The sequence below is a fragment of the Onychostoma macrolepis genome, chromosome 10 (assembly GCF_012432095.1).
Source record: "Onychostoma macrolepis isolate SWU-2019 chromosome 10, ASM1243209v1, whole genome shotgun sequence".
NCBI classification, from domain to species: Eukaryota; Metazoa; Chordata; class Actinopteri; order Cypriniformes; family Cyprinidae; genus Onychostoma; species Onychostoma macrolepis.
Window position 1 is genome coordinate 14,962,677 of NC_081164.1, and position 122,788 is coordinate 15,085,464.

Below are 122,788 nucleotides of genomic sequence, written 5' to 3' on the forward strand. Positions count from 1 at the left end.
AAACCGAAGCAAATTACCACGTCACTTAAACCGTAATTCTTTCTACGTTAAGCTCTTGCATTGCTGTATTTGTGCGTGTGCCTATCTTTGAGGAATTGACATTTGATAAATGGTTGTAGATTGCTTTAAATGTCGGAATCGATTGCATCAGTCACAATAATTGGAACAACAGCATATCACAAACTCATAAGCTGCATATCCTGAGGTGAAATACTTGTATGTTTGAAATGTTAGAATGCTTCTTGTAATGTAAAATATCAGTGGCGTTTCTTTATTGACCAACTGTTGATAGTGCCTTGCAGGTGCTTGCATCTTATCAGTAGAAGTCTTTTTTCTCTGCAAAGGGAAAAGAAAGTTAAAAACATGCAAATATTTAAAGTTGGAAAGGCACCACTTATTGATCTGAACTGTGCTAAAGCACAGTATATAGTGTCTAAACTGGTTAATTGCTCCTCTTGTAATATAAAATTAATGAAGATCTCTGCCGAATGGATATTAACACATTAATATCAGGCATAATTCTTAGAAAATGTGTGCGGTTTCTTTCTAAAAGGCTGATTAAAATGTAAATACATTCATTCGCACGCACAGCTATTTTATCTCCTATCTCTGTGCTGCAGAATGGGGTGGATGATGGAGATGCATGGATTATTTCAGTGTTTGAGCTCTCGCATTTATAAAAAAAAGGCTCCAGCAGCACATAATGAGGTGGCCAGATACAGTGGGGCAAATAAGTATTTAGTCAGCCACCAATTGTGCAAGTTCTCCCACTTAAAAAGATGAGAGAGGCCTGTAATTTTCATCATAGGTATACCTCAACTATGAGAGACAAAATGAGAAAAAAAAAAATCCAGAAAATCACATTGTAGGATTTTTAAAGAATTTATTTGCAAATTATGGTGGAAAATAAGTATTTGGTCAATAACACAATTTCATCTCAATACTTTGTTATATACCCTTTGTTGGCAATGACAGAGGTCAAACGTTTTCTGTAAGTCTTCACACACTGTTGCTGGTATTTTGGCCCATTCCTTCATGCAGATCTCCTCTAGAGCAGTAATGTTTTGGGGCTGTCGCTGGGCAACACAGACTTTCAACTCCCTCCAAAGATTTTCGATGGGGTTGAGATCTGGAGACTGGCTAGGCCACTCCAGGACCTTGAAATGCTTCTTACGAAGCCACTCCTTCGTTGCCCAGCCGGTGTGTTTGGGATCATTGTCATGCTGAAAGACCCAGCCACGTTTCATCTTCAATGCCCTTGCTGATGGAAGGAGGTTTTCACTCAAAATCTCACGATACATGGCCCCATTCATTCTTTCGTTTACACGGATCAGTCGTCCTGGTCCCTTTGCAGAAAAACAGCCCCAAAGCATGATGTTTCCACCCCATGCTTCACAGTAGGTATGGTGTTCTTTGGATGCAACTCAGCATTCTTTCTCCTCCAAACACGACAAGTTGAGTTTTTACCAAAAGTTCTTTTTGGTTTCATCTGACCATATGATCATCCAAATGCTCTCTAGCAAACTTCAGACGGGCCTGGACATGTACTGGCTTAAGCAGGGGACACGTCTGGCACTGCAGGATTTGAGTCCCTGGCGCAGTGTGTTAATGATGGTAGCCTTTGTTACTTTGGTCCCAGCTCTCTGCAGGTCATTCACTAGGTCCCCGTGTGGTTCTGGGATTTTTGCTCACAGTTCTTGTGATCATTTTGACCCCACGGGTGAGATCTTCGTGGAGCCCCAGATCGAGGGAGATTATCAGTGGTCTTGTATGTCTTCCATTTTCTAATAATTGCTCCCACAGTTGATTTCTTCACACCAAGCTGCTTACCTATTGCAGATTCAGTCTTCCCAGCCTGGTGCAGGTCTACAATTTTGTTTCTGGTGTCCTTTGACAGCTCTTTGGTCTTGGCCATGGTGGAGTTTGGAGTTGGACTGTTTGAGGTTGTGGACAGGTGTCTTTTATACTGATAACGAGTTCAAACAGATGCCATTAATACAGGTAACGAGTGGAGGACAGAGGAGCCTCTTAAAGAAGAAGTTACAGGTCTGTGAGAGCCAGAAATCTTGCTTGTTTGTAGGTGACCAAATACTTATTTTACTGAGGAATTTACCAATTAATTCTTTAAAAATCCTACAATGTTATTTTCTGCATTTTTTTTTTTCTCATTTTGTCTCTCATAGTTGAGGTATACCTATGATGAAAATTACAGGCCTCTCTCATCTTTTTAAGTGGGAGAACTTGCACAATTGGTGGCTGACTAAATACTTTTTTTCCCCATTGTATGCTTGCTTTTGGTGGCCCCATACAGCAAAAAAATAAAAAATAAAATGCTTTTATATATATATATATATATATATATATATATATATATATATAATTATTATTATTTTTTATATATACACATATATATATATATTTTTTATTTTTTTATATATACACACACACATATATATATATATATATATATATATATATATATATATATATATATGTGTGTGTGTGTGTGTGTGTATCTATATATGTGTATATATATATATATATTTTTTTTTTTTTTTTTTTATAAATTCACACTAGTCAAACAAACAAGTCTTTAGGGGTCAAACACACTCGGTGCCGGTTAACATTCCCTTGTGTGATACACACTTATTCTTCAGCATCCCGCACACACGAGTCTCTACCTGCCAGCACCTGCATTCGCCCATCAAGTGTTGCTTGTCCTGTCAGTGGCAAATCGCATTGGTTTTATATTTAATTTGATTACATTAATGTTATATATTGAGATTTACAAGAAATATTTTAACTGCTACTATATATATATATATATATATATATATATATATATATATATATATATATAAAAGCAATTTCACACTCGTAGACATGCAATACGGCTGTATATCGGCACGGCTGTGATTTGACCGCCGACCGTAGGTAATCACAGTGTGCCGATATGAAATGTTCAAAAGTACCTTAAAGTGAAGGTTTGCTCGCCGGAGCTTAACCTTTTTTGCAAATGTCTGTGTGTCTTCTGCCTCTCTGGGCTAGAGATTCAGAACTTTGTCTTTTGGGAAGGTACACTTATCTCTTTCCGATAAGGAGGAGATTGCAATTTGTCGCTTCTCCAGGCTGTGATAGGCTGTTTCCATTAGAGTGGGGGGACACGGTGTGGCCCACCTTCTTTCCTCCTGTGGAATTTATTTGCATAGTCCAAACATACATTTAGAGTGTCACTAAAGCTTTAACAATGCATTATTCACTTACCAAACCACAACCAGAATACCGTTGGTAATGTTACGAACACATTAAGTCCAAACATGATGGAAGAAGATTAAACTGTCATGCATGCATTCATTGTCCATTAACAGCTGAGTTTGTGTAAGATGTTGCACTACACATCGCTGTCACTGAGAATATTTAATTCTCTGAATAAGTATGAGATGTGTGTTTTGTAGTTTGCATCAGTTTAAGGTTTGAGAACATAGTTGAGTGGATTTGGATGGAAGCCTGTGATCTCTCTCTTTGTTTCACCCACTGTTTCTGCGTCCAGAGGTCCTAAGGATTTTTGATGGAGGTCACAATCCAAAACCTGAGGAATCAGTCTGTTGGTGGGTGAAGGGCAGAAACTGCATTTTGACCAATAGGAAGTCCTGTCCTTCCCAGGCTTCGTACCAAAGGTCTTCTTCTTGCTTTCTAAGAGGTGTCTGGCTGTTCTCCTGGCATCTTTATCTAATTTCGTTGGACAGTTTGCTTATGTTAGTCCATCAAAATCCAATCAAAATGTAGCAAACCTTTGTTGACTATTGTGGTCAGAGAGGGGCCCCGCCATAAACTGGGCCCTGGAATGTGCTGTCCACTGCAGTCTCGTATTCACAATAACATTAGTTAAAGCTGCAGTCCGTAACTTTTTATTGTTAAAAATGATCCGAAATCAATATTTGAGCAAGTACATAACCAGCCAGTGTTCAAAACTATCTCATTACTTTAGCCAGATTCACAACGGTTATTATAATAATGTTTTCTAATTTGAGTGGTATGGGTAGGTTTTCACGGGAAATTTGATCATGGCACTGCGTCATTACATCACGTCTGTAAACATAAAGAAGTTGTCCCGGCTACTAGGCTATCTCATGTGAGGATCCTGCAGGTGGCGGATCGTTTATAGCCTTTTCTCATAGCAGCTAGAATAATTAAATGTATCATTTTGATGGCGGATTGTAATCCAGAAAGGATTATGTGTTTATGAAAGACATGTGAATAGGGCTGCAACAAACGATTATTTTGATAATCGATTAATCTAACTATTATTAGAACGATTAATCGACTGATCGTCGATTATTTCACTGATTAATCAGTAGACTTTGATTGATTATTCAGCTTTTGCAACTAGTTAAAATATTAAGTTACACATATTCTAACATAAATAAAGGTCACTTCAGCTTTAGAAAAGCATATTATGTAATTACAATTATTATACAATTAATTGGTAACACTTTACCAATGAATAAGGTTCATTAGTTAACATTAGTAAACATGAACTAAGAATGAACAATACTTCTACAGCATTTGTTAATCTTAGTTAATGTTAACTTCAGCATTTACTAATGCATCATTAAAATCACAAATTGTGTTTTTTAACATTGGTAAATGCACTTTGAACTAACATGAACAAACAATGAACAACTGTATTTTTGTTAACCAACATTAACAAAGATTAATAGTTAAATGTAATAAATGCATTGTTCATTGATGTTAATTAATACATTAATGTTAACAAAGTATACCTTATTGTAAAGTGTTACCAATTCATTATACAAATAGATGTATTTGGCGCACAAAATGAGATGACAGACAGAGACACTCTCTCACCATTTAATTAGCTACATGAAAAAGTAACTGAATGACACATCTTTCACATCCTGCCTAACATCTCCTTTTGTAAGTCATATAGATAAGAAACAAAATAAAGGTAAGTGATAAGACGCTTTGGATAAACTATTTTATTCACAACATAATATCTTAAAATACCTTATAGGGTTATGATAACCAAAACAATCCTGAGCTAGATCAAGCTTTGATCTCTGTAAACCAAACTATCACTTTAATTAATTTTTCTTTTTTCCCACTATTAAAAACATTTTATCATTAGCTAGCTCCACACTGGAGAGCTGCTTTATTTCAGAAAATAAAGTTGTAATTCTAACTGAAAGCGACACTGACTCTGGTTTTTCATGTTTAATACTGTAAAGCTGCTTGAATTAAGGCTCTCTATTGCATAAAGTACTATATAAATAAACATGATGTGACCGGACTTTACTGGAGTAACGTTATGTTACTGAAAAGCAGAGCTCATGCAAACATCCACATCATTGTAATCAGATGCATTTTTAACTGCTGCTTTCACACTGCTGTCAGTTTTTGTTGTTTTTATTTCGTTACTGAGAGGAAAGCGCGCAATATATACAGGTGCTGGTCATATAATTAGAATATCATCAAAAAGTTGATTTATTTCACTAATTCCATTCAAAAAGTGAAACATGTATATTATATTCATTCATTACACACAGACTGATATATTTCAAATGTTTATTTCTTTTCATTTTGATGATTATAACTGACCACTAAGGAAAATCCCAAATTCAGTATCTCAGAAAATTAGAATATTACTTAAGACCAATACAAAGAAAGGATTTTTAGAAATCTTGGCCAACTGAAAAGTATGAACATGAAAAGTATGAGCATGTACAGCACTCAATACTTAGTTGGGGCTCCTTTTGCCTGAATTACTGCAGCAATGCGGCGTGGCATGGAGTCGATCAGTCTGTGGCACTGCTCAGGTGTTATGAGAGCCCAGGTTGCTCTGATAGTGGCCTTCAGCTCATTTGCATTGTTGGGTCTGGTGTCTCTCATCTTCCTCTTGACAATACCCCATAGATTCTCTATGGGGTTCAGGTCAGGCAAGTTTGCTGGCCAATCAAGCACAGTAACACTATGGTCATTGAACCAGCTTTTGGTACCTTTGGCAGTGTGGGCAGGTGCCAAGTCCTGCTGGAAAATGAAATCAGCATCTCCATAAAGCTTGTCAGCAGAAGGAAGCATGAAGTGCTCTAAAATCTCCTGGTAGATGGCTGCGTTGACAGTGGACTTCAGAAAACACAGTGAATCAACACCAGCAGATGACATGGCAGCCCAAATCATCACTGACTGTGGAAACTTCACACTGGACTTCAAGCAACATGGATTCTGTGCCTCTCCACTCTTCCTTCAGACTCTGGGACCTTGATTTCCAAATGAAATGTAAAATTTACTTTCATCTGAAAAGAGGACTTTGGACCACTGAGCAACAGTCCAGTTCTTTTTCTCCACAGCCCAGGTAAGATGCTTCTGACGTTGACTCTGGTTCAGAAGTGGCTTGGTAGCCCTTTTCCTGAAGACGTCTGAGCGTGGTGACTCTTGATGCACTGACTCCAGCTTCAGTCCACTCCTTGTGAAGCTCTCCCAAGTGTTTGAATCGGCTTTGCTTGACAGTATTCTCAAGCTTGCGGTCATCCCTGTTGCTTGTGCACCTTTTCCTACCCAAATTCTTCCTTCCAGTCAACTTTGCATTTAATATGCTTTGATACAGCACTCTGTAAACAGCCACACCTTTCAGTAATGACCTTCTGTGACTTACCCTCTTTGTGGAGGGTGTCAATGTTCGTCTTCTGGATCATTGCCAAGTCAGCAGTCTTCCCCATTATTGTGGTTTCAAAGAACAAGAGATACCCAGAATTTATACTGTAGGGATGGTCATTTATTCAAACTCAAATGTAAATATTCTAATATTTTGAGATACTGATTTTTGACTTTCATGAGCTGTAAGCTCTAATCATCAAAATTAAAAGAAATAAAGATTTGAAATATATCAGTCTGTGTGTAATGAATGAATATAATATACAAGTTTCACTTTTTGAATGGAATTAGAGAAATAAATCAACTTTTTGATGATATTCTAATTATATGACCAGCACCTGTATTTACATATTCATCCAAACGCTGCTCAGCTTCGGATGCATTTTCTCTGAAGCGCTGTGTGCGTCTTCTTCTCTTGAATTGAATCCAGGAGAGCTGAATTACAGTCTTGCGCTACAGCGCCACACTGGTCAAACCGCAGTATTACAGGCTCTTACATTAGGTCATATGAGAACAAACGATTACTCGACAACAAAAATATTTGTTGACAATTTTTTATTGTCAACGTTGTCGATAATGTCGACTAATCGTTGCAACCCTACATGTGAATGAAATTAAAATATGTTCCAGTTTTAAATGTGCTTCTGATTACAGATAGCCTGAGATTACACAAGATTTGTATTTTAAAGAAAACCAGTTCGAAGGGAGCATAGTTTGCTTTTTGGGTTAAAAGAATTTCTTAATATGAAACTTGAATGGTATGACAATTAGATATTAGACTATACAGAAATTGAAATCTACACGTTAATACACACTATACTCATAGTCACGCAATGCTGATGTTGTTAACATTAATAATTTGAGAATAAAGTATAACAATAATAATTCTTTGCACGGTTTTATGTGATATGAGCTAACCGATCTTTAGATTAAATCACCATTGGTAGCACGATTTACGGTAATGCTTTTTTCCTCAGTTGGGCAGAACAAACGTGGCAGACTTGTTACTTATAGTGAGGGAAAAAAATATTTAATCCCCTGATAATTTTGTACGATGGCAATATACGGTGAAAATTCTTATTTGGGTCATACATAGGCTAGAACCTGTGATTGTGAAGTACAGTAAACATCCACACCGGTGTGGTGACTGACAACTACACATTCACCTCAAAACATTCAATTCATCCGCGGTGGAGCCATGCCAGAGTACAGCCCACACAAGCAAGATAATTCCGCAAGAAACTGCAATTCCAGGTTTTCAAACAGAGATGGCGACAAAGAGGCAAAACTTACAGACTGCAGCTTTAAACTTTATATCTGCTGAGGAAAGCGTTATCTTTGTCGTAAAGTTAATATCCTTTCATCTGTAAAGGGTGATGTTGCTGCTCAGTGCATTTGTTCGCTGCATCAAGCTGTTGTTGAAACTAAAAATAACTTCCGTTTATAGCATTTATAACTTTTCAGTGTAAAAGTCTTTACTGCTGACTCATCAAAACAGTCTCGTCACTATCTAATGGCAGAACAGTGTAACTGAATTCGCCATTATGAACAAGCACAATTTCTCAATACTGAACTGTATTATTAAATACTATTATTTGTGTTAAATATTATTTATATAAAATATTATTTGTTGAATAATATTTAATAAACAACAACAACAGCCATCATAAAAGTTGCTATTCAGTCAAAAGTACAAAGGCAGCGCTCTGATATACAGCATTGAATTTACATAAACATGAGATTTTTCCAAAACTATCTTCTCTGCAACAAATAATAGATTAATGAGACCAAAGACAACCGTTAGATTTACCCATAACGAATTATATCTCGTGTAACCACTACAGAGACATCAGAGCAAGTGGTAAATTCCAGAAGATCTGGCCGAGGTGAGGCGCTCTCGGATGGCTTCATGAGCGCTGAATGGCCGCTGACCATCTGGAGCTCACATGTCCGAAAACGTTGATGCAAATTTTTAAATAGGCATTATCTTTATTAACAAACTGCATATTTGGACTATAAACAAGTACATTCTTTACATTCTTTACATTACATACATCTTGGTGCAGACAGTGACTGCAAGACCCATTCAGCTGCCCAGTTGGTACAGTTTCTGCAGGAGCGCTTCTCCGCAGGGTTATCTCCCTCCACTCTGAAGGTTTACGTGGCAGCCATAGCTGCTTACCACACCCTTCTAGGTGGTCAGTCTTTGGGAAGACACCCACTAGTTACACATTTCATCCGTGGCACCCGGAGACTGAGGCCAGTACAGTGCACCAAGGTGCCCTCATGGAACCTGGCAGTGGTTCTGGAGGCTTTGTGCAATATTCCTTTCAAACCCATTGAAGATGTCTCTGATAAGCTCCTCACGTTGAAGACGATCTTTCTGCTTGCCATATCCTCGCTGAAGAGGATATGGGACCTTCAGGCACTTGCTGTATCGTGCCTGGAGTTTGCCCCGGGCATGGTTAGGGCGTTCCTTTACCTGAGACCCGTGTATGTCCCTAAGGTGCCCACTTCTTTGCCCGGTCCCGTAGTACTACAAGCCTTCTGTCCTCCTCCCTTCCCCAGGGTCCCAAGTTCTCTCGTCTTGATGTGCTCGCCAGATACACACTGGACAGGGACTTGCTCGTATGGCACAGTGGATATTCTCGTTCCCAAGGGTTTGACGCAGCTCAAGTACCTGAAGGAGAACGTCTCGAGGTTACATATGTAACCATGGTTCCCCTAAGGGAACGAGACGCTACGTCTCTTGCCATACTCCCTGAAGGCACTCACTTGCATTAATCTGAATGGAAAGTTTAGCACTGGTTTGTTTTTAATTTTCCCAGCCACGTCTCTTCCGCGTGCGACACTTTCAGACAGCCAATAATCAATTAGAGAAAAAAATGTAAAAGTCAATCTGAGATAAAACTTTAATTTTACCTTCATTTACGCCTCAGTGTCAAAATGTCAAAAAGCAAATGACTGAGAGATGATGAGAACCATGTAACAGGCTGAAACGTCCGCAGCTAATACTGTTTCTCGTCACTTTGTTAGCCTTTGTTAATTTTCTGCATTCGGAGATAGGGGTTAGATACAGGGTGTGCGACTGCATCGAGCCACGTGACCGTCTCAGAACTCAACACCACCTCCACGTTTAATGAGCAATTATCAAACCAAAAGCCCACTCTGTGTCTAAGCTGTCAACAACCTTCCAGCCTCTCTAATGCGAGCAGTGTAAACTTTATAATTGCTTTCAACACAGAATAATGAATCAATTTTCTGTCTGATTTCCATATGCAGGGAAAATTAATGCAGTGTAATGCGCTTTACTTGTCTAATTGACTCCTTCATTTTATGCTGTGTTTCTGAAGCAGGAACAAACAGCCATAGAAGTAAGCAAGGGATCTGCATTTCCTTCCGTATCTGGAACAATAAATTATATATACATATCTTTTTTCTCATTTCTATGAAAATACTATTGACATTCACAGAAACCAGTTTCCACCTTTGCCTTCTATTTGCATCCAAGCGGTAACCATATATCAACATCACAGAAACACATCATGAGAATAATATGAGCTATGTGAATATGAATATAAATATGTGACAGCTTCACAGAGCAGGAAATGGCCTTTTTGAAAGCGAACATTCTTGCCATAAATGTATTTATAGAGTTGTGCATTTTTCTTTCTGCAGTCCTCACGGCCCTGTCCACCCGACGAGCCTCACGGGATCTTCCACCCCCTCCGAGTCTCTGAGCGCTGGCAGAGGGGCACACTTAGGAAATGTGTGCATGAGAAACAATTAAAAGTCCTCCTCCTTCTGCCTGAATAAGAATCATGGGGACAGTAGCTGGAAATGGAATGTGTGTGGAATTGAGTTGATGGGCTGCGGAGGAGGACTGCTATGTGTTGGTCAGGTCTGCTATCTTTGTAGGGCAAATGCCCCCATAAAACCCTTGTAAAAATCACCTACATTGTGCAATAACTGCATAGCAACACCCTGGCTACCAATCACAGTTGCTGAGCATCATGCAGGGGACTTGCAGGGGTGAGCATTTACATTTTGTCTTACATTTAGTCATTTAGCAGACGCTTTTATCCAAAGCGACTTACAAATGAGGACAAGAGAAGCAATGAAAACCAACAAAAGAGCAATAAAATGCAAGTGCTATGACAAGTCTCGGTTAGCCCGAAGCAGTACACGTAGCAAGGTTTTTGTTTTGTTTTTTGTTTATATATATATATATATATATATATATATATATATATATATATAACAAATGTGAGCAGCACTCATTTACTTCAGAAAATGTAAAAGTCACCAATGGTAGATGAGGAGTTTTTTAAATGTCATTATTTTGAAATTTTATTTGGTGGTGCTAATGGTGCAGGAAAATGTGATGGTGTGGTGATAGGAAAAAAATGAGATGGGAAGAAAAATTATATTTCAGTGCTTTTGCATTCTCCCAAGAAATTTTACATTCGCTCACAAAAAAAATGTAAATAAGTAAAATACTGTGCTCTCTTGAGAAACCATGTTCACTTTCAAAACTTTGTTTTGCAACAATGATTATGGATATAATATGACATGGGAGGAAAAATTATATTTGAATGAGTTTGCGTCATCCCAAGAAACTTTGCTTTAGACAAATTGTATGTGTCAAAAAAAATGTTTTGAGTTTGCCTGCAAACATTTGCGTTATCTTTCAAAACACTTGCAATTCTTGCGTTTTGCGTTCTCCCAATAAACTTTGTGTTCACTTGCAAATCTTTTGCATTTCCCCAAGAAATTGTTCATCTGCAAATCTTTTGCGTTCTCTTGAAAAACTTTGTATTCACTCACAAAATGTTGGTGTTCGCTAGGCAAACATTTGCGTTTGCTTGCAAAACTTTGCATTTACTTTTTATAAGTAACCCTTTTCCGTAGAAATTTTGTGTTTGCTTTGAAATCTTTTGTGCTCTTTTAAGTAACTTTGAATTTGCTCGCAAAACTTGTGATGGAAATAATGAGTTTGGAAAACTATTTAGAAACGCTAAAAGATAAAGTTCAGTTGGATCACTGTGACATTTGACTTTATTTCCAGAAATTAACAAAATGCTCAACATGCAGAGGTGTATTTGTCACGTTTCTCTGGAGCAGGGAACGAGGAGACAAGGAATTCTTCCAATCACACAAGCTTTATTAATCCAAACACAACACAGAGCACATAGGAGACACGGAATGACGATCTAAAGACAGGGAAACACAGGGCTTATAAAGAGGGAGAAAACTAGATAAGCAAACACAGCTGGGGACTAATAAACTAATGGAGACTAAACGAGGACAGGAACAGGGAAAACCAAATAAGGACATGGAAACACTGGTAGCACATGGAAACACAAGACACGGAGACAAAAGTCTGACAGTATTTACGTCAAAATATGTATAAATTGCATTTTTAGTGAATTTTTTAGTAAATGAATGGAGCCAGACTGAAATCAAATGTTTTGTCACATAATATACTGCCAGAAATTTTGACTAAATGTATTTTAACAGACTACCAGTGATCAGCATATTGTTCAGACTGAGATTTCTTTGTGAGTGCAGTATGCTGCGATGTGGTGATATGTTAATTATTTGACACTGTTTGAAACTGTGGATTTTCACTTGCAAAAAGACCTTCTTCACACACTCGAGCTCTCTGTTCTGTGTGTGTGTTTGCAAGTAGCAGTGTGAGGTTGTTGAAAAGAGTGTATACGGATGTCTCTTTCACAAAGACCTCAGCAACTCCTTTACACTATCAACACATTTAGTATTGTCCTATCAGCTATGTCAACATATTCTCAATGTTTCTCCCCATACAGCACTTCACAGCTCTCGATGGTTTCTCTCTCAGGTATACTCTGTTTTCACGGTCTCTTGTCAGCACTTAAAGTGAACTTCAGAGCTGCACATACTTATAAATGTAGTCTCGACACAAAAAAGAGCATCCATTCACCTGTCAGTCTTGTTATTTACGTCTCTCTTCTCAACCGTAGCTGAATCGAACCCTTTCTTTTTGTTCTCTCTGTCTGACCTTCTAGTCCCATCCTTCCCTCTCTCTCTCATCTCTGTCCCGCCCTTCACTTTTCTGTCTTTACCTGTGACGTCTCACATCAAACCCTTTTGCACCCTCCTCTTTGTTCCTCTCTTCAATGCCAGAGCACCATTATTCCTGCAGTCTTTTTCCCACAAGGCGCTCAAGGCGCTGATTCCTTTCTGTGCAGCTTTTTATGAAGAAAACATTTTAAAAGTGCATGTGCTTTACTTTCTCATGCTGTGTTTTTGATATTTTTAAGCAGCGCTTTGTGTCCATGAACAGTCTACAGCAGTTTTGCTTTCGATTTTACACTGGACACCATGTGATCCCAGGCGGAAAGGACATAGTAGTATGTTTATAATACATTTGTATTCCCAACATGCTTATTTGAAGTGCATTAAAAATATACTGAATTGCATTTTAATATATTTCTAAAAAATAGGCTATACTAGAAATACTACGTATGATAATAAATATATTCTTAGTTTCACTTTTAAGGAATATACTAAACTTAAGCATACTTTTAGTGACATTTTAGTGTATTTACAGAAAACACACTTATGTTATTCTTACTTAAAGTATATTTTATGTCTACTTTGTGTAAGAACATAAAATGATTACACTTTAGTGGGTTTTTAAAGTACTTTATAACCATGTGTAGGCCTATACTGCAATATATTTTAAATATTTATGTATTTATAATTTTAATATTTGGAAAAGTAGGATATTTGAAAAAAAAATCAACATCGTGTTTAAATTCAAACAACACACTGACTAAACCTGATTGGTTCCAGAGCCATTGAATGGCTCTGATTGGTTCGTATGATAATGAGCTTGCACCGGCGAGCTTGTTAAATCAAATATGTGACCCTGGACCACAAAGCCAGTCTTAAGTCGCTGGGGTATATTTGTAGCAATAGCCAAAAATACATTGTATGGGTCAAAATTATTGATTTTCTTTTTATGCCAAAAATCATTAGGACATTAAGTAAAGATCATGTTCCATGAAGATATTTTGTAAATTTCCAACTGTAAATATATCAAAACTTAATTTTTGATTAGTAATATGCATTGCAAAGAACTTCATTTGAATAACTTTAAAGGCGATTTTCTCAATATTTAGAATTTTTTGCACCCTCAGATTCCAGATTTTCAAATAGTTGTATCTCGACCAAATATTGTCCGATCCTAACAAACCATACATCAATGGAAAGCGATAACACTTTATTTTGATGGTCCCTTTTGAACATTCTGTTGACACTAAGTAATGTTGCAACTACATGTCAACAAACTCTCATAAGAGTATTAGTAGACTGTTTGCTTCATATCTACTAACTCCTTATTATGTTGGTCTCCCAACAGATATTCTATTGACTATAAGTAACTTTGCAAGAACGTGTCAACTTAATCTAACCCTAACCCTACCAGTCAACTAATACACTACTAACAATCTAATGAGAGTTAGTAGAAATGTAGGTGCAACATTACTTATAGTCAATAGAATGTGTTAAAGGGACCATCAAAATAAAGTCAAACCTGGATAGCTTATTTATTCAGCTTTCATGTGATGTATAAATCTCAATTTTGAAAAATTGGAAAAATTGACACTTATGACTGGTTTTGTGGTCCAGGGTCAAATATGATGTGTGTGCAAATGTCCCTTGAATATGAATATAAGTCTAAATTTATAGTTATATTATATTGAGAGATGGTGTGTCTTTAGAGCATTTGGAGGAAACCACGCAATTCAAATGGATTACTTTGAAGGTTTTTTTTTTGTTTTTTTTTCAATGAACTTTTTGAAACATGAACATCTTTGGTGAATCGTCTTTCATCGGAGGGACATAAAGATTTAATTAAAATATCTCTGCTTTTCTTTTGAAGATGAACGAAAGTCTTAGATGGTTTGGAGCATCTTAAGGGTGAGTGATGACAGAATTCAAATTGTTTTGGGGGAACTATGAAATTAATTAGAAAATATAGCAGTATGTTCTTATTTTTACCAGCTTCTGCAAGCGTGCATGGCGTCTGGCTTTTGGAACCTCACTGTGACTGACTTCAGGTAAGTTTTGAAATTTAATTAACGTTATTTGTCTGTACCAGTCGTGTTTTTGACACATGCATTGGCAGAAAACAAAAAAGTCTTTATAACATGTACAACATCAACATTTTTTATTTGCAAAATGAAGTTGTTGTATTTATTTCTGATTTCCTGAACAATTTTGCTTCATTGTAATAAGGTTAATGATCTTTGAAAAACCATGATTATTAACATACGATTACTTTGTCTTGAGCTGATCACCCAACTGTGGTAGTGTTCCTTGATAGGTGTTCATATTTGTTCAAGCATGACAATCTTATCGCCTTTATTTTCTAATATATATTTCTCATTACAGATAAGAACAAAGATCAAATTGTAAGAAGGGTTGCTTATAAGAGAGCATACTGTACATCTGAAACTGCTGAGGCTGGGAAGGTTTTTGACTATATTACCGACCAGGTACATTGTACTCAGCGTACTGTCATTCTTAAAAAGAAAACAATCATCAATCATCATTTGCTTTTTTTGTGTGTGTGTGTGGGAGGGGGTGCGGTTGTGGGAGTGGAATATTAACATGTGTTGTTTTTCTGATCAGCTACTATAGAAGACAAACTGAAATCTGAGTGCAGAGAAGGTAATAGTAAGTATATTTTAATGTCGTATCACCTCTGTTATAGAGATTTTTGAATCAGGCCTAATGGAGGGTGATTCGGTCAATCTTGGAAGAAAAACGTTAGCAATGTGTCCATTCCAGGTGGCTAATTTGTGCTTCCTTTCAGCCAGTCATGTAAAAATCTGTTATTTAATTTTTATTTTTTTTATTTTTTTTGGATGACTAGGACAACTTATTTTTTTATTTTTTTTTTAATCATGGCAACAGAGGTGAAGAGAGTGTATGTTAGCATTACCACAACAGACATATTCATGCGAAATACCCTAGGTTACAATAAACCACAATTATCGACATACCCTGTAATACTCACAGGTTGCTTTATTGAAATAATTTATCAAATAATATCAGTGAGTTTGTACTTGAACTCTGCTCACTGTAAGTGCTGTTGTTGGGCTTCTTCTAATCATATGTTCAATGTAACTCATAGAGTGCTGTACAGTAACGACAGACAAGAGGATAAGAATGGACACTCATATGTCAAGCATGATGAGGATATTGTCAAAAGGTAAACTAAATTCTAATGAATATAAATGCAAATTATAATACATCATGGATGCAAAACTGTTATTGGCTAATTTTATTTAAATTATTTTTCCCTTTCACGGATACTGTAATAAATCAGTCTTCAAATACTACAGTGTCAAAAAGTTGCCAATAAAATCTTGTAAAAATTGTTAATTGCTGTAAAATGGATTACAGTATAATACTGCAAGTCAAGTCAAGTCAAGTCACCTTTATTTATATAGCGCTTTTACAATACAGATTGTGTCAAAGCACTTAACAGTATCAAATTGGAGGCTAGAGTGTCAGTAATGTATAATGATAAGATTAAACACTCAATTTTCAATTTTCAGTTAAAGGCATTTCATTATTGAATTCAGAGATGTCATTGTCTAGCTCAGTTTAGTTTAAATAGTATCTGTGCAATCAAATCGGCGATAATCGCTAGAAATTAAGTGTCCCCAACTGAGCAAGCCAGAGGCGACAGTGGCAAGGAACCAAAACTCCCTCTGTGACAGAATGGAGAAAAAAAAACCTTGGGAGAAACCAGGTTCAGTCGGGGGGCCAGTTCTCCTCTGACCAGACGAAACCCGCAGTTCAAAAGTTTATATTTCTATTTTCATTTTGTTGCAATTTCTAACAATAGTAGTATTATGTAGTTAGGTATTTTATTATATTTTAGTTATAATAAAATACTGCAAAGCAAATTGCAGTTCATTGCTATATGTGAAACAGTAATTTGTAGTATTTTACAGTAACATTGAATTTAACTTGTAGTTTATTTTACAGCAATATTTTGTAATCTCACTAAAGTACAGTATTTACCTGACAACAAAAATTGCCAATAAGATCCTGTAAATACCCCTAAATCCAAGATGATGTTGTAATAATTTAACAATGAAAATGCTGCAAAGAATCATTTTAACAGTAAACTGCAAAATACTGATTTAAATGCATTATCATGAGAACTATCTTAAAGTGCCCCTATTATGGGTTATGAAAGGCTCATATTTTAGTTTTGGGAGTCCCCAACAACAGGTTGACATGCATGCAAGGTCAAAAAATACTTTCATTTTCTTATAATATGCATTTATTTTTACCTTTATTTGCTCAACGACTCCCAAACGATTCGCTCAATGATTCATTTTTCCAAACCCCTCCTTTGCGTGACGCCAATCTGCGGTGATTGGTCCGATTAGTCGATTTCATTTAAAGCAGAGTGCAGTGCTGCTTTGTGTACAGCCGTTACAGGGAGATTGAGGTCTCTGCAGTGCAAAAGTGGGCATTTCTGATTTTTTGGGTGTTTTCAAACTGCTGGGTGTTTCTAAACCATGCAATCAAAATGATCCCCCTTACCTAACCCCACCCCTAAACCTACCGTCACTATGACTGGTCTAAAAACGCCCTGATCTGGTAACTCCCATTACTTTCCTGCAGAGACCTATACTTGGTTACAGGGGAAACAACTATTTTTAACGCTCCAAAAGCAGCACCTAGTGGCAACAAGTGGGCAGACAATATGCTAATGTTTCATGTTGAGGTCAACATAAAACGGCTTAAGATTCGTATTAAAAACGACTCCTTTCAATGATTCAGAGTTGACTCTTTCTTTTGAGAGACAATAACTTTATACACGGTGCACTTTCAGATTTAAAACATTGTAGGATGTTTTCATTCACTTAGAGCTGTGTTACACACTGCATGAAAGGTCATTTTCAAAAATCCATAATAGGGGCACTTTAATACATTTACAAATTAATAAAAACCAAGTCAAAGATGTTGCAAATAAATATTTATTAAAACTGGCAGAAAGACATTGTAAGGCTTTTACTGGTAAAAATAAAAATGTCAGTCTTTCAACAGTTAAAATCTTATCATAAAAATAACATAGCATCACAAAATAACTACAAATACCTGTTATATCACAAAAAAATAAGCCATATTCTGAGTAGAACATTAACTTTCTATAAAACATTAAGGTCAATCAAAAGAATTTTGAAAAAAGGATTAAAATAAAATGCTGGAATCAACATTATACCACAAATTCTGTTGTTTGAGCTTATGTTCTATTAAATTTAGAATATTCCTGCAAAAGACAATTTAATAAATACATACTGAAAGTCCATCAACTTTCTGAGATGAGCACACACATGAGGGTTGTCCCTCTTCTCTGAGACCTTTCCACTTGTTTTGCCTATATGTATATATCTTGTATCCAGTGAGTGTTGTGATTCCAACAAAACATCTGCACATAAAAACAAGCAGAAGCTTTAGAATAAAGTTCAGTATTGAATGAAACTAGCTCAATAAAATAAATGTAAAAATGCCACTTATACAATCAGCATTTGCCAGTACTTAAACTAAATAAGTAACCTTTTTCACAAATGAAATTACTCAGGTAAAACATGTTACCTTTGAAATAATTCAAGTGTGCAAAAGATGCCTGCTCCCGGGACGCCAGGCTGAAGTTGTAATAAGACTGAAAATCCAGACACAAAGTTGAGGTATGAATTCACAACCACGTGACCCTCGAATAGGCCTAGTCAAAAGCCACTGGGTGCATCTGAAATGAATAAATATATTAAGCAATAATGTAACCTACAATACAGTATTTCAATATAAAATGTAATCTAAAATACAAGTTTATCAAATGATTTACAACAGAATTAAGAATTAAATACATTACCTAATATAATCAGCTTCAGAGAGTCTTGAAGCATCAAACATTTCTCCACATCAGCTGCTATTCTTTGCACCTACAAGAAATAATGAAAATTATCTTGTGATTTTTTTTTAATGCATTTATATAAATGAGACCAAAATGAACACCCAAAAAGGCATATATTTTAAAATAAACAAACTCTTACATTTGATTAATAAATTCAATTATAATAATACACTGTAGAACTGTACCCCCAATCAAATTAAATAATTTATAATACAAAATTACAACTGTTTTATGACATTAATGTTTTACATTAATTTTGGAAATTGCATATAAGAAATGTTGTAAAAATGCAATGATACTTTTTAAACGTGAAACTACACCACCATTAGGTGGCAGCAAATAACTTAATGAGTGAATCAATTGAGTCATTCACTGTACCGATCAGTTCAGAATTCTGAATCATTCAGTAAAAACACCGCTGAGTTTTGCTTTGATCTTTGTTTGGAACGATTTTCGATGGTGAAATAGAACAACAGTCAATATTGTGTCTAAAAAGTAAGTAACAATGTTAACTAATTGTTTATTGAACTATGTAACATTTGCAATCGTGATAATTAGCAACAGATCACTTGTTATGCTGCTTAACAATATCATATGTTATAAATAAACTCAACAATTTGAATATTTACCTCATGTTTCTTCCGTGAGTTTATGTGTGCCGTTAAGGTTATTTGTTTTGATGTTGAATGTAATAAAATCATAATCAGTCTTGCGTTTCGATGCTTCCCTAGTTATTTATTTATTTCACTCAAGTTTTAATCTGGCTAACTTGTCCAATCGGGCATGTAACGTTAAATATGTCTTTCACAAAAGAATTGCCCCGGACAAGCTTTAATGTCGAGTACAACTACAGTAGCAATAGACACAGTTTCTCATTTACATGTAGTTTCTAATTATAGTAAGATGTCACGTCAGTATGGGACAGTTGAAAACATATAAACAAATGAAATTTGACATATTTTGCTGTTCGTCAGTTATTTCGACAGATAGTAGTTAACGTTACTATGACAATCGTTTGCGCTGGGCATTATGTTAAAAGTTGGGTAAACACTACTTTAAATGTTCTCAAAAAGAAAATTAAACTGCCAAAATGAGAAAAATGCAGCATGTAGCCCAACTATGCTATAATAGCAATTTCCAGTTTAGGCTACTGCACGTACCAAGGCCGCTTGTCTATATGTCTTGTGATAGCAGGCTATTGCAATATGATATCACTTATACATTAACTTAAATAAATATAAAAGGATATATTTCTTAAGTAAAATTAAGTGAATTTACCAGGAATTATGAATAAAGCCTCTAATCTTCAATCGTTCTGGCACTGCTCCAATCGGCTGGATTTCAGATTTGAACGATGCGCGCTCAATCCCATAATGCCACACTACAGTAAAGTAGTGTAAAAAGCAGGAGCTACAGTGACAACACCTGCTTCTTGTAAATTAATTACAGTTAACATGGAAATATATTGTTAACAACTGTAAAACCTTATTTGACCCATAATGCATTGCGAATTACAGCTACATCTTGTAAAATGTTTAAACAGTAAAATTCTGCTGTAGAAACTACAGCAATTTTTGGTAACACTTCATAATAACTGCACGCTATGAATCATTAGGTAAGCATTAGTAAACAGTCAGTTCATCCTTTATAAAGCATTGTTCCGACATCAATAGTCATTAGTAAGCAGTTTATAAATACAGCTATAAATGCCTTGTTCTTGATTTATAAGCATATCTATTACAAAGGAGATTTAAAGGCTCAGTTATCTTCCTAACAGAACAAAAATAAACAAACACAACACAGAGGGATACAGAACTCAGAAATATTTATTTCTAGATGAAAAAAAAATTTAACTGTCCAACTGTACACTTTAATTTTTCTTTTTAGTTGTACGGTTGTACAGTTTCCTTTTTGCATCATGAAAAAATATTTCTGTGTTCTGTATCCCTCTGTGTTGTGTTTGTTTAACTTGTCTGTTTGGAAGATACATGAGCCTTTAAATCTCCTTTGTAAATGCTTTACGAGGTATGAATAGTCCTCACTTTAGATGAGCTCACAAAAATAGATGGCTGGCAACTACTAAATGTTTTATAACTACCTGACTTAATCATGAATTACAGCAGGAATATGTGTTAATAAAGCATTTATTAACACACTGAGCAACTATTATCATGTGTCTAAATAATAAGATTCATAAATGTACATTTAAATAGTTTATTAATCATTTACTTACACTTTCTAAATGATCTTATGAACCACTGACAACTCCTAAATAACTGGTTTGTAAATAACGTAATAATTTAGAAATTATAAACTGATCATTAATAAAGTATAAAAATACAATTATTAAACATTATAGATATGCTCAAGAACAAAACATTTATAACTGTATTTATAAACTGCTTACTAATGCCTATTAATGTTGGAAAAATGCTTTATAAATGATGAATTGACTATTTACTAATGATTAACTAATGATTCATAGTGTGCAATTATTATAAAGTGTTACCCAATTTTTTTACAGTGTACTTCTGCCACAGAGTTACAAGCCGTCTGCTGCGCTCCAACCCTCCACCTCTTTGGCTGTAGTGGGTTTATCCCGTCGGGTACACCGTGGTCCTCGATCACACCGGCATCACTCTAGTCCTTGGGTACTCTGGCTCCACCAATGATCCTCGTCGCTGCGGCTGTGCCCAGGTCTCCGGAACCTGCGATGACGCTCAGCTCCATCAGCCCTCCGTCTGCGCCTTCGGGTCCAACAGCTCTGTCTCCATCGGTCGGCCCCCAGATGTCATCAGCCACACCATCTACATCTTGGCTCCTCGACTCCGCCGTGTGTTATCAGCACTGGGATGCTCTTGGTCTGTGCCATGTGCCAAACACCATCTAAGCCACCAGGGCATCATCGTCATCCTCCCATCACCATCCCTTCGCCACATCCTGCCATCAGGGGTGTGTTTAGTGTTTTGGGGGCCCTCAGCAAGTGTTCCCAGAGGGGCCCCCCTCGGTGGATTTTGTGATCGATTCTGGGGTAGGGTATCGTTTACATTTTATTGATACGATACTTATCAATACTGTTATCCATGCTACTTTCTATAATTGGTGCAAAAATAAATTATGTAAAAAGATGTTGAAAATTTCAAGTTATTTTATTACTGCAGTTTACGAATGCCTCCAAGCAAACAGAAAGGCACATAAAGCACATTTTTTAAATAAAAAGGCCATTTCAAAGAGAGAGAGAGAGAGAGAGAGAGAGATTTCCTCAGCATACCATAGCACAACATATTTTTTAATTATTTTATTTAAAAAATATTGATTAATTATCCTGTCAGACAGTGACGTTGAATAGACAACACACACAAAAAGTGGCCTTTCAAAAAGTTAATGTTAATTCTATGACTCTCCTCATTAATTCAACACATTCTTGTATTCTGTCTGGAATATGTTTCTAGCCTCTGCATCACATCTTGCTCTTCAAAGGGATAGTTCACCCAAAAATGAAAATTCTCTCATCATTTACTGACCCTCATGTCGTCACAGATGTTTATGACTTTCTTTCTTCAGATGAACACAAGCAAAGATTTTTAGTCCAGATAATGTAAGGGGACAGAACCACTTCAGAACCCACACAAAGTGAACACGATGGTCAAGTTTAAAATATTAGTATTTGTATCCTTCTTACATATGCCTATCGTTTCACTTAAGAATACACTGATTCATTAACAGGGGTTGCATGCGTTACTGTCACATTCACTTTGTGTAGTTTTTGAAGTGTCATTTTTGGATGTCCTATACACGTGATTTTTTTTCTGAAACTCTTAATTTGTGTTCAACTGATAAATGAAAGTCATATGGGATGGCATGAGGGTGGAAAGGATGGAGTTTCCTTTTAATCCCTTTCCCTGTATTTTTTTCTGGTGCTCCGCTGTGCTGCATTTTAATTGTTGTTGTTTGCCCTGTGCCATTGCAATTTGTTTCGTTTTCTCCCTTTAACCAAACTTCTGAATGTCTGTCAGAAAAGAAAATACTTCTACTTTTTTAATACTTGAGTACAATTTAAAGTTGTACTTTTTTACTTTTACACATGTTTTTGGCCAGATACTTGTACTTTTAATTGAGTAAAATTTTCACTGCGTATCTGTACTTTCACTTGAGTAAAATTTTTGAGTACCTTTTTACACCTCTGATTATCATCCACCTGCTGCTCTTCTCAGTCACTTTGGGAACTCCGATGGAAAAGTTCAGGAATAGTCCATTTCACACTGGATGACAGGGGTGACTGGAAGAGTCCATGTGTTAAAGGGGAAGACATTCTACATATACTGTGATGTTTTTGTAACAAAAAAAAAAGTAGGGGTTTAATTTGGCCATCAAACAATTAAATTAAAACTAGTGCAATATTTTTCTCTGTAATTACTGTGCAAATATACAATTGTTCTGTGTTTAAGTCCAACGTGTTCCTCCCTTGTTCCATGTAGTTACAGGGTAAATACAAACATTTGCGACCATGGGCCACTGCTAGCCAACTCAAAAGAGAAAATGAAAACAGATGTTGCCGAACACTGAGTTCTCCCACTTTGACACTGCACTATAGTGATGACTGAATTTTTCCAGAGTGTAATAGTATGTGCACATATAATATCCACACTCTCAGAAATAAAGGTACAAAAGCTGTCACTGGGGCGGTACCTTTTCAAAAGGTACACTTTTGTACCTATTAGGTTCAAATATGTACACTTTAAGTACTAATATGAACCTTTAAGGTACCAAAATGGACCCTTTATGTACAAACATGTACCTTTTGAAAAGGTACCGCCCCAGTGACAGCTTTTGTACCTTTATTTCTGAGTGCAGGAAATACATATCTTTGTTTTGTTTTGTTTTTTACAGTAAAAGTGCAGTAATTGTGTGGCTTTCACATACCTGAACAAACTGGATTCGCAAATCCTTCACTCTTTCAGAGTTCCTCTCAAAGGGAACTTTGTATACTGGCCTCATCCAGATGACATTTCTTCTTAGAACATGGTAAGTTGTGGCAAGATTGCATTGGTGAATATTATGAACTGATTGTCCTCTATTATTCTTTGCTGAATTTCTTTGAGGCGAATGGTGTTGCTCTGGACCACCATGTCAATAATGGCATGTTCTTGTTCATTTGAAAATAGTCTTGTTCATCCACCTAAATGTTCTTGAACTTAAAAAAATGTGAAAAAGTAGAAACATTTACAGTGGAGAATTAGAACTAGAAATAGAAATAGACAAGACTCTAGACTAGACTCATAGAACCAGAATGGAGTTACTTAACGGATTTCCATCTGAAATTTGCGGATAATTGAAGCCACTGTGGATCGCTGTATGTTTGGATGAAATCTCTGGCCAGCTTCTCTCAAAGAGAGACCATGATTTATAACATGGTCATCAGGGTGGCTCTGATTTCATTTAAAACCCGTTTGTACCCTCTACCTCTCCTCACTCCCCGTCCACACTGCAGAACCCATTCCTCTTTGTTCTTGTCATCTTATCTGCTCCCCCTCAACTCTTCTGGCTCCTTCTCTTCTCCCTACACCCTTTCCTCATGTCCCCTCACCTCCTTCTATTTCTTCCACTGTTCTTCTCCTTCTCATTATACCCCTTCCTCTACCAACTCCACCACCTCTCACTTTTACACCTCTTCTTCTTCCCCTTCTCATTCTTTTTTTTTTTTTTTTGCAATTGAGATAAATATGTGTAAATAATTAATTGCATTTCCTGTGTTGTTTGTATTACGAACTCAGCAGTTATCAATTTGGGGCTAATTGAGAACATACCAAGTGCAACTGAACATTTAATAAAATTTACATAAATTCTTGTGATTTGTTTAAAACCAATAAATAAAGCTGCAATTGTCTTTTCCTAATACATTAAAGCTTTGGTTGGCTGTATGAACCATTTAGAAAATGATGGATGTGATTTGTAATTTATATAAAATAAATTAAAAACTTTCACACAAGCATTAACGGTAACATTCGACAATAACCAGCAACTCAGAGAACTAAAGGAGGGGAATTTATAAAAATGGAAGCGGAACTAGTGGCTAAATTAACTAGACACAGGTGAACTAACTAAGGCAATCAAGGGGAAACAGAAACTAGAGCCCTATTCGGACGGGACTAGTTTTACAGGGGGTTGTTAGAGAAATTTGTGTTTCACAAATTTGTGTTTTTCTCACACAACCTCTGTAATAATTCCAGAGCAAATTACCTACTGTTTTTCAGCAAACTCAGCGATCCTCTGAGAAAACGAATCCCGTCCGAATGCGAATGTCTATGATTGTCACTGTGTGTTTTGGCCAATGTAAATTACTGTAGACGCTCTTACATGTTTGATATATTTGCCTCGAAAAAAAATTATAATAATAAAATCAAGAGCCAGATCACGTAAACTGTTAAGACTGGCTATTTTAATATCAGCGTCAGATAAAATGACTCACATTCATTTCTGCACTCAATTACATAATGTTTTAATTACATATGTAACTTTATGAAAATTAAACATGGGTTTACTACTTCAAATAAATAAAAAAATAAAATAGTTAAACTAAAGTAACCACACATTAACATGGTTTTGCTATACTAGCCATTTGGCTTCACCATGGTATTTGAAGTAAAACTGTGATTATACTATCAATCCGAATGACTATACGCAATGCACGCATACAGAGCGCGTGACCTCTGTGACACCCAGCTGTCAGACCCTCCCACCTCTGAAATAAACACAGTGATGTTAGTCCTGTCCTGTCCGAATTGATACATGAAAATCGCAGACGTCAGGTGATAAGAATCGAAACTCAAACATAGTTTAGAAAACTAGTCCTGTCTGAATATGGCTTAGGTCAATGAACAAGACAGGCAACCAAAGTCAAAACAAGGTGATAGTCCCAGTTATAATATATGGTATATAAATATACAAAAGTGTTTGGATGACACAACATTTTTACATTGGACTTCATGTGAAGACACGATATTAAAATTACAAATTGTGATTTTATGGGGGTTTTTATGTTGTGGACTTTGCTTTGCTTTTGTTTTATAACTGACATCAAGTGATGACACAGTACCAAAATTTTTTTTTATTTTTTTATTTTGTCAAGTAATGACACAGTACCAAAATCAAATTTTTTGTTTTGTCAAGTAATGACACAGTACCAAAATTTTTAATGTTGTTTTGTTTTGTCAAGTAATCTAAAGTGTTACCAAGATTTTTATGTTAAATTCAGAGAAATTAAAATATATATATGTATATATTAGATTAAGGAACACATATTCACTATCAACTATTACTTTTGCCTAAATAAACTCCTAATTGCTTATTAATTGTTAGTAAGGTAGCTGTTAAGTTTAGGTATGGGGTAGGTTTAACAGATCTAGAATATGATTATGTAGAGTAAGCCATTAATATGTGCTTCATAAGTACAAATAAACATACAATATGCTAGTAATATGCATGCTAATAAGCAACTAGTTTATAGTGAATAGTGTTCTCTAATCTGAAGTGTTACCAAAATCTTATTTAAACTGTTGAAATGTTTTAATACTAACTTCATAATTTATGTGCATATTATTAACATTGTATTTGTAATACAGTTTATGTAGGGTTAGTTTATATTAAAATACAAATTTTACTGTGTGTAATACGTGCCACACTCGTGTAGTCAAGACTTTAAAGTTTGAGTTTGATGTGGTTATCATGGTATTTTTTTTAGGGCTGGCACTCTACCTTTATCTCTTTTAATATTTGCCTTTCTCTCACTGGTCAGTTGGAGCCTCTTTTGTAACAAGCAATTTATACCTCATCCTTTTGTTGATCTGCCACACTTTTGACACTCTCAAAACCATTTCATTGGTGGCTGTTCTCAGTTTTATTGATTTGAAGTGTGCTTTCAACATTATGTGAGTGGAGAAACTCAATGCAAAGCTCGTATGTCTTGAGTCCTCTATATGCACTTGATTATAGCCTTTCATTCAGGCCTTCATCAGCAACGCTATTATGTGTGACCAAGTCAACACGCCACTATATAAGGCCACGCTTTTGCTATCATTGCACATTGCTGTCAGGGCATGATGTCATATTTCTGTGTATTGTGAGATGATTGCATGTGCCGCCTGACCTAGTTTCTATTATTTCCAAGAAATATCTACTTACTGTATGTACAATTGGAATAGCTTCTATCTGTCAAACCTAGGCAAAGTTATATTGCCTCCCACCACCAAGAAAACTTTATTCCAAATTATAAATTCGCATGGGGCTTACTTTATGCAACACAATTTAGTGTTTTATCGGCTGAGGGGTTTGATTTGTCTAAATGTAAGACCTTTTAAATTGCTTTTTTTTTTCACTATCAGCAACACAAGAAATTGCTCAACAGTGACAAAGGTTTTTTTATGTATTTTTTTCTAGTGTTGCTCTCTGTCCTTTGGACATATCCTTTAAAAAAAATTTTTTGTTTGTTTGTTTTGTCTTGAGAATGAAGACAGGGAAAACACAGGGCTTAAAAACACAAAATGTGTGACAATAATTTCAAATCTAGGCACAATCGCATTCTGCAACTTGCATCTGTGTTTCCTGCATGCAAGAATCAACACTGCAAGTGATGTGAACAAATGAATAAAGCGATTCTTTTCAACGAGTCAGTCAAAAAGATTGACAAAACACCTCTAACTCACTGGTGAGTGAATCATTCAAAGCTGTCATTTTGGTGCAAAAAAAAATTAAAAATTGGAAGGAGATAAAACCATTTTGAATGCAGTGTTTGCTTTAGTTAGAGTTTTGCATTTTGTGTTTGTCGTTTTATATTTGGTGTTTTGGGGGCAATGGACTAAAGAATAGACAAATGTGTATAAATAATTGGGAAAAACTGTAATACATTTATTTCTATAGAAATGTAGCATCTTGTGTGTAACAGTGTTTCCTGCACGCAAGAACAAACACTCTGATGTCTGATTTGTAAACAAACTGCACTGTAAAAAATATGCTGTTAAATTTACATTATTTAAATAATGTATTTATTTAACTTACATTATTTATTTAACTTACTGATAACAACCTTGATAATAAAGGCAGTAAAATTGAAAACCACATGAGTTATGAGTTCATCATAAGTGGCATGTCCATAAAATGTGGCCAATACTGGTATATAGATGGAGCACAGGGTCATGCAAACAAAAACTAATGACACTAAAATAATGCAATAAAATGATTTAAATAAAATATTATCATATCTGATGTGCCATGCAGGGACTTCTGGTAATGTCTTTCACCATAAATTATACAGAAATTCATAGTTTCTACAAAAAAAAAAAAAATACTATTTGTAAATTGACTGTATTTTACAGTAAAATGACAAAGTATTATTTTAGTATCATTAAGATACTATTATAGTTGTATTCATGTTTTCAGTTTTATATTTTTAATTTTAAAGTTTTTGTAATTTTTGGTTTTCATCATTTTTTAGTTTTTTGTTTTTATGTCTATTTAGTTTTAGTTATTTTGTCAAGTTAAACTAAATTAAAATGAGGAATGTTGCCTTGACAACTAGCTGAAATCATTTTTAGATTTTATTTTATTTCAGTTAATGTTTATGTTATTTCAAGTAACACATTTCTTATGTTTATTATTGGTAAAATTGGTTGAGATAACTTAAATATCCAATTTAACTAAACTAAATTAAAACTAAAGTTAATTCAACTTAGAACTTTAAGTCAAGCACAAACACTTTTTTTAAGTTGAAACTAAATATTATTAATTTAAGTTGTGATATCTAATCACAGCAATAATTTGTTACAGTGAGCCCTGTTTGCATGAAACATTTTTTGGACTTCTGAGGACCATCTTTATGGAGTGATTCTATAATTTAATATTTCATTTCTCTCATCACTTTTTTTCGTCTTCATCCCCGAGTCCTTGTATGTCCTTCTCTGCGGTCCTGTCTCTCAGCATGCTTCTCAAATGGGCCGTTCAACTTCCTTCTGTTTACTCTGTGTTCGGCTTTAATCTCATACATCCCATTCCTGTCTAAAGTGCCCTGAAACTCTGCAAGTTTCTTGCCTCTGAAATGACCATGGCCTTCTTTGCTGTAATTGCTGGAAATGCTAATTGGACTGCGAGCACAATCCCCAGTGATGCATCTGGGATTTCCCAGAGTCTAGAGACCAAAATAACAAGCCAAAAAAAGCTTTTAAATTCCAATTGCCACTAGACATCTGGATGGCCTTGCCCTGAATGCATTTTCATAATTAATACAAAGTCTAGAGGAAGGTGCCTTTCCTTGATTGAAAGGTCCTTATGCATTCCCCTGGCTAAATATGCAATGGAAAGTGTAAACTTGGCATGCAAGGAAGATGACATTTGAAAAAGAGCATGCAATATTCATTTAAATTCAAAGTAAGGCCCTAACACAATTTCTCCGCAAAGCTTCCAGCTGAATATGAAGGACCCGGTGCCCTTTGGAGACTGCGCACTTCTTGTTTGCCCGTAGGTTGCAGCGGCACCGCGAATGTATGTGATATTTAGCTTTATTACACCGCTCAAAAATCATTTACCCTGAATTAAGCCTCCTGCCTTTCAGGAATTTCAAACAAACAAATTCTTCTACAATGCTAACTACCGCCTGAACAAAACCCCCGTAATCCTGCCTAAGACCGTCAGGAGTCTTGGAAACAGTAGCGTATGAGAGAATAAATGCAGGTCCTGACTGGAGAGAGCGCAGCAGATGTCTCTGCGGTTAAGGCAGAGCGCGTTGGCTGTCATAAGGGACGGTGGCGTAACAAAGTGGGACTAGAGGTAGCAGTCGGCGACACTGTCTCAGCCGTCAGAGCGCCGGCGCTGATGGAGAGCGTATCTGTCCGCTTATACGCCATCTGCCTCTTTGCACTCAGCCGCTGGCAGTCTCATCTGCTGGATGGAGACCTGAGGCCCAGGCGGACAGGTTCCATAGTGCCGCCCACGTACGCTTCTGATTGAACTATTTAGAGCAGGAACAGGCACAGAGCCTGATGCGCAAAGCCAGATTCGGCATTTGTTTGAGGCCCGGGCAGATCCTGGGGGAGTGCGTGTGATTTTTAGCAGGAGAGACTAAGCAGAGGTGGATGGTTCTGTGCATGTTTTGCTTCATGGAAGAGTAGGTTTTACAGACAGTGCTTTGATTCAGGGAAGCTAGGGTGTTCTTTGAAGGTTTTGAACCAGAAGTTGCACAGTTGTGACTCTACAAATAGGAAACAGGGTCAATGAAATGATGCTAAATGAAATGAATTTTTATTTTTTTTGTCCTGTCTAAAAATACTTTAAAATGCAATTCACACATACAATGATTTGACAACACCTCTTTTATGATGAGCATGTTTATAATTTCTGTATTAAAATTCCATTAGATACTTTAAGGAAAGGAAAGGAAAGGAAAGGAAAGGAAAGGAAAGGAAAGGAAAGGAAAGGAAAGGAAAGGAAAGGAAAGGAAAGGAAAGGAAAGGAAAGGAAGTGTGGCTAAGTATGGTGTCCCATACTCAGAATTAGTGTTCTGCGTTTAACACATCCAAGTGCACACACCCAGAGCAGCATCCATTTTTACTGTGGTGCCAGGGGAGAACTTGGGGGTTCGGTGCCAGATAATTTGACTTTTTAAGTCGATGTTAGTGCAAGTCTGGCTGTAAATATAATGTGGTGCAGCTGAATTCATGCCTAAAAGTTTCTAAATATAAAAATACAAATGAACCCATTTAATTCCAAAATTTCCAAATGATGTGTTAATTTTTTATGTAAAAGTCTATATTTTATGGTAATGTATACTGCAATTAAATTATTTTGGCAGTCATCAAAATTCTTATATATCTCAACCCAGTTATTAACACATTTTAAATACTTTCATCACATTTTGGTTACTATTATACATAAAAACCTTTTTACAACAACACTGATACACTCTCAGAAATAAAGGTACAAAAGCTGTCACTGGGGCGGTACCTTTTCAAAAGGTACCTAAAGGGTCCATTTTGGTCCCTTATAGGTACATATTAGAACTTAAAGTGTACATATTTGAACCTAATAGGTACAAAAGTGTACCTTTTGAAAAGGTACCGCCCCAGAGACAGCATTTGTACCTTTATTTCTGAGAGTGTAGGAATACTGAGATAAAAGCCAAAAAAAAAAAGTTGTTATCCCAGAGGGTCATTATTGTTGCTATCAACATGTTTACTCATTCTGTGACCACACTCAACAAAACTGAATAATTGTAAATACTTACATTAATACTGGAGACTAGGGGTACAACAGTTCAACTTACTCACGGTTCAGTTTGTATCACCGTTTTAGAGTCACGGTTTCGGTATGGTTCGGTACGTGCCATGTATAGGGCAAAAAACTATACTGTCAAATAATAACAAAGAAAAACGGAACAAATAATCTAACCTAACTACAAGCAACAGCACAAATAAATACAATAGAGCAAAGATACAAATAAAATAAACAGTGCTTTTTAGGATTTTTAGGTAGGTCTAACATTAGTTTTAGGTACAGAAATTGAAAAAAGTAATCAAATGTAAAATAACATATATTAAATTAAAGATATATCTTTATTAAAGTTACAAAAGTTATTCAACAAGTGAGTGATTTCTTTTTTGTTGCTGTTTGATTAATATTAAGAAAGTGCTGTCATTTTAAGAGGATGCACGGATCCAGTATGACTGCTAGAATACTTACCAAGACAACATGATCTCATGATAGTTTGTGTGTATTTTACATAAAATGTGGTTCTATAAAACGTACCTTTATTTACGTTTTTACAGGCACTAAAACATACAATACTCACGTATTTTCAGCATCTAAACCAGGGTTCCTCAAATCTTTCCCTGGAGGGCCAATCTGCTGCAGAGTTTAGCTACCTGTGATTTTCTAATGATCTTGAAGACTCTGATTAGCATGCTCAGGTGTGTTTGATTAGGGTTAGAGCTAAACTCTGCAGGAGTGGGCCAGACTTGAGGATGCCTGATCTAAACGTACAAATATTTACATATTTTCAGCATTTAAATGCACAAGACTGACTTATTGACACCCAAAAATGAATCCTTATGATTATTGAAATCGTGGCATTAATTTTATTATTGTTGTTTTTAGTTGTCATATCAATGACCTTGTTTTCAATTGCATTATTAAATTGTTTACTTGTTTACTTAATATGAAATGATAACATTTCGTTCTTTTCTGTGTGATTTCTGCTGCCGGCTCGTTTCCAAGAATAGGCATACATAATGTTAAACAAGACTTCACTTTAAACCCTCAAAAAAAATAACATTTCTGCAATCGTTTAACCTTTGTTTGTCATGCAATGCTTACTTTGTTTGCCATGGGCCACAAAAGGCGTTTTCTCCAACATGCTGTGACTGACAATAGAACAATAAAATACACCAAAGACGCAAGAACACAAGAAAACAACTGTGAAGAACAGACCCAAATCCAAGCTTTTATTCGGCGATCTTCATCTCCATCCCAAGCAGCGAGTCTGTAAACAGCAAAGGCCGCACTGACTGACACACTCTACCAATTCAAATGCTGCCGCTTCAAACGACAGGTTTTATGGCAGGATAATCGAACACTCATTGGCTCTCGCCTGCATTCATCAAAGATTGCGACATGCCGTGTTTCTGGGGAGGTGTGTTTGAATGATGCCCGCGCGCCTTCACAAGTTCACAGAGTGGATCAGGAAAATAATCTGGATAATATTTTCAACAATTAACAACTTAAATTCTGCTCTGCACCTCACAAACCTACTATATTCCACCAGAGAGGACTGTGGCTGCAACGCATCATCATTTGGATTACTGTTTTTGACATTTTTGCAATAAATAAATGATTGTAATTGCATTTATCTGTCTGTCATGTCTTTCAGGTTTAGAGGTAGGAGTGGGATTAGCGACTATAAAAATATTTTTCATGCTATATTGTTACTAAAATGGTTATTTTCCTGCATATTTAGGTCAGTTGCGTTTTATATTCTTTCATATTCACAATGGGTAGGTAAAGGTTTGGGGGTAGGTTAAGGGGTCTAAAAATCTAAATCGCTTTGATAAAATGATAAAAAATGCATTGATACTAATATCTTAATGATATAAAAGATACGTAAATATTTAAGGGTTTTTAGCTAAAAATACGTAACAAAAATGTACGTTTTGTGCATCATCCGGGTGATGACGGCTTAAATGACTGGTAATATTTGAGCATCCAGCACTCGCATTAAACAAAGAGTGAATGGTTCAAAGACTATAGAAATGCAAAGACTCCTATACTTATGAATGGGAGAAACTGCAACGCACAATATGGCAAAATAGTCCCGCCTTCTAAATGAAAGAGCCAGTCGCTGATTGGTAAAGCCATGGTATCACTGCAGCGGCCATTAGAAGCTCCGGTTCCCATAGAAACCTGAGGCTGACCAGCCAATACGCATGCACAGTCATAAGTGCGATACAACTGCGCATGCGCATTGGCTGGTCTAGCCTGAACAATAAATAATGTGTGAAATGTGAAATATGTAATTAAATTGCGACTTCAACAAGCAGTTTTTGAGATTTCAGGATTCCCACATTAATTTAGATAGGACTTGTTCTTGTTTGAGCTGTCCGGAGGCATTTCAAATATGGCCGCCGAGTGACCAGACTTTCCTTGAAAAGGACTTTGGAATGGTTTGTCCACGTTTTTTTTTTTTTTTTTTTCATTGCTGTTGCTGGAATGTACTGGGAAGCCAGAATGTGTATCCGTGGACAGAAACATACAGTGGGTACGGAAAGTATTCAGACCCCCTTAAATTTTTCACTCTTTGTTATATTGCAGCCATTTGCTAAAATCTTTTAAGTTCATTTTTTTTTCACACAGCACCCCATATTGACAGAAAAACACAGAATTGTTGACATTTTTGCAGATTTATTAAAAAAGAAAAACTGAAATATCACATGGTCCTAAGTATTCAGACCCTTTGCTCAGTATTTAGTAGAAGCACCCTTTTGATCTAATACAGCCATGAGTCTTTTTGGGAAAGATGCAACAAGTTTTTCACACCTGGATTTGGGGATCCTCTGCCACTCCTCCTTGCAGATCCTCTCCAGTTCTGTCAGGTTGGATTGTAAACGTTGGTGGACAGCCATTTTTAGGTCTCTCCAGAGATGCTCAATTGGGTTTAAGTCAGGGCTCTGGCTGGGCCATTCAAGAACAGTCACGGAGTTGTTGTGAAGCCACTCCTTTGTTATTTTAGCTGTGTGCTTAGGGTCATTGTCTTGTTGGAAGGTAAACCTTCGGCCCAGTCTGAGGTCCTGAGCACTCTGGAGAAGGTTTTCGTCCAGGATATCCCTGTACTTGGCCGCATTCATCTTTCCCTGGATTGCAACCAGTCGTCCTGTCCCTGCAGCTGAAAAACACCCCCATAGCATGATGCTGCCACCACCATGCTTCACTGTTGGGACTCTATTGGACAGGTGATGAGCAGTGCCTGGTTTTCTCCACACATACCGCTTAGAATTAAGGCCAAAAAGTTCTATCTTGGTCTCATCAGACCAGAGAATCTTATTTCTCACCATCTTGGAGTCTTTCAGGTGTTTTTTAGCAAACTCCAAGAGGGCTTTCATGTGTCTTGCACTGAGGAGAGGCTTCCGTCGGGCCACTCTGCCATAAAGCCCTGACTGGTGGAGGGCTGCAGTGATGGTTGACTTTCTACAACTTTCTCCCATCTCCCGACTGCATCTCTGGAGCTCAGCCACAGTGATCTTTGGGTTCTTCTTTACCTCTCTCACCAAGGCTCTTCTCCCACGATAGCTCAGTTTGGCCGGACAGCCAGCTCTAGGAAGGGTTCTGGTCGTCCCAAACGTCTTCCATTTAAGGATTATGGAGGCCACTGTGCTCTTAGGAACCTTAAGTGCAGCAGAAATTTTTTTGTAACCTTGGCCAGATCTGTGCCTTGCCACAATTCTGTCTCTGAGCTCTTAAGGCAGTTCCTTTGACCTCATGATTCTCATTTGCTCTGACATGCACTGTGAGCTGTAAGGTCTTATATAGACAGGTGGGTGGCTTTCCTAATCAAGTCCAATCAGTATAATCAAACACAGCTGGACTCAAATGAAGGTGTAGAACCATCTCAAGGATGATCAGAAGAAATGGACAGCACCTGAGTTAAATATATGAGTGTCACAGCAAAGGGTCTGAATACTTAGGACCATGTGATATTTCAGTTTTTCCTTTTTAATAAATCTGCAAAAATGTCAACAATTCTGTGTTTTTCTGTCAATATGGGGTGCCGTGTGTATATTAATGAGGAAAAAATGAACTTAAATGATTTTAGCAAATGGCTGCAATATAACAAAGAGTGAAAAATTGAAGGGGGTCTGAATACTTTCCGTACCCACTGTACATTAGCCAAACTTTGTTTGTTTTACTTGTTGTTATTTATTTATAACAAACCATATTACAGATGCGTTGTCAGATTTAAGTTGAACCGCGGTCCTAGTGCGTGCCAAAACGTGTGTGGAGAATGGTACGGTTCGATTGTTTTACAGAGAACCGTTACACCCCTCCTGGAGACCTTAAAGATAATATACCAAAAATCTTTGTTTTGTCTTTATGTTATGATACTTTACTAACTTTCTTTATGGTCACTATTGTGACTGATGCGGTAAATATATATTTTATATGGGTAAATATATATTTTATATCAATTTAAATGTAATGTGCTGTGACTGAATTAATTCATAATATTTTAATATACTTCTTCAATATATATTTATAGGCTATATATTGTTCAGTGGTCAGATATTGTCATTCATTTTCATTGCTGTCATTTGAGCTTAGGTATGCTATGTTTAGTTTTATAAATCAATTCCTGTAACGTATAGTGTCATTTACCATACCTGCACTCTGCGTTCATAAATAATCAGAGGTCATTGTTAATGCATTATTCAGGTAAGATCAATGTGGCGGTTAATGGTCAGAGGTATAAATTATTTATTTTTGTCATGGTTCATTAGCAGGCTGTGTTCTTTTTTCTTTTTCTTTTTTTGACAGTTAATAATCTTATTCTCTTGGGGGAAAAAATAATAGTAATACCAAGACAAATATTATCAGGATCATTATCAAAATTAGTATCTCAAGCTGTTATAGTGCAAATTAACAATTTCAGCTCAGGCAAGTAAATTTGATTGTTAGAACCACTTTTCTAATGAGCCATATTAAAGGTGAAAGTGTCATTTATTCGCTAAATGTTATATAATTCTTCCTCCCATCTCAGATTTAATATGCAGAGACAACCATAAGTAAGCCATTTGCAGGTTGATTCCCCTGAAACTGAATATGGTGGCTTTGTGGCACTAGCAAAACATTGCTGTGTTTTAACATCTCAACACAGCAACAATGGTTCAACCAATAGCACTGATTGTTTAGTTTGGCCAACCAATGGAAAACATCATTGTCAATGTTGCAGGTAAGTTGAGGAGATATAGTGAAAGAAATTACATCATCATTTTTATGCACCCTCATGTTGTTCCAAACCTGCAGGACTCTCTTTTTTCTGCAGAACATGAAAGAAGATGTTTTAAACAATGCCTCAGTTGTTTTGTTTGTTTTTTTGTCCATACAAAGAAAGTCATACAGATTTGGAACGGCAAGAGGTAAACGATGACGGAATGTTCATGTTTTTTGTTAAACCACCCCTTTTATATTTGAATTTTTTTAGCAATGGTTATGATTATTAAAAAGAGAAACCGAAACATCTTGTTATGGTGCTAAATTCGTTTCACATGTTCAAAGCTATATTTAACTTCACCTGGCAGATAGAATAAAAAGGATAAGAAAAAGGTTTTGTTGAAATTAAATACATTTGGGAGGTGACATTTCTTGGTTTCGATTAAACCTTCATTTAAGTACTTTTTTCGTCTACTTGGACACACTGAGTGCTTTAATTTCATGGCATCAATATTTGCTTTTATCTTTTATTCTGATTTTGTAGACCTGTACTTCAAGCGCATTTCGTGTACAAATATGAGCAAGTTTCACATCCAATTTGCCCAAATGCATAATCTCTCTTTGCACTGTGTGCGAAAATTTCTACAGTCTATTTGAGATTTTTAGACACCGCATTTAAATGCAATGACTTTCACAGTGGGGGAAAACGCAACACAGAGACGTCTGGTCATAATGTGTTGATTTTTCGACACTAGTCCCCTTCCAAACACAGCGACTCCATGAAACATTGATGTTCTCTAATTCCTTGGCAGAAAGCTTTGAGTGGTAATAACGTGTTTCTTTCTGCTCTGCCGTGCCTGACCAGTGACAGGAAGACTGCAGGCCATAATTATCCTGTTTGTTCACAGGCCGACGGTTTTTATTATTTAAATCTCTTTGGGCGAGAAAGGGAGCTGGGAGGCTCGAGTCTCTACCATTTTCTTGTCATGTTGTGTTCGTCACCGTTAATGTTCCTCTCTGTAATTTGTCGCCGTTTTGTCCTCTTTATGCTTTTGAATGAAGGAATGCGGGCATTTCCCTGAGTGAGGGAATCGGCGCTGTGGTGTAAAAAGTTTAAATTTGAGCAAATTGTTGGATCTGAGAGCCGTAGAAGACCAACAGTCAGGCTGGGGAATAAAATCTAGCATGCTTCTGAAACTAACAGGCTGTTTTGCGGCGCATGTCTGAACCGGAAGCTCCCAGGGGGAGTAATTGTGGGAAGTCCAGCCCAATGCTCATCCATGTCTTCTGTTTCATTTCACCATGACGTAGTGATCTCGCAGAGTCCGTGCTTTATATATTCTTTGTGTCATTACTTTGCTCTTGAAATGGATGAAATGCTTCATACATTGAACTATTTCATCATTTCTACACACCTCATGTAGCGGTCAATAACCTCAGTGGATTGACATATCCTGCTCAATGTAGTGATGCTGTGCCGTTTTGATCATTCTTACGCCCTGCTGTGGTTGTAAATGTTCTGAATATTTATGTTGACACCTATTTATATTTTTGTTGGTATATGAAATTTATGTGTATAATATGCATACATATATGTGCTCAAAAGCAAGTGAGCAGCTTACAGAGGCAGCATTTTTAGACATTGTAGCCACGTTTCAAGTTGCACAAAAGGTTAATTATGCTGCCTTAGTAGGTATGCAAGATTTTCAGATTCAAATTATGCTTCAAATGTATTGAAATATTTTAATATGTGTGGCCGCACAGTATGATACCTTCTAATTGGATGATGTAGGGTATTTACAATATATTGGCCCAGATTTTTTATTTTTTTTAATTTATCAAGCAGCTGGGAGATTTTTTTTTTTTTTTTTTTTTGAAGGAACTTAATTTTATTCACCAAAGACTGAATGAATAATTATTCACCATTCATTTGACCAAAGGGGCTGTAAAGACATAGTGAGATTAAACACACGAAGGCGATGAAGAATTTCCAGTAACACTTTAATAATCCACAGAAGTGTAATTCACAACAGGCAGGCTGGTCACACACGTAGGGAACATTCACAATACCGGACACAGGAGTATGAACAGACTAGACTATAAGTAGGGGTGCTAATGAGGGACAGACAGGTGAAGAGGATGAACTAATAATGACAAAACGAGAACAAGAACCACCAAATATGGGCACAAGAGGGAGAAAACACAACAGAACGACCATAACTGTGACAGTTCCCCCAGCGACCGGGGGTCCGGAAGGCCGCAGTGCAGCCGGAGCAACAGAGGACCAAGGTGAAGCCAGAGGGAAGGAGGAGCCTGACAGAGCAAGAGGGACAAGGTGTAGCCAGAGGAGTGGAGTCCCGAGGTGGCGGATGGTCAACGACTGACCAAGGCAAAGCCAGAGGGACTAGGGAGCCCAGCGGAGCTGGTGGACTGACAGGCCACGGCGGAGATGAAGAAGCTAGGAGCCATGGTGGAGCCGCTGGGTCGAAGGGCTGAGGCGGAGTCCAGGACTCAGAGGCTGTAGGCGGAGACGAGGGATCCTCCAGCCACGACGCCAATGGAGACTGACAGACCCGCAGCGATCCCACCGCACAGATGGTGGGCTGAAGGTGAGCAGAGGGGCTGCCAGACGACAGCGGTGGCGATGGTGAGGGCTGGTGCAGAAGTGGTGGGAGAGGGAGGCTGGGCAGGAGTTCAGAATGCTCAGAGGGTTTTGAGACGGTGTGTGCTGCCCACACACACCATAAGGCCACTCCCAGCATCGGGAGTGCCACTGACAGGGGAACGACCTCAGCGGTCGAGACCGGACTGGCCGATAGTTTGGGGCAGACAGATAGTTCATTCATCAGGACAGGAAGATGAAGGAAGACTGGGTAACTCAGAAAAAAAGTAAGTTAAATCTCCCGAGTCCTGCCTCAGCGGTGGTACAGTGGGCGGGGCTTTCCTCCTCGCCCTCGTGCTCCGTTGCATCATCCACCGTCGTGTGCAACATTGCCGGCACTCGCACCTGATCAGATGTTCCGAGAGGCTCGGGCTCCGGGACGATCTCCAGCTCTGTCGCTCTCCTCGGCGATGGCTCATTGATCGTGGCGGGCATGGGCTTGGGCTTTGGCTCCGCGCAGTGGGATGATGGTGGGCTGGACCTGGAGTGGGGCTGGTGTCGTTGTCTGCTATGTCCACTGTGAGCAGCGATCCACAGTGCACCAGCATCCACTCCACGAAGGTGGCGAAACTCTCTCGAGGACCATCTTCGGACGACGGCGCTCTGCAAGCAGTGTTAAGGCTTGCGTTATAAAATGAGCAGAGCGCGTTGTCCAGATAGTAGTGTGCTATTTCCAGGAACAATCTTGTATGGTTCTCGAGAGATCTTTCCCCCTGCTCCAGCAGGAGGAGGAGGAATTCCGGGCGGTCCATGAACAAAAAATAAAACAAAACACTATCAAAAAAATAAATAAACGAGGGGTTACACGCCGCTCTACTTTCCTTTGCAGTCCAGTATTCTGTCACACTACGGTGAGATTAAATGCACCATTCATTTGACCAAAGGGGCTGTAAAGACATAGTGAGATTAAACACTCGAAGACGATGAAGAATTTCCAATAACACTTTAATAATCCACAGAAGGGTAATTCACAACAGGCAGGCTGGTCACACATGTAGGGAACATTCACAATACCAGACACAGAAGGATGAACAGACTAGACTATAAGTAAGGGTGCTAATGAGGGACAGACAGGTGAAGAGGATAAACTAATAATGTCAAAACGAGAACAAGAACAGGGACAACCAAACACAACAGAACATCCATAACTGTGACAATATTACATTAAAAACAATTATTTTAAATGTTAATAATGTTGTATACTATTACTGTTTTACTGTGTATGTGATTAAATAAATTTAGGCTTTTTTTAAACAGACTTATTAAAAACATTATTATAAATAAAATTATTTAAAATGATTATTAGATAGAATTTTAATATCACATTTAGAGAAAACAAATTGCTGTTTTACTGTGTATGTGACTAAATAAATCTAGGCTTTTTTTAAACAGACTTATTTAAAAAATAATTATGAATAAAATTATTTAAAATGATTATTAGATAGAATTTTAATATCACATTTAGAGAAAACAAATGACTGTTTTACTGTGTATGTGATTAAATAAATTTAGGCTTCTTTTAAACAGACTTATTTAAAAAATAATTCTGAATAAAATTATTTAAAGTGATTATTGGATAGAATTTTAAAATCACATTCACAGAAAAAAATTCCAAGATTACAAATCTATAGAGCAAAGTCAGTAAACAAACATGTAAATAAACATATGTTGGAATATACCAAAATATTTTTACACAACATTTGTGTGTTATGTATTTTGATGCTTGTTAGCGTATCATTATCATGCTAATGTGAAACTGTCTTCAGATCGATGGCAATTCGACTCTGCTGTGCAGCCCTCTATTTAAAATGTTCCAGATCAGTCACTTATGAAGAATGATGGTTAGGATGCCGCCTTAGAAGTCAGCTGCCTATGTGCTCACTAAGTTTAGAGGGTTATAATATTTATATAATGAGTTGAATACAGCACAAGTTAAAACCATAAAATGTGCTATCCTAAAAAAAAACCTCGGTCTCTGTATATTGTTTACAGCTAAACAGTATGAAATTGCCTCTCTTATTTGTATTCAAAATAGCAACATGAAAGTGAGTGTCTTTTAGGCAAAGAGAGAGGGAAAATATACTCATATATTTACTGCACTGCGGTTGCCATCAGTGCTTGTTGCTAGGGAACTATATGAGTGTATTTTATAAAAGAAACAGCTTTAACCAAAGCTGGTAGTATGACACCTTCAATAAATAAACACACTATGTTTTATATACACCCACACACACGAGCTCAACTTAAAAATATGATAAATTATTTTGTAAAACAAACTTCTACATGACACTTCCCAATTTCCTCTCTAATATGGTGTTATTAATCTTTAATATTCTCACTCCTATGGTCTGCCAGAGTTGTAATTCTCACTTTACCTTGTTTTCAGATATGAAGATCACTGTTAAATAAGATTAAATGTTTGTATTAGATTTTTTCCCCACAGTGCACTACTACTATATGTTATAGGCTGCATCCACTGCAGATTTGTGAAGTCGGTGACCAATAGTAATTTATCTGATGCCAATAGTCGTGTAAATCTTTAAGTTGATAGATGCACCTGATGCAGTCAAAATGCTCAATGCATATGAAGATGCAACAGGGCTTCAGTTTTCACACAGTCACCCCTGCTTATACTGCCATCAAGTGTTTAGTAAAGGAACTACAGGCACGTTCATAAACGTAAAATGCTGTTGATTTGGCTTTGTTGTATCTCAAAATACTCCTCAAAACAGTTTGAAAATATTTAGTTTTGCTCCAAAATGCATTTTGACTAGCTAAGTTGAAAGTATTCTTCAAAAGTCCCAGTGTCTAAGTCCCTGCCCTGGGCATGCAGACGGAGCACGGCTTTATGACAGACATGGATTTAATTAGGGAGGTCATGGCAGTGTATTAAAACCTTTAATGGTCCCTGTCCTCATATTCATCTGTCAAAGATCAAGGCGTTCTCATTCTCTGTCTAAATATCACAAAGGCCTCTATTGGAATAAGACAGCATGCACGCCTCCATCCTCTCGAACACTGGAAATGTCAGAATGGCGATGCTCCGGGGTATTAGAGAAAGGGGGAAAGGTCAGCTACTGTAGTCTGCAGCTGGCATATGATATTTGGAGATGAGCAAATGCAGTTGCAGCTCCTGACAGCAGACTGGCGCTGCTGAAAGGCCTAATGAGGCTTTAGTCCTGCCTTATTCTTATTAGCAAAATTATCTCAAGATGATCACAAGATCATTTCTGTTGTTTGGAAAGCAGCAGTGATCGCTAATTGGAAGAATCCTGTGTTGCGTTTGATATATTGGGTCTTGAATTTAATCATATTTTGAATATTTTGCTTTTATTTTTATATTTCCGGTTTTTATTTAAAGTTTAAGTTTTAATTTATGTGCTTTTGTCAGTTTTATTAGAATTTGTTGTTGTTTTGTTTTTTACTTCAGTCTTATTTCAGTTTCTTGCCAAGGCAGCATTTATTTTTTAAGTTTTAGTATTTCATATAATATGAAATATAAATTATATATATTTTTTTATAAATTATATATTTTATTTTTTTAAAAACATTATTATATAGTTTTAGTTACTGTATGGGAGTACTTTATTTTAAGGTGTCCTTGTTACGTGTTACATGTACTTACTTTTATAATAACAATAAATTATGCATAATTGCACGCAAGTAACCCTAAACCAAACCCTAATCCTAACCCTAACCATACAGTATAGTAAGTACAAGTAGTTGATTGATATTAATATTACTCAGTACTTAAATGTGTAATTGCACTGTAACAAGAACACCTTAAAATAAAGTGTAACCTAAATTATTATTAATATGTTATGCAGCATCAATATTACTGCACATATTTACACTCAGAGACAAAAAGCCAAAAAGTTTAGCAACAACAAGTTTAGCAGATAGATAGATAGATAGATAGATAGATAGATAGATAGATAGATAGATAGATAGATAGATAGATAGATAGATAGATAGATAGATAGATAGATAGATTTCATGTCTTTACATTGTTTAGAGCATTAAAAAAAAATGTTTAAAAAAAAAATTAATGATATAACTCCATAACATTTTCCTGAGATGTTGATTTATGACACACAATTTAAAAATTAGATTTAAATGATAATTACAAAATATTATCATATTTCCATAAGAGTGTCACTAAATTAACATCAGACATATCTGAAGACCAAGGAAAGGGAGTGGTCATAGTGAAACATCCAAACATTTAGCATCTCTGAAAAGCCCTGAATGTGCTCTGTAAAACTGTGGCATGTATAGTCACAGAGAAATTCACGAAAATATGAATCCTCATATGAGGACGCAGGGTCTCAGGAGGCTAAAAACCACTCAGAACACCTTAACATTGACATAAAAGCATCTTGGCAGCCATTTATTGCACAGCAAACTAGCATTGTGGCTGCAACTTTTAAAAAGGCCAATCACCTCCCACATTGTTTTCAGAAAACTAGAATTCTTTTTTTTTGGCACCATCACATCGAGTGTGATTCTGGCCTAATATTCTGTGCAGATTTGCTCAAGGTTGTTCAGGTTAGTCAGACAACGATTGTGCAGCACACTTTCAAACAGCGCCTTGAATTCTCAATTGGGTTGAGATCAGAGCTTTGATTGGGCTTGTTGGGCTTTTTGCTCTTCAGTGTTTATTCCACCTTGTGTTTAAGATTTGTGCCCTGCTGAAAGATGACCTTCCCAACCATGTTAAACTGTTTAATCCAACCGTTTTCATATGCAGTGCTTCTTTATAGTATATTCTTTACATTTTGTAACTACAGAGGCATCTTCTGATGAATAGCAGATTTACAACATGATGCTGCCACTGTATCACAATTATTATTTCACCTCATTTGATAAACCTTATCTGCTTTAATGCGATCATTATAATTTCTCCGTCAACATGTTGTGTGTCAAAATGTGGCTCAAAACATAATTTACAATTATAAGGCCAATTATATCTGTACAAGCAGCTGTATTGTGTTCTTTGAAAGCAGAAGTTAAATTAGTAACATCCTATATTACACTTGGGTGTGATGCATGTGTACAAGCTTAATATCCGCAAAAACTTTGCTGAGTTGCTTCTGGTAATTTGCAAATGGGTACAAGAATTGCTTCAGCCCCCTTTTCCTGCTAATTGAACAAACACTGGGATGTTCAAGCGCTTCAATATTGCTTTGAACCTTTTTTCTTATTCACGCGTTTACTGTGCCTCAGCTTCTTTATTCTTCATTTTCACAGCTCTCCTTAATTCTCAACGTGATTAATGAACCCATAACTGTGGGATGCTTATCCAGAAAATGCGCTGGTTATTATAGTGATTAACAACTAGAGCCCAATTGTAAGGCCATTGTGTACTTGTTAGGGTGATTGTTTTTCGCCTGTGTAAACTTTCGTTTTATAACTGAATAGCTATGCAGAACTTTGGTGCATGAGATTTTATGTACATGATGTACATAATTTCACGTACATGAGATGTGTTTAATGCAGAGCGCATTTAAAATCATGTGTCATTTTGAATTTATTTTTGGTCAGTGTTGGTGATAGTTAAGAGCAGTGTTGGGTGTAAAGCATTACTAAGCAATTAATTACTGTAATTTAATTACTTTTCCATTCAAAAAAGTCAAGTAAGGGATTACTCTGCGTAATTTAATTACAATTACTTTGGATGTAATTGCATTAAATACTGTATAAACTTTATAAACAATAGTGGATTTAACATCAATGTGTAACATCTAATGTTAAAATGTATGTTTGTTTGTTTTTAAATGTAACCACCTCCCTTTAAATAGTTTTATCAGTTCAAGAATAATTTAGGCGATTTTATATTATTTATTTGAAAGAGCCATCTCATGTCTTTCCTTGAATTGTTCAATTGGTTGATAGGATTTAGAAAGTAGTTAGTAATAAGTAACGCAATACTTTATAGAAAGAGTAATTAGTACAGTAATCTAATTACAATGTTGAAGATGTAATTAGTAACTAATAATTCACTACTTTTTTAGAGTAAGAGAGTATTTTGTTGTTTCTTGGACAGCAACACAGCACAAGCTAGGATGTGATTCACAAACACTTATGAACTGGTTCTTTTTAATGAGTCATGATGTAAGGCATTTGTGTTTTTATATGTATAAACTTCGGCTATAACTAAATATTTATGCAACTATAATGCACGCAATTTGATGCAGCGCTCTGTAGCACAACTAAAATAATTGCAAATACAATGTTTTTAGTTGTCAGTGTTGGTGATAGTTAGGAATCTTATGTTGTTTTGTGCATTTTCCTACAATGCAACAATGAACACAGCAAGCAAGCATGATTCGATCTGAACTTTTTTTAACGAGTCACAAGGTTCACAAATCTATGGAAGACATATTATTGTGAGATAGCCTACAACCTCACAGTTCAGAGGGGGGAAATTTCACAGCGAGTTTACTGTAGACTTTATCTCGGAATTTCAACTTTATATCTCACATTTCTGAATTGTGAGGGGGATTGTGAGGGATCATTGATTTAATTTAGTTAATTGAAGTTAATTGATCAGGAATATCTATTTATGACATTACATTTTAAATTTTTACACAAGTGCCTAAAACTTTTGACAGTACTGTAGCTTTGCAGGAATGGTTTCTTGAAGCATCTTGGAGACGTCGTTGCCACAGTTCTTCTGGATTTAGTCTGTCTCAGTTTGTTCTGTTTCTTCATGTGATTCCAGACAGACTGGATGATGATCAGATCAGATCTCTGTGTGGAGCACTGGCTGCTATCAGACAAAAATCTCACTCAATTATTGCAATTCATGGCAAAATGAATGTTTGGAAATGTAGACCGATATTTCCTCCTGACACAATACAGCAAAAGATAGAAATAACTGACTTAAAACCCTTTTTTAGCTGGTGAGAATACTAATCATTTTGGACTGTTAGGTCTACACAACAGTAGGGTTTTTCTGAATAGGCAGAACGACTGAAGTTTTGTACACGAACGATCAGAATGGTTATAGCATAAAATTGGAAGTCGTATAAATACAACTTGAAAATACCCTGTTTTATATCGTCATAATCCATATACTGAAATGTCCCTTCATGACAGCATTTACTATTGTTAAAATGTAAACAAGCTGCACTCAATAAACCAAAATGCTTTTGAACAGCCACCGTCAACGATTGATTCTGTAATTTGCCATCTAAAAAGTCTTCTAGCTCCTAAATGTTTATTTTAGTAACCAATTGGTCCCTAGTCATTGTATTGTCTGGAGTTGCAACAAAAGAGTCCCAGTCCTTAGAAATGAAAATATCACGGGGAATAAAATTATACTGTATGATTTGTAATTGAGCAGAATGAGAGAAATGGTCTGTATATATCTGCAAGGCACTGAAAATATAAATATATTTATCTCTTAGATATACAACTGTCTAATGCTTACACAAGGCCTTCATAATCTACTGAATCAGTGCTCGCTTTAGAATTGTAAATTGCCTCTTTAGTCTAATAGTAACTCACAGTCTCATTCTCATGAAATGCTCATCAAGCTGTATTGTTGGTCTGTTATCATCTGGGCTAAATCATTGTGGGATGTGGTTTTGTTACTGACAGCAGGTCGGTGACCCTGACTGGACCCATAAGAGATGAGCACGGCGAGTGTGGCTGTCGCCTCAGCGGTGCTGTGCATTTCTACATGACATTTCCTACCATTTGTTTCATCGTCACCCTGTGGGTGTGACGTCTTCTCCCTGACCCAGCCGCTTCAGGGCTCAAACAAATGTCACTGGGCTTAATTCCAGCCTCGAGCCAAGACCGTGGCAGAGGCGCAGTACAGCCAGTGTCACGCTTGGGCTTCACATCAGATTCATATAGATCCTTCTAGCCAATCAGATCAAGGAGCTGTGGGTCAGGAGCCAATCATACAGTAGATGGAGTGGTGCCCGCAGCTGAAGATGATAAATGGCAATCATGTTAATGTTCTCAAGCTACTGTTACTCACGTTCACTTCAGCTCCTGAAATAGAAGCTAGACTTAATTACAGCTTAATGAGCAACTGTTAACAATATTGCAAGTGTTTCTCACAACATTTAAACATTAACCTCAGTGATTATATCAGGGTGAGATCTTTTTACCTCAGATTCACCTTTTATAATGAGTTTTCACAACAAATTATAGTCCATGAGCAAAGGTTTCATAAAAATGTAGCTTGTTTTTCCAGTTGAGTAATGTGTCTGCTGATTTTATATTAATGAAATACATTACCTTTACAGCCAACAAAGTTGTTATTGCTATAGCTGTCAAATGTCAATTCCAATGTTTCATCTTACTACTTATCTTAAATATTAAACTGTTTTTTTTTTAAACGGTGACTCAGTCATGTTGCTCTTTTTTTTTTTTTTTTTATCTGAATTGATAAATTGCTAAGTTGAAATAAGATATATATTAATGATATTCACCACAATGCATTTATTACAATTTGTGTTCATTTTTGGTATACTCTCAGTACAATCATCCTTTTGAAATCATTAGCTCTTGATGATTAGTAGTCCAGCAGAGGGCACTGTTGCATAGATCATTATGAATTAGATAGATAGATAGATAGATAGATAGATAGATAGATAGATAGATAGATAGATAGATAGATAGATAGATAGATAGATAGATAGATAGATAGATAGATAGATAGATAGATAGATAGATGTACGTTATATAAAAATAATATTTACATTTAGTCATTTAGCAGACGCTTTTATCCAAAGCGACTTACAAACGAGGACAATGGAAGCAATCAAAATGAACAAAAGAGCAACGCAAGATACGCAAGTGCTATAACAAGTCTCAGTTAGCATATAACGCAGCACACATAGTAAGGTCTCTTTTTTAATTACACAATAAATAAAATGAAAACAGATAGAATAGAAAAAGAATAGAGCAAGCTAGTGTTAGAGGCCTTTTTGTTTTTGTTTTTATAATAATGATAATAATAATAATAAACACTTTATGGTTTTCTTATGAACCTCCATGTTTGCCCAGGTCTAAAAATTTATGTATTATTTAAATATATTAAATATTATATAAACACACTTGTTTATTATTATTATTATTATTATTTAGTAAAATAAAAACAATAAAAATAATAAAAGGACAAAATTAAACAAATAAAAAGGACTAATTTTGATAACGTAAAATTGACTTGTGGGGCAAATACATTTTTTATTGAATTAATCAGATATTTATAAATGTCCACAGGGAAACCTTTGTCGTGGAAAGATTAATTAAGTTCCAGATATTTTAATTAAAGGTTAGGATAGTGGCTTTATCATTAAAGCTCCTGGAAAACGCAGTGCTCCATATCTGCCGCTGAGGCAAAGTCTTACCATTTGATTTTCACCCTAGAATGAACACAGGCACACAGTGAAACAACAGTATTACTAGTTAACTATTTTCAGCACTTCAGTTGATAATTGTTCTAGTTTTTTGTTCAAGTTTTATATCCCTTTTTATATTCTCCATTTGTTGTGAAAAAGAAATTCTGGACAGTCAACAGTCATGCTCAAATATTGACTTGTTTAAGCTGTTTTGAATTCTTTTTCCAAGCAGGTGGCAGGTGTTTCATTTTGACTGAATTTGGAAGGTCTCCAATAAATTGGCCAAAGCTTTGTACTTCACAACCATTTATTACTGACAGCACATTATGTTATGATCTGGGGTGAACAATAATAAAATAAATAGCAGAGGCCAAACAAAATATTATGTCTGTTTTAAGCAAATCTGAATGAAAGCACAGTGGATGTTTGGAAAGGAAAGTCTGCCGTAAATTTGATCACGTGTGTACTTTAGTGTCTAAAGAGGTCATTGTGAGTCATTATCATTTATTCATTCATATTCAGTTTTTATTTAGCAGGTAGTCACAGACTGTAATTTTGTCATCGTTCTAAACAGATGTGAAATATGAGTCCTGAACATAGCTCATATTTATCAGGCTAAGTACTGTATGAAGAATATTCTGCTTCCTGGTTGCTTCTTTCTTTCACCTTTCATTCTGTCACCTTCATCATATCTGTATGGATATAATCCATCTATGTGGATATTTACTTAAACTTGTTACTATTTACAAATGACTGTAAACAGCCATAGTAACATGATAAAGCAATAAGCCACAACAAACTGTGGTTTACAGTGATATTAGAAGAGCTAAGGACTGTTGTTAGGCACGGAATGGAGCGAATATAAAACAGTTACTGCATATACCTGGCAACATTTATTGTAATAATGTAGTAATTTATTGATAACAAATTATAATTCTTCCGCCAAGTAATTGAGTTCTTCAGCAATGTTTAGCAGAATGGTTGCCAAGCAAAACACAGACGCATGAAACACATGAAGCACTAGGTCGTGCAGTCTGATAGGTTCTAACATATTCTGATTGAATTACATCATCATTCACATGGTGAAGCTGATTGGTTTGTTTTCGCATCAGCAGGCAGTGAGCTTTAGAAACCCTCTACTTCCCCAGTTCCACCTGTATAGATCTGCTACCGGGTGATTACATGTTTATTATACTCAATTATCTCATATTTCATATCATGCTCTTCACTGAAACTGTACACTAACTTTTGAAATAAAAAAGATAATATGAGAAAAAAAGCTTGAGGTGGAAATGACTCCCTAACCGAGAAACACTAATAATTTGTGTCAAAACTTATATAAGTACAATAAATTATTATTATTATTATTATTATTTATTATTTATTTATAATTATTATTTATTACAGCTTTATTGATTTCATTATTATTATTTTAGAAGCTTTGTTCAAATTATAAGCATTTTTAAAATATTGCATATTGGATTGTCATAGTTTGAAGGCCTGGGTCTGCAACAAAGGAATGTAAATGCATGGAATTTATGTATGTATTGCCTTACCCTTGTTCCAGACCCAGGCCTTCATTCATTATATGGAAGAAAGTTGAAATCAGTTAGTTTTAAATCAACATCCATTCCATTACTAAAAGGTTATTAACCTAATCTGATGTCTTTTATGTGATGCATTCAGGTGTCAACCCCTGCTCCTCACATTTTTCTTTACAGGCCTAAATTTGGGTATCTAATATCGCTTCACCTTCCTCTAAAGATAGTGACAGACTAGAAAGGCACTTGGGTCCAGTTAAGCTGTATATCGATCGGACTTCAAGTAGAAATCCATCTAATGGCTTGAAACATGATCATACATAGAAAATACCAACGTAAGATCTCTGAAACTTTGCCAAAATCAGTTTTATAGAATGAAAAGAGAGGACGAAGATTTCAGCTGAAGGTGATAAATGGTAATGCTAATGGTGCCGAACTGAGGGCACTCAAGTCTTCAACCCCATTACATTACCAGTACAAGGCTAACTCACCCTACCAGGCATACAAATTGATTGAGTAATTTTGTCCATAGAAGGAATTCACCTTCAAGCAAACCAAAAATAAACTAAAAAACCTAATTTATCTTCTAACTCTCACACGCTTCACATGCTATGGTTGTGGCGAGACTTAAGAAGGTTGCTTCTGCAGTTACGTTAAAGAACAGGGTGGTGAACTCATCTGGAAATGATTAATTAAACGTGCAAAGCACCGGGGGAATAGCATAGATAAAAGCTCTTTTGTACAATCAGGAGCAGAATGAGTTTAACGAAGAGCCTTACACAGATTGGACCTTTCTCCTCCACTGAGTTAATTATCCAATCATATGAAGACGCCGTCTACCACTTTCTTATACTCTTTTTCACCTTTTTTTTTTAACATGCATGAAAATTACTGAGCACCTGGTTACCACTAATTTAATAGACTTAATTAATATCTGTGTTTCTACTAAAGCCGAAGCACAAGTGAAACGGAGTAAATTCAGTGGCATCAGGTGAATTTTGGGCATGGCATAAATTATCCAGAGCCCTCAAGCATTGTTTCCCAGTCCTGCTCCTGGAGTTCACCCAACTCTGCAGATTTTCCATGCCTCCCTAATCAAACACACCTGCTTCAACTCATTGACTCGTTAGCAGAGACACAAAGAGCTGAAATGGACTGGAAAACTGTCTCCGAGCAACACAGTAGTAGTGGTGTTTGTATATGAATTAGTGTGCTTGAACAAATCGGTTGAGTGAATGACTCAGTGACTCACTCACTTGTTATAGATATTAAATGAATATTGTGTTAAACAAATCTGCAGCAATGGAAGAAGCGAAGCTTCTTGAAGCTCTGAATAAGTTTAAGCAATTGCTTTGTAAAATGATTCACTGTTTCGAATATTCAGAACAGGTTCTTGCACCTGCTGGCAAAAAAAAAAATAATTAAAAAAATTAAACCCAGCACAAACATGTATAATGCCACCTTTTTCAAACCAACTGTAAATGTCTCAATGAAAGTGTAATCTATTAAATGTAATTTACAAATAATTAAATACTAATATGAAGGTTCTGTTAAAATGTATTTTATTAATATGTGTTTGCTTTGTGTGTTATTAGGAACAGCAGTTGGAAGCAATTAAGTATCATTATCCCTTTTGTATTATGCATTCACTAAATTCATTAAATTATGAAAAATGAACTTACATCGCAAAACTGATAAAAAAGACTCATTCATGGATCAGACCAACGCCATCTACCGGCGAGGCCTTCGGAGCCTTACCGAGTAATATAACGATTTTTAGCTCATTTGCTGAAATCACGTTACTTGGCGAGTTTGATACAAGCTCCAAACTACTGATTCAAAACAAAAGTTCTGTAAATGCTTCAAAGCTTCCGGAAGCAGTTTCCCGAATGTGTTGACAGGAATGTGCAAACACGGACAAGCGGAGTGAGAAGGGTTACGTTTTTAAACATAATTCCTGATCATAAAAATAAAAATTTCCTTTTGCAGTTGAATTTGTTTTGCACAAATTAACTTTTTGGGACATGCTAAGAAAATCAGTTAAACATCCAAGGTTGTGTCAACCAACAGTATTTGGTTGCATATCGTACCTATAATAATTATATTAATTACTAATCCATGAACAATTGAACAAACTATATAACAAAGTAATGATTGCCCGCCCCCCCCCCCCCAAAAAGATCTTAATATATATTTATAAATCATTCACTATATCAAAATGCACATGCATTCTCTCCAACTGAATAACTTATTATTTTAAATAATGATAAAACTATAACACCATAAAGTAAATATGATTCGTCATTTAAATGTGTGAATCTACTGAATTTACCGAATGACCATTCCACAACGCGCGCTCTCTCTCTCTCTCTCTCTCTCTCTCTTTCTCTTTCTCTCTCCCATCCTGTCACTAAAATTATCCGCTCGGGATATTCTTCTGTTTTTCACATCTGTCTACAGAACCATCAAAGCAGACAGTAAATGAGAGCGCACTTGAACAAGGATCCCTCGACATTCATTTATTTAATCATCAAAACAGACAACCTGAACATCATGCAGGTAAGACACCTGAGATGAATGCAAAGAAAATATTTTAATCGAGGCTATGTTAATAATCCATTATTTGATCTCCAACTAAAAAATGTAGTTGTTTTAGGGGTTATAAGCAGACAAACGCGTTCTGGTAAACGATTTTGAAACGCAAAGAGCCTGATCTACTATCTATTTATCTTTCTGTGCCTTTCACTTAGAAGTGTTTATAAACTTTAATCCTGTCTGCGTGTTCTCAGATATAGGTAATTCTGTACGTTCGGGAATGGTTACAGAATTGGTAGCCTACCATGAATTAATTAATTATGAATTAAATATGCACAATGCATAAAGTTTAACACACGTGTTATGCAAATATTCATTGTGCATATTTAATTCTTCCTCTTCTTAAATGAACTTTTCTACACACAAATGTTGGTTATATCACTGATAAACAGAGATCAAATTAGGCTGATTCCTATTTAACTTTCTATTTCTAAGAATTTCTGAAGGCTGGTTATTCATACTACAAGGTGGAATCTAAAGTGTGTGTGTGTGTGAGAGAGAGAGAGATTGAGAGAGATTTAAAGTGTATTAAATTGTCTTGAGAGGAGCCCTAAGCCATTTTCATCTACAAAGTTTGTTGGATAGTGACCTTTATAACCAGTAATCTTATTATTATGTAACACTGTGCCTTCTTTAGACTACTTTAGAACAGCCTGTGTCAGGAAGTTGATATCATGCCCTTCGTGTCCTTTGGCTAACGTAATATAAGAGGTTTTGGAGGAAACAGGGAAAAGTGCCAGAAATAAATATTTCAATATCTGTACCAGATTACAAATGGTATTCCAGTCAACATCAAAATGAGAGGACTGTAATGGAATTTTGGGAAATGTTATCCACATTTTCTTTTAATATTTTACATTGTAACATTGCATATTCCCACCACACTGGTAATATTTATAGTTGCATTCACAAATACTCTCTTATCCACTTAAACATAGATGTGCCAGACAAGAAAACAACATAGACACAGATGACCTCTGACAACAGCAGTGATGGCTTAGACATAACACAATGTTCCTTCGCCAATGATTATATGTTTCTTGAGTCTGTCATTTTCGATTGACACTTTGATAGTTTAAAGCAGGGCTATTCAGTTCCATTCCTGGAGGGTCACAACTCAGAGAGTTTAGTTCCAACCCTAATTTAACATATCAGTACCAGCCAATCAAGATTTTCAGGGTTACTTGATTATTGCATGGAGTTGTGTTTGATTAGGGTATCAGGGTTAGAATTGAACTCTGTGAGTTGTTGCCATCCAGGAATGGAAATGAATAGCCCTGATTTAAAGCATGCCCTCCTTTGAAGAATTTATTCTCTTGGAACACTCAGTAACCAGTATTTGATGAGTTAGCAGGGATAATTTCTTCTCTTGGTGTGGAATGTTGTGTCAAAATGAGAAATCCAGGGATTGTTCACAGTTTGAAATCATTTTGTACTGTGTTATTTTTAAAAATCCTGGTGCACTGCACAAAAAATATTTTTGAAAATGAGCCAGATTTGTGTTTCCCATGTTTCTATTTTGACCTTTAGCCACTTATTTAAAGCAGGTATTCTATTGCTGGATTATCAAATGTGACACTTGCATGACATAAGAAATGTACCATTGGCTCATCTTGGCCAACTCCATGGTATCAGTGTATATTTGATCATTATACTTAACAGACAAAGAAAGAGGAGGAAGGAAATTAGGTTCTTCTTCGGTTCCTGAAAAAAATGAGATGCAGCTTACACTGGGAGGCCTCTGTTTCTGAATTGATGTAATGTTGCCTCTCCATTTGCTGGCAGACTGATTTAAAATTCAAACACAGCATAACTCTAAGTAGTATTTAATAATTCAGTGAACATTCTGTTAAATTCTAAATAGGAAAATTTCTTACTCTCTGGTCTCTGAGAATCTGTCACAAGAAACACCCAAAGTACAGCCCAAAGGCAACATCATTGGGCGGGAAGAGAACAAGAAGACTGATTGTCTGTCAGTGTTGGGATTTAGACTGTGAACATATGCACATTCTCATAGTGTCAGATATGAAGTTTTCAGCATTGTAGACCCCAGACCTTAACCATGATTCCAAACTTGCATATATGAATACATTTTTTGGACTAATGTGCTAAGTGTTTATTTGTTAAAACAGAAGCCTTGGTTTAATGAAGAGGTTCACTTCCTCCTCAAAACATGAGATGCTGCTTTCAGGGCAGGTAACAAAATTGAAGGTAAAGCATTGAGGGAAGCCAGGAACAATGCTGCTGGGGTAGAATAAGCCAAGGTCACATATACCAAAAAGATCCAGGAACACCTGGAGAACCACCACCAGATGACCAGTTGCTTTCTGTCACAGCAGCTGAAGTTAAAAAAAGGAATCTGTAGATAGTTAAGGCCACTGACACAGATTGCATCCCCTGCCAGATGCTGAAAGGATGCTTGACCCAGCCAACTGTTGTCCTTACACACATCTTTAACATCTTACTAGCACGATCTGTGGTCCCAATGTGCTTCAAAACTGCCACCATTATCCCTATGCCAAAGAAACCATCAATAACCTGCCTTAATGTCTGTCACTCTGTAGCACTCACACACTCATCGTCATGAAATGCTTTGAGCGGCTGGTCGTGACTCGCACAAAAACCATCAACCCACCCACACTGGACCCCTTACAGTTTGCTTACAGACACAATCGCTTCACTGTGGATGCCATGTCATATGTCATCCTGGCCCTCTAACACTTGCAGCACAAAGGCACATGTCAAAATGGAGTTCACTGACTTGAACTCAGCTTTCAACACCATTATACCAACACACTATGCAACTGGATCATGGATGTCTTGACTGACAGATCTCAGGCAGTAGGGGTCTATAAGTATAGATTGCACTCTTTCACTCTAAACACTGGTGCCCCTCAGGGCTGTGTTCTCAGCCACTTACTGTTTATGTTACTTAGTCATGGCTGTGTTGCAAGGCAATCAGAACAACCACATCATAAAGTTTGCTGGTGACACAGCAGTGGTGGGCACACAAAACAACATGACAGTGTACAGAGAGAATGTGATAGACCTTAAGGTGTTGATGCAGTGGCGCGGTCTCTTAACTCACAATAATCCATCTCCACCTACACATCAATGAGTACGTTTACATGGACAGCAATATTCTGATTTTAACATGGTTAAGACAATACTCTGATTAAGAATCAACTATGTAAACAGAGATTTTTGATTACCTTAATCCAGCTAAATTCATACTCGAAGTAAACACAAATCGATTTAAGACATGTGGAGTATTCCTATTTTAGTCGCATTATTGAAGTGCAGTATAGACATGTAGACACCTTAATCACACCATTACGGTTGTGTAGGACGTTTTGCCACATTTTGTGACAGAATACACACGGCATTCGTCAACCATTTGACAGCAAACAAAAGAGCATGGCTTCAACAATGCCCTCGTATGTATGCACGTATAGCATGACAAATAATTAACTACATGTGAAGCTTTCAGTAAATTAAAATGAAACACCCAAAACTGTATATGGCATCATAACAAAGATGAACTATATGTCGATACGTGAAATTCTGGAGGGGACGTCAGATGGCGTCGCATGGGGATGTAATGATGTGTGCCATTAATTGATCTATGTACTATATCATGTAAAATGGGAACATGAAAAGAACATTCTAAAAGCAACTAAACACCTTAATCATAATATTGTCATTTTTAATTACCTTAATTACCTTACGTCTGCTCAGCTAGTGTTGCTCTATAATCTGTTCAGATAGTGCTGCTCTAGAATTTCAGACAGCGCTGCTCTGAAGTCTGCTCACCTAGTGTCAATCTTTAATCTGCTCAGATAGTGCTGCTCTAGAATAATTTCAGATAGTGCTGCTCTAGAATAATTTCAGATAGTGGTACTCTGAAGTCTGCTCACCTAGTGTCAATCTTTAATCTGCTCAGATAGTGCTGCTCTGCAATAATTTCAGATAGTGCTGCTCTAGAATAATTTCAGATAGTGGTACTCTGAAGTCTGCTCACCTAGTGTCAATCTTTAATCTGCTCAGATAGTGCTGCTCTAGAATAATTTCAGATAGTGCTGCTCTAGAATAATTTCAGATAGTGGTACTCTGAAGTCTGCTCACCTAGTGTCAATCTTTAATCTGCTCAGATAGTGCTGCTCTGCAATAATTTCAGATAGTGCTGCTCTAGAATAATTTCAGATAGTGGTACTCTGAAGTCTGCTCACCTAGTGTCAATCTTTAATCTGCTCAGATAGTGCTGTTCTAGAATAATTTTGGTTAGCATCGCTCTGAAGTCTACTCAGCTAGTGTCGCTCTATAATCTGTTCAGATAGTGCTGCTCTAGAATCATAATAGATATTGTTGCTCTGAAGTCTACTCAGCTAGTGTCCCTCTATAATCTGTTAAAATAGTGCTGCTCTAGAACCATTTCAGATAGTGTTGCTCTGAAGTCTACTCAGCTAGTGCCACTCTATATAGTAATCTGTTCAGATAGTGCTGCTCTAGAACCATTTCAGATAGTGTTGCTCTAAAGTCTACTCAGCTAGTGCCACTCTATACAGTAATCTGTTCAGATAGTGCTGCTCTAGAATAATTTCAGATAGTGTTGCTCTGAAGTCTGCTCAGCTAGTGTCGATCTATAATCTGTTCAGATAGTGCTTCTCTAGAATAATTTTGGATAGTGTTGCTCTGAAGCCTGCTCAGCTAGTGTCGCTCAATAATCTGTTCAGATAGTGCTGCTCTAGAATAATTTCGGTTAGCACTGCTCTGAAGTCATTAGCCCTGTTCTGTCAACACTGCACTGGCTCCCTACTAAACATTGTATAGATTTTAAAATCTTGTTAATTACTTATAAAGCCCTGAATGGTTTAGCTCCTCAGTATTTGAGTGAGCTCTTATCGCATTATAGTCCTCCACGTCCACTGCGTTCTCAAAACTCTGGCCATTTGATAATACCTACAATCTAAAAATCAACTGCGCGCGGCAGATCCTTTTCCTATTTAGTGCCCAAACTCTGGAACAATCTACCTAACACTGTTCGGGAGGTAGACACACTCTGTCAGTTTAAATCTATATTAAAGACCCATCTCGTTAACCTGGCGTACACATAACACACTAATACGCTTCTAATATTCAAATCCATTAAAGGATTGTTAAGCTGCATTAATTAGGTCAACCAGAACCGGGAACACTTCCCATAACACCCGTTGTACTTGTTACATCGTAAGAAGAATGGCATCTACGCTAATATGAGTCTGTTTCTTTCTTATTCTGAGGTCACCGTAGCCATCCGATCAAGTCCATATCCAGATCAGATGGTTACTGCAGTCACCCGGATCCAGTCCGTATCCAGATCAAATGGTGGATCAGCATCTAGAGATGATCTCTACAGCCCTGAACGTCAGCGGAAATCAGGACACCTAGATGATCCCCAGAGACAGATCCCCAGTGAAGACCTTGTCACCTAGACGGCCATCGGGACAAGTCCTCGGGAACCAGATGAGTCCTTTACACAATCTGACTTTGCTGCAGTTGGAATTGAACTGCTGGTTTGTCTGGTCAGAGTGGAACTGGCCCCCCGACTGAGCCTGGTTTCTCCCAAGGTTTTTTTCTCCATTCTGTCACCGATGGAGTTTTGGTTCCTTGCCGCTGTCGCCTCTGTCTTGCTTAGTTGGGGACACTTAATTTCCAGCGATACCGTCGACTTGATAGCACAGATACTATTTAAACTGAACTGAGCTGGACGATGACGTCATTGAATTCAATAATGAAATGCTTTTAACTGAAAATTGAGTGTTTAATCTTGTAATTTTACATTACTGACGCACTGTTTTCCTGTTTTGATATTGGAAAGTTGCTTTGACACAATCTGTATTGTTAAAAACACTATGTAAATAAAGGTGACTTGACTTGACTTGACTAGTCCCTCTGTAATCTGTTAAAATAGTGCTGCTCTAGAATCATTTCAGATAGTGTTGCTCTGAAGTCTACTCAGCTAGTGTCCCTCTATAATCTCTTAAAATATTGCTGCTCTAGAATAATTTCAGATAGTGTTGCTCTGAAGTCTGCTCAGTTAGTGTCCTCTATAATCTCTTAAAATATTGCTGCTGTAGAATAATTTCAGATAGTGTTGCTCTGAAGTCTACTCAGTTAGTGTCCCTCTATAATCTCTTAAAATATTGCTGCTCTAGAATAATTTCAGATAGTGTTGCTCTGAAGTCTGCTCAGTTAGTGTCACTCTATAATCTGCTCAGATAGTGCTGCTCTAGAATAATTTCAGATAGTGTTGCTCTGAAGTCTACTCAGCTAGTGTCCCTCTATAATCTCTTAAAATAGTGCTGCTCTAGAATTATTTCAGATAGTGTTGCTCTGAACTCTGCTCAACTTGTGTCACTCTTTAATCTGCTCAGATAGTGCTGCTCTAGAATTTCAGACAACGCTTCTCTGAAGTCGGTTTTTAATCTGCTCAGATAGTGCAGCTCTGGAATCATTTCAGATAGTGCTGCTCTGAAGTCTGCTCAGCTAGTGTTGCTCTATAATCTGTTTGGTTAATGCTGCTCTAGAATAAACTAGGATAGCACTGTTCGGGAGTTTTATCAGCCAGTGTTGCTTTAAAATCTTTTTTCTATAGTGCTGTACTAGAATAATTTCAAACCAAAATCACTTGTATATCATGCTACTCTGTTTTCTATTGTACCAGTGCAGTGCCACTGATGCATCTACCCTGGTGTTCCTGTGGGGATATCAAGGACTATTTGTGTTGAAGGTGCCATATGTGGTTGTTTGGGACAGGTTGAGCGGTCACAGTGGTTAAGCCAGAGATTAATTGGAGCCTGCTATGTTGACATTGCTTACCGTACACGATACACTCGGCTGACTCACTATAGTCACGTCAATAATGCAGCAGGTGCCAAGGTCTGTAGGTGACAACATGACAGTCCAGCACAAATACACACATGCCCTCATGACATTGAGCATTGTTATCAACCAAATCAGTGAAAAACACAAAAATACAGTGAGAAAAGAAACAGTCTTGCCCTCTGCAATGAATTTGCTAGCGTGATTATGTAACACTCCCCACTGCCTTTCAGGGCAGATGTGTAGTGAAGCAAATTAGTGCTTGTAGGTATTTACAACTCATAAGTGTTTAAATTCTGTGTATTTTTGGAGAATTAAAAATGTACTTTGTAGTTCTTTCAGTGAATAATATAAATTCTCTTTCATGGCAATATTTAACACATGCCGGCCCTGAAAAAATTACACTGGCCCCTGATGTTTTATTGATGCTGTTTTTAAGGAGGTTGAATAATTTAGCATTGCTTTGAATGTTCAGAGCAAAGCTTGCTGTCTTTTCATATACAAATAAGAGCAAGAAAAAAGTGAGAGCCCTCACAGGATTCCTCACACCATTCAAGATGAACAATACTTTGCACACACAAGCGAATTCTCACAGATGTGTGCATTTCCATGAGGACAAGCGCATTTTTGAAGGCACGTTTAATATTTTTCTTTAAAGCTGCAATTCCTTTGACACTTTCCTCACTCTTACTTTTATATATTTTTCTCTGTATCACTTTTAGCACGTCTCTCACCTACCTTACTCATCTTTGATGTGTTTGTCATTTCTGTTGCTGATGGTGTAATGTGGTGAGTTGCAATGCCATCAGTTTACCAATTAAAAATTAACTACAGGGGTAAATTCCCCACAACCATCCTGATGTGATAATGGGGAATTGTTGTAGGAATCTGTGTAAAATATCAGGATTAAGTTGATACTGTTTCAGGTAAGAAAGAAAAATGTTACATCTGGTTCATAATTTGATTCATGATCATGGTAAATGATAGGTTTTATCAGAATCATCAGCTTCTGAGATGAGAGATGCTGTGTATGTATGAATTACCACCGTATTAACAGTGAAGCTGTGGCTGTAATTCTTTTAGAAACAATGATGTTACCAGCTCCTCGTTGAGAAAGATAATGTAGCTCTTGAGCGATTAAGCTATTTTATTGATAAAATTGTGGGACAGCACAAAAAATTTGTTGCTGAATGTCTGTGTGCGGCCCTTCATAATGCAGAGGTCAACTGCCTGCTCTGCCAAGAGTTAGCAATGGCCCTATAGTATGCAATGTTTAATAAACAGCTGTTTTATTCAATTCTTCTGAGTTGAAATTCAGTGCAGTCCCGTATCATGATACGTATCGTGACTTTGCTGGTGATACACAGCACTAGTTGTAATAGCAGCACATTCAAAGAGATGGTTTTCTGTGCGACCACCTTGACTTGCTTTTAAGATCTGGGCTCTTTTAATGTGTTTTCTCATTATCTTTGTCCTCCAGGCAGATGGACAGAAGGGTGTCGATGGAGGTCTGCTGCCTGATGCCAACGGTCAGGACAGGGACCCCAGCGGGCAGAAGGAGAGCGACGGGAAGTGGCAGAAGCCGCGCATCTCCCGCAAGTCCCTCATGAAATGCTGTCTGGTCAAATGGATCATCGCCAGTGCGGCGCCCCAGGGCTCAAGTAAAAACCTAGAAAATGTTTTGAACGCTATGTGCTAGCCATGATCCAGATGGAGGAGTGGAGGGAACAAATTAGAGAGGAGTGGTTTAAAATAGCATTCATAAAACTGTATACAGGCCTTTTAGAAATATATGGTATAGTATTTGCTTCTGCTATCATATTTTAACTGACATGACCACAGGTAAAATGGCTTTGTGGTTCCGTTTATGTGAGCTCATATGTAAGATTATTCAGATCAAGACATGGCTTGAAAGTAGCATATGCTCCACTTCAGGTTTTCCATTTCACACTTCCTATTCAGTGGTGAACAAAATGCCGCTTTGAGCGATCCTGAAATGAGAAAAAACACATTCCTTGATCCATTCAAAATCACACAATTCCACACTATCTTCTGGTTGTGCTGTTAACACAAGCAAGCGATACAAACTGTGAAATGTCCCCCAGCTGTTTTATTCTATATCAGCACTCTTGGACCAGTCGTATTACATTAAATATACAGTAAACTGTATATGAATTTTGTTAGTCGAGCAGCATTCCAAGAGTGCTGATATAAGAGTCTAACACGGTTTTGCACTCGTCCTTTAATATTTATTTATTTATTATGTTCTAAAAAGTCTGTCATTAGTGGTGAGGATTTTTTTTTTTTTAGTCATGTAATGATTCATTTAAAAATGTTTTGCATTGATTTAAACCAAATCAATTCTGCTATGATTGTCATCGACAAAATGTTATAAAACTTGCACAGATTACCCATTATTTTGTTTTCTTTTCTGAAAAAAAAAAAAAAATCATTAGATTAATCACAAGTAATTTAATTTATCTCAGTCTTCAATTTATAGGTTTAATAAATTCAATGCAAAAACTGTTTCTATTTTAATATATTTTAAAATGTAGTTTATTACTGTGATAGCGAAGCAGAATTTTCGGCATATTTTGGTCTTCAGTGTCACATGATCCTTCAGAAATCATTCTAATATATTGATTTGCTACTTAAGAAACATTTACTATTATTATCAATGTATAAAAACTGAGTAATATTTTTGTGGAAACCATGATGCATTTTTATAAGATGAACAGTTCTGAAAAACAGCATTTATTTGAAATCATAAATCATTATAAATGTCTTTATTGTCCTTTTTAGTTATTTAATGCATGCTTGCTGAATAAAAGCATTGATTTCTTCAAACGGAAGTATGTAATATATAACCTACAACTATATATACCACATTCTGTGTATCTAACATACTGCTGTTTCTGTTCAGCAACACTGCCTGACTATAGACACTCAACCTGATGTCATGTTTTCCTCTTCTTACAGCATGGCTGTCTCCCTCCTCATCTATTTTTGCTTTCATCCTCTTTCACTGATCCTCCCCCTTCTGCCCCTCTCCCAATTACATTCTAATGTTGTAGTTAATTATCTTTCTGTAATAACCAAGCTATGTTTTAGTCCGTGTTATATGCAGGGTTTGTGCTGTATTTAATATGTAACCTGTGTCAAAAGCACTCAGGGAGAATGTGAGGGGACAGCATGTGTATGAGCTGCAACATCCATGGTAAATAATTGACAAAGCACCTCTGTGTGTGCAGACAATGAGTAATGTAGCGTGTATATGTGCCTACATCTGCAGGGCAGAGACCCCAGTTCACTTTCATCCCTTTATCCCGTCAACATTTCTTGTAGCCTGTTACAGTGTCATCTAATTAAATTTTTCTCTATTCAGACAAGCCTTTGGCCCCTGCCTGGACTCTTTACCAAAAAATCATCAGATGTCATTGCTACAGTCTGTTTGTGTGCATTTAAAATAGGCAATTTGTTATGTAAATTATTTTTAAGAGCAAATTACATTTCTTGTTCATTTTTTAGAAGCCCCCTGGACCAGTGACCAAAATAACATACTGCTGAATCAGGTGCAAAATATGATACTGCTTCACACAAACCATCTGGGACTCCAGACAGCCTCAAAAAGTTGCACTTTGTGCAAGTGAAATGTACTGTGACTGGAGGTTGTTAAAATCAGGTTGTTTTCAAATTACATTCTCATTACTTAAGCCTCTAAATGCTTTTTTAAATGCTTTTTATGAGCCCAGCATTTAGGAAGGCACAGGATTACGAGCAGTGAGGAGCTCTACTTCTCATTTGATGTAATCCACTAAATCCAATAAATTAAACAAGCACAGTTATTTTCCATTTAAATGCTATGACATGGATAATTAAAAATCAACTTAATTTAATTAGCAGTTCTAGAGGCTACCCATTTAGGTTACACTAATATTACATCATTTGAAATATTCATTCTGATTGGTTCTTTTTTATGAAGGTATTTTTGGTGCAAAACAACTGAGCGTCCTTGACAGCGGAATTTGTAGTTGTAGAGAATAGCCACACACAGGGCCGTCCCTGGCTGACACGGGGTCCGGTGGGAGGTAGGGAGCGGGGCAACCCCTATTACTGTATTTTCAATATTAGTACTGTTCAGTTTATTTTTTACCTGTATAAAATAATCTAATTGCAGTTCAACACTGTATACCATATTATTTTACTACCCTAACCCCATAAAAATCACAATAACTCATTAGCATTTGTCTTTATAAAATTAATATTAATATTAATTGTTGAACATGTTCTTTTTAAAAATACAAATGTCAAATCTTCATCTCTAGCATGCACTAGATGAAAAAGGGCATCACCACAGTTCCCTGGGGACTTTGTATCTGCAGCATGGCAAAACAGACTTTACAGAAATAAAATACAGTAAAAATTAGTTTGTGTTGTTGTGTTAAATGTCAGTAATTTTAGCAAAGTTGACAAGCTCTCTGATGAGAAACACCATGAGGGGATTCAGGCTGATGCTTTTTCTTTGCACACTCTTTCCAGAATTCCATCTGATCTGTGACTCTGAATGGCATTTTGTGCCAATGAACCTGCAAGCAGAGATGGGCACAAATACATCAAAATGCATTTAAAATAAAAATACAAAATACTGTGTGGAAAAATTTATTTAAATACAAATACAAAATACTGTGTGGGGAAAATGTATTTAAATACAGATACAGTATTTTGTGTTTTTAAAATACACAGAATACATTTGAAATTGGCCATCCAGTAAAGTAACACTATTAAGGCCTGTTTACAACATGAATGATAATTATAAAGATAACTATATTAGTGTATTCTAAGTATACAATGCAGTTGTGTCATCTGTCACTTTAAATGCTCAAGCTTTAAAGCAGAAATTATTCTGATTGGCTGTCAATGTTTTTATCATTTTTTTTATTTTTTTGTGCTGTTATGGTTATTGTTGTGGTGTGCTGTCTGCTATTCACTTAGATTTAGGATGTACTCACACTAGGGGATCTGATCCATGCTTGAGCGCGATTGACCCCCAAAGTCCAGTTCATTTCACAAGTGTGACTGCTCTGTACCGTGTCCAGTGCTGTTCGTTTAACCATGCCCTGGCCCGCTTGAAGAGGTGGCTCGGGTGCGGTACGCATACCGTGATCGCTAACCGCGCCGGAGCATGGAACAGTTAATTTATTATTTTTGTATGCGCTATTGTTATCATTATGACAGCAAAAATCTTTATTACTACTTAGATATCACACTTTTTAATTAATTTAATTTTGAGTACATTTAGATTTATAATGGGTCTGGTTCTCTGGGTTTTTTTTAAATTATATTTTTATTATTAGCATTATAGTTATCTTTGTCTTGGGGTACACACACACAGAAAGCTGCTTATTACTCATTTATCCATGTGTCTTTATCGCTCTGATGTGTCAATAGTTCCTGCCCACTAAAAGCTCCACAGATATATTTGCATACCACGATGATATAGAAAAAGTTAAATCGATTTAAACTTCATATCATCGCCAACATATATATTGTCATATCGCCATAGCAAGCATTAATGATTAAAGTTTACTGAACACATTTGACAAGCTAGTTGATAAAACCAAAATCTGACCAAAAAAAAACTAGTGCTAATGCTATGTTCCCCTTGCTGCTCTTTTTTACCTGCTGGGACAGTGATGTTTTTGTTTTTTTCCCACAAAAGCAAGATCACCTTGTTTTAATGTTAAAGACATGCACATAGTAGTGCAATTACCATTTCAAGCATTTTGTATGGTTTATACACAGCAAAACAGCATGTATTTGACTGAAAATCCAGAATCATCAACAAGCTAACTGTAAAGATAGCATTGTGAATGATGTGAATGATATCCCCGTTACTATGGCAATCACAAAAAAAGCCTCCAATTGGAATGTATGGCAGACGATGTGATCCAGACCACAAACTAGAAAATAATAAAACAAATAAAATAAAATAAAAAAGCAGTACTTGAAAATACTGTTTGGGTAACTTAATAAAATGTGTACATAATGCAGCACAAGTTGCTTTAGATTAAAGCATCTGGCAAATGCATGAATGTAAATATAATGTAAAATCAAATGTATTTTGGGTTACCTAATTTCAATAAAATGGACAGCTGGCCATACAATGATTCTGCCCCTCATAGTCAGCATCCCTGTTTTTGCTTGGAGCAATCTCTTGTAACAGAGTCACAACATCCTGTTAGTTTTATTGTAGTTTATGGTCAGAAATAAAATGACCATAAAATAAACAATCCAAACTTCTTTTATCCAAACTTCCTATGTATTGCTAATCCGTTCCTATACAACCCGTTCTGTGGGTTAGTGGAGAGCAGCAGCCAGTGGCTAATTCGGCTAATACAGGTGCATCTCAATAAATTAGAATGTTGTGGAAAAGTTCATTTATTTCAGTAATTCAACTCAAATTGTGAAACTTGTGTATTAAATAAATGCAATGCACACAGACTGAAGTAGTTTAAGTCTTTGGTTCTTTTAATTGTGATGATTTTGGCTCACATTTAACCGAGGCCGCAGTTCCTGCTCACAGAGCTCCCGAGGCGTCAGTTCCCGCTCTCAAAGCTCCCGAAACGGCAAAGCCTGTCATTGCCCGTTCCCAGGTGGCAGCTCCACACACAACGCTGTGGTGGCCGCGGGTTCTGCCCTGGGTCCCCATCCCGCCAGCGCTGCCTCAGTCCCCAGGTCCCCCTCTGCCGCTACATGGGCCTGGCCCACCATCTCTCCCCCTGATCCGCCTCCGGCCCACCTCTCTCCTAGACATTTTGATTTCAGTTTTAGTGTGTGGAGCGTCTGGAATCCGCTCCTTAAAGGGGGGGTTGTGTCACGGCCCTGCTGGTGTGCCCTGGTTGGCCACCAGATGTCACTGTGTGTTAGCACATGGCTTGTTGTTTGTTGTTTGTGCCATGTGCTCTCCTGTCTATTGTCTGACCCCGCCCTCCTTGTTATCTCATTATTGTTTCAGTTACTTCACCTGTGTCCTCCTCATTTGGCTCCCCATATAGTCTCCTGGTGTATGCAGTCCTGTGCTGTTACGTTGTTTGATGTCGGATGTTTCATGTCGTGTGTGGGTTTGTTTGCTTGTGCTGTGGTTCTCTGCCTGCCTGCCTGTTTTTCCTCTTCGGGGTGGTTTTTGTTAATTTTTGTTTCTCTTTATTATTAAAAAGACCCACTTTCTCCTGCACTTGAGTCCTCGCCTCATCTCTCGACCGTCCCGTGACAAAGAAAAGACTCCAATACACCTCCACTGCAGGTGACATTACCAATAGACTAAAATCTGAAAATAAAATACAAAAGATGTACATAACAGCGGTGTGTCTTATCTCATTTTTCTTTACTATTTTCACGTTAGCTCGCTGTTATGTAACGCCTGACATAACTTGCGATAAAAAGGCAATGTAGAATTATTATTCTTCCCTGATTACTTCCCTGATTGATTCGGGAAAACTGATGTTATAAATTAACTTACCAGCTGATGTAATCACCGTAACGATGGCTCCAACATACACCCCCGACGTTGCAGACGATAAGATCCACAAACTTGAACATAAAAAAACGAAGAACTATAAAGAATAACTAAAACCGGATACAGCGTAGCTTCTGATTGGCCAAAATTCTCTGATCTCTGAAGAGTGCTCACCATTGCCTCTACAGATGCTCAAATCACTTTTGCTCCATTTGTCACACAGATATGTGGTGCAAAAGGGAGAGTGCGCAAAACTTGTCAAGTGAAAAACAGCGTTTAAGACTCGCAGCAGCAGATTCAAGCCATTGCCGTTATTTACTTGTGTTTGTGCTCGAAAAAGCATCCAAGAAAAAAAATATATGTAAGAAAACATTCTACAAGTGTGCAAATCTCATTGCAAGAATTCACATACTGATGGGGTGGCATCTACCTATATAAGTCGGCCCAGAGGGCCATTTCATCAAAATCTTCTCCTTCAGCGACGAGACCATCTCTTCGCTGACTCTGCAAAAAGCCGAAGAAAAAGAAGCTTACCTGCTCTACGCTGCTCTTCACCGCCGATTTCCACGATTTCCCCTGCGGCCATCCGGTGAGGAAAAAAGAGCACATTTCTGAGCAAATTTCCAAGCGCATTGTTTCAAATGTCACTTTGCGAGTGTAGCTCGGACGGGCACGACGAGTGCGTTGCATGTCTGTACCTCGCCCACGCAGAAGCTGCACTCCCTGGGGTTTCGTGTCCTCACTGCGAGGACATGAACCTTGCTCGTCTTCACTCACGGATCGCCTTTTTTCACGAAGGTGACCCTCCCCACTCCGTTACCCTGTCTCCTCGGAGGAAGAAGCAGCAGAACAGCGGGGGTTCTCTCTTGGGCACAAGCGGTGCTACATCAGCCCAGCACCAGCGCACTCCGCTCTCCCCGCAGTGCCTCACGCCGCTGGTGTGCTTCACACACAAGGATCAGCGCCCCTCGTTGGACGCAAGTGGCCTGGTTTCCTTCAGCGCGTCTGTGGAGGCATCTGACGCTGATGAGTGGGCGTGTTCCGGCAAAGAGCCTGAAGCTCCCCCTCTATCTCAGTCTGCGCGGCCCAGCGTAGACTCGGAGCTGATCCGCGTTCTCACGCGTGCTGTGGAGGAACTAGGCCTGGTGTGGTCGGACCCGGAAGAGCCAGCCCCCGGCCTCCTCGACGAGTGGTTCCTCATGAGTCATCGTCAGCCTTCCTCACAACAGCGACCTGCTCCATTCATGCCAGAGGTCTACAAGGAGCTCACTAAAACCTGGCGAGCTCCTTACTCGGCGCATGTGAACCCCTCTACTGCAGCAGCTCTCACCACTGTTGACGGCGCTGAGGAAAAGGGGTATTCCAAGCTTCCCCCTCTCGAGGAGGTGGTGGCTGCACACCTGCTTCCGCTGACACACCTGCACACGGCAACGCATCCTTCAAAGCCCTGCAGGATGACGTCAGTGCTTGCCAACAGAGCCTATGCAGCAGCTGGCCAGGCCGGTTCAGCCGTGCATACTGTGTCCGTGCTCCAAGTGTTTCAGGCCAAACTCCTCCGTGACTTGGGCGAGTCTGGCCAAGATCAAGACACGTTCCCGGATCTCCGAACGGCCACGGATTTAGTTCTGCGCACTACCATGGCAACGACGCAGGCGGTGGGCAAGGCCATGGCCAATCTGGTGGTGCTGGAGCGCCACCTGTGGCTGAACCTAACGGATATCAGGGATGCCGAGAAAATGATCTTCCTCGATTCCCCGGTTTCACCCAAAGGACTCTTCAGTCCAGCTGTGGACGGCATTACAGAGACTGTTTCAAGCCGCCCCAAGCCAGCGTCCACTCAAACAAAACCACCAAGGTGGCCTCAAGTCACGTCCCCTTCACAGGATGACTCGTCGTCTCCTACTTTGAGCACAGAAAGAATTCCTCTCACTACAAGCTGTTCATGTGCCGGGCAGACTGAGCCAAGGAGCGGATATGTTGTCAAGAGACAATGTAGCTTCGGGGGAATGGAGACTACATCCCCAGATGGTTCAGATGATTTGGTCAGTTTTCGGCAAGGCAGAGGTTGACCTCTTCGCCTCCGAAGACAACTGTCACTGCCCAACCTATTTCTCAAAGCAGCAGGATGCTCTGGCCCGCAACTGGCCCAACACCCGTCTGTATGCCCCAGGTTATCAGGCGAATCAGAGAAAAAAAAATGCTCTCTCCTCCGCTTGGCCCCCCTCTGTAGGAACCAAATTTGGTTCGCAGAGATGATCCAGTTGCTGTCTGCAGCACCGTGGTCAATACCACTGAGGAGAGATCTTCTCTCGCAAGCGCAGGGCAAGATTTGGCATCCCCAGCCGGAACTGTGGAGCCTTCATGTCTGGCCGCTCGATGGGAGTCTGATCGACTCCCAATGAGAGTCACTAATACCATTTTAGAGGCCAGAGCTCCGTCTACATGGCGCCCCTATGCCCTTAAGTGGTCAGTCTTCAGCGACTGGTGTTCAGCACGTAATCAGGATCCGATTTCATGTGACGTGTCCCACATGCTAATCTTTCTACAAGAGCTGATGGACAAGGGGCGCACCCCTTCCACGCTCAAAGTCTATATGGCAGCCATCGCGGCGAATCATTCTCCCGAGGCTGGCCGGACTATTGGCTGAAATGAGTTGGTAGTTAAGTTCCTTAGAGGTGCTCTGCGGTTAAATCCTCCTCGCCCTAAGACTGTACCGACCTGGGACTTATCTATAATCCTCAGGGCCCTCAAGGGCCCTCCCTTTGAGCCGCTTCAAACAGCTGATTTAAGGGTCATGTACCAAAGGTGCTCACAACTCCGTTCAGAGCCCAGGTTATCTCCCTTCTAGCCCTCCCTGCAACGGATGGTGATCAGGGGCCTAACTTGCTATGCCCAAGCAATGCGAGTATACTTTGAGCGTTCTAAGTCGTTTAGACAGTCAGAACAGCTCTTTGTGTGCTTTGGAGGCCACTCTAAAGGGCTGCCGGTCACAAAGAAAAGGCTATCTCATTGGATAGTAGAGGCTATCGCCCTAGCCTATGCCTCAGTGGACGTACAGTTCCCTATAGGTGTGAGGGCCCACTCCACAAGAGGAATGGCCTCCTCCTGGGCCTGGTCCAGCGGAATCTCTATTGGGGAGATCTGTGCGGCCGCCGGCTGGTCGTCGCCGTCTACCTTTATTAGATTCTACAGTTTGCACATCCCTGCCCAGACGCAGGTACTATCTGCTTAATGCTACTTTTTTCCCCCCTTCGGGCGGGAAAAGCTTATGACAAGCAGACCCCAGATTCCACTCGGGTCTCTTATAGCTCAGACTCACGGGGCCCACACGGAGTGTGCCTGAGCTGAGCTTGCGGAGCAGGCTTAGTTCTACTTCTACTTATAGCACGGCGTTACTGGATGCGTTCCCCAAAGCAGTCGTCAATGACGACGCAACGGGAGTTACCTTTTCAATAGGAAACACTCCAGTTACTCCCGTAACCTCGGTTCCCTGAATTACGGGAACGAGCGTTGTATAACTGGCCGTGCTGTAGCTGCACGCGAATTGATGGCTGTCGCTTCAGTCGTTGATTCTGATGAAATGGCGCTCTGGGCCGACTTAATATAGCAAGACGCCCCCCTTATCTAAGGGAACTGAGGTTACGTGAGTAACCGGAGTGTTTTGCACCATATTCACTGCAGCAATTGAAGCAAAACATGTTAGCGTATACGTTTCTTAATTTGTGATCCGTAGAATAGGATTTGTGAACCTGCAATGAAGGATTTGAGAAGGTGTAACTGTTGTGTTGTGTTTGTGGGAGAGAGAAAAAAATCTACAAGTTTGCAACTTTTGTCTGTGGCTTCAAATTTACTGATACACATGTGTGGCAATTCTCTACAACTACAAATTCCGCTGTCACGGACGCTCAGTTGTTTTGCACCAAAAATACCGTCATAGAGAAAGTCCATACTATGTACCACTAAGAAGAACACTACCTGATTTTCTAGAAAAAATAAGAGAGTTTGTTTGAAGAATGAGCAAACATGAAGTTGAGATAGCAGAGGTGGCAAAAATTCAGAATAGATCAGAGGAAGAAACCAGGACATAATCCAAGTAGTCAAAGTCCAGTTGAACTTCCTCTGTACTTTGTAGTGTGAGCCCAACAGATGGCAGTGTGCCTTTGAAGATAGCAAATATGGAGAGCCTTCACGAATACAATTACCTTAGGTTGTGGGTGTAGTGAAATGCCATATAAACTAGTGTAATGTTTTTTTGTAACAAGTGAAAATTCAACTGCTTTACATGATCATGTCAGGAGTTGAACAAAATTATTAAGTGTCATATACCCTGCCAGGTTTGTTGTCAGTAGAATTATTTTTTTAAAGAAAATTGATAGTTTTATTCAGTGAGGATTTATTAAATTGATCAAAAGTGACAGTAAAGACATAATGTTACAAAAGATTTCTGTTTCTAATAAATGCTCTTCTTTCTATTCATCAGTTAATCAGGGGGGGGAAAAAATGTATCACGGTTTCCCCAAAATATTAGCATTGATAACAATAAGAAATGTTTCTGAAGCATCAAATCAGAATCTTAGAGTGATTTCTGAAGGATCGTGTGACACTGAAAACTGGAGTAATGATGCTGAAAATTCAGCTTTTCAAAACACATATTACATTTCAAAATGGATTAAAATAGAAAACAGTTATTTTAAATTGTAATAATATTTCACAAAAATATGTTATATTTCACAATATCACAATATTGTTGTTTTACTATACTTACTGTTTTTGATCAAATAAATTCAAACTTAGACTCAAAAACAAAGAAAAATTCAGTAATACTTTCTATGAAGCCCGTATTTATAATACATTATAAGGGTCTTCTTAAGGCATTATAATGAATGCATAATGCATTATAAAAAAACATATAATATGTTATAAAATCTCATGAATAATCATAACAAAAATTATAATACATTATAATACTTACATATTTGTGGTTATAACTTTTAAGAGTATGATTATTTATAACACACAATGAACACCATATTAAATCTACTTCATTTATAATGGGCTATATCATATAGCTTGACATTGTTTATTTAAGATATGCACAGTACCTTACTACATCTCTTGAGTGCAATGTTTATAAAACTAATTGTATTAGTAGACTTATAGGGTAGGTGGAATGTTCACATACATGCAAATTATCCTATACTCAGTATGTCTGTTGAGGATCCATCAAAATAAAGTGTTAGCATACAGTATACTCAGCAGACACACTACTAATACTCCAATGACTGCTTGTTGACATGTAGTTGCAGAGTTACTTATCAACAGCTTTCTAAAGTGTGCCATCAAAATAATCAAACTGATATTATTAAAAAAAATAATTTTAATAAATTTGTTCAAAGCAAATGTGTCATATTACACATTCATAAAATTATTGTTATTATTATTACTTATAAGTGGTCTTTGTCTGCTTTAAGTAAAGTAACATAAGTAACGTGGCAAGATATGAGACTTATAATACATTATAACTATGAGAAATATAATCCATTGTAATTTAAGCGGATGGATTGTGTTCACTTTGTGTTATGAATCATCATACTCTTAAAAGCTATAACCACAAATAAGTAACTATTATAATACATTAAAACTGTTCTTATGAATATTCATGAGATGATACAACATATTATAAAGTGATTTATAATGCATTATGCATTCATTATAATGCCTTAAGAATACTGTCATAATGTATTATAAATATGGGCTTCATAGAAAGTGTTACCAAAAATTCTTACTGAACCTAAATTTTTAATTGTTTGTTTGTGTGTGCGTGTGTGTGTGTGTGTGTGTGCGTGCGTGTGTGTGTGTGTGTGTTGTTATTAGAAATATGTCTAGTTTCCTATTTATCCCTCAGCAGTGAGAATTGTGTAGGTGCAACAGTCCAATATGATGTAATATGATGACATTTCTTATGGAATGTAGGAAATGTGATTTATTAATGCGATATTACTTGACAACCGCAGAGAAATGCTGACAATAATTATCGGATAACTGCAGAATTCATGAAGTAATCTTGATGTTCCCGTTGAGATGTTTTTCCTTAATAACAACTATCTGTTTCTGTATTGCTTTGGTTTTATCAGAGTCAAATTAATATGTAAATACTTCTCACATTTACATATCACCTAAATCCTGGCTTACTTTTCAGGGTGTGTAAATAATTACAGGCAAAGTAAGAACCCAAGATATCTATAAATAATCCCTTATGTTTGATGTATCATACTCATAGACTGTAATGCTGTTTCAGCAACAAGGCCATTAAATTAAGAGCTGCGCTGAGTTTTAATCACTTAGATGGAGACACTCTCCTGAGATAATAGTCACCCTCATGCATACTATAAATCTATAATGCATCGCCTTTGAAAAACATGCACAGCAGTTTCCAAATTACATAAAATGAATCCTTCATGGTTGCATGTTACATTATATACTGCCTTTCAAACTTTTTGTGTCAGTATTTATTTCTATCAATCACAATTTCCACAAAAATATTAAGCAGCACAACTATAAAAAAAATGTGCCCTGAGTACCAAATCAGCATATTATAATGATTTCTGAAAGATCATGTGACACTGAAGACTGGAGTAATGATGCTGAAAATGTATCTTTTGTGATGAATAAAATACATTTTAAAATGTTTTAAAATAAAAAATGTTATTTTATAGCATAATAATATTTCACAATATTACTGTTTTTGCTGTATTTTGGTCAAATAAATGCAGCTTTGAGCATAAGAGACTTTCAAAAACCACAAAAGTTAGTCTGAAATTTGGCCTGCTTTTAGTATCGCACAACTGATAGATTTCCTCCTGTTTTATGGCAGTCCTTGTGCTTATCTTGCATAAAAGTCAACGAATTCTCGTTTGTTTTGTAACTTCATGCAGACACAGATTTAAGAGGAAGTCCAGAGAGTTTTGAAGTTAGTTTCTGGCAGGCTCCAAGGCCCATGTCCTCTCCTCGTATTGATTTTCCCCCGACTCTCTGATGCCTGTGCCCGGTTTAAACTCATGCATTAATAAATGCAAACTCATCAGCAGTCATATTCCCTCTCCCGCACTCAGGCCTTTGATGGGTGAAGTTTTTCATGTTATCAGTGATTAGTATAATCTTCCTTCAAAAAATCTGATGCACTGTTCTCATATTAATATAAACTAGGGCTTCCAGTTGATTCAAATGAATTGCATGATATGGTGATTAATTCATTGAATTAATCAAAAATCAATATTTGCAGAAAAAAGCTACCAAATTATCACCCCCCAAAAAAATATGAGTTGGCAAAATAGCGACTTTAGAGATCAAACTATTGTTTTTTTCTGTATAATTTAATTCAAATATATTACTGGCTTGCAGTCCTCAGCAGTGCATTTCACAATCAGTCTGTCTGAGGTGGTCTTTTGCATCTCACTGCATATATGTCACTTTTTTTAAGAAGTTGCATCAACTTCACAACATTCAAAGTTCCCTCTGCTCCTCAGTTTGAACAGGCATGAGGATTTTGGTTTCATGGATCTAGACAGCTGACGAGAAAAGACAGCAGAAAAGCATAGTTAAGATTTTCACATTATTTTTACATTTGGAAGAGCCATAAAAAAGTCATAATGTTCTTCCGCTAATGCATAAACACTTAAGAGCATGTTTGTGAGTGAAGTAGACTGAGGGAGTAATGTCATGATTCGTTATGGATGTTTTAATAGTTATTGTACAGTAGATGCTGAGGATAGACATTATTAGGCAAGTTTAATTTTAGATGGTCTAGCCAGTTCACCAATAGTCTGATGATTGTGACATACTGTCATATTAATGTCATATTCAATTATTTTTATTATTATTATTATTAATAACTTACCACATTTCATTTATGTTTTTTTTTTTACTTTCTTTCTATTTTTTCTATTTAAGTTATTTATTTATTTTTGAAATTTTACTGTACTTATTTGTATTTTTATTCTATATATTTTTATGAGCTTTTATTTATTAACTTACCGCATTTTTTGTATTTTTTATTTTTTACTTTCTATTTATTTTTAATAAATTAATTTTTATTTTGTCTTTAAATTATTCACATTTTAAAATATTATCTATATTTTTATTTGCTTTATATTTCACTTTAGACATCTTTTAGACAAACCATAACAACTTTAATTAAGCCTTTAACAAATAATATTAGATGGTGCTTTGAGGCACTCGATTCTGAATCTTGATTCTGTGGTCAGATATTCATTTTTAATGACAGCTAAACACTTGGTTTCTTACTAAATTGCTTCAGGCAAGTTTTCCCATATATCTGTACTAGCATCATGTATCTCATATTACTGCATGGTCTTTTTCTTCTCACATAATAAAATAAGTTGAACTGAAATCAATATTTCATATCGCTTTATCACATTTCATTTATTTATTTGGCAAGTAGCCATGTAATAAGTGGGAAAATGTACAGTCAGCCTGTCATTATCACAAAAGAAACCCCTTTTACAGAGATCCAAGACCCCTCTTGTATGTCCAGCTATATTAATAAAGTCAGTAGTTTTGTATCATGCAAGTAAATGAATGACACACCAGTTCAACTGCATCTAAACATACATTATGGCTGGCTCATCATTGTGCATTATTGCTAAAGTGATGGAGAGGGAAGAGGGAGTGTCTGAGTCTGGAGATCTGACTCTTTCGGTGCTCTATAAGAAATATATAGCCTGAAGAGGACCATGACGCACTAGTCTGTGGAGACCAAAGCTGAAGGAGGTTTCCGTATGTTTGATGTTGTTATAGAGATACATGGATGAGGATGTGAAGGAATTTCTAACTTGGTGACTTTGTTTAATTTTTTACTTTATTTTAAAGGATCCGTAGTGCCGGCGTTACCGTACGGTTTACATTTGTGGTTTGTTTATAGCTTAATGCATCACGAATTCAGAATTGTTACGGGAATGGACTCTTAAGACTTTATCAAACTTGTTGCTGCAGAAACATTGATGAGATGAGTTGTTTTTCTTAAAATTGTCCGTTTGAAATCTAGCATGACCTCTTGACCTTTGCAAATTTTCTTAAAGGAATCGCATAGCTTATCGCAGTTACCACTCGTTGCAATGGCTATTCAGGGCATGGAGCTGTTTGCAGTTGCTGTAGTGATTCTTATGTTTGTAATGGTGCTCAAACAGTTTGGCATCACGGAGCCGCTGTCGCTGGACGGTAAGAACCACAGTATGGTTTTGATGTTGGCCCTAGTTTACTGTAAAAAGGGTAAATGTGTAGTAGGATCTGGTTATACCTTGTCACAAAGGCTGCATTAATGATCAAAATTCAGTAATATTGTGGGATATTATTACAATTTTAAATAATTGAATATATTTGAATGTATCTTTTAAAATGTAATTTATTTCTGTGATGGCGAAGCTGAATTTTCAGCATCATTCCTCTAGTCTTCAGTGTCACATGATCCTTCAGAAATTATTCTAATATGCTGATTTCCTGCACAAATAACATTTTTATTATTATTTTTAGGATTCTTTGATGAATAGAAAGTTTAAAAGAACAGCATTTGAAATGGAAATCTTTTTGTGATTTAAACTAAATGTGTCTATTTGCACTGTATGAACACTTGTACTCTGGTCAGGTAACTTAAAATGTGCTGCATGCGGAAGCTAATCTAAATTAACTGAAAAATCCAGAAAGAACAAGGTGGTAACAACTGCACATAATCTAATACAGCAGCTATGTTCATAATATGAGGCAATACATTCATTTAATGTTATGCAGGTGTAGTACAGTCCAACTAATGTGTTGTTTTTTCCATTGCTTCCTCTTTATTCCCCTCTTATTTCTATATTCTCTAAATCTCTTCCCTTCCCTTTTTATGTTCTCGTATGCCTCATAGATGGTGAGTAAAATAGATCAGCGCTTCTCAACTGGTTGCAAGGCATTATTAAGGTTGTTGGAAGAAAAACAATGCTAAATGCAAACAAACAAACTTATTTCAGCAAATTAATTTGTCATTTGATAGAAGCCAAATTAGGCAGATTCCAACATTACATAAGATTCTGTTACGTGACCCAATTCTCAGGAGCCATGACCAAAACTACTAAAATAAAAGAAAATATAACATTAAATACAGGTAAATCACACAACTGCTGTTACTTGTGTTTGATGGAAAATAATTTTCTTATTCAGCTTGTGTCATGCTAATAATATTTTATATTGTTTGGGCCTATCCAGTTTAAATTGGCTTTGCCAAATAGAAGTGTGCTTAATTGTACTGAATGTGCACTTGTAATGTACTTCAAATCTTAAAAGTAGACTTTAAAAAAACTGCTTGCACATAATATAATATTAATGAAGTAAAAGGCCTCTTCGGTATATTTAAAGAGACAAAAAGTGATTTAAAAAGAGCACTTTGTAATAGTGTAAAATTTTAAAAATTACCTTAAAGTACATTTTAATAACTTAATTATTATATAACGACAGAATTGAATTGTTTTAGTAATCATTTGTTGTGCTTTAAAGACATTGTGTGATATTCATTAATACAAATAAGTTAATATATCATTATATCATTACAAATTTGTAATTACAATAGAATTACATTAAAGTATAATTTAGTTTACTACAAATGCTTGTCGGTATATTCAGCAGTACAAGTTAACCATTTCAAAGACAATAGAAGTAATTATAAAATTACTTATAAATATTTAAGTCCTACTCGGTTGTGTCAAAAAGCATTTAAAATTTCAGTTAATTGCATTAACATCTAACATGCAATTAAATGTCCAAAAAAGTGTAGGTCTTTTTTTTACAAGGGTGACAGATTCCAATGTTTCATTTTAAGGACATTTTTGTATGTTAACCGATTTTGGTGCTTGGTGTTGGGTCACCACTTGACGTCCAATTAAAATTCTGGGCCCTGAAGCAAAACCAGTGGAGAATCACTGATATCGATCTGTCCTGGTCTCCCGTTCCACCCCGTCTGTCTCCCCAACAGCTCCTCTTCTGTGGTTTATTCAGTGTCTATTTTTGTCTTCCTCTTTTCACCCCAAATATGTGGCTGTCCTTTCGCCTGCACTCCATGCTTTATCTGTTTCCTTTTTTACTGTCCTGTCCTTAGTGCAGCCCAACTGATATCAGTCACTCCCTCCTCCTCTCCCCTCCCCTCACCTCCTCCTCTCCCTCCCTCCCTCACCTCCTCCTCTCCCTCCCTCACCTCCTCCTCTCCCTCCCTCCCTCCTCATCCTCATCCTCATCCTCATGCTCTCTCTCTGACAGACAGTGCTGACAGTGATCTGGAGTTGGCCATGGTGCGGCATCAGCCGGAGGGCCTGGAGCAGCTCCAGGCTCAGACCAAGTTCACTAGGAAGGAGCTGCAGTCGCTCTACAGAGGCTTCAAAAATGTAAGACTGCATAAGAAGTGTGAAATTGTCACAAGTTAAAGTTTCCTTCTTATGTTAGATTAGGTTCTTAGGTTCGTATTATGTTTCTCAATAGGAGTGTCCCAGCGGATTGGTGGATGAGGAGACGTTTAAATCGATCTATTCCCAGTTCTTCCCTCAAGGAGGTAGAATGATTATCACATTTACAACTCTAATTTGGTGGCACTTGATTAATGTGGATATAATCTTGGTTCAAGCACATTATGGTAGTGAGACGTGTCAGGCATCTACAGGAGAATTTATGTAATATTGCTTTAAGGGAATAGCAATCATTAAAATTCGCTCAATAAGTTTTTTTTTTAAATAGTTTTTATTAATGCATATATAATTTTTTATCATTTTTATTATGATTTTTTTATTTATTAATGCATTTATTTAATTTTATAATTAAAACTAAAATTATTTTACATGGTTTAAATAGTTTTATTTATGTATATTATATATGTATATTACTCAGCATTTTTGTTTATTTTAGTTTATATATATTATTTATATATATATATATATATATATATATATATATATATATATATATTTAAATGAATATTACATTTTAAATGTAATATTATTTTAATATTAATTTATATTAATTAAAATATTTATAAAATATAATTATAAAAAATTGTTTTTAATTTTTGATTTTTTAAATATTTTTATGGATTTGAATAGATAGATAGATAGATAGATAGATAGATAGATAGATAGATAGATAGATAGATAGATAGATAGATAGATAGATAGATAGATAGATAGATAGATAGATAGATATGCATATATACGTATATATGCATATATGTATATACAGTCATGGCCAAAAATATCGGCACCCTTGGTAAATATGATCAAAGAAGGTTGTGAAAATTAATCTGCATTGTTAATCCTTTTGATCTTTTATTATAAAAATTCACAAAAATCTAACCTTTCATTGGATAATAAGAATTTAAAATAGGGGGAAATATCATTATGAAATAAATGTTTTTCTCAAACACACGTTGGACACAATTATTGGCACCCCTAGAAATTCTTATGAGTAAAATATCTCTGAAGTATATTCCCATTCATATTCACAATTTTAAGCACTCCAGGGTGATTATGAACATGAAATTATTCAGCTATGGCTTCCTGTTTCACAGAAATATAAATATGAGGGAAAACAAAGCCCAAATTCCCTTAATCATCTATCACAATGAGAAAAACCGAAGAATATATTTCTGATGTGCAGCAAAAGATAATTGAGCTTCACAAATTAGTGAAGTGGCTTTAAGAAAAGAGCTAGAGCAGTGAAAATTCCCATTTCCATCATCAGGGCAATAATTAGGAATTTCCAATCAACATAAAATGTTATGAAACTGCCTGGAAGAGGACGTGTGTCTATATTGTTCTAATGCACGGTGAAAAGGTGAGTTTGAGTAGCTAAAGACTCTCCAAGGACCACAGCTGGAGAATTGCATAAAATAGTTGAGTCTCGAGGTCAGAAAACCTTTAAAAAATTGTCAAACAGCACCTGCATCACCACATGCTGTTTGGGAGGGTTTCAAGAAAAATTCTCCTCGCTCATCCAAAAACAAACTCCAGCATATTTAGTTATCAGACACGACTGGAACTTCAAATGGGACTGGCTTCTATGGTCAGATGAAACTAAAAAATAAGCTTTTTAGCAGCAAACACTCAAGATGGGTTTGGTGAACACAGGGATAAAAAGTACCCCGTGTGTACAATGAAATATACTGCTGTATTTTTGATGTTGTGGGCCTATATTTCTGGTGGAGGTCCTGGACATCTTGTTTAGACGCATGGAATCATGGATTCTATCAAATACCAACAGATAAAAAATCAATAAGTGAAATACTCTGTTAGAAATCTTATAATGGGCCATGTTTGGATCTTCCAACCGGACAATAATCCAAACACAAACAAAATCCACAGCCATATCACCCTGCAGCCCAAGACCGGTTGCCCATGGAAACTAAGCAGGGCTGAGCCTGGTCAATACCTGGATGGGAGACCTCCTGGGAAAACTAGGTTGGAAGAGGTGTTAGTGAGGCCAGCAGGGCCTGTGTGGGTCTGTCTGTGTAGGTCCTAACGCCCCAGTGACGGGGACACTATACTGTAAAAAAGCACCGTCTTTTGGATGAGACGTTAAACCGAGGTCTTTACTCTCTGTGGTCATTAAAAAAATCCCATGACACTCATCGTAAAGAGTAGGGGTGTAACTCCGGTGTCCTGGCCAAATTCCGTCCCCTGGCCCTTGTCAATCATGGCTTCCCAATAATCCCCATCCACTTGATTGGCTCTATGACTCTCTCTCCTCTCCACCTGAAGCTGGTGTGTGGTGAACGCACTGGCGCCGTTGTCCTGAGGCTGCCAGGGCACCATCCAAGCGGATGCTGCACACTGGTGGTGGTTGAGGAGAGACACCCCACACACACACACACACACACACATGATTGTAAAGCGCTTTGGGTGTATTGCAATACACAATAAAGCGCTATATAAATGCCTCATTCATTCATTCATTCATTCATAAACCTCAAAAACAACACAAAAATGGGTCACTGAGCACAAAACCAAGCTTCTGCTGGCCATTCCAGTCCTCTGACCTGAACCCTGTAGAAAATGAGTGGGGTGAACTGAAGAGAAGAAGCACCAACATGGAGCTGGAAATCTAAAGGGTCTGGAGTGATTCTGGATGAAGGAATGTTCTCTGATCTCTTGTCAGGTGTTCTCTAACCTCATCAGGCATTATAGGAGAACATTTAGAGCTGTTAAACTGGTAAATGGAGGTTTCAAAAAGTATTGAATAAAAGGGTGCCGTTAATTGTGGCCAATATGTATTAGAGAAAAACATTTATTTCATAATGATATTTCCCCCCCATTTTAAATTCTTATTATCCAATGAAAGGTTAGATTTTTGTGATTTTTTTTTAAGGCGAGACACTGCAGGTGAATAGGGTAAAAAAAATTAACTAATAGTTATCGCCTTACTTACCTAGTTGATTGATTACATTGATAATTGCAAACATTTTTTGTATTACAAGTTTTCTAAAATGTTAGGTTTAAATATGCAAATGAGGCATTATTTAATGAAATATGCACTAATTTGCATACATTTCTAGTACAAAAATCTAAACACTGGATGAAGTCAGTTTCAAAATTCTTGTTTAATTTTTTTGACATATTATAATCAAAAGTTTTTACAGAGGGAATTTTGGGTATCTCATTTTGTCCCTCCATAATTCAGAAAATACTTAGAACAGACAGAAAACACTATATTTTGACAATTTTGGGCGATTAAAATGTTGTATATAATCAAGCAAATTATATATGAACAAATCCCTCTGTAAAAACCTTCAGGATATAGACAGGAATAAAAATGTAAAGTTTGGTGTGTCTAAGTGCTACTGAAGTGGAGATTTATGGCTCAGTGTAGGAGAAAAAACTCATTTTGAGAAAACGGCCTTTAAAAATATGTATTGTAATTGAAATCTATTGACACAAATAGATAAAGTGCTATAAAAGAAACACTTAACAGTGTCTTTTGGATGTTTTCGTTCTACTAGTCTGAAAAACACTTTATGAAAAACCAAAAGCCCAAAATCTCAAAATTGACAGGTGCATAAAAAACTGTGTTTTGCCTGTAGTGTCTCCCCTTAAAATAAAAATCAAAAGGATTAACAATGCAGATTAATTTTCACAGCCTTCTCTGATCATTTTTACCAAGGGTGCCGATATTTTTGGCCATGACTGTATATGTGTGTGTGTGTGTGTGTGTGTGTGTGTATATATATATATACAGTGAGGAAAATAAGTATTTGAACACCCTGCTATTTTGCAAGTTCTCCCACTTAGAAATCATGGAGGGTCTGAAATTGTCATCGTAGGTGCATGTCCACTGTGAGAGACATAATCTAAAAAAAAATCCAGAAATCACAATGTATGATTTTTAACTATTTATTTGTATGATACAGCTGCAAATAAGTATTTGAACACCTGAGAAAATCAATGTTAATATTTGGTACAGTAGGCTTTGTTTGCAATTACAGAGGTCAAACGTTTCCTGTAGTTTTTCACCAGGTTTGCACACACTGCAGGAGGGATTTTGGCCCACTCCTCCACACAGATCTTCTCTAGATCAGTCAGGTTTCTGGCCTGTCGCTGAGAAACACGGAGTTTGAGCTCCTCCAAAGATTCTCTATTGGGTTTAGGTCTGGAGACTGGCTAGGCCACGCCAGAACCTTGATATGCTTCTTACAGAGCCACTCCTTGGTTATCCTGGCTGTGTGCTTGGTCATTGTCATGTTGGAAGACCCAGCCTCGACCCATCTTCAATGCTCTAACTGAGGGAAGGAGGTTGTTCCCCAAAATCTCGCAATACATGGCCCCAGTCATCCTCTCCTTAATACAGTGCAGTCGCCCTGTCCCATGTGCAGAAAAACACCCCAAAGCATGATGCTACCACCCCATGCTTCACATTAGGGATGGTGTTCTTGGGATGGTACTCATCATTCTTCTTCCTCCAAACACGTTTAGTGGAATTATGACCAAAAGTTCTATTTTGGTCTCATCTGACCACATGACTTTCTCCCATGACTCCTCTGGATTATCCAATGAAAGGTTAGATTTTTGTGATTTTTTTAAGGCGAGACACTGCAGGTGAATAGGGTAAAAAAATTAACTAATAGTTATCGCCTTACTTACCTAGTTGATTGATTACATTGATAATTGCAAACATTTTTTGTATTACAAGTTTTCTAAAATGTTAGGTTTAAATATGCAAATGAGGCATTATTTAATGAAATATGCACTAATTTGCATACATTTCTAGTACAAAAATCTAAACACTGGATGAAGTCAGTTTCAAAATTCTTGTTTAATTTTTTTGACATATTATAATCAAAAGTTTTTACAGAGGGAATTTTGGGTATCTCATTTTGTCCCTCCATAATTCAGAAAATACTTAGAACAGACAGAAAACACTATATTTTGACAATTTTGGGGCGATTAAAATGTTGTATATAATCAAGCAAATTATATATGAACAAATCCCTCTGTAAAAACCTTCAGGATATAGACAGGAATAAAAATGTAAAGTTTGGTGTGTCTAAGTGCTACTGAAGTGGAGATTTATGGCTCAGTGTAGGAGAAAAAACTCATTTTGAGAAAACGGCCTTTAAAAATATGTATTGTAATTGAAATCTATTGACACAAATAGATAAAGTGCTATAAAAGAAACACTTAACAGTGTCTTTTGGATGTTTTCGTTCTACTAGTCTGAAAAAACACTTTATGAAAAACCAAAAAGCCCAAAATCTCAAAATTGACAGGTGCATAAAAAAACAGTGTTTTTGCCTGTAGTGTCTCCCCTTAAAATAAAAAATCAAAAGGATTAACAATGCAGATTAATTTTCACAGCCTTCTCTGATCATTTTTACCAAGGGTGCCGATATTTTTGGCCATGACTGTATATGTGTGTGTGTGTGTGTGTGTATATATATATATACAGTGAGGAAAATAAGTATTTGAACACCCTGCTATTTTGCAAGTTCTCCCACTTAGAAATCATGGAGGGTCTGAAATTGTCATCGTAGGTGCATGTCCACTGTGAGAGACATAATCTAAAAAAAAATCCAGAAATCACAATGTATGATTTTTAACTATTTATTTGTATGATACAGCTGCAAATAAGTATTTGAACACCTGAGAAAATCAATGTTAATATTTGGTACAGTAGGCTTTGTTTGCAATTACAGAGGTCAAACGTTTCCTGTAGTTTTTCACCAGGTTTGCACACACTGCAGGAGGGATTTTGGCCCACTCCTCCACACAGATCTTCTCTAGATCAGTCAGGTTTCTGGCCTGTCGCTGAGAAACACGGAGTTTGAGCTCCCTCCAAAGATTCTCTATTGGGTTTAGGTCTGGAGACTGGCTAGGCCACGCCAGAACCTTGATATGCTTCTTACAGAGCCACTCCTTGGTTATCCTGGCTGTGTGCTTGGTCATTGTCATGTTGGAAGACCCAGCCTCGACCCATCTTCAATGCTCTAACTGAGGGAAGGAGGTTGTTCCCCAAAATCTCGCAATACATGGCCCCAGTCATCCTCTCCTTAATACAGTGCAGTCGCCCTGTCCCATGTGCAGAAAAACACCCCAAAGCATGATGCTACCACCCCATGCTTCACATTAGGGATGGTGTTCTTGGGATGGTACTCATCATTCTTCTTCCTCCAAACACGTTTAGTGGAATTATGACCAAAAGTTCTATTTTGGTCTCATCTGACCACATGACTTTCTCCCATGACTCCTCTGGATCATCCAAATGGTCATTGGCAAACTTAAGTCGGCCTGGACATGTGCTGGTTTAAGCAGGGGAACCTTCCGTGCCATGCATGATTTCAAACCATGACGTCTTAGTGTATTACCAACAGTAACCTTGGAAACGGTGGTCCCAGCTCTTTTCAGGTCATTGACCAGCTCCTCCCGTGTAGTTCTGGGCTGATTTCTCACCTTTCTTAGGATCATTGAGACCCCACGAGGTGAGATCTTGCATGGAGCCCCAGTCCGAGGGAGATTGACAGTCATGTTTAGCTTCTTCCATTTTCTAATGATTGCTCCAACAGTGGACCTTTTTCTCCAAGCTGCTTGGCAATTTCCCGTAGCCCTTTCCAGCCTTGTGGAGTGTACAATTTTGTCTCTAGTGTCTTTGGACAGCTCTTTGGTATTGGCCATGTTAGTAGTTGGATTCTTACTGATTGTATGGGGTGGACAGGTGTCTTTATGCAGCTAACGACCTCAAACAGGTGCATCTAATTTAGGATAATAAATGGAGTGGAGGTGGACATTTTAAAGGCAGACTAACAGGTCTTTGAGGGTCAGAATTCTAGCTGATAGACAGGTGTTCAAATACTTATTTGCAGCTGTATCATACAAATAAATAGTTAAAAAATCATACATTGTGATTTCTGATTTTTTTTTTTTAGATTATGTCTCTCACAGTGGACATGCACCTACGATGACAATTTCAGACCCCTCCATGATTTCTAAGTTGGAGAACTTGCAAAATAGCAGGGTGTTCAAATTCTTATTTTCCTCACTGTATATATACACACACACACACACACACACATATATATCTATTTTATAGATTACTTTTATTTATTTAGTTTTTTATGACTTGTCTGTTATTATAAAATCTGTGTCCAAAAAGTGTGTCCAGTTTTTTGTTTGGTAGGTTGATTATAAAATCCTAATATTAAGAATCAAGTTAAGAATCAATAAGAATTATTTTTTATTTTTCCAGATGCAACCACATACGCACATTTCCTTTTCAATGCTTTTGACATGGACCGAAATGGCTCTATACGTTTTGAGGTAAGGAACATTATTCAAATACATAACAAACCACTTGCAAAAATTGTCATTTGAAAGACTGCAGCTCCATGTTATATTACTATATTCAACTCAAATGTCTATATTCATGTAAATCAGAAGATTAACAATACTATCTGCCTACTAGATTTTAATCATATCAGAGGAACAAAAAAGAGGTTAATTACTACTGTTATTTTTACACCTCCATCACTGGGTTCATTATCAACAGAACATAAGTGTTAGTCCAACAGACAATCCCAAGTGAGAATATTACATTTAGTTTTGTTTTCTAATCAACTGTAATATGTGTGTGTTTTGGCAGGACTTTGTAATCGGCCTGTCTGTTCTGCTTCGAGGTTCTGAGACAGAGAAACTGAGGTGGGCCTTTAACCTGTATGATATTAATAAAGACGGCTACATCACCAAAGAGGTACAAAACACCAGTGTTACCAAACTGACATTGTCTCATTAGAACACATATTTGGCATTGTTACCACAATTAACATTCACTTTCTTCAGGAAATGCTGGCTATCATGAAGTCCATCTATGACATGATGGGCAGGTATACTTTTCCTTGTGTAAAAGACGATGCTGCATTTGAACACGTGGAGAAATTCTTCCAGGTAACAAACTTTTAACAATCCCATGGAAATTATGTCAGCCAGTCATGATCATCTCTGATCTCTGTAAACACCTTTGTTTCAGAAAATGGACCGAAATAGAGATGGTGTTGTAACCATAGATGAATTCATAGAGACCTGTCAGAAGGTAGGCCAGATTAAAAGAGCTCATGTCACAAGAAATCAAACTTTTCTGTATGTTTTGACATGAAAGAGTTTTTCATTTTTCAGCTAATATGAAAATATACTGTAACTCAAAACTTCCTCTCTAGTCCAAAAAGGAAGTTTATGAAAAACTAAGCTACAAAAACAACTAATTCGGAAATACTTTAGAAATAGTTAACACAGGACCAGCAAAAAGTTTAATTTTATTTTATAACAGGATGGAAAATGGGCATGAAATATTAAATTCTGAATAGTTTTGGCACAAAAATCTGAACTAGCATTATACATAAGTGAATACATATGATTTGACACCTTTAATCTTGTTTTCATGTATCTGCAGTTCCTCTATGCATAATAATAATAATAACAACAACAACAGCAGCAATAATAATAATAATAATAATTATTATTATTATTATATAAAAGCATGCCACTTGGTTTGATAGTTAAATACTATTATTATAATTATCAGGCTACAAAAAACTTGGTTTTGAAATAACAACAACAACAATTATAATTTGTATTATGATTATTATTATACAAAAGCATGCCACATGGTTTGGTAGTTATTATATCTTTGAATAATAGTTTGATATTATTTAATGAAATTTATTAAAAATCAAGCTACAAAAAACTTGGGTTTGAAATAACAACAATAATAATTAGAATAATAGCTATTATTAATATTATTATTATTAATATGAAAAAGCATGCAACGTTGTTTGGTAGTTAAATATTATTATATCTTTGAGTAATGGTTTGATATTATTTAATGAAATTTATTAAAAATCAAGCAACAAATAATTTGTGTTTGAAATAACAACAACAATAATTATAATAATAACTATTATGGTTATTACTATTATTATTATTTTTATCCATGCCACTTGGTTTGACAGTTAAATATTATTACATCTTTGAATAATAGTTTGATATTATTTAATGAAATTTTTTTTTTTTTTAAATCAAGCTACCAAAAAACCTGGGTTTGAAATATTAACCTATATTTGCATATCAACAATGCCAATTTGGAAAAGTAGGTGTGAACACATTATAAATCAGCTTAATTAGTGACATTTTCCAGTAGAAAATAAACAGAAATAAACAGTCTGGTTAATAAAACGATGTGAAATGGTCATGAAAAAAAATAAATTCTGAGTTTTTGGCACAAAATCTTGACTAACAATATACAGACAGTGAAACCTTAGAAGGAAATAATGACCCCTTTAAATCCTCTTGTTTTGATGTCATGTCTAGAAGTATCTGCAGTTGTTCACCATGCATAGACAGAAGCATCAGAGTTAATGTCAGATAAATGTCAACACTGGACTGATTCATGTTGATATGGAGGCTCTCACTGTCAGCGTGTGACAGCCAGACATTTTCTAAACTCTGTCTAACATGAAGCTGTCAGCAACAATCTGCGACTGACGCTTTTCCTGCCTCTGCTGTTTTATTAGGACGAGAACATTATGAGCTCCATGCAGCTGTTTGAGAATGTCATCTAGAGCGCAGCATGAAGTGCAGAATGATCCTGGCTCTTTTTCCACATCGGCTCTCAGCATCGTTCCATTAGTCCTCAAGCGCTCCACAGGGACTCTCTAGAAACACTTGTGTTTTGTACCTAGGCCTTGCACATCATCTGTAGCATGTGAATGAATATTTTGATTGATTGCATTGAATGCTTTAACAAAAGGATGTGGGTCGTCTGCGTGCGTCTCAATTTAATCTTTGGCATTCAAGACCGGTTGTAAATGCTCATTTGTGTATATGTAGATATATCTGTGCTCTTAAACTAGTTTCTGCATAGATAAATGAATTTTTGCATGTTTGCCTGCTATTTGTCTTTTTTTTTTTTACAAAGAAATAAAGGCATCTGTGAATGACTCCATGATGTGCATTTGTCTGCATATATAAAAAAAATTATGTATTTATTTATTTATTATTTCACATATTTTAATAAGTAAGTTATGCAAAATTCAAACAAAAAGTTAACTTTAAAAAATACACAGTGAGGTTGTAGTAAAAATGAGGCAAATGCTTTTCTTGCCTTTATTTATTTATTTATGAGTTGTCTTTTGGAAGGAATGTGCTTAAATTCCTTAAATTTAAGTAATTAAATATACATTTTAACAAAGAGAGACAAAGACATTAGTCAAGTACTAATCCAGACATTTATTTATTTATTTTTCCTTTATTATTATTATTATTATTATTATTATTTTATTTATTTATTTGTTTTTTGGAAGTGATGGGCGTAAGTGCTGCACAGTATATTGTTATGTTAAGTATTAATTAAATAAGTAATGGGCTTAAATTAATACATTTATTTACTATATTTAATAGTGTGGCACAGTATATTGTTATGTTAAATATATAGTATATAATTAAATATACATTTTAACAAAGAGAGACAAAATCATTATCAGAGTTAATCCAGACAATTGTTTAATTGTTTTATTTATTTATTTAACGCTGTGCTCAAACCTGCTTGTTACCAGAGGAACAGATGAACAGCATTTGCATCAGTTCATTCATTCCTTCAATGATGTTGGGGGACCCAGTGGGGCGGCAATCATATTTCAGGGTGACTGTCCCACTCTTTAGCACAACCCTGTTAAAATGTAGCGCCCGCCCTAGGCGACCACCTAGCTTGCCTATGCCTAGAAACGGTACTGAGTACAACTGGTGCCATTCACATCACAACCTATAAAGCTTCCTCTTTTTCTGGGTCACCTTGCTTCCTCAAACACAGAGAAACAATTCAATTCACTATATTAAACAAGTGCCGCCTCAGAATAAAAGTATTGTATTTTGAGAAAGAAATACACTTGGTTGAGATTTCAGAAAAACTGTGTAGAAATTAGGCCTTATGACACACCCAACACACTCACAGCAGTGCGATTTTAAAGATACTAATATACAAAGATGTTTACATGATGCATATTTCTGTTCATTATATTTATTTGGTAAGCACACACTTCTTTTAAATAAAGGACATTATGTGTTCACTAGTCTTGCATTCATGGGACAGTGTGTTAACATCTGCCCCAATGGACATTCCACAGGCCTGTTTATGCGCTCGACCAAGCGTACTTCCTGTCTGGCCCAGCAAACCATCAGAACGTTGGCTATCTGTGCAAGTAATTATCTTGGCGTGCATGTTGAATTGAGGTTGGGGGCAGAGTGTGCATATCTGCGGCGAATGGGAGGAAGTCTGACCCGAGTGAAAATAGCTGCGACTTCCTGACTTAACATTTGCAATGAGGAAGAGTCTTACAGGGAGGGGCAAAGACTGCTTTAGCTTGTCAACGGCACGCTTTCATCCTCGCGGAGGACACAGCTGTTTTCATGCTGACCAGATGACTTCCAAGACTTCCATTTTGCTGACTTTGCTTACAGTCACATTATCTGATGTATGTGCCAGAGTCTGAGTAGCTTTCACTGACTTTGCTGGATTCTCCCACGTGCTGCTTGAACAGTAAGTCACCTGCTTTGTCATCTTGACCTTTACAGGTACATTATCAAATATCAATTCAGATAAACTAACTTACAATGGATGAAATGTTGGTTTAAAAACTGAATATAGATTTCAAATAAAGATTTTTTCACAGTGATGCCAATTAAGAACCATTTTTGGTTTCTCAAAGAACCCTGTGTGAGAAGAACATTTTAAAAATCTAAAGAACCTTTTATGTACTGGAAATGTTCCATGGATGTAAAGGGATATCACCCAAAAATTAAAATTATGTCATTATTTACTCACCCTCATGATGTTCCTGAACATGAATGAAGATATTTTGAAGAATGAACAACGTGTGGACAAAAAATACAATGGAAGTCAACGGTAACCATAACTGTTTGGTTACCAACATTCTTTAGAATATCTTTTTTTATATTCCACAGAAGAAAGAAAGTCATAAAGGTTTGGAACAACATGAGATGATGACCGAGAGTTCATTTTTGGGTGAACTATTATTGTAAATGTTCTTCATTGAACTATATGTGAAAAAAACAGTCATTAAAGGGTCAATTTTTTGAAATTGAGATTTATACATCATCTGAAATCTGAATAAATAAGATTTTATAAATATGATCTATGGTTTGTTAGGATAGGACAATATTTGGCTAAGATACAACTATTTGAAAATCTGGAATCTGAGGGTGCAAAAAAATCCAAATATTTTGAAAATCGCCTTTAAATTTGCCCAAATGAAGTTCTTAGCAATGCATATTATTAATCAGAAATTAAGTTTTGATATATTTAGGATAGGAAATTTACAAAATATCTTCATGGAACATGATCTTTACTTAATATCCTAATGATTTTGGGCTTAAAAGAAACATCGATAATTTTGACCCATACAATGTATTGTTGCCTATTGCTACAAATATACCTGTGCTACTTATGACTGCTTTTGTGTCCCAGGGTCACATATGCCAATGAAAAACCTACATTTTTAAGTGTGTATGTGCAAATTCTGTTATTGCTTGGTTGTGATGTACTAGTCATTTATTTCTCATTACTTTTGCATTAGCAGTAAAAAGGATGAAAAATTTCACTCTAAATAATGGTAAAATATAAAATATTAGACCTAAATGTGTGTTACAGCCTTTAATAGTTTAGTAATGTGGTGTAAGACAGTTCAGTTTGTGTGTGTGTGTGTGTGTGTGTGTGTGTGTGTGTGTGTGTGTGTGTGTGTGTGTGTGTGTGTGTGTGTGTGTGTGTGTGTGTGTGTTTCAGAGTGTGAGAATCTTGCCTGGAGTCCTTTTGCGATTATGAGGCGAAAAAGTCATGAGATTCTCTTCTACTTTTTTTTTTCTCAGAGGAGATGTTTTAAAACATCCTTTCATACTTTACAGGCCTTCCTAGTGTTTTTCCACTCACTCGACATGGACAGTGAGGATTCAGACAAGATACAGATTGGCGAAAACAAATTTGTAAGCAAGTAAGTGCATTTTGCTATGTTACTGCAAGGTTTCTTGTTCTTGCCTTTCTCATAAACCTGACTTTCTTTTTTTTTTTTTTTTTACCTTTTTGGTTGCAGGAGCACTCTTCTCTCACAGCTTAACACATACAACCTTTACTACAAAGGAGAAGCCCTCCAGCTGAGACACAGAGAGGTTAGTTGGTAAATTACACCCTGTTGTATGGCTGTCATATATCCAATGGCATAAATGTTATGTGATTTTCACAGGAGGAAGGAGAGTTGATCATAGAGGGCTTGCTCAATGTTTTTTGGGGCGTACAGCGGCCAATCAGACTGCAGATGCAGGACGAGAAGGAGGCAGACAGGCCACGCCCCTCATTAACATCTCTGAGCGCCGAAACGGACATCAACACACTCAAGTCAGATATTTACATAATATGTTTAATGCAAAGAAGGATTTTTATTTTAATATTATGAATTATTTTTATTTGTGCTTTTGTGTTATACATGTATATAAGTTAAAGTGCCCCTATTATGGATTTTTGAAAATTACCTTTCATGCAGTGTTACACAGCTCTAAGTGAATGAAAACATCCTGCAAAGTTTTCAATCTGAAAGTGCACCGTGTATAAATTTATTCTCTCTCAAAAGAAGGAGTCGACTCTGAATCATTGAAACGAGTCGTTTTTAAAACGAATGTTGACGTCAAAATGAAACATTAGCACATTGCCCGCCCACTAGGTTTCCCCGGTAACGGCTGTGCACAAATCAGCACTGCTCACAATCACAAACCCTGCTATAAAAGAAATCGACCAATCGGACCAATCACTGCAGATTAGCGTCACGCAAAGGAGGGGTTTGGAAAAAAGAATCATTGAGCGAATCGTTTGGGAGTCGCTGAGCAAATAAGGTAAAAATAAATGCATATTATAAGAAAGTGAAAGTGTTTTTTTGACCTTGCATGCATGTCAACCTGTTGTTGGGGACTCCCAAAACCAAAAAAATAACCTTCCATAACCCATAACGGGGCACTTTAATATCAACAACATCTGTAAATTACCACAGAAATTATTTTTATACCTCAGTTTGTAAAAACAATCAAAAATTTGTTTTTTGTTTTGCCTTCACAGTGAAACTAGTAAATTAAAAAAAATGCACATATATGTTTATAGTTTAGAAAGTAAGGCCAAAAATACTTTGACCTGAGACTAAACTGATAGAAATATATATATTTAATCTTGTCTGTGCAAAATTCTGCACATCTTTTTGTACACTACTTTGAAAGGTCAGTGAGATGTTTTTATGTTTTTGAAAGAAGTCTCTTATGCTCACAAAAATGGATACAAATATTGTGAAATATTATTACAATCAAATAAGTTTTAAAATATATTTCAATAAAATTTTAATTTATTACTGAGATAGCAAAGCAGCCATTACTCTGGTCTTCAGTGTTACATGATCCTTCAGAAATCATTGTAATATGATGATTTGCTGCTCAGAAAACATTCATTATCAATACTGACAACATTTGTGCTGCTTGTTATATTTCCACAATAAGGGAAAATCTAAGCAACTTTACAGATAAACAATAATTCATCTAAGCAAACACTTTAGTAAAAAATATGAACGCTTGCCCTATAGGCCTATACACGTAGCCTATGTAAATTTGTCAAATGCAATTTTTTGCTTGTCTTTACAAACTGATGGAGGAGTTAAATTTCTGTTCTCGTTTTTCTTTTTCTTTTTTTTAATCATGAAATAAATGAGTCGTTTATTTCCAGTGAGGTCACTACAGCAGACGACCAATCAAAAGACGTCAGTGAAGGGAAGGAAGAGACAGGTGAATACTACATTCTTGACTTTTTTCTAAAAACTTACCAATGTTCACTGTCTATGCAATATCTGAACGGCTGTGTCTGTCTCGTTGGATTTGTAAAATCTCATCTGACAGATGAGGAGCAGCAGGAGTCGACACACTCCGATCGTCTCGGCAGGGCCAAGAGTGATGTCGGTGGAAGGAGAATTAGTGGACGACGGCTTGGAATCAGGAGAGTCAAGAGAAACCGATGCTCCTTCAACGGCCACTTTTATAACCACAAGGCAGGCGTCGTGTTTCGTGAACTGTAAGCACGTTAGTAAACCCTTTTGCTCACACTTTTGCTCACAGTTGTTTCTGTCAAACAGACGGCAGTTTTTACCCCTAAGTTCGGCTCTGTGACCAATGTCCGCGTCAACAGCTGTATGACGACAGCACAGGTCATGCGAGTGCTGCTTAACAAGTTCAAGATCGAGAACAGCCCGGATGAATTCAGCCTTTATATCGTCCACACCAGTGGAGGTATGTCCGAACTGAAATTAAATGGGTCATAGTATTCTTTTCTTTGTCCCTGAGTTCATATTCCTCTCCCTGCACTCAGAGAGACATCAGCTGAAGCCTAATGACCATCCTTTGGCGCTCAGGGTTTTGCAAGGCCCTTGTGAACAGGTCAGCAAAATGTTCCTAATGGAGACGGACCAGATGGAAGAGGTCACCCATGATGTAAGAGACTAAATATCACATCTATATTTAACCTACCTACCCAAACTGTGGGGTCTTATGTGGGGCCAAATCACTCAAAATTAAATAATTAAATGAATATATTTAAATAAATCAGTAAACACATAACTAAATTGTTAATAAAACATAGAATTCATAAATGAAGTATTAAATCTCCAAACAAATTAGTACATGTCCATTTTATTTAATTTTAGCATCATGTTGCATTTATTTTAATCATTATCTTTGAATTGATGCTTACTTTTTCTCACAAGTCTTTCTCTGAAGAGCGGTATTTATTTATTTATTTATTTGTTTGTTTGTTTATTTATTATTTGTTTGTTTGGAAAAGTCACAAATGCGTTCGATTCAAAGATAAAACTGATTAAAAATGACTTTAAAATGACATACAACAGATATGTATTACATTTATTATTTGTTTGGTGATATAATAATTTATTGATTTAGTTATTTTCGAGTGTTCATTAACTGTTTAATTCTATATTTAATTATTTATTGAAATATTTATTAAATGCTGTCATTTTTGAGTAATTTTGCCTCCTTAGAGGATGCTAGGGCCTTATTTATCTATCTATCTATCTATCTATCTATCTATCTATTTTCCAAACTTAAAAAATATTTAGTTAGATAAATTCATTTATATAAATTATATTTTTGTGCAAAAATGTTTTTATTTCTAAAATCGAATACATTTAAAATATATAAAATAAAAATTTACATTTTTATTCCAATTTTTCATTTTGTAATGGAAAGTCATGCACATCGCATTTTGGGATTAAATATTCTAATCTATATAATGTCCCTGGTTGTATACTGCACATTTTGACTGAAGTAGAAGGTCAGAAAAATTGCATATGGAATTCTTTCTATTTATTATAGAAATAGTAAGAGTAGTATGTTAGGGCACTGAATTCAGCCAATGTGACAAGTACACAGTGCAAGTTTGTATTTATATACCTTTGTGATACTTCGTTTTGTCCTCAAGGTGGCACAATACATCAAGTTTGAGCTTCCTGTTTTACAAAGCTTCATTGCTAAGCTGCAAGAGGAAGAAGAAAGAGAGATGCAGAAACTGAAGAAGAGGTACAGTCTGAGTCACACGTAATACAGTCATTTGAAATCATTATGTGCACTCATTTTTTTTCTGTGCCCTTATTTCAGGTACACAGATATGCGCCGTATCATCAAGAAATACATGCGGTCTTTAGCTGATTCAACTACATGATGAAGCTGTGCAGGCATGTATCACTCATGGACACCATCCTTAAAGCACCAACAGTGACAAAACAGCGCTGTCTCAGGAACATATTTTTAGTTAAATTTGGCTTTTATTATCTTCACGTAATATATAATACAGCAGTATCCAAAGGTACCAAGACTTTCTCTAAATAAGCTTCATTGGATAAACAGCAGACTGTTACTTAGCCTTCTTTTTTTTACAAAGGAAAGCAAATGGGTCAAAAAATGTAACATTGTTTGACTTTCACTCATGCACAGTGATAATAATAATAATAATAAGCCGTAAGAATGGTAATTCAAAATTTGATATAATGTAGAGCCCATATTGTGAAGAAATAGACAATGTGAAAAAAAATAAAATCTAATGTATTTGCTTTATTTAATTGCAGAATATTTGTAATAATGTCTATTGGTATTAAAATTATTTAATATCTTTTTTTTGTAATGTATTTTACAGTGTATGTGCACATTTTTGCCCTTGATAATAAAAACTTTGAGAAAATTACTGAATTTTTATTATTATTATTTTTTTTATTTACCTCAGTAAAAGCTCTCATAACATTTTATTGATCCCTTTAGTTGTTCCTAATATAATACATGTATTACTTCTGATATTTTTTAACATTTGAATGAGTCTGTATAAGCAGTAGAAATAAAATAAAATAACAGTCCATTCAGCAAGGATACATCTTATGCCACACTACATTAACCCATTGCTCCACATTGTTAGGCATGACATTTAAAAAATATATATATTAATTTTCCATGTGGAATAAAGACTTGTAATCTCTCCTTATGCATTTTATTAAGTCCTAAGCACTGATCTGCTACTATTACAAATGAGATATGCAAGCTTAATGGCCAGGGATAATAGACACTAGGGTGAAATAGAGCGTAGGTGCAATGGGATGTAAATCTTAACAGAAACTGCTTTAAAACGAGTAAAAGCCAGACTAGTACCAGGCTGTAATTCATTCTCTGTTGAGCCTTTGTTCTTGAGTGGGCGGGGCTGTTCAGCATCCCTGATTGGTCATTCGCTGCTGTCGAGTGAGTGACAGTTCCATAAGGTGGTTGTTTACAACATAGAGCAGCTTTTCACAGTAAGGTTGAGCAGTTCAGGCGGTGAATAGAAGCCAGTGATCAGCACTATCACCAGGTAAGATGCTTCTTTTTGTAGCAACAGATGGGGCTTTGATGAGATTTGCAAAATATGGAAGAGGATAAATGTTTTTAGGACTAAATACTGAGATGATTTTTAGTATATAAAATATAATATAATATAATATATAATGATGCATTTAGAGATAAACTAATCATTGGTTTATTTCATTTTTAAATATTAGAGTATGTGAAATAAGCATTACGGGATCAACATAGATGTCTTTGTTATTCAGTTAATTTATGATAATGAATATATACTTATGGCACAACAAGTGGGTCATTGTGTGTCAGAAAATGCAGTTCGCAGCACAATCGCATTCTAGGTGAGTCTGTCAATTGTTACATCATTCAGGACGTTTGCTTGTTGTCAGTGGTCAGCACTCGTCTTTTGATGTGCAACGGAGCGTATAATTAGATTCAGATGACTTGTGCCGCTCGCCGCACTGTAATTGTCTGAATAATTATGTTGAATAAAATAATAATAATAATAAATGAGCTGAAACAAACATTTAATTTTGATGATAAAAAGGTATAATATTTAATATAATTAATCAAATGTAAATTATAAAAGCATAACACTTTAAATAAATATTACATATTAATAAAGATAGATTAATAAAAATATTTTACATTTTTAGATTCATTTTGAGAAAGAGTCATATTTATTATTTGAAAAAGAAGCTTATATTCTGGTTGAATGTACAGTAGAACCCAAATTGTGTGAATAAATAGACTATATGAAATAAAGAGAAATAATTTGTAATTCTAATGTGCCATATTTTTTGCAGATTATTTGTAATAATCCTTATTGATAATAATAAAAAAATGTAATATCTTTCATTTGTAAAGTAGATTCAATCCTATTAAAGAATTACTGAAATAAATAGAATAACAGGTATAACAATTTCATTGTAGAAAGTCCAGTGGATTTAGTAGTCCATTGGCACTGAATTAGTTATAAAAATAAATACTCTGACATTTACATTAATTTAATATTATTGTAGGAAACTTTAAAATTTGCTACAAACCCATTTTTGGTCAATTTCTTTTATTTCCTGCACTGTAAATCAATGTTGTAAATAAATATTATAAGAGTATGTTTTACAAGAAAAGTCTGTTTCAGTCTTTCCACTTCCAAATTTCACATTTAATTCAATGTGTTGCTTGCTGTATGTGTTTTTTTTTTTTGTTTTTTTCTAATTAGTTGTAAAATCTAGTAATTTCTGACCGAAAATGTTTTGTTTGTTTTTTGAAGGGACCCCCAGTCATGATGGGTAATCAGAAGGTCCTGATCATTTGGGTGTGGATGTTGCTGTTGGCGTCGTTGTATCCTTGGGCGCACTGCAAGCGTGGAGGAGGTTTTGGTGGCAGGGGTAAGGGAGTGGGTCTGCCAGCCAGAGCACCTCCTTCTCAGAGCAAAGGCAGGCAGGGCCTGAAGCTGGCAGGTGCTGCAGCCGCGGGGGCTCTTGGTGGAGCGGCCATTGGCTATGGGCTGGGCTCTCTGGGCAGACCGAGGTATGGCTACGGCTACGATGGCTCCTCAGAGGACAGGCGCTATTACCCTGATGGACAGGGATACTACAATCGCTCGGACGGGCAGTATTACAGGAACACAGGCAGCTCAGAGCATGTGACCAGCGTCCTCATAGTACTCGGAACAGTCACACACGTCTTTATGTGGGGATGAGTTACAGGGTTTGAGGCAATTCTTGTCACAGACAAGATCCAGAAAGCGTTTGTTTTGGATGCAATCAATTTCAATGATAGAGTGTTTGATGAAGAGGAAACTAACGTACACCAGCAATATACTTGGAGAAATATGAAATTTGAGAAAGTTATTACATTAGACCACACACTACAGGTCAAAAGTTAAAAGTAATCTTAATATATATATTTATTTATTATATATTATAATTCAATTAAATAATTAATTATTCATTATAATAATAATTGCCCCTTTCCTTTAATGATAAATTACTGTTAAGAGATTATGTGTGAACAGGACCTTTTCAAAAATACCGGTAAATTCGTTCCAGCAATTTACCAGTAAGGGAAGTTGTAACATTACCAGTAAATTACCAGAATGATGTTGCGTGTGAATGCAGAATGAAGATTACAGGTATGCACGTACGAGTTCAGAATGCGCTGATATAAGATGTCTACTCTGGGCCAATCATAACATTCTGACATAGATGACACATTTTACTCAACGCTGTCGCTGTGTAGTTCGGGGTTAAAGCTAGAAGGGAGACAGCTATGGCTACTGGGCATGCGCACATCAATATAACGTATTTTTTATCACACTGTACAACAATCATTTTTACATTATTGTAAGGGGTAGCTTTAGGGTTGGGGTAGGTGTAGACGTTAATAAAACAATCTAATAGGTAGAAAATTACATTTCATTGTTAGTTTCCGGTCGGAGCTGTATCCTTTCTAGTCACAACCATAGTTCGGTTTGAATTCGAATGCGACGACTCTGGGCCAAAAGCACTGCATGAATGTGAAAGTTTGACAGAAAAAAACACTGACCACGTTTACCCATCCATGTTTACAAACACAACACTGATATGGGGCAGCTGTTTAGAAGTCATTTCTGGTTAATGATCTCACATAATTTACCGGTATTTTGAAACAGATGTCTGAATGGTGCTTTACCGGTAAAAAGATGGAACGTCTTGCCTGTGTGAACAGCGCATTTTTGTAGCTATTTACGGTAAAATCGTTCCAAGTTTTATGGCAAATCACTAGTATTACTGTGTGAAAGGGGCTAATGATGTATGGAAGTTTTGCAATTTACCTATATATTATGCCTGGTTGAAGGTAAGGTAAATTGGTAGATTGATTTGATTATCAATTTTACTATTTAACATATATTCAAATGTTTTAGCCAAATGTGATGAATGTTAAATTATTTTTAATTCATGCTGTGTTGCTAATGGCAGACAATTCTGCAATTATATGTCACTGTGGATTTTAATTTAGGATTTTAATTATTTTAGTCAAATGTCATTCAATACAAATGAAACAGCTTTAATTTAAGGGCTAATATTTGCATTCTCTCATAGACCTAAAATGATTTGATGCAAACTCTTTTAGCTGAAATGTCGTGGGATGGACATAATGAAAAATAACAGAAGTGCTTCTGCTGTTCCTTTCATTCCGGTGATGTCATTTAATACTCTTCTGTTGGTTTCAGGGTTTGATGTGTATTTTGGCAGGCATTTTAAAAACCTGTCAGTGTGTTCTCCTTGTACTGTTTTCAGAGTGTAAATGAATAAATAATTGACTGCTTATTCTTGTCCACTTTGTTTGCTTAGCCTCCAATTGCTTCCTCCTAATCGTGACGTTCTGTTTCTGAATGGCCTGGTCTCATAGCAACATGCTGCATGTATCACATGAAGGCCTCAGTGTTCTCTGTGATGTTACCATAGCAATGGTCTTCCTTTTGCTAAGGGCATTTTAAACAGACCAGCAATTGTTTGATCTACAAAATATTGAAAACAATTTCCAATTTCATTATTTAAACATTGTTTTCCTACTGTAGAATTCAATGTACACCACACATTCACAAGGGAAAGAACATTTAGAGGGAACTACTGAAAGATATGAAGATATGAATACATAATAAAAAATAAATAATCAATATAAATTCATTTATCAGTTAATAAAAATTTTAAATGTATTAATGCTGTTTTGATGTTTTTGTAAATAATATAAATGGTTACTATAATTAAACATCCATAATATTACATTTCTATAAATAAATTAATCAGTGAACATTTTATTCAAATAATTTAGTTTTTATTTCCCAGAAATACTACTACTACTACTAATAATAATAATAACAACAGTTATAATTTATAACAAAATGCATTCATTAAATGAAAATGGCAGTATACATTATATTTGCTTTATACTGTACGTTTAAACAGCCAGTGAGAAAAAAGACTTGTTACATTTTGAGCAGATAAGCAAAACTTTCAGTCAAGACAGATAATATAATCAACTTTTAAAATGTAACTTCACCTTTGGATTCCTAGACTGAGAGAGTGGAAAGGAAGGGCAATTGACCCTTCGCAGGGAGTTTGACTGACAGTCAATTTGACCAATCATAATGCCGAATCTGCCATTTTTGTCCGACAAACAAAGCAGACAGGGGAGTAGATTAACGTTGGTGGACTTGAACTTGAAAAATTGTGCATATTGACATCTTTCCGCGGTTGAAACAAGACACCTTTTGATGTTCATTCATGTTTATGTCAAGCTATAACTAGTATAGTGTAAGACATGATCGCTTCTCCTGCCGCTTGAACTGAGGAGCTACAGCGATCTGTCACGACACATTAAAGAGCCACAAAATAGTATTTATTGTTTGAATTTCACATTTCAAATACTTATTTTACCGAGGAATTTACCAATTAATTCTTTAAAAATCCTACAATGTGATTTTCTGGATTTTTTTTTCTCATTTTGTCTCTCATAGTTGAGGTATACCTATGATGAAAATTACAGGCCTCTCTTATCTTTTTAAGTGAGAGAACTTGCACAATTGGTGGCTGACTAAATACTTTTTTGCCCCACTGTATATATATATAATATGTTGACAGCACTATACTAAGTGTCACTAAGAAGCAAAAAGAATGTATTGAGCAACAGAAGCACTCCAGAGACACAGTGTCCATTGTGGTTATTGGAAGGTCTGGAAATTGTTCTTCCCTTTTTGTCCTTGTTATCTTCTTTCTGCTTCTCCGTGAAGCTCTCAGAATTAACCAAGTACAGCTCTACACACTTCCTAGATTTCATCTGCTCAATGAGAGCTGGATAACCAATCTGCATGATACTCACTGTATCATCATCATCCTCACGAATTGCAGCAGCCTTTGGATAATCATTGACAGTCATAGGGGATGTGGTGTCATTCACAGCTGCAATGTCAGTCAGTGGCTCATCTCTTTGAATGTTCTTGCGATCTGCGGAAACTATCGTGTCCTGCTCTTTTAGAAGATCTTTTCGGCTCATGCATGTGCTCATGTATTGCTCATATGACTGAGCCTGGGATGGTTCCTTTGATGTGTGGTTGGGTCTTCCTTGGTTATTTCTGTCTTTAGAATGAGTGCCTTGATGTGCATACATATAGTGGTTGTATTGACGTTCCTCCTGAGGGTTCCTGAATTGGAAGTTGGGGCATGGAAAGTTTCTGATTCCATAGCCTACAGCCATTCCTGCCACTGCCCCAATGCCTGCAGCTAGCATTGCCTTTTTTGCAAAGCCTTTGGATTTAGCAGAGGGACCATAGCCCATGCTTTTCACTGTATTGGAGAAAGGGGAGCCACCCGTTCCAAACCCCCCACCTCCAAAGGAGCCTCCATAGCGTGGACTGAGGATCCAAGGATTCTGGTTGGGATATCCTCCTGGGTTAACACCGCCTCTTCCCGGATTGGGGTTGCCACCAGCTTGATAGGTACATGCTCCAGTATTTTGGTTGGGATATCCTCCTGGGCTGGATCCCCCTCTTCCCGGATACTGATTGGGCTTCCCACCAGCCGAAGGATAGCTACCGCCAGCGGGATAGCTACCTGCTCCAGGATTTTGGTTGGGACAACCTCCTGGACTGGATTCCCCTCTTCCCGGATACTGATTGGGCTTCCCATCAGCCGAAGGATAGCTACCGCCAGCGGGATAGCTACCTGCTCCAGGATTTTGGTTGGGACAACCTCCTGGACTGGATTCCCCTCTTCCCGGATACTGATTGGGCTTCCCACCAGCCGAAGGATAGCTACCGCCAGCGGGATAGCTACCTGCTCCAGGATTTTGGTTGGGACAACCTCCTGGACTGGATTCCCCTCTTCCCGCATACTGATTGGGGTTCCCACCAGCCAAAGGATAGCTGCCACTCTCTCTACCAGGATGCTGCTGGTTGGGGTAGCCTGGGTTACTTCCTGCACCAGGATTAGAGGGTTGCCTGGGATAGTTAGATTGGGCCTTGGTCCCCTGTGATGGCTTATTGGATGGCTTCTTGGAAGGGGTGCTCTTACCCCCTGTCTTTCCTCCTGATGAATTGTGTAGCACTGCCATCAGAACCAAAACAAACAGTGCAAGTTTGCATAACTGCCCCATTTTGGTCCTAACAAATTAAGACACACTGAGTTAGCTTAAACTTGACATGCACACAATTCAGAGAAATAAGTTTACTGAAATCCAAAGGCAATTTTACATATTACTAAGACAAGAGTCTAATGGACACTGTATACAAGAGAGAAAGAATGAACATTATAAATACTTGCTGGAAGTGATTGCTGGAAAACAGGTGCACGTTTATGCATTTTAGCTGCATTTATTGGAGATCTAAAAGATCCATCATATTGTTTGGAAAGGAAAGTCATTAAAATTGAGTCCGTGTTTACCACAGCAATAATGGAGGACCCTTTAGTATTCAGGAGATGAAACACAAGAGAGTAATAGACAGGAAAGCATTCCTATCAAGTAATATGGCCCTACAGCACTTTCAGCTTATCCATTTGGTGACCATAACACACTTAAGGAGATTGTAACCCCTAAAAAATTCTCTTGAAATGAAAGATACTGTAAAAGCCTAAAGCATACTCATTATATTATCTATAATGTTGTTGTACTATACTTCAAACATAAGCACTGAGAACAAAATCAACAAGCCAACAATCTAACTCCCAACAATATGTAATATCAATGTTGCATGTAATATCAGAAATTTCATGTTTGGAGGTTAGACCTTCTTCTGTTATTAACATACATCATAAGCATTTTTTCTTTGGGCAGAAAGAAAAACATGTATATCATTTTAACATTAAGACATAAGGTTAAGATATACATAAATTTGTAATTTTATTAACATTTTTAATAAAATGAAAGGTCATTTAAATGGTCCTGCAGTATGACAATTTGTATCTATATTTCAAGTAGGGTCTGATTTTTAAAAAAGGCAAATAAATCAGTATTCATAATTATATGAGATTCGAGTTACATGACAAATTACGACAATTTTTACCAAGCTATTTTACTGTTAAGTTGTTTTTAAGTCTTTTTTGGAGGATAGTATTTAGATTGGGCAATGGGTCATATGTAGGTTAGAGTGGGGGAAAACGCCCCCCCCTTAAGGATTGTGTCATTTTTTTTCAGTGAAACAAAAGTTAAATGTGTTCAGAAAAGTTATCATAATTTTAGTGACAATGACATAAATTATAAACCATGTATGAAAAATTTCCACAGTTTTCATGTTATTAGAGTTTTAACAAAAATTACATTTGTGCCAAGGGGGAGTTTTACCCCACCTATGGGGCAAAACGCCCCCATGGGTGGGGTAAAATGCCCCCAGTCTGACAAAGCAATTTTCCTTAAACATTTACAGCAAAATCAGAGTACAGGCAGTTTTATCTTAAAATTTTAAAAAGAATATAATCAATAATTATGGATTACAAAATTATAATAGTACGGTGGCCGAGAGAGCTCAACGCGCTGCAAATAGAAAAAAAAAAAACACCTGCAAAGTAAGAAAACAACTTCATCAATTTGACAACACACGCGCTGCAAATGCTCACAACACAACCAAATAAAGAAACGCACTGCAAATATTCACAACACAACCAAACAAAGAAACACGCTGCAAATAAAATTCTTTATTTGTTTGTGTTGTGAGCAGTTGCACCACCTGCTGTCAAATTGATGAAGATGTTTTCTTGATTTGCTGGTGCTTTTTCTATTTGCGTGTGTTTTCTGAAGTTGCAGTGCGTTGAGCTCTCTCGGCCACCTTATAATATTTTATTTGAAAAAAAAAATAAAAAGTTAGTTGATGATAACTGGCTAGCTAACTAGCTACCTGATGCTAACTTGAGGTAATTTTTAAATATAAAGTCCAAATATTTTTATTCAACCAACAAGTTAGAATTCATTTGATGGAAAAACAAAGGATTCGATGTTCAGAACAGAATAACTACAGTAATTGCCCATTGCCTCCTGGGGGCATTTTACCCCACACACTATGTTTGAGGAAAAAAATCATGTCATTCTGAAAATATAATTATATTTTTATTAAATAACACGTACTCCCTATCTACAGGCCCTACTGTTCTAATATCATATATAACTGGTCTTCTACAAAACAAGCTTTGAAACACTTTATTTCTTACTGTTGGAAATTCTTACTGCTAATGTACTTTCTCTCCAGTACATTACCAGTGTAAGCTTAATGGTGAAAACTTCTACATCACTCTTGTCAACGTAGTCCATAGTTACAATATAAATGCATCCTGACTTTATGTTGTGGTTATTTTGGGAAAAACGGTAGGGGTTGTTTTCCCCCCACTCTACCCTACATATAAATCAGGGTTTACCAGAATAACAATTTAATGCATTAAATCAAATAAGTATTTTAAATGACCTTTAATATTATGTTCCCATTTGTTGTATTCAATTCAAATGTCACATTACAAGTTTTCATACATCCAGATGTTTAGTAATATGAAAGCATTTACCTTACCATAAAGAAGAGCTTGCATAGAAGAACAGGTCTCTTCAGCAGCTCAATAGAAATCATGTTGACTCCAGTCAAGAGACAGATACTGGTCTGGGTGTGGCTTTATGTAATAATTTTCTCTACTGTCTTACAGACAGCCCAGGCATGTGTGCTGTTTTTGTGTGCATAACCATGACTATTCAAAAGCTTCTCACACATCTACCAAAAGAAATATCTTTTGCCTAAAAACTCTTTGTCTAAAATAGTTGAAAATTTTATTTTACACGTGAACTTTCATCTTCAGGCTACAAAATACACTTACAGAGGAATTACGACTAAGCAGATTTTAAACATATTTACAAAAATACATAAACTCCAAACAAAAATATTCTGCAACTTAACCCAAATGTCCATATTCTGTATATGTAATGTGTATATAAATATTTTCTGAGGCTAGTTGTCTTTTTTTTTTTTCTTAGGGTGAATTAAATTTAAAAACTACCAAAATACTATCTTTGCTACTATTTTCTAAGAAACAACAATACAATTAATTGAACAAACTTTGTTAATGTTGTCACATTAAATGGAATAAATTGTCATGATGGGACAATTTAAAAAAAATAAATAAATCTAAATAATAAAATGTAAAAAGCCCACTTAACTAAAATAATCTAAAATAATCTGACAATAAATAAAATAATTGTAATTTACCAATGTGACAACTAGCCCCATACATACACACACATACATACATACAGTACACTACTGTTAAAAAGTTGGGGTCAGTAATAATGTTTTTAAAAGTAGTCTCTTGCCAACGTTTATTTAATCAAAAATACAGTAAAAATTGTAATAGTGTGAAATATTATTACAAATTCAAATAACTGATTTTCATTTTATGAACATTTTGTCTTTACTGTCACTTTTGATCAATTTAATGCGAAAAAATCAGTAATTTCTTAAAGAAAAAAAAAATCATAATGACCTGAAACTTTCAAAAAGTAGTGTACATATACTGTTTATAAAGACATTGGGGATTAGAGTATTTCTTAACTTTGTCAGGAAAAGCTTAGATTATGGAAGAACTTTGGACGCCGAGCTGCATGCCGGTTTTCCGGCTCGCTGCTTCGTCTCCTGTTTCCGTCTTTTTCTCTACGTCTGCGAGCGAGGTCTTCCTCTAACACCTGAACATAAACATACAACAGTCGTCATGTTTTTTCCCAATTAAAAAGCTCTCATTTTTATTATTCCCTCCAATACCTCTTTTCTACATGCAAGCTTATCTCTCCATTCATTCAGCTCCAGAGTGTGTTCATCCTCCAGAGCTTTGATCTTTTTCTTCTCCATGTCCACAAGAATTTGGAGCTTCTCATTCTAAAATCCAAACACACAGACACTGAGAACCACATTCCCTCAACATGAAAACACTGCAAGGCAGTTCCCAAGTTGACGGTGATACCTGAAGCTGCTGTAGTTCAGCTGCACTGGCATCACATTGTTCCTGCACCACATTCAATTGGTTTTCATGACTCTCTTGAAGACTCTGTCTCTCTTGCTTCTGGCTTGCCTCCTCCTCTGATGAAAACTGAGAGGACAAACCAGTTTTATTAAGTATAGGTTTAATTTACTACATGTTCATTTTGTTTCTTCTGAATCCAAACCTGTGTGAGACGTTGTCGCTGCTCAGGACCGCTCAGACCTAGCTTTCTGAGCTCCATCTTGAACTGATTCAAATGGGACTTTGCTTCAGCTTTTTGGGCCTTCTGGAAGGACACTCTCTCCTGGGCCTGTAGTGACTTCTGCTCCTCCAGTAGAGCTTGCTGGAACCGAGAAGCTCTCTCTTTTTCCTACCATATGAGAGAACAGAACCACAGAAGACTGTCAGGATAACATACAGAAAAACAAAGATAATGCTTTTCTGCATAATTTACCTTGTTGTGTCTCTTGGTCAGCTGCTGTCTTTGTAGGGAGTACTGCTCCTTCACCTGCTGTTTGAATAGATGGTACTTCTCCTGTAGATGGCGCTGTTCTAACTCCCAAATCACTGCCTCACGAGCTTGAGAAGGAAGGAAATAGTATGTTTAGTATGTTCACATACTTCCAAATTTTCTTCTGTATACAGTATGTGTACAATGCACTCAATTTATTTACTATTACAGTGCACGGTACATGCAAGTTTACCGTACACATAAAATACCTGAATGACCTATGGAGGACTTGGAGTACCACATTAAAAATAAAATAATGAATCATTTATGAATTTATTAATTAAAATGTTATCATTAAAATAATTTCTCAAACTGAAAAAAACAACAAAAACAAATAGAAATAAATATTTAAATCTTCAAATTATTTTACTTAATTCTTTTTCTTTTTTTTTTATTGGTAAAAACCACCAAGAATTCAATTCAAATTTCAAAAAACTTTTTATTTAATTAATGTTTAAAATGTCATTAAGTGTAACATCACAATAATAAATACATCACTTTTTAAATTGACAAATAAGTGCATTTTAAAAACTGCATTTAAAATTGATTTATCAATTTGTTATTTGTCGATACATTTTATTTTGGAATTACAAATTTGATTACTGATTCCTTCATTTTAACAAATGAATGCAATTTAAAATGTGTATTAAAAATATCTATCAATGTTACATTTAACTATATTTTTAAACATGGATTTGTCGTAAATCTAAGAACATTTATTTTTAAGTTTAAGAAGCTATTTATTTACTTTTATATTAACTGATAATTTATTTTATTTTATGTGGCACTCTTGGTTCTTTATAGTAGAAAAATGTTCTTCAGATTATTAAAATGTTCTTTACACTAAGAAAAAATGGTCCTTTTCATGAAAAGATTCTTTGTGGAACCAAAAATGGTTCTTGTCTGGTAACCCAGTTTTTCCAACCTTTATTTTTAAGAGCGTATTTTAGAGAATGACCAAGTAGAGCTATAAATAGTGATTTGTGTACAAATTACATAATAAATAAGTGTATCAGCAGTGGCACATTTACCTCGCTTCAGCTGCTGAGATTTGACTGTAATCTCCCACTCCATGGACGCAACCTTCCTCTTATGTTCCTGAACGCCCTTCTGCAGAGCTTCATTCAGCTCCTGCTGCTGCTTCTGCAGGAACCGCTGCTCCTAAAGCAGAAATAGACACACATGAGTGACTGTCTTCATGTGTTTGAGCCTAACGCAGTGTAAGTGTGGTTAAAAGCAGCAGTCCGTACCTCTTTAGGGTCTGCTTTCAGTGCGCTGCTCTTGCGGCTCAGCTCTTTCTCCTGCTGGGCCTTGAGTCTGCGTGCGTCCTCCCTGAGCCGGGATGTGTGCTCAGCCTCCATCTGGCTGCTTTGCTGCTGGTACTGTTTCTCAAGCCTCTCAAGCTCACCGTCATAGTACTGCTTCTTGCTCTGCCACAGGACAAACATTCAAAAAACAAACAAAGCATCTTTATTTCAGGTGCTCATACTTGTGGTTATGAATATGGTTAAGAATAATCACATCATGCAGCTTATTGAGAAGGCTGTGCTAATACATTGATCATACTTATAATTCAGTATTATTCCTATGCTATTATAGTCTTTTGAATTAGCTTTAATTTTTATATTTTGTTTTCATTTTAGTTTGTTTTTAGTCATTTTAATATGTGCTTTAGTTATTTTTATTCTTTTTTTATACTTCAATACAATAATAAAAATGTATTCAAAATAAATTTATTTTAGTAATTTTGTACTTCAATTTAAACTTGTGTTATTACAGTAAATTGCCAAGGCAAGTTATATACATATATATATATTAATATATATATATATATATATATATATATATATATATATATATATATATATATATATATATATATATATATATATATATATATTTAATCTAATATTTAGAATTTGTTTTATTTTAGCTTTATTTCAATTAACAATAACCATTTTTAATAGTTTTAGTTTTAGTTTTCCCCAGTAAACAATAAAAAGGCAAAAATCCTTTTTTGAGTTGATATTTTTCCACTTGTTATGGTGACAATATTACATAATAACTAATTAATTGAATTATATTAAATATAATTCTAATAATCAATAAAATTATTGAAAAATGTAAAAAGAAATTAAGAGTTCATTTGCAAAAACAGATAAATCCGTTTTTAAACATGTTCAGAAATCATGTTTTTGTCCTGCATTCTATTTAATATCAATCAAACTGCAGTTATTTTGATTAAATAATAACAAAAAAAAAATGAAAATACAGCTAACAAACACAATAAAACAATAAAAAAAACAAGATAACACAGTAAAAAACATGATTTAAGAAAATTAATAAAAACAGAGTTATCTGTTTTTGCAAATAAACTCTTCAAATAATAAAACAAATACTTTATGTGTTACAAGCGAATTTAGGAATTGTACATTAATGTACAGTAAAAATGTAAATTATAAATATTACTTTTGAAATGTGCTTTAGAATCTGCTTTGTAAAAATAAGTCCTTGCATGTCAAAGTAACATTAGTAAAGGTTGTTGTATAAAGGGCATGTTGTGTACTTCAGACAAGAACCTGAATGGAAACATTTCTGTTTAATAGCACGTCTTAAGTTGTTAACTGAGGCCAAAGGGCTTTGTGCTTGTGGCTTACAGTCATCTCTTGTTCTATGTGACGGAACATCTGCTCTCGCTGCTGCTGTAGTTTCTGCTCAAGCTGGGCATGTTCTCTCTGCTCTTCTCTCTGCAAGAGTTTCAACGCATGCAGTTCCTGCCGTCTGCAAACACCCAAGAAGTTATGAATGTGACACTTCCATTCATCCATGTCCACCATAAAGCATAAAGACTCATTACCTGTTGCAGCGCATTTGTTGCTCCTTCTTGTCTCCCTCACTAACCACTTTGGAAGTGGTGACACTGATCTCACGACCGTCCACCATAAATTTACGTGTCCTTTTAACGGTTCGCCTGCTTGGGTGCAATTCCTGAGTTAATACAAAAAGAGAACAGTTTGTAACGCGTTGATTTAGCCTAGTAGTTTTGAGCTAGTCGTTTGTTTCAGACTTACCCCTTCAATTCCAGGAGACAGTGGAGGCTCAGTAGGGGAAAGAGGTGCAATTATGTCTTGATCAGATTCCTTAGGTGTGGATCCATTAGATTCATGAGGTGGTATTAAGTCTAAATTTTTTAAGCCATTTGCAAGTGGCCTTTCTTGCTCATTTTTGTCCTCTTGACCTGCAAACATCACTTGCTTTTTCAACTTTGGTTCAGAAACATCTGTTGGATCTTCACCAAGAAATTTTGATTGCTCTTCTGTAACGTTCTGTACACTATTAGTATTTGTTTGAAGCTTTTGTTCAGGTTCCTCTGAATCTGTCTCGTCTTCTTTCTTTTTAGAACAGACTTCTGTTGGACTTGCTCTGACTTGATCACCAGCAGCATCTCTTTCATTACCAATGATGATCTTTTCTCCTTCAGAACTGGTGTCTTCTTTATTTTGACATGGTATCTCTTCCATCTGTGAATCAGTGATCGTCTCATCTTGGGTTGGTATTTCTACCTCCTCATCAGATTTTCTTGTGTTCTCACTGTTTTCATTTCTTGAGTCCAAATGTTCATGTTCAACCTCCACGGTAACATCTTCCTTGTTGGATGAATGCTCCTCTTCCCCTGTTTCTGTACAAAGATCTTGGTCTTGGTCCTCAGACTTTTCATTGCTTGAGTTGACTTCTTCATGGCCTATCTCAGTAGTAACATGCTCTTCCTTGATGGCTTCATTGACATCCTCACACTCTACCTTCATGGTAATGTCACCTTCATTGGCAGTTATATGTTCTTCTGTCACTACATTAACGTCCTTGCTTTTTTCACAGCTTTCCTCTTCCTCAGACTTTTCATTGCTTGAGTTGACTTCTTCATGGCCTATCTCAGTAGTAACATGCTCTTCCTTGATGGCTTCATTGACATCCTCACACTCTACCTTCGTGGTAATGTCATCTTCATTGGCAGTTATATGTTCTTCTGTCACTACATTAACGTCCTTGCCATTTTCACTGCTTTCCTCTTTTGTTGCATCCACCGTTCCTCCATCTGTCTCCAGTTCTCCTGGTTCTTCTAAATCTTCCTCAATTCTTCCTTCAACAGCATCATTTTCTGATGGTTCCGTTATCTGTTGTGCTTTTTTGAGGTCAGGAACTTCTTCAGGAACATTATTAGAAGGCATCCCTACAGCTAAGATTTTGTTTATATCTAAAGCAGGAGGAGAATTGCAAGTTTTCAAAGGGCAGGCCAAATCAAGGTACTCATATTTATAATTTCCCTCGTTCTTTTCAGTCCTTTTAGCTAGTGGTGTTTCCAAACACAAAGCTATAACCGGTGTGCTCTGTGGATGTGCTGTGTCTTTGTCGATAATAGCAGGTGTTTGGAGGGATTTCCAAAATGTTTGGTCATTGTTTCCTGAATCATCAGACTTCACATGTTCCTCATCAGCAACAGTGTCCTCCTTGGTATGATCTAGTGTTTCCTTTTCAGAGGAATCTGTTGGTAATTCTGTTTGTGCTGGTGTGCTTGAGTAGTTTGAGTTCTGGGCTTCCTCCTTGTCAGTTTCTACTTTAGCTTCCTTGTCTTTGATGTCAGCAGCCTTATTACTTGGAGCATCAAATAAGTCAGGCGTTTTCTCCTTCAGTTTGTCAGTGCTTCCACTTTCTTTGCCATCTGAAGGGCAAGTTCCCACAGTTCCCACAGCTGCACTTGAAACTTCTGAGTCCTTACTTCTTTGAAGGTGGATTGGATTGTCACCCCAGAATGCAGATTTGCGACGGGAGCTTCCAGTCAAAAACGAGAGGAGATTTCCTGGAACCGAGAGGCGTCTTGCCCTCTTCTGAGCTTTGTCTATGGCCTGGGAAGCCCTGCGGGTTACTTTAACCTCAGCTATTGGCTCTGGGTTGGTGGGAGACTGAGGAATAGCATCTGGGGCCAAGGTTTTTTGTGGGGTCTCGGGTTCTTGTGGTCCTTGTTCTTCAACTGCTTGTCCTGGTTGTGGCACTGTTTGCTCTGACTCTGCAGCGATCATCTCCTTCGCAGAACATTCAAGATCTAACAAAGACTGCAGATGAAAAGATGCAGAAAAAAGATGTATTAAGCCATGTACTGCTACACACATGGATTATGTTGGTTTGACAGGTCCAAGAAAAGATGATAGCGACTTTTAAATGTCATGTGGTGTAACCAAAAAGTAAAAATCATGATTTATTTATTTATTTATTTTTTAATTACACCACCGCTCAATGTTTGGGGTCAGTGAGATTTTTCTGATGTTTAAGATGTTTTTGAAAGAAGTCTAACCTACAGGTGCATCTCAATAAATTAGAATGTCGTGGAAAAGTTCATTTATTTCAGTAATTCAACTCAAATTGTGAAACTTGTGTATTAAATAAATTCAATGCACACAGACTGAAGTAGTTTAAGTCTTTGGTTCTTTTAATTGTGATGATTTTGGCTCACATTTAACAAAAACCCACCAATTCACTCAAATTAATCAATCACAACAAATTAGAATATGGTGACATGCCAATCAGCTAATCAACTCAAAACACCTGCAAAGGTTTCCTGAGCCTTCAAAATGGTCTCTCAGTTTGGTTCACTAGGCTACACAATCATGGGGAAGACTGCTGATCTGGCAGTTGTCCAGAAGACAATCATCGACACCCTTCACAAGGAGGGTAAGCAACAAACATTAATTTGCCAATGAAGCTGGCTGTTCACAGAGTGCTGTATCCAAGCATGTTAACAGAAAGTTGAGTGGAAGGAAAAAGTGTGGAAGAAAAAGATGCACAACCAACCGAGAGAACCGCAGCCTTATGAGGATTGTCAAGCAAAATCGATTGAAGAATTTGGGTGAACTTCACAAGGAATCGACTGAGGCTGGGGTCAAGGCATCAAGAGCCACCACACAGTTGTCGTATTCCTCTTGTTAAGCCACTCCTGAACCACAGACAACGTCAGAGGCGTCTTACCTGGGCTAAGGAGAAGAACTGGACTGTTGCCCAGTAGTCCAAAGTCCTCTTTTCAGATGAGAGCAAGTTTTGTATTTAATTTGGAAACCAAGGTCCTAGAGTCTGGAGGAAGGGTGGAGAAGCTCATAGCCCAAGTTGCTTGAAGTCCAGTGTTAAATTTCCACAGTTTGTGATGATTTGGGGTGCAATGTCATCTGCTGGTGTTGGTCCATTGTGTTTTTTGAAAACCAAAGTCACTGCACCCGTTTACCAAGAAATTTTGGAGCACTTCATGCTTCCTTCTGCTGACCAGCTTTTTAAAGATGCTGATTTCATTTTCCAGCAGGATTTGGCACCTGCCCACACTGACAAAAGCACCAAAAGTTGGTTAAATGACCATGGTGTTGGTGTGCTTGACTGGCCAGCAAACTCACCAGACCTGAACCCCATAGAGAATCTATGGGATATTGTCAAGAGGAAAATGAGAAACAAGAGACCAAAAAATGCAGATGAGCTGAAGGCCACTGTCAAAGAAACCTGGGCTTCTATACCTCCTCAGCAGTGCCACAAACTGATCACCTCCATGCCACGCCAAACTGAGGCAGTAATTAAAGCAAAAGGAGCCCCTACCAAGTATTGAGTACATATACAGTAAATGAATATACTTTCCAGAAGGCCAACAATTCACTAAAAATGTATGTTATGAAGTATTCTAATTTGTTGAGATAGTGAATTGGTGGGTTTTTGTTAAATGTGAGCCAAAATCATCACAATTAAAAGAACCAAAGACTTAAACTACTTCAGTCTGTGTGCATTGAATTTATTTAATACACGAGTTTCACAATTTGAGTTGAATTACTGAAATAAATGAACTTTTCCACAACATTCTAATTTATTGAGATGCACATGTATGCTGTATTTACTTAATAACTTAAAACGGTAATATTGTTAAATATTATTATAACTGAAAATAACTGTTTTCTATTTAAATATATTTTTAAAATGTAATTTATTCCTGTAATGCAAAGCTAAATTTTCAGCATCATTACTCCAGTCTAAAGTGTAATCCTTCAGAAAGCATTCTAATATGCTGATTTAACATCTCTTACTAATATCAGTTTTGAAAACAGTTGTGCTGCTTAATATTTTTGTGGAAAATGCAATGCATTTTTTTCAGGATTCTTTGATGAATAGAATGTTCAAAATAACAGCATGTTCTTGTCATTGACCTATGAATTTACCTCAGCCTCTATAACCTCAGTGACCTCTGCTTTGGCCTCAGCGATGAGTTCTTTAAGGGCTCGTCCATCTCGTCCCGCATAAGAGAAAGGGTGGGCCATGAGCTGTTGGGCTCCCCAACGAGACTCAGGGTTCTTCTGCAAGGTCCTCCGTAGAAAATCTTGGAAATGCGATGACCTGATGGCAAAAATCAAGATCTAATGTTAATAATGTATAATGTTAAGCCTAAACCCCAGCAGATCTAGAGAGGGGATGAGGAAGCGGCAACCCACCATTGGCGAGGATTGGAGAGTGTGGGTGGTGGAGATTTGGTGATCTTCAGCAAGACCCTCATGGGGTTGAGAGAATGATGAGGAGGCTCCATCTCAGCGGCCTCAATTAAAGTGATGCCCAATGACCAGATGTCAGCTTTAGTTGTGTAGGGATTGTCCTTCGACGTTTCACACATTATCACCTCAGGTGCCATCCTTTAAAGACAAAATATAATCTAATGTTCTTTGGCAGGAGGGTTGTATTAAATAAAGGAATCACTATAAACGTAATTTAACTGTCTTTTTATGAGGTTCAATAGTCTGACTTTCCTTTAAAGGTACAGTTTACCCAAAATTATAATTCTGTCTCTTAATCAGCCTCATGTTCATCTGTACAAGATTTTTCTTGTATGAAATAACATGAAGGTGAGTACATGATAACAGCGAGAGCATTTGACCAAGTGTAAGAGAGTCTCACCAGTATGGAGTTCCAATGAAAGTTGATCGTTTTTGGAGGGTATTGTCATTTTTTGCAGACACACCAAAGTCAGCTGTATGAACGAGAATATAAATAGATAAAGCACAGACTGTGAGACCCCAAAATGTGAGAGAACAGTATATCTGTACCTAGTTTGACTTGTCCATCCATGGTGAGCAGAATGTTGCCCGCCTTCAGGTCTCTGTGTATAATGTGATGTTGGTGCAGGTAAGACAGAGCCTGCAGACTCTGACAGCACACCTCACTGATCTGCTGCTCTGTAAGGCCACGCTCCAGTTCTGAAACACACACAGGATGGAGAAATTATTATAATGCCATACAGATACTACCATAAATGATTGAAAAGTGTCAAGTCACCCACCCAACATGATATCATCCAGAGCACCCCCAGGACAGTACTCAATCAGGATCTAAAAAGACAAAGCATAGATTCACTAAAAAAAATAAACACTATAATAGTCAAACTATAAAAGAATGTGCCTTTATTTATGCAGACTTTTAGAAAGTAAAAACCAGTGTTGTGGGTAGCGCATTACAAGTAACGCAAGTTACATAATCATTTTTTTAGTAAAAATAGTAAAGTAACTTTTACATTTACAAGAAAATATCGGAGTTACTTTTTCAAATAAGTAATTCACTTTGTTTTTATTAAAAAAAAAAAAAAAAGCAATGCCAGCCCAGGTTACAAACATGAGTAACAAACATGAGTAAAAATAACATAATGCATTACTTTCCATGAAAATGTAACTAAGTAACGCAGTTTTTTTTATGGAATAACGCAATTCTGATGCATTACTTTTAAAAGTTACTTTTCCCAACACTGGAAAAAAAAGAAAACTCCCAAACTTGTTAAAAATGTTGTCTTTAGAAAAGATGTCTTAAGCTTCCAAAATAGTTTTGTATAAATACAAAACTATATTGGAAGCTTAAGACATTTTTGGGGGTTTGGGGTTATGAATGTCTTCATAGTCCATATAAATAAATGTGGGGAAAAGACTTCTGGTAAATTTTTAATAAACATTAACTCTCAACACATAAACGTGTCGCTGTAGCTGGGGGGAAAAACACCATAGGTTATAAACAGATGTTCCTTACCCACAGCCAGCTCTCAAAGAAGATGGCGTCCAGCAATGAGATGATGTTTGTATGGCGACAGGATGCTAGGATGTCTATCTCAGTGATGTAGTCATCCAGCTGCTCTTCACTGCGCACTTCAATCACTTTAACAGCTGCCAGGTCCCCCGTAGTCTGATTCTGTGCCTGTGATCAACAGTATTTACTGTAACACTTGCCTTTGTCATTTCTAATAAAAGTGCAAGAAAGTAATCAGAAGTTATAAAAGCTAGGAAGTAGAACTTAACAGCTGTACAGATGCAGGCCATGATGCAAAAAGATATACACACTGCACAGATGCTGAAAGTTGTACAGCTGCAAGGTGCAATTCATTTTCAGAAAGCTATGCGGAAAGAGAGGTTTATACGAGCTTGAAATCGCTAACAGGAAGCCATCTTTGATCTTTCACATTTTGGTTTAACAGGAAGTTGCCTAACCACAGTGTAGCCCTAAACCCCCATTTTCTGTCACCTTAGAAACCTATAAATAAGCAATGTGCATGAATATGTTTTTCATAAAGGCTACAATTTTACAAGTCAGTTTTTACAAGAATTGTTACATTTTTGCTTATTTGTTTATTTAAAGATCTATGTTTTCTAGATCTATGCAGTAAATATTTAGGTAGACTGGATTAAAATGGATTATCTAAACTACTTCATTTTTTTACACATGACATTATTCATAAGCTATACATGTGTTCATTATGTAATGTAGTGACATCACAACAATGATCATGTTGACAACCTAAACCACAAATTATGTACCTCATCATCCACAAACATCCGGTCCTCCCCTGCCATTCCCTTATGGTTACTTTTGAGAACATCATATTAACATTCTAGGAATGTTCTCTGAAGATTCTTTTTGTAACCAAAGACTTTAAAGAACGTTCTGGGAACCAAAAAAATAAAATAAAAAAAGTTCAGAATTGCAGGCTACATCATTACACAAATAGTTAGTGTCAAATTACGGTCAAAGGACCGTCATTTGACGCTAACTGTTGGTGTAATGATGTAGCCTGCAATTTTTTGGCTTTTCTTTAGGCTGCAAAAGCATGGAAGTGGGTTTCCTTTTGCTACGCACTTCATTCCACACGAACCTTTATTTCGTCTTCTTGTTTATTTTATTGATAATTGACCACTATATATATATATATATATATATATATGTGTGTGTGTGTGTGTGTGTGTGTGTATGTGTGTGTGTGTGTGTGTATACTGTATATTAAAATAAAAAATACAAATTGTACAAAACGAAATTCGTTCAAAAAAAGGAAAAAAAGGATTCTTCAAACAAAACACATGAAGTGGTCAAAAATTGTGTCTGACCCACTCCATTTCTCCCGGCGTACTGCCCTACCATTTTAAAAAATTGTAAAGAAAATTGTAAACGTCCTAAGGATTGAACTCAAACAAAACACAAATAAATATTTAAACATAATAATTTAAAATAAAAATGTATTTTCTTAAACGGCTGCAACATGAGTGAATCACTGAATCGTGCACCATTCTGAGATGCAAGTCCAGAGGAATTCTTCATAGACTTCGTTTGGAACTGCTGACGGAGCAAAAATGAAATAACGGGCAATATTGTTTCTAAAATGTGAGTTAATGTACTCGATATTAACTATTTGTTTATTGATCTTTTGTGTAGAGAATCACATTTGCGGTCGAGCTGTTGTTCTGAATTTCAGCGGCTGTGAATCGGCTGTAGGCATTCGCGAATAATATTGTGAACAATAGCACTATTTTCTTAGCCGTTTGATATTTATATATTTATGGATATATATTTGTTAGTTAAATGTAGATTTATTCCTAAAATAATATCAATGGGGTCAAACAGTGTGATAAGATTTCTCGTTTTTAAATTGTGAATCATTCTGTATTTATTCTATCACTTCAAATCATTCTTGTAATTTAGCATGATCATGAAATGTTGAAAGAGATAGACTGAGCAAGACAATTACTTGCAGAAATGTATTTGTCACTTTAGTTGACATGCCAGTCTGAAGAGGGAGGGATTTCCTTGAAATGATATGAGATTGGATCAGGCTATTCCACTTTACAGGCCCAGACTAGTTTTATTATTTTAGTTAATCTAACCCCTTAAAAATAGTTTGAATTAAATGGCCAGAGAGAAATATATTACAAGAGTGTTCTGTTATCTTGCATTTAACCGAAACCTGAACCTCATGATTTGAACCTCTTACCTTAAAGACCTTCCCAAAAGCTCCATCTCCCAGTTCTCCCATAGTCTCCCATGTCTGGTGTGGATCCACATCCCTCTTCAGGTTTTCATAGTGCCGAACTCGCTTTTTCTCCACACCCAACCGAAAGATTCGCATCAGGAGGGAGGCCATGGCTCCCTCCCTTTAACTTCACCCCAACGCCTTAAGAAATCCCAGTCCTTTTCAGTCAGTCGGTGGTCCTCAATGTCTTATTCTACAGTCAGAACCCCTGCCCAAACTAAAAACAACACAAAAGAGAACTGTCTGAATCTCTCCAAGGCAAAGATGCTTTTGACTGTCACGTCGCTCCTCATGCGCACCTCAGAGCATGACAGGAAGCTGCAAGTAGCAACCACATCCTTCAAAAATATGGGCCACAATAATGTGTAGGACGCGCGTCTCATCTGTAGAGATGTACTTAGTTTGTGCCGTCTATTGTAGTGTGTTTTCAGCAGCCATAGTGTCATTACTTGTGTAAGAAAGCGTAATGATTTAGATAAACAGATATGAATGATTTCAGGATTCATGTTTTGTGTTCTGTTTCAGAAAGGCAGATTGTTCTGTGATGTAGTGTTCACATGGCCCCATTCTTACTAATGGTTTCAAAACCAAATTTAGTAACAGCGTTTTAACAATGTTTTAGGGGATCTCCAAATTGTACATACTGCACCTACTGGCTTAAAATCACTCACTTTGTCAAATTATTTGAAAAATTGAATGAAAAAAAAAAATCCACCATGGGTCTTGAAACAGGTCATCAATAAGATTTTCCACTGTTGGCACTGTTTACTGACATGTGTAGGATGATCTGAGAGATGTAGTCCTACACTTTATCCACTAGATGGTTCCACTTTCACATATTTAACCTTGTAAAGTCTGTCATGAAATAATAGTCAGATTCATTTTATTTTATTTATCTGTTTTTAATGGAACATTTATTGAATCATTTTAGAAACTCTAAAAATAAAAGTTTTTTTTTTTTTTTTTTGGAGTGTCATTTTTGATACATCAGGCGTTTTTGGCTCATATAGAATAGTTCAAGTTCAAGTTCAAGTTGAGCTTTATTGTCATTCCGCTACATGCGGGGGCATACAGTGGAACGAAATGTCGTGCTTCACAGGACCACGGTGCTACATAAATACAGGCATACAGCAATGAAGTAAAACAATATAAACCTATACACAACTATCCTACTGATAGATTTTGACTATAAATATACTATATATATATAAAAAAAAATTACCTATACATAAACAAAAAAAATACAAACTATACAAACTATACGAGTGCTTCAGATAAATACTGTACATGTGCGAAGAGTCAGCATCTGGCTGGGGAACAGTGCAGGATGATTTGTAGTGCATGAGCATGTAAACATATGTATATTACTGAGTCTTTTTGTGGGATATGTATACGCGCAGCAGTGTGTGTGAAAAGTGACTAGTGCGCATAGAGAAGGAGAGTGTGCTACTACTAGTGTACAGGCCCACTCACCTGTGTGTAGCACACTTCGATTGCACAAAAAAAGTTCCATAAGTTTCAGATGGTCCATGTTTTAGGAGGTAGGGGGTTTGTATGGGGTTTCAGAGAGGGGCGGGGTGATTTGAGTTCAAGGCTCTCACAGCCTGCCCATGGGGGGAAAAGCTGTTGAGCAGTCTGGCAGAGCGGGCTCTGATGCTCCGGTACCGTCTTCCTGATGGTAGGAGCTGGAAGAGACTGGGAGGGGTGTGTGGAGTCCTTCACGATACTATTGGCTTTGCTGGAGCATCGTGTGAGGAAAATGTCCAGGATGGAGGGGAGAGGGGCACCGATGATCTTTACAGCTGTGTTCACTGTCCGCTGGAGGGTCTTGCGGTCTGCTGCAGTACAGTTCCCGTACCAGACAGTGATGCAGCTGGTCAGCACACTCTCAATGGTGCCCCTGTAGAAAGTGGTGAGGATGGGTGGAGGGAGACTTGCTCTTTTCAGCCGGCGGAGAAAGTGTAGGCGCTGTTGTGCCTTCTTGGAGAGTGACATGGTGTTGGTGGTCCAGGTGAGATCCTCTGTGATGTGCACCCCCAGGAATTTAGTGCTGCTGACTCTCTCCACAGGCGAGCTGTCGATGGTCAGTGGGGGGTTTCTTCTGAAGTCCATCACAACCTCCTTTGTCTTTCTCACATTGAGGGACAGGTTGTTAGTGCCACACCATTTCGCCAGCTGTGCCACTTCCTCTCTGTAGTGCGTTCCATCATTGTTGCTGATGAGACCTACCACTGTTGTGTCGTCAGCGAACTTGATGATGTGGTTGGAGCTGGACTTGGCAGTGCAGTTGTGGGTCAACAGCGGACTGACTGAGGTCTTCCTCAGGAATAGGAATATGAATAAGAATAAGAATAGGAATAAGAATAGGAAAATGAAGCTCTGTTCAAGGAGGGGGGAAAAACACCTCAGTGTTGTTCAGAAACTCAAACTGAGCAAAAATATTAAATGTGGTGCAGGTGTTATTTATATGGCCAAAAAGTATAATGAAATTCTGATGGCTTGTAATGTAAATCATATCTTTATAACATTAAAACAGACTACTTAAAATGCTTATAAATATCAGTAGCCACTCTTTATCTCCCAATATTATGTCTTATGTCTTAGTAAGATGGCATTTAAATGTTTAGTTTTATGATCAAAGCGTTGTAGTTTTTTTGTTTGTTTGTTTTTTTGTGGGGAGCGAAATATATAATGCAATGAAATCCAATGATGAGATATGAAAAATAAATGTTCCTCAAAAGCCTAATGCATCATATTTGATACTTACAGATGCAAAAATTGGTGGGTTTTTGTTAAATGTGAGCCAAAATCATCACAATTAAAAGAACCAAAGACTTAAACTACTTCAGTCTGTGTGCATTGAATTTATTTAATACATGAGTTTCACAATTTGAGTTGAATTACTGAAATAAATGAACTTTTCCATGAACATTCTAATTTATTGAGATGCACCTGTATGTTTTAACATTATTTTTTCTAAAAAAAATAAAAAAGTTGTTTTTTTCTAAAACAACTACAGCTTAATTTTTCACTTTACTGAGCCTTTCCAGCAGAGTAACCACAGATGTAGTTTATCAAATTAATTATGAACACTAATGTGGTACAACAGTCAGAAAGTGCCTAAATATTCTTTTGTCTTTATTTTTAAGAATGTTTATTCATTTAAAACCTTCAAACGTCCATAAAAAGCTTTCTTGAAAATCAGTGGCACTCTGTTTAATATTTTACCTTATTCAAAGAAATGTATCCATTTTGATTCTGGCTTTAAGTGGTCTAATACTTGTGGGTCACTTTGGATGTTCATACATTAGTAAACATCTTGTTTCAATATCTAACATGTTCAAACTTGCTTATGCTTAAAATTGTTTAATGTGTCAGAGTTTGAAAGACAAATGCAAGATATGCCTTTGCCATGCCTTATTTCTCACCTAGGTTAAATATATTCTCCCAGCACCAACATATGTGACAGTGAGAGTCGTGTATGACTTCACAGTTGATGATCTTGTTTTAAAATACAGCCAACTCAACATTTTGAAACCTGAGACAAAGCAATAAAGGCATGAATTTCAGTAGACAAAAAAATAAAAATAAAGGAAAAACAGCTCAATTTTCCACATGGTTTATTTGTCACATCCTCAGTATAGAAGCACTAGGAATGGTTGTGAGAAATGATCTTAAACATGTACACCCTCAGAATGATCAAAGCCCAGTCAGGTTTTCATGGGAGACTTTAAAGAATTAGGAGTCTTGTGACCAGCCTCATGTAACTGTACCAGCATGAGCAGCGCAAGTCCTGGCCTAATGCTCCACTAAACTAATCTGAGGAATGAGAACTTGGATGACATTCCTGCTAATCAGCTTGTTTAAATAGTCAAACTAAAAAACACAGAGAAGACATCTCCAATCAACCATTGAACAGCATTCCAGAGGAATCACAGGCAAGTACATGGTGAAGAACCATGGCGAGGCTTGCACCTCAAACGCGAAATTTATAAAAGCACAAAATGAGTAGTAAAATAAAGGATTTTCAAACTCTTTGATGCCAATGACCCCTGAATATCATGATTCATTTGCATATATAAAAAGCAACTATGTAAGACAAATTTATTGAAAATATTAAGTGTAGTTGTTTTTTTAAACAAAAACTAAATACTACGGAGACTGTAAAGCAGAGATGTTCATAAGTCTTTAACTTGGAGTCTGAGTCAAGTCTGAAGTCTTTAACCTGGAGTCCGAGTCAAGTCTGGAGTCATTTCAGGTCGAGTCTGAACTGATGTCTATAAAAATGCGACTTGAGTCCAAGTCACTAACTCGAGTGCCCATCTCTGCCATAAAGGGACATAGAGATGGAAAGAAAAATTATATTCAAATGCTGTTGCTCTTCCAAAAAATCTCTGTTGCTTGAGAAACTATGCGATTGAATGTAAATGCTTCAAATTTTTCGAAAGTTTCTCAGGTCAGGGCAAAAATTTATGAGTGAATTTCTTAAGGGAACGCGAAAGTTTTGCGAGTGACATGAAGTTGCTTAAATGAAAAAGCGTTTTGAGCAAATGCAATAGTTTTGCAAGCTAATGAAACATTTCTCGGGGAAAAGCTAAAGTTTTGAGGCTGAATGTAAAGTTTTATGGGAAACTCAGAAATTTTCCCTCTCATCTCACATTTTTACCGTCACCATTTCACTTAATATCCAATATGCATATTTGTTGTAAGTTTCTTTTTAAAATTAGGGCTGAATGAAAGTAATTATATCAAATAGTTTTGGTAAATATGCTAAAATATATATATATATATATA

General features: G+C 36.6%; 5 protein-coding genes and 1 long non-coding RNA gene across 8 annotated transcripts; 3 read left to right on the top strand and 3 right to left on the bottom strand.

Annotated features, from left to right (window-relative positions):
- Positions 1 to 17,850: 17,850 nt before the first annotated feature.
- Positions 17,851 to 20,019, bottom strand: LOC131548527 (uncharacterized). Its single transcript, XR_009273182.1, has 4 exons — positions 19,937 to 20,019; positions 18,617 to 18,686; positions 18,343 to 18,493; positions 17,851 to 18,175 (listed from the first exon to the last, which is right to left on the bottom strand). It is a non-coding gene; the product is annotated as an uncharacterized LOC131548527 (long non-coding RNA).
- A 32,062-nt stretch (positions 20,020 to 52,081) lies between these two features.
- On the top strand, positions 52,082 to 88,111 carry kcnip3b (Kv channel interacting protein 3b, calsenilin). 2 transcript variants are annotated; one of them, XM_058789633.1, is made up of 9 exons: positions 52,082 to 52,245; positions 60,623 to 60,803; positions 77,963 to 78,087; positions 78,182 to 78,251; positions 85,424 to 85,494; positions 85,817 to 85,924; positions 86,014 to 86,118; positions 86,201 to 86,263; positions 87,741 to 88,111. In XM_058789633.1, the coding sequence occupies exons 1-9, from the start codon at positions 52,168 to 52,170 to the stop codon at positions 87,786 to 87,788; spliced, it is 849 nt and encodes a 282-aa protein (XP_058645616.1). In that variant the 5' UTR covers positions 52,082 to 52,167; the 3' UTR covers positions 87,789 to 88,111. The 2 variants fall into 2 exon arrangements, with proteins under 2 accessions (XP_058645616.1, XP_058645617.1); XM_058789634.1 differs by lacking the exons at positions 52,082 to 52,245; positions 60,623 to 60,803 and adding an exon at positions 75,180 to 75,895.
- A 1,440-nt stretch (positions 88,112 to 89,551) lies between these two features.
- On the top strand, positions 89,552 to 95,512 carry rassf2b (Ras association domain family member 2b). Its single transcript, XM_058789632.1, has 10 exons — positions 89,552 to 89,761; positions 91,144 to 91,229; positions 91,329 to 91,404; positions 91,479 to 91,630; positions 92,993 to 93,051; positions 93,163 to 93,311; positions 93,396 to 93,549; positions 93,629 to 93,750; positions 94,754 to 94,851; positions 94,930 to 95,512. The coding sequence occupies exons 2-10, from the start codon at positions 91,174 to 91,176 to the stop codon at positions 94,991 to 94,993; spliced, it is 930 nt and encodes a 309-aa protein (XP_058645615.1). The 5' UTR covers positions 89,552 to 89,761; positions 91,144 to 91,173; the 3' UTR covers positions 94,994 to 95,512.
- A 480-nt stretch (positions 95,513 to 95,992) lies between these two features.
- sprn2 (shadow of prion protein 2) lies at positions 95,993 to 99,462 on the top strand. The gene is made up of 2 exons (XM_058789773.1): positions 95,993 to 96,163; positions 97,424 to 99,462. The coding sequence occupies exon 2, from the start codon at positions 97,436 to 97,438 to the stop codon at positions 97,853 to 97,855; it is 420 nt and encodes a 139-aa protein (XP_058645756.1). The 5' UTR covers positions 95,993 to 96,163; positions 97,424 to 97,435; the 3' UTR covers positions 97,856 to 99,462.
- Positions 99,463 to 99,982: 520 nt separating this feature from the next.
- On the bottom strand, positions 99,983 to 103,893 carry prnpb (prion protein b). 2 transcript variants are annotated; one of them, XM_058789771.1, is made up of 2 exons: positions 102,456 to 103,893; positions 99,983 to 102,295 (listed from the first exon to the last, which is right to left on the bottom strand). In XM_058789771.1, the coding sequence occupies exons 1-2, from the start codon at positions 102,503 to 102,505 to the stop codon at positions 100,786 to 100,788; spliced, it is 1,560 nt and encodes a 519-aa protein (XP_058645754.1). In that variant the 5' UTR covers positions 102,506 to 103,893; the 3' UTR covers positions 99,983 to 100,785. The 2 variants fall into 2 exon arrangements, with proteins under 2 accessions (XP_058645754.1, XP_058645755.1); XM_058789772.1 differs by having other exon boundaries at positions 102,452 to 103,892.
- A 678-nt stretch (positions 103,894 to 104,571) lies between these two features.
- On the bottom strand, positions 104,572 to 118,278 carry si:dkey-81j8.6 (serine/threonine-protein kinase 10). The gene is made up of 17 exons (XM_058789770.1): positions 117,956 to 118,278; positions 115,729 to 115,893; positions 114,995 to 115,043; positions 114,762 to 114,911; positions 114,613 to 114,685; positions 114,156 to 114,350; positions 113,886 to 114,060; positions 109,719 to 111,755; positions 109,505 to 109,635; positions 109,305 to 109,428; positions 107,898 to 108,077; positions 107,679 to 107,808; positions 106,591 to 106,715; positions 106,321 to 106,506; positions 106,119 to 106,244; positions 105,920 to 106,033; positions 104,572 to 105,843 (listed from the first exon to the last, which is right to left on the bottom strand). The coding sequence occupies exons 1-17, from the start codon at positions 118,103 to 118,105 to the stop codon at positions 105,718 to 105,720; spliced, it is 4,236 nt and encodes a 1,411-aa protein (XP_058645753.1). The 5' UTR covers positions 118,106 to 118,278; the 3' UTR covers positions 104,572 to 105,717.
- Between the last annotated feature and the right edge of the window lie 4,510 nt (positions 118,279 to 122,788).

Bases quoted from the DNA above. Each gene is read 5' to 3' on its own strand.
- kcnip3b (XM_058789633.1), top strand. From the start codon at position 52,168: ATGAGAGCGCACTTGAACAAGGATCCCTCGACATTCATTTATTTAATC. The intron at 78,252-85,423 runs GTAGAATGATTA...TTATTTTTCCAG, and splicing joins CCAGTTCTTCCCTCAAGGAG to ATGCAACCACATACGCACAT. The intron at 86,264-87,740 runs GTAGGCCAGATT...CTGTTTTATTAG, and splicing joins TCATAGAGACCTGTCAGAAG to GACGAGAACATTATGAGCTC.
- rassf2b (XM_058789632.1), top strand. From the start codon at position 91,174: ATGGACAGTGAGGATTCAGACAAGATACAGATTGGCGAAAACAAATTT. The intron at 91,230-91,328 runs GTAAGTGCATTT...TTTTGGTTGCAG, and splicing joins GAAAACAAATTTGTAAGCAA to GAGCACTCTTCTCTCACAGC. The intron at 94,852-94,929 runs GTACAGTCTGAG...CCCTTATTTCAG, and splicing joins ATGCAGAAACTGAAGAAGAG to GTACACAGATATGCGCCGTA.
- sprn2 (XM_058789773.1), top strand. From the start codon at position 97,436: ATGATGGGTAATCAGAAGGTCCTGATCATTTGGGTGTGGATGTTGCTG.
- prnpb (XM_058789771.1), bottom strand. From the start codon at position 102,505: ATGCAGCTAAAATGCATAAACGTGCACCTGTTTTCCAGCAATCACTTC. The intron at 102,296-102,455 runs GCAAGTATTTAT...TTAATTTGTTAG, and splicing joins TTTTCCAGCAATCACTTCCA to GACCAAAATGGGGCAGTTAT.
- si:dkey-81j8.6 (XM_058789770.1), bottom strand. From the start codon at position 118,105: ATGGCCTCCCTCCTGATGCGAATCTTTCGGTTGGGTGTGGAGAAAAAG. The intron at 114,686-114,761 runs GTACAGATATAC...TCGTTCATACAG, and splicing joins GGATGGACAAGTCAAACTAG to CTGACTTTGGTGTGTCTGCA. The intron at 107,809-107,897 runs GTACGGACTGCT...TTTCTGCTTTAG, and splicing joins TGAAAGCAGACCCTAAAGAG to GAGCAGCGGTTCCTGCAGAA.